Source organism: Paroedura picta, chromosome 1, assembly GCF_049243985.1.
Source record: "Paroedura picta isolate Pp20150507F chromosome 1, Ppicta_v3.0, whole genome shotgun sequence".
Lineage (NCBI taxonomy): Eukaryota > Metazoa > Chordata > Lepidosauria > Squamata > Gekkonidae > Paroedura > Paroedura picta.
In genome coordinates this window covers 168,690,880-168,829,645 of record NC_135369.1, presented here as the reverse complement: position 1 = coordinate 168,829,645, position 138,766 = coordinate 168,690,880, and the positions used below count along the sequence as shown (strand labels likewise).

The window sequence follows — 138,766 nt, the reverse complement described above, 5'->3', positions numbered from 1 at the left end:
TAGCCATTCAAATAATTTTTTTTAAAAAAAACCACAAACACATTATGTGGGCCTAATGTAGGGCTGCCATTCTCCTAGTGGTGACTGGAGATCTCCCACCACCAGTTCCCCTGGAGAAAATGGCCGCTTTTGAAGGTATTACAGCCCACTGAAGTCCCGCTCCTCCTGAAGCCCCACCCTCCTCAGGCTCCACCCCCCCTCAGTTTTGTAGCAACTGAGAGGTATCCAAAAAAATTTCCTCTCATTTTTAAAGAATTCTCTAAAATGTCTAATAAATAGCTAATAAATAGTAAACTATTAGTAAAGTAGCAGTAAAGTGATAGTAAAGTGATAATGAAATAGTAGTAAAGCGATAGTAAAGTAGTAGTAAAGTAATAGTGAACTGTTAGTAAAGTAGTAAAGTATTAGTGCAGTAGTAAAGTAGCAAAACAATAGTAAACTATTATTAAAGTGGTAGCAAAACAATAGTAAACTGTTAGCAAAGATATGGTGAAGTATTAGTAAAGTAGTATCAAAGCGACAGCAAACTGTTAGTAAACTGTTAGTAGAGTAGTAGTAAAGTTATAGTAAACCGGCATTGAATTGGTAGCGAAGTGGTAGTAAAGCAATAGTAAGCTGTTAGTGAAGTAGTGGTGAAGTATTGGTGCAGTAATAGTGAAGTAGTAGTGAAATAATAGTGAAGTGGTAGTAAAGTAGTGGTAAAGTGGTAGAGAAGTAGTAGTGGTAGTAGTAGTAGTCATAAAATGAAGCTGTGTGGCTTTAACAGGAAATTGGAAGAAAAAAGGAAATCATGAGGCACAATGATATAATAGTCTTCTCTATGTTTATAATGAGCCTCTTGTGGCGCAGAGTGGTAAGGCAGCCGTCTGACAGCTTTGCCTATGAGGCTGGGAGTTCAATCCCAGCAGCCGGCTCAAGGTTGACTCAGCCTTCCATCCTTCCGAGGTCGGTAAAATGAGTACCCAGCTTGCTTGCTGGGGGGTAAACGGTAATGACTGGGGAAGGCACTGGCAAACCACCCCGTATTGAGTCTGCCAAGAAAACGCTAGAGGGCGTCACCCCAAGGGTCAGACATGACTCGGTGCTTGCACAGGGGATACCTTTACCTTTACCTTTATGTTTATAAGTGAAAAGGTTATAACATAAACTCTAAATGGTCAAACATAGAGTCAACCAAAACCGGATCCTAGGTTAAGTGATAATAAACTGTTAGTAAAGTAGTAGTAAATGATCAGTAAATTAGTAGTAAAATAGTGGCAAAGCAATAGTAAAATAGCAAAGCAATAGTAAAATGGTAGTAAAGCAGTAGTAAAGCAGTAGTATTAAAGCAGCAAAACAATACTAAACTATTAATAAAGTGGTAGCAAAGCAATAGTGAACTGTCAGTAAAGCATTGGTGAAGTATTAGTAAAGTAGTAGTAAAGTGTTACTAAAGTGATAGTAAACTGCTAGTAAAGTAGTAAAGTATTAGTGCAGTAATAGTGAACCAGTAGTGAAATAATAGTGAAGTGGTAGTAAAGTAGTGGTAAAGTGGTAGTTATGGTGGTAGTAGTATAGTCATAAAATGAAGCTGTGTGGCTTTAACAGGAAATTGGAAGAAAAAAGGAAATCACGAGGCACAATGATATAGTAGTCTTCTCTATGTTTATAAGTGAAATGGTTATAACATAAAGTCTAAATGGTCAAACATAAAGGGTCAGCCAAAACGGGATCCTAGGTTAAGTGACCTGCTTTCTGTTTTATCTTCGTCAGTGGTTGCTCTTCCAATATACTGTCATAGTAGTAGCTTATTTGTTTGTTTATTATATTTATATACCACCCTACCCGGAGGCTCAGGGCGGTTTACATAAGAACATTAGTACATGAAACAGTCTATAACATGTGAATGATCATACAATAATACTAATTGTTGTAACCATATCTTTAAACCGCCCGTGGCACCGCGGGCGCCACGGACGAAATAATCGGTTAAGGGGCCTTGAGGTGGGCTTTGTCTGTGATGAGGAAGGGTCCGGATTGGACCCTTCCTCACGACAGACAATCGGAGGGACCAATCGGCAGGCGCAAAGCGCCTGCTGATTGGTCCCTCCGATTACCAGCCCCAGCAATTGCGAGCCGCGCGCAGCGCGGCTTGCAGTTGCTCCCAGCCTGACGTGGCGAAAGGCGCGAAGCGCCTCTCGCCGCATCAGGCCACCGCCCGAGGGAGCCCCCGGCAGTTGCGCGAAGCGCGGCTGCCGGGGGTTCCCTGCCTGCGCCGGAAGGAGCCCGCCGCCGCCGCCGCCGCCCGCCGCCGAAAGGAGCCTGCCGCCGACCAGCCCGCCGCCGCCGCCGACAGTAAGTGCCTAGCGCCCGCTGCATTTACCTGCAGCAGGCTTGGTTACTAGTAACAATATAACAGTATAAACAATATAAACAATGCAACAGTACAACAGTGCAAACAGGTCCAGAGTATATTGGTGGAGTTCATCACAATTTTCCAGTGGTAAAAAACATCATATAGGAACAGCTGGGAGGGAGAGATGGGGATATTTCCCTTGTTCTTCAATTGTTAGCATGATAGGTAAAGGTAAAGGTATCCCCTGTGCAAGCACCGGGTCATGTCTGACCCTTGGGGTGACGCCCTCTAGCGTTTTCATGGCAGACTCAATATGGGGTGGTTTGCCAGTGCCTTCCCCAGTCATTACCGTTTCACCCCCCAGCAAGCTGGGTACTCATTTTACCGACCTCGGAAGGATGGAAGGCTGAGTTGACCTTGAGCCGGCTGCTGGGATTGAACTCCCAGCCTCATGGGCAAAGCTTTCAGACGGCTGCCTTACCACTCTGCGCCACAAGAGGCTCTTGTTAGCATGATAGGACTATAGATTTTGAAAAACTGAATTGGGTCTTATACCTGAAATTCATCATGTGCTCTATGGTGTTAGAATCAGTTGGTTTAGTATGCTTTCAAATAATTCCAAATGTGCTTAAGTACATGCATTGCATTAAGATGTTCATCAAAGTATCTAAGTAAGACCTCTGCTTGAATGTAAAAAGCTAGCTCTGAAATATGGTGACCATTAAACACGCTACTGCATTTTACTGTGGCTATCTACAGTTTTGAGCACAGTTATACTCATTCATCCCATGGGCTTAGAAAAGTATAACTCTGCTTAGGATGTGCACTCCGTGAGGGGGTATATAAATCAAATGAAGAAATACATAAATAAAATATTTTGTAACACATACTAGTATCTAGAACTAACAGTAGCAACCTTTGCTATTAATATGACTAAATACAGTTGTTTGTTGAAAACATGTCCCAAGTCTATAAATTAACTATCTGGCTATCATTTTTGAGAACTACTGAATCACTGAAATACAGTGATACCGGATGATGGTGTATGCCATGTATCAAAAAGACACCACTGATTTCACTATATATAAACAAAAAAGGCATTATATTTAGTATTAGAAATCAATGATCACAAACTATGGAGGAAGAAGAAGAGTTGGTTCTTACATGATGCTTTTCTCTACCCGAAAGAGTCTCAAAGCAGCTTCCAATTGCCTTCCCATTCCTCTCCCCACAACAGACACCCTGTGAGGTAGGTGAGCCTGAGCGAGCCCTGATGTTCCTACTAGTCAGTCAGAACAGCCCAAGGTCACCCAGCTGGTTGCACGTGGAGGAGGAATGGGGAATCAAACCCAGCTTGCCAGATTAGAAGTCTGCACTCCTAACCACTACACCAAGCTGGCTCTCTAGAAGTGTCTAGAAGTAAACCCAAGATCATGCTTTTATACACCCAAGCACAAAACCAACAGGAGTCACACATACACAATGAATGGACAAAACCAAATATTGCTGACATCTATCCAATACAATCAGAATAAGGTAAAGAGTTCATTCACAACTGTATGTGCAAGCAAATATCTATATATCTATAGATATAGATATGGGTATTAGTGCAGTAATAATAAAGCAGTAGTGAAATAATAGTGAAGTGGTAGTAAAGTAGTGGTAAAGTGGTAGAGAAGTAGTAGTGGTGGTAGTAGTAGTAGTAGTCATAAAATGAAGCTGTGTGGCTTTAACAGGAAATTGGAAGTAAAAAGGAAATCACGAGGCACAATGATATAGTAGTCTTCTCTATGTTTATAAGTGAAAAGGTTATAACATAAAGTCTAAATCAGAGGTAGTCAAACTGCGGCCCTCCAGATCTCCATGGACTACAATTCCCAGGAGCCCCCTGCCAGCGAATGCCTGACCTGGAAATGTTTAGGTTTAAAAATGATATTCTTACCCTCATGAATCGTCTGAAAATTCAAAGGAACTAGTTAATCTTGTTATCGCGTTACGATCTTTACCTCCAGGTAACCATTGTTGTGGGAAATGCACAGTGTGCAAATATATGTTAGAAGTAAATCATTTCCCCCATTTTTCAATAAACACACCTTAAAATGGCGGTGACTTTGTTTGACAGCAGGAGCCAGTGGAAGTGATGCTGGGGAGGGGGGGATTGCAAGGGTGGGGAAAATCTGCCAAAATGGCCTGGATTTTCCCAACCACATGGCCCAGGCCAGACATATGCCCCACTCTAGCCTGCAACAAAAAAGGGAACTATGATTTCCCTGCTTTCCCTTGTGCAGGGCAACTGAGCACGTGAGTCAAGCCAGGCCTGGAACCACCTTGGACTGCGCCTGATTCTGTCAGGAAGTGGGAATTAGGTCCGATCTGAAATGAGTGTTGTTCCCAGACAAATCCCTAGTGCAGAAGTGGTCACAGATATGATCTATATCAAAGGTCGTTAACGTTTTTGTTAATGAGAGCTGATTCTGAGGAATGAAGAGAAAAAATGAAAAGAAAATCCCCTTCCCAGCTAGGGGTGCCATTCTCAGAGATTCTGAAGAAAAATGACCAGAAGGCTTTCCTATATTTTCGCCCTATTTGGGCCTGCTACCATAACCTTTAGAAGAAGAGTTGGTTGTATACCATGCTTTTCACTAGCCAAAGAAATCTCAAAGCAGCTTACAATCACCTTTTCCTTCCTTTCCCCACAACAGGCAACCTGTGTGAGGCTGAGAGAGCTCTGACAGAACTGCTTTGGGAGAACAGCTATAACAGGACTGTGACTAGCCCAAGGTCACTGGCTGTACATGGTGGAATGGGGAATCAAACCCGGCTCTCCGGATTAACCACTATACCAAGCTGGCTCTTTTATTCATACAGCTTGTTGAACCTCGCTGTTCCCCTCACTTTTCAATAAATATTATTCTGTTCAGGTTTTGGACGGGGCATACACAAACAAGCAAAAAGAGGTACAAATGTAATGCCGCAGGGGTACCCGTTTCAATTGTTTAAGAAACAACAATGGTGACTGCCACAAGGAGAGGTTGACCGCTGACACCCTCATTTCCACAAATGCTTGAGAAACAAGATAATATTGCGTCATATGGACACTTCTATACTTCCAAACAACTCACTAAACTCTCAGCTCCCTCTTGATCTGGACCAGGATGTATGGATGCATCTCTGTTCATCTCTTAGAGGCACATAGGGAAGCCAGCTCTGGATTGGGAAATTCCTGGAGATATGTTGGGGTGGAGCCCTGAATGGGGGGGGATTTGGAGATGGGAGGAGAGGGGTTATAGCAGGTATGATGCTATAAAGCCGCCCCCCCCATGCCATCCCGTTTGTAGTCCGGTGGTAATTCCAGGAGATCTCCAGGCCTCGCCTGGCAACCTTAGAACCACAAGATATTGCTTGGTGGATTATTGCTGTCCTCTCCTAGCGAAAATCCACACCATTTTAAATTATGAAGAAACAAATATCTCCCTTCTCTTAATCTTGGGTGGAAGAAGCAGCTACCCTGACTGTATAGCTTGTTTATTACCCTTGCTGGCATCTGTACATCATCTATAAAAATGGCCGTAAATCTATCCGCTTCCTAGGAAGGTCAATACCTGAGACGAGGACTATTTGCATTCTTGAATCTTGAAAGACGTTTGTAGTCTCACTAGGTTAGATTTAACAGGCCCGTCTTTCATTGCTCTGTCATAAACACAGCTGAAGACTCAACATTTTTGTTTCACATGCATCCTGTAAAATTCCTGTCAGGGGTAACCTGCCAATTTTACTAAAAGTCTTTGAATTGCTCAGCGCTGCAACACAAGGTTTTGATTTTTTCCGGTTTTTGTTCAAATTCATCAGAATAACAAGATACAAACATTGCCTCATGTTCAAATATTCCTGAGGGAAGAAAAAAAAGAGAGCCTGTAACAGATTTCACATCAGTTTCTCATAATGTCCTTCTATGTTAATTATTATGGTCCCCTGGCTTTCTTTACGCGTATCAGATGGTGGCCTGTAGGCTGGAACTCCCCTCAGCAAAGTCAGAAACCTTTCAAATGCCATTGAAGTTGGAGATGGAAAAAGGCTACAAATTTGGCAGAGCAGATTCGTAGGATATAAGCCAATTAGCTGCTTAACCGTAATACCCAATTTTGTTTGGGGCCCAAAGATAAAATTAGGTTGCCAGCTTTGGGTTTTGAAACACCTGGAGATTTTGGGGGGGGGGGTGGAGCCTGAGGAGGGTGGGGCTTCAGGAGGAGCAGGACTTCAGTGGGTTGTAATACCTTCAAAAGCGGCCATTTTCTCCAGGGGAACTGGTGGTGGGAGATCTCCAATCACCACTAGGAGAATGGCAGCCCTACATTAGGCTACATCCATGCATCTATCTGAATATCCACAGAGCTTCGAATCCTTCTGAGTGGATTCCCACCGCTTTATTTCTTTCCCCTTCTACGCTGAATTTCCACCCTTCAGGGCTCAGCAAGCATTCATATCCGTGTTCTCCCATTTATTTTAAGAGTGCTGTTGCCCTGAGTTTTCTTCATTTCTCTTCCCCATGTCGAAGTAAATTGAAGAGCAGAACTCTGTCATAGGTTATGCTCCACCAAAATACCACCCGCATTCAAAAGTGCCTGCTTCACTGCTCCTTCGGCCCTCCTCCTCCACGTTTCAGTGTGCCATTTCCATGATGGCGGTCTGCCACCCCATGTTTCCTTAAAAAAAAAAAAAGCCAGGAAAAATGTCTAGCCGCCAAACTGCTACCGCCAAAGAGACTAGAAAAGAACACCGGGGGATGCCTATACGGTATCATTTGCCCCTTGCTATTATCTTTCTGGTGTTTGATTTATGAGCCAACTGAGGGATTAAAGAACGTGATTTGAAACAGTCTTTTGTCAAAAACTCACAGAACTTAATGTTCTGACACATTTTCATATCACCTCATATCGCCAACGGCAATCTTATTAACTTCTGCCTCTCCTGCCAAAGGGCCTGTTTCTGGCTTCCCTTTTTCACAAAGGTATCCTAAGGCCAGAGTAGCTTATACCAGAGTGGCTGAACTCCAAGGAGCTGAAATACTTGCTCACGAATCCATAATAATGCCAATACCCCTCACCAATCGCAGAGTGGTAAGCAGAGATGACATCCACTCCCAGCCATGTATAGATTAAGCCAACCAAGGAGTGCTGATGCAGGCCTCTGATGTCACAAAACTCCCACCCACATGCAGAACACAACGAACGAAGAAGCATTGCTTGGGAAAGGAGAAGGGTGTTTGTGTGTCCTGGGATGATCCTGTCTCTGGATCCAAACAATATTTAGGAGGAAAATGAAACCTGAGTGGGTAGGAATGGCTATATCTTACTTCTGCTTTGCCCTTGCATGCCTACACCAAAGTAACTGAACTTGTCTTGAGCAAAATACAGGTTTGTAGCCACTGGAGCATTTCCCCTAATGGAAATATTTCCATTCGCATCTCCTTTCCTTTCCCACTCCCTGATGTGCTAGCCCAGGGGGAATGATGGGGGGAAATGCTCCCTGATGTGCAGGGCCTGGGAGAATGATGGGGGGAAAAACAATGGCATTTGGGGAGTCATTTTGGGCTGAAGCAGTGGAGAGAGGCAAAAGAAAAAATCTCTGGACAAAAATCCTCCTGTCTGTGAGAAGGCTCATCTGAATCCAAACGATGGTCAGCGCATGGGTGGACATAATGGTGGCAAAGTGATGGTGCAACTGACCTTTTGACTTCCTCCTAAAAAACAACAGAGCCATTTTCCTTTCCATTGGGACCAACTGGCCCATGGAAACACTCCGGGGAAGTGGGGACTCAAAAGACATACCATCCCAAGAACCCAAACTCATTTTGATGCTCTCCAGTGCAGCCAGAACAAAGTTAGCCACAGTAAAAAGGTAAAGGTAAAGGTATCCCCTGTGCAAGCACCGAGTCAAGTCTGAACCTTGGGGTGACGCCCTCCAGCATTTTCATGGCAGACTCAATACAGGGTGGTTTGCCAGTGCCTTCCCCAGTCATTACCGTTTACCCCCCAGCAAGCTGGGTATTCATTTTACCGACCTTGGAAGGATGGAAGGCTGAGTCAACCTTGAGCCGGCTGCTGGGATTGAACTCCCAGCCTCATGGGCAGAGCTTTCAGACGGCTGCCTTACCACTCTGCGCCACAAGAGGCTCTGTTAGCCACAGTACTGAGTGCTGTTTCCTTGGAGCCATATTTGGGACCACCCACTATGACTCCTGCCTCTGAAGAGAATGAATTTGCCACCTTGAAGCCTTCAGTTGCTTCCTCTGGGGTGAGGCAATATGACATGTGGTGTGCTTTTTAACTTGACCGTTTGTGTGCTTTTGTGCTTAATAAACCAGTGGGATTCGTAAATCTATCCAGTCATGTGTGTGGTTCGTCTCAGTTGTCCTAGAATCCTGAAATAACCCCGGGGACTGTGGAGTATTCTGTAGAGGGGTGCTGAGTGCCATGCAGCCTTCAAGATGCTTCAGCTAAGCATCCAGGCGAATGATGTAGAGGCCGTGTACATAAGCGCTTTGGAAAAAGAAGCATGCATTGCAACCAGGTATGGAAACATCTGTCATGGTCCGTGGCTCAGAGGTCACATATCCTTGCCACAATAAACAGTTTAATTTTCGAAAAACCAAGATGCTAGTAGCCAGACCAACGTTCCCATTCAGGAGATACTGTGAGGGCAGTGTTGAACGGTTTTTTAAAAAATGTTTGCAAACTAGTTCATACTTTTTCCTGTTTTCATAGTAATTCTCAGCTACATATTTGAATGATTTGTAATGCTTTCTGCAAGACACGATGGCAGGCACAGCCCAGTGCACTGCGGAGGGTTGTCTGACAGACCTAACAGTGCAGAGCAAGGATCTCCAATCCTGTTAAGACTTTGGGCCAGGGGTGACCAAACTGTGGCTCTCCAGATGTCCATGGACTACATTTCCCAAGAGCCCCTGCCTACATCATGCCACCCCTGGGCACTCTCGGAATTTTGAGAAAGGGCAATTGGAATCTGCAGAAAATGGCTCCTACAGGAAGTAGAACCAATTACAAAATGGCTGCCATGAACTACTGGGAGGTTCCAAACCAGATTTCTCAATATGATGAGGCAGTGATGCCTCCTGGTGTTTTTGGAACCATCTCCTGCTCCTGGAAGAATGACAGAATTTCGGTTGGAATTTGGAGACTGCTTTGTTCACCTTGGTGGATGACCTCCACCAAGAAATGAACAGGATGAGTGTGACCCTGCTACAGTTCTGCTGGATCTCTCATCAGCCTTTATTGACGAGGTATCCTACTGGGCACAGGGACTAAGGAGCACAGCATTACAGTGGTTTGAGTCCTGTCTGGGAGACCAGTATCAGGTAGTGATGCTGGGGGATTTCTGTGCTGCCCCATGGCTATTGGCCTGTGGGGTTTCACAGGGCTCAATCTTATTCCCTCATCCTATTGAATATCTATATGAAGCCACTGGGAAAGATCAGGCCTGGAGTGTCACCAATATGTAGATGATAGCCAGAACTAACTTTCTTCCCCACATAGTTCTAAGGAAGTTGTTGAGGTTTGAAACCAGTCCAGGCAAAGCTACTAGTGCCCTACTAGGCCCCAGAGGAGATAGCCACAGTGATCCACATGACAGTCACTTTCAGGCTAGATACCTGTAACTTGCCCTTTGTGGGCCTACTCTTGATCCTGATCCAGAATGCAGTGGCACGGGTCCTCACAAGAACACCTTGGAGGGTCCGTATTCAACCATTCTTAAGACAGATGCACTGGCTCCCGACTCAATACTGGATCAGTTTCAAGGTTATGGTATTAACCTTTACGGCCATATGGGGTCTGAGCCCAACCTATCTCAGAGGCCGACTGACTGACTAGACTTCCCAAAGGGCATTGCGCTCCATCCACTTCAATAGGCTGGTGATCCCTGGCCCACGAGAAAGAAGTGAGTCTGGCCTCAACCAGGGCTAGGGCAGTTTTGGTTGTGGCCCCCACCTAGTGGAATGAGACCCGGAAGAGCTGAGGGCCCTGTTGGAACTGGCTCAGGCCCCCAGGGCCTGCAAGATGGAACTTTTCTGCCAGGCATTGGGCTTGGGCCAATGAACAATCAATGTTGGGGCCGTTGGGGCTCTCTCCTTCCATGTACACCCCCCTGAGACAAAATTGAGTGACTATTGGCGACACCAAAAAGAATACTGGTTTGTTAGCTGGTTTGACTGTTTGATTGTCTTTAATGGTTTAATCGAATCATGATGTTTTGATTTTAAATGAACTATTTCTGAATTGTATTTTTATGAATGAGTGTAATATCAATTGGACTTTGTTGGTAATTGTTCCAAGCTGGCTTGCCTTGTGTGTGTGTGTGTGAGTTGTCACAAAATCAGATTAGATCGATAGGCAATAGACTGATGATAATCCCGACAAGACAGAAGTGCTCTGAGTTAAGAACATACCAGGCAATTTGAGATCTTTCCTGTCTTGGATGGGGTTACAACGCCCTTTAAAAGTCACATACATGGCTTGGGAGTCCTATTGAGTAGCGATTCCCAACCTGTGGGCCGTGGACCACATGTGGTCCTCCGACTAATTGGAGGTGGGCCCCGAAGGATGCCTTCTCCCCCTCCGTCATGAGTTAGGCTGTCAGTTTAACTGTCATGAGTTAAAATTTCCATGAAAATAAAATGTTCCTTATGTTCATTGTTGTGGCGTGTCCGTATCTTATTTTGAAGGGATGTTTAAACATTACCATAGCGATCAGAGAGCGTTAGGGCAGTGGTTGAGAGCAGAGGAGTAAACTACCCCCCCCCACCGGGCCTCAGTAAAAGCCGTTGAGTGGTCCCCGGTGAGTGGTCCCCGGCGTTGAGTGATAAAAAGGTTGGGGACCACTGCTATTGAGAGTTCCGCTTGAGACACAGGTCACCTTAGAAAAACAGGTGCCTGCAGTTCTTTAGAAGCCTTTCACCCAACTTCTGCTGGTACATCAGTCTGATATAGTCACAGTGATCCATGCCTTAGTTTAACCTGAAATACTACAGATGTGCTGTGCTTGGAGCTGCCCTTGAAGAGTGTTTGGAGGTTGCAGCTAGTGTAGTGATATGGCTAGACCGCTAGTCAGGACCAGTTACCAGGATCATGTCACACACACAGAGTCACACAGTTCGACACCAACGGGATCAAGGTGGATCAGCCATTCTCGTGCCACTAGGGTGTAAACTGCACGGGGCTTTTATTCCAACCCCAGATCGATTCAGTCCCTGCCCTCTACACAGAATGCAATTTCCATTTGGATTTGGGGCGATTTAAAATTTCCTTCTGCAGCAAGAAGGATTGATCCGGAGTGACCCTACCTTTATTGTGCTTTATCTTGGAGTGCTGAAAATCCTGAATATATTCGGAAAATCGCATTGTTTTGAATCTGGGCTCTCCTCCGTGGTAGAGGACCCGTGATTGGCTACAGGTGGTCATGTGACAAGCCTGCCTCAAAGGAGAAGCCCCTAATTTCTCTCAACTTCTGTCGGCCTTGGATTTTTTTTTGTACCTTCTTCGTCCCCCCCCCCTCAAGAAAAGAAAAGAAAAGATTTTTTTCCTCCCTCCTCTGACTTCTTGGATCCTCTCCCCCCTTCAAGAAAACAAAGAAAGAGTCTCTTTGCCTCCCCCCCCTCTTCTGAGCCTCCCTAACCACGTGCAGAAGACTCTCCTGTTTCAATGGGGGGGGGGGGAGAGGAAGACCCAAGTTCAAAGCGATCTGAATTCAACAGGATTGACAATGGAATAAAGAAAGTAAGTGCAGACTCTGCCTAGATCTATCAGCCGCATTTGATGTGGCCAGCAGCAGAACCGGCATCACTGTGCCAGTGCCAAAACCCAACGGGACTCTGGTCAAATCTGAGAAGCTCTAAAGTAGAAGCTCTGTGTGTGTGTGCACAAGGACAGCAGCCTATTAGTGCAGAATCACAATCTGAGCATGGGGGGAGGGGGGAGTCACCTACACAGCTTGGAAGTCCAAGCCAGTTACCAGGAGCATGGGACCCAATTGGCACCTCCATGCATAATTTTGCTGACCTTAAACAACCTCAGAGATCCAGTGTTTGGGGGGAAATATATAAAGGTTTCCCCAATAGGGCAAACTGGGGTCGTTTCAGGATGGTAAGGGGGACAGCTTCAAGTTCTAATCAGAACTGAAACTTTCTGCATCAGACAGCTGAATACTAGGCATTCTGATCATGGAATTTTATAATCCATCTTGAATCTTGGCAAGAAAGCCAGACTGTAAATAATCTCCCAGCAACTTTCTGGCTTGACTCTATATGTTTCATTGATGATCAGGGAGCTGGAGAGGGTGCCGAGCCAGGGGCTAGCAACTGCTGGGAGGCTGGAGGAGTGAGGACTTTGCAATGGCATGGTCAGCATGGTGGTGACATCTCCCTTCTGGAAAAAACCCGGAAGAGACAGCACACATCTCCAGAAATTGACTGAAACACTATGATGAAACAACTCCAGGAGGGGAGTGACATCACTTCCTGGTCTCTCCAGGATGGGTCGCCACACCACCATGCCAATGACAACTCTAAAATTTATTTTAACATCACCAACTGATGAAGCAGGTGCAGGGGGGTAGGTGTCCTGCCATAGTGAGAGCCTGGGAATCTCAGGCTTGAGACTAGGCCTCTGGAAACTCTAGCCACTACCCACGCTAGTTCCTGGAAGGGATTTTTCTCATTCACTTCAAAGGAAGGGGCAAATGCCTACATGCGTCCATTTTATCAGAGCATACAAAAGGTCTGCATCTGGGAATGGGGTTCAGCCATATATTTCAATGGACCAAGACAGAACCTTTGATTCAATGGGTTCTATTAGTGCAACAAATGACCATGGGGCAGCCTGCTTTACACCCCTTTATCTCTACTCCTCATCCCTTTTCCTGGAACTACCCTAAAAATCATTAAGTCAGTCTTCCAAAAAGCTGCTGGCAGGGATTCTGGGGGCCATTCCACACAGCGCTAATATTGCTGAAGTCTGTTGTGTGACACTATTTTTTAAACATTCTGTACGACATTGTACACAATCTGCAACACTCCTGAAACACTCCCACAAAAAGCACTTCCATGTAGTGCTTTTCGGGGAATCGTAAAAAGTGGATTTCCCCTAAAAAAACTGCTTCACTCCTAAGAACAACCTGCAACATATCCGAAAAAGACATATGCATTCTCAAAATAGTGGTAGAAAGAATGTCCCTCCCTAGCTCTCGCCCCCGAGCTTCTGGAGACACGATCACCATTTTTCCCCCCTGAAACCGGCGAAAGCAAGGAGGCTTCTTCAGCTGAAGTCCCTCCACAGAAGTGCTTAACAGTAAAACAAAGCTCCCTTCTGCAATTGTCTTTAAAGTTTCCAAGCATAATACAACCCCCTATTCGACACTGCCTGTATTTTTTGGACAGAAATTGCACCCATCGGGGGGGGGGGGTTACTTGAAGAATGTGTAAATGATTAAGCGCCAGCTCCTGCGCCAGCAAAAAAGATCTTTCTGAAACATCGAATGAACAAATATTTGTTGCTACTGGTGTTTTCAGGTTTTTAAAAAACAGATTTTAAAGGGAAAGAGGCTTTCCGGGAGCACGAACACAACGGTTCATTGGCTGTTCTGTTTGATTAATGGCTAGGGGCGGGAAAAAGCACAGAAAAATATCGTCTCCTTTGTTGCGATTCCGGCGAGACCAGAAACTTGTGGGTAACAAACACAGCACTAGTGGGAGATCCTTTTTTCAGCTAGAAACGGCTGTGTGCGTTGTCAAGACCTGCCGCTATTAATTGTAGCGCTTTACAATAGCGCTTCCATTTGGCTACATTGCTGGTTGTGCGGAATGGCCCTGGGTCTTCTGCCTAGCAACAATTGCAGCCCCCAAGGTTTACACATTGCAATGGCATACTCATGCCTTCAGGCCTTGACACTCAGAAGGTAAGAACAGCCTGACCCTGTTCAGAATGTTTCTTCAGCCGACTTATCAAGAAGCTGTATTCTGGAAAAGGCATGTACTGCTCCCCTAGCTTGATATGAACCAAAGGTCAGGAACAGTCAGATCAATATGCAGAATTGTAGCCAATTTCTAATAACTATGGTCTAAAGAAGGTTGCAATCATTTCCTTTACCACGAGACCATCAACCACATTTAGGGATCACTAGGGTAGTCCCAGAGACTCCTCACTAATTGTAAAAATGGGGCATGGGAACTCCCCCCCCCAATCTTCTGTTCATCAAAACCCTAAAGTAATTGGAATCCTTCAGACTGGCCACACACTTTCAAAGTGCAAATGAGGTCTATGACCAAAATCAAACAAAATGAATGTCTGTCCTGTCTTTTTCTGTGTTTACCTGGAATCATCCCCTAATTCACAAAGCCTCCATTCTGGATTTTTATATACACTACATACTGGCTAGATCAGTTTTCCAAAAACACTGGGAAGGAAAGAATTCGGGATGGGTAAACCAATGTTGAGATAGACTCCATAACACAAAAATATTGACAGTTTTTACACTTGGGTGGAAATTCCCGAGTCCAATTTTATTTGCATAAAATAATTATGCTGATGTCACTTTCTCTAAGCACTGAAGACAAGGGCTGTCATTAAGAGGAAGCGCTTAAGAGTGGCGGCTTATAATCAGGAGAGCTGTGTTTGATTCCCTGCTCTTCCGCATGCAGCCAGCTGGTGACCTTGGGCTAGTCACAGTCCTGTTAAAGAGCTGTTCTCACAGAGCAGTCCTGTCCTGAGAGCTCTCAGCTCTACATACCTCACAGGGCGCCTGCTGTGGGGACAGGAAGGTAGAAAAAAGTAGAATAGAAGACCCAACGTCTTCTGGAAGACCTAAAAACACTTTGATAAACAGTCTGATCCAAAGGAGCGCACAAACCATGCAGAATTTAAGATGGAGTCCTTTAAAATGCTAAAATCCCATTATTTCACTGATTCAAAGGGGTTACATGCATATTCTTTTTTTTGGGGGGGGTGCTCTTCATCTAGGATTCCTAACCTCCAGGTGGAATCTAGAGATCTCCTCTTACAACTGATCTCCAGACGACAGTTCACCAGGTTCCTTTCATCCCTGCTCGGGATTCAGAGAGGGAAACTGTACATGTAGAGCCCATCCGAATGTGAAGATCTCTATCGAGATGGGGAGCATGCACACAAAAGCCAGGTTCTGCGTGGGTTGAGGTCCTTGATGAGTAGGAACAAGGTGTTTTTTTCTTGTGCTTTCAATAGCTGTTTCAACATACATGTTATCCACATGACATTATTAAGCTAGAGATACCATTAAAAGACAGTGAATAGCTTGCTTTATAATGACTGTTTCCACATGGGGAATTAGGCCCAGGCTGGTGCTCATCTGGTTGCAGAGCCAAACCCCATTTCCAAATAACATCGGTGCCAGCCCAGGCCTGGCCCAATTCAGGCCCTTCATTGGCCTGTGGAAAGGGAACACAGATAATTCCTCCTTATTTGTTGGCCTTCATCTTTGTTGGTCTTAAAGGTGCTGATGGAAGCCCATTTTGTTGTGCTACTTCAGACCAAAACAGCTACCCACTTGAAATAACCAGTTTATGTTCCTCTTCTTTAGGATTCTGGAGCCTAGTTTGAATCAAATTCGTTTTTGTCACAAAGAGAAATTTTATTTTTGAGTTGTAGCCATACCACAACATCACCAGGAGGTGGCACTGCTCACAACCAGAAACTAGAGCCCTCAAAGCTGGAAAAATTAATATATAAAACTTGACTTTTATGCAATGTCTAAGTGGGGGGATGACAACAGGGGAATGGAGTCGCAGAGCTGTGGATTTAAGCAGAGGATCTAGAATAAGGGGACCAGATTTTGACATTGGTAAAGCAGGACACCATTGACCGGGGGGGGGGGGGGGTTCTTGATTAAAAATTTGGTCTATATGGAACAACAAAAAGTTCCATAGAATTCATAGAACGCAAAAATAGTGTTGTAATATATATATTTTTTAATTTCAACGTAAGTACAATTTGTCAGGTACCCCCAGATGTCCCTCCTTAATCTGGTCACCTTAATCTAGCAGTATGCATATCTACACAAAAAGCTTTGCACTTTTTGATCTGGGGAGGGAAAACCAATGAATGATACAGGGATCCATGGAATCTGGTTTACAAAGTTATTTTGCTCAGGAAGCCATTCGTAGACATAACTCTGGAATAATAGAATAAAGTCTGAGAGGACATGGGGTGGGGATTGTGATGCGAAGGCCTACTCTGCAGGGCTGCCCTACCTATCAATCAGCCAGTATTCAGGAAGGGAAACCTGGAAAGTTGTTGATCAGACGCGTAATAGGTAGCTGCAATAGCTCTGGAAAAGTGCTATTCTGCGTCACTCTTTCCAGCCAAAACATTCAGATGGTGATGGACATGAATTCGTAGCTCACTAACGTCTCACCCACCCATCTCTGAAACAAATAGGGACCTCTCTGTGTGTGTGCCATGAAACGGCTCATGAGCCTTGTAGCACTTTAATGATTAGTCACTTTATGATGTCTTAAGCTTTTGTGTGCCAAAGTCCGCTTGGTCAGATGCATAAAGAGTTGCATTCAGCTGACGGAAAGGTTTATACCCACACTGACAAACATTTTAAAGCTGTAATTAAGGAAGCAGCAACTAGAACCAGTCACAGAAGTAGCAACTAGAATCATAGAGTTGGAAGGGACCTCCTGGGTCATCTAGTCCAACCCCATGCACTATACAGGACATTCAGATGCCTATCACTCATCCGCTGTAATCTGCCACCCCCTTAAACCTTCACAGAATCAGCCTCTCCGTCAGATGGCTATCCAGCCTCTATTTAAAAATTTCCAAATATAGAGAACCCTGTTCTACTAAGGAAGCCTGTTCTACTGAGAACAGTAGCAGTCTTCCTAGTTTTGCTAAGCTAAGTGACACCTGTCATGTCCCAGGTTTTACTAAACTATAGTCCACCTAGGGTGAAACTGTAAGTTATTCGATTTCCATTCTGATATTTTGCACTTTACGTTTTCCCTCTGCAATGTCTGGTTGATCCATGGTGACCCTAGCTTTCCCCTGCGATATCCAGGAGCAGATATAGCTCACTACATTTGAGGAAACTGCTCCGAGAGCCCCAGTATTAAGTGTAGATTTTTTGCATTTTCTGATTAACTTCCTGCCCCATGCCTCCAATGCTGATGTAACGAAGCAGCCTGTCTCTGATTGGTCAGGGTGTCAGTTCAAAGACTGCCTGCTTCCCAGTTGCTATTCCCTTACAAGTCTTATTTTTGCCCTCATTTTGGGATCTGTGCTCCAAAAGCCCACACTTCTCTCAGCAGAGATTTGCGTCTTGGATTTACTTCCCCCTCCTCATTCTCTGTGAGGATTCTGCCTCCCCTCCCCCGAACTCTGGTCCTGCGGAAAAGATAAACAAGCAGCCTCGTGCTCCACTTGACCCCCCCCCCCCCGGCTTGCTCTGGCTGCAGGAAATAAAGCACTCTCCAGCCTTGTGCTCCAGTGCTGGCTGGAACTTCACTCAGCCCCCCCCCTTCCAAGTGGGAAAGGGGTAAAAATTGGGACAATGCAAATGCAGAAGGATGCCGTGTTTAAAATCAGGGGGAAAGGAAGGCTGTAGATACGGGTTCAAATCTACCAAAATTTGGCAAGATTTACAGTGGAAAAAAAAATGAGTGCAGAATGTCCCCTAGTGATGCTTCAGAAGCTAAAACAGCACCATATAAACTAAGTACATACAAGAATGTCAGTCCCCATGTGGGTCTCTTGCTTTTCCTTAATAACATCTTAGTTTTACACCAGAACATCCCCTCCCCACCCCCGTAGCCACTGCATTTCATAGCACTTGGTGCTGTCTAAAACTTTCGTTTTTCGGCACCTCCTGTGTACAGCTGCTTGGTGAAAGGGGTGGGGGGGTGAACTTTGTGGAAGCACAGGTCGGAATAAAACCTTCTTCAACTCTAAATAGCCACTAGTTTGTTTGTTTGTTTATTTATACATTGTTCTATGTAAATGTTCGATGTTTTATGTAAACCGCCCAGAGCCGTAGGGTATAAAAGAGCGGTATAAAAATCTTAATAAAATAAGATAAATAAATCTCGCCTCTTATTTCATTTAGCTAGGTGGTGAACAGCTGGGAATTAATCATGTAGTTCTGATTGGGTCAGCACTTCTTTTCTGTGGACACCTTGTTCCTACTCATTTTCGCATCTGCTCCCCAAAGCAACCTACCCGCCCCATGACCCTTAAAATGGGTTAAACATCTAACGCGCTTCAGAATTCTGCTCAAAGGCCCCCCCCCCCCGTCACCCCTGACAACAGGTAACTAGGGAGGGAAAAAAATCTGCTATCGCTCACGGGGTTTGGCGCCCCCTAGAGGAACGAGCGAGCTACAAGACCTCCGCGCTGACGTCATTCGCGGAAGCGAGGCCGTCGATGCCCTTTCCGCCGGCCGAGAAAACGGAGCGCGCGGGCCCCGTCCCAAAGCTCCATTCCCGTTTAAGGTAGGGGGTGGAGAGAGGATGGCGAAGGCGACCTCATTTCCTCCCTCTCCAGCCAGCTCCGCGGATTGATATGGCCCAAGTCGCGAGCGCTGAAGCCGCGCAGGACTTGCTCTCCGCCGCGCACACGCAATTCCAGGAGCGGCGATTCGAGCGGGCGGAGGAACTCTACAGCCGCTTCGTCCAGCACTGCACATGCGCCGGTTTGAGGTCACTCCATCTCTTCGAAAGTGGCGCGGGGGGGCGGGAGCGGAGTCTTGCCGTCCGAAGCGCCCGCCTCGCTAGAGCGCGGAGAGAGGGGATGTCCTTCGGCAGAAGTCAAAAGGGAGCCTGGCGTTGCCCTTAAAGCAGGGATAGTCAACCTGTGGTCCTCCAGATGTTCATGGACTACAATTCCCATGAGCCCCTGCCAGCTCACGGTGGCAGGGGCTCATGGGAATTGTAGTCCATGAACATCTGGAGGACCACAGGTTGACTACCCCTGCCTTAAAGCAAAATCTTTGCCTTCGGGTGCCAACTGCGTGTAGCAAACCCCAAACTCTTGAACAGACAAGCTGCGTTGTGGGGGAGGGGGGGCGTGCACGTGCTCTTGGGGGAGGGTTTTTGGGGTGGCGCGGAGAGCGGCGCTGTTCGATTTTAAGAATTTTATTACTTCATTCAAATGATCTTTTCCTTTCCTTAGGGGAAATGTGTTCTGGAGCTTTTTTTAAAGGTGTGAGTAATTCTCATGAACCATATTTAACTGACTCTTCCCCCCCCCCCCAATTCTCTTTGACAAGCCAGTGCAGCAGCCGAGACCTTGCCACCGCTCTGAACAACCGGGGTCAGATCAAGTACCTGAGAGTGGACTTCTATGAAGCAATGGATGATTACACAGCAGCTATAGAAGCTCAGCCTGATTTTGAAGTCCCATATTATAACAGGGGTTTAATATTATATAGGCTAGGTATGGACATGACGTTTTACTAATCTTCCTCAATACAACTTATTGTCATAATCGTTCACTCAGTAACTCTGGACTAAACTCACTATAATGGCCATCTCCAAAACATCTGCATTTGTGGGACGTTTTCCATGCAGGCATTTGGCTGGTTCTGTTCTAGAAAATTCCAGAGAGAGGTTATATGGACCACTAGGTAGCCAGCTTGGTGGTGTGGTTAGGAGTGGTGGCTTCTAATCTGGCAAGCCGGATTTGATTCCCTGCTCCTCCACATGCAGCCAGCTGGGGGACCTTGGGCTAGTCACAGTCGTGATAGTGCTGCTGCTCCTAGCTAGGAGTTTTGGATTCCATTTTTGTTGTAGATGAAGTGACAGTGAAAGCAATTTCTGGAAGCTTCCCGCCACTCTTAATATAGAAAGAGGCCCGTTGAGGAACTAGAGGCCCGTTGGCCGCTGCGGGGGGGGGGGATACGTTTTATGTTTTCAGACGGCTCTCAGTATCCTAAGTGGTCAGTAAGGGTGGCCACTTGCCCCCTTAATCTCTGCCTGGCTTGGTTACTCAAAACGAGTGACCAGTGGATAGGAGGCCCTCTAGGGGAGATTGTCCACCTCTCCCTGCCTACAGAAGAATTACTGGGGGTGCTGAAGGAGTCAGTAGTTCATCCCTTGCTGAAAAAACCATCACTGGATCTGAGAGTCCCAGCCATGTTTTGCATCTGTCATTCCTGGGAACGGTAGTTGAAAGGACCATGACAGACCAGCTCCTGGCGTACTTGGAGGAAACTTCAGCACTCGATCCATAACAGTCGGGCTTCTGTCATGGCCACGGGGTGGAGACAGTACTCGTTGCCTTGTTGCATGACCTCCGGTGCCAGCTGGATTGGGGCAGGTTAGCAGTACTATTGTTAATCTTTTGGCCACATTTGATGTGGTCAACCACGAGTTACTGATCCACCACCTCACCGGGGTCGGGATTCAGGGAACAGCCCTTCAGTGGTTGTGTTCCTTTTTCCAGGACCGGATACAGAGGGTGGCAGCGGGGGAGATGTTATCGTTCTCTTATAGACTTCCTTGTGGAGTACCACAAGGTGCGGTACTCTCCCCAACGTGATTTAACATCTTCATGTGCCCTGTAGGACAGTCGGTATGGAGTTACGTGCTGGTTTGTCATCAATATGTAGATGACACCCAGTTCTGCTACCTCATGGATGGCCATCCAAACTCCCCCCCCAGATACGTTTGCCAGATGTTTGGAAGCTGTGGCTGGATGGTTAGAGCAGAGCCATCTGAAACTCAACCCCTCCAAGACAGAGGTCCTGTGGCTGAGCAGGAAGGGGGCGGGACAGGAAGCGTGTCTCCCTACCTTCATGGGAGTGCAGCTTAACGTCTCGGCAAGATGCACAAAAGGATTAAGAAGCACTGCTGATTGCACATATGAGTAGAAAGCCATTTTGTTCTTCTGACTTAGCTTTGCACAAGTTGCAATAGCCTCCGTGTGCACTGGAGAATTGTACATGGGCCAAGTCATTTGCTGAGTTTCCTTTTATCTCCTCTATGCAATGAGATCTCATACATATGAGATCAGAGCCATGCAGAGTAGGACTGGAGGATGGAGTCTGAGATGCATTCAAAACTGAGAGCCAGCTTGGTGTAGTGGTTAAGAGCGGTGACTTCTAATCTGTTGAGCTTGGATTGATTCCCTGCTCCTCCACATGCAGCCAGCTGGGTAATCTTGGGATTATTGCAGCCCCTGATAGTGCTGTTCTGACCGAGCTGTAATCTCAGGGCTCTCTCAGCCTCACCTCCTTCACTGGGTGTCTGTTGTGGGGAGAGGAAAGAGAAGGCAATTGTAAGCTGCTTTGAGACTCCTTTGGGCACTGAAAAGCAGGGTATAAAGGCCAACTCTTCTTTGTGCATGGAATTGAGTTTGTATATCTTACAGATTTGTCTTTTCATTAAAATATTTGATATTCTGTGGTGGGGGTGGATATATCTGTTCTGAGTATGCTAGTCCCCAGGTTCCGCAGGGCCTGCAAAAAGGAGCTCTTCCGCCAGGCATTTGGTTGAGACCAGACGCAATCAACAGCGACTGAAAGGCCCCTGCTCCCCCCCCTTCCCCCCCCAGAAGTCCACCAACATGCTCTGGACCAGTTTGTATTGTTGCATTGTTGTGTTGTATATATTATTTATACTGATACATTGTTATACGGTTACAACCATTCGTTATTATTGTCAGGTTCCTCACATGTTTATAGATTATTTTATGTACTGTTGTTTGTTCTTATGTAAACCGCCCTGAGCCCCCAGGGAGGGCGGTATATAAATATAATAAATAAAATAAAATAAATCTCCAGACTAAAGAGATCAGTTCCGCTAGAGAAAATGACTGCTTTGGAGGGTGAACTCCATAGAATGATAAAACACTGTGGTCCCTCTTTGCCCCAAATACCACCCATTCCTGGCTCCACCTCCAAGGTCCCCACCCAGAGCTGGAAAATCTAACCTCTTGCGTTTTCTGTCTTTTCAAAACAGGACATTTCGATGAAGCCCGGACGGACTTTGAGAAAGTTTTGGAGCTAAATCCCAGCTTTGAAGACGCTTCATTGAGTTTGAAGCAGACTATAAGGGATAAAGAAGAAAAACAAAGAAGAACCTATTAAAAATATGCTGCCATTGCTGGAAATCGTATTTTGTGGCCATGAGATGGAATTGTCTGAAAAAGCTATAATAGAGAAAAACTGCTCTGTTTCTGTTCACCTCCTTCCTTTATTTTACTTCTAGCCCCAAAGAGAAAAAAAAATCTGAATAATAAATTTAGGTGATGTTGTTAAAATGTAAAGTGTATACATGCTGTAGTATTTCTGTAATAGCAGAGGTGGACAAAAGCAGAGTTATGAGCCTTCTCTGAGAGGCTGTTCATTGTAAACTAAAATGGTTTAATAATACAAACTTTATATCTAACCCAACACATGCATTTAGTAAAGAGTATTAACCCTAACAAGCCATTAAAATGCAATAAATAAATCCCCTATACTAAAAATACTAAAATACTTAAAAAATACTAAATTACTATCCTTTACAAAAGCTTGAAATCTTAGGTTCCACTCCAGGAAAGTTACAAACAAGCTCCAATCTCCCATTTAAACCAACAAAGCTCAAAGGGGTTTAATTGGCTGGATTGTGTGCTTCCTGGTCCAAATATGCATTTTAGTCCTAAAGCTCCAGATCAGAATAGACCACAAGAACTCATCTTTTAAGCTCTGAACAGTCTGCATCTCATTTAAAGACAAATCGACTCGCCTGGAGAAACCCAGGAAAAATAACATGCTTTCTCATTTGAGGCCCTTGAATTAAGCAGTCAAGCTGCTCTCAGCAAATACGGTGGCACTGAACCAGGGGAGCCAAGATCAAATTCTACTTCACATGTCCTTGGCCTTGATGCAGTCATGCTTGGTTCTTCTTGAACTGAGCATTGTCCCACCTTGCAGAGTTCTGGGAGGATAAACAGGAGGAAACTAGAGTACATGAGATATTCTAAATGCATTGATGATACTATGCATGGCATTATTCTAGCCTTTCCTGGGGATTTCTCTTTTGTTTTAGCTAAATCTTGCACTTGGGTAAGACCAGTCATGTCTCTGGACAAGTTGGTGTATTTAAGTCTAGAGTTGAATGCCAGCCTCCAGGGAGGACCGGGGGGGGGGGGGGTCTCATGGAATTACTGCTCATTTTCAGACTACAGAGATCTGTTCCCCTGGAGGAAATGGTTGTATTGAGAAGAGCTGGGATTTCTTTTTGTATCCTGCTTTTTGCTACCGGAAGGAGTCTCAAAGTAGCTTACAATCATCTGCCCTTCCTCTCCCCACAGCAGACGCCCTGTGAGGGAGGTGCAGCTGAGAGAACGGCTCTGTGAGAACTGTGATGAAGAAGAAGAGTTGGTTCTTATATGCCGCTTTTCTCTACCAAAAGGAGGCTAAGGTCCCTCTCCTCCCCAGACTCCATTCCAAATTTTTCTAGTCCCCGGATTCCATCCCCAAATTTCCAGGAGTTTTAAAACCTGTATATGGCAACCCTCCCCTCCCCTTCCCCCATCCCTTGCTGGTGGCTGGGGGGAGGGCGGAGAGAGAGAGAGTTGGATTTGGCAACCTTGCTTCCTCTGGCTGCTAGCTAGCATTGTGCTGATAGGTAATAAGATACAGATGCTACATATGTATTCCTCATTCTATAGCAGCCTTCTTCAACCTTTTGACACTGGAGGAGCCCTGAAATAAATTTTCAGGCTTTGAGGAGCCCAGGAAGTGATGTCACCTGGCCACACCTCCCTGCTATGCACCTCCCCTCAGTTACATGTCACCAGAAGTGACATCACGACCCATATTAACAGGCAGGCTGGAGGAGGATTGAGGGGAAGGGGGAGAGACAGGACAGGGTTTAAGGCAGGAGTGGGCATGCAGGCTCCACCCCCTTCCAGGCACAGAAACCACAAGAGAACTCAGGCGCGGGAGTGGGGGGGGGAGCAAGGGAGGCAGCCGGTTCCCTAGCTTGTTCAGCAAGGAAGGAGGGGAAATGCTCCCCCCCCCAAGCTCCCATGGACCCCTAGTTTGGAATCCCTGTTCCATATGCTTAAGTGTCTTACTATACTTCCTTGGAACAGTTGTATAATAATAATAATAATATTATTAGATGTATTCCTTGCCACTTCTGAATTGGCTTGTGGTAGGTTAGAGACAGCATCAATTGCATTTAGCATCTTGCTCCAAAGCTTTCAGGACAGCCTCTGCCCTCCCAATAAGCTAGAGGTACCCAAATAATCAGCCCTGACTGCTCCTTAGAAGGCCAGATCCTGAAGATGAAACTCAAATACTTTGGTCACCTCATGAGAAGGAAGGACTCCCTGGAGAAGAGCCTAATGCTGGGAGTGATTGAGGGCAAAAGAAGGATTTATGTGAAGGTTGGACCATAAGGAAGGCCAAGCGTCAAAGAATTGAGGCTTTTGAACTCTGGTGCTGGAGAAGACTCTTGCGAGTCCCTTGGACTGCAAGGCGAACAAACCGGTCAGTCCTAGAGGAGATCAGCCCTGCCTGCTCCTTAGAAGGCCAGATCCTGAAGATGACACTCAAATACTTTGGCCACCTCATGAGAAGGAAGGACTCCCTGGAGAAGAGCCTAATGCTGGGAGCGATCGAGGGCAAAAGAAGAAGGGGACGACAGAGAATGAGGTGGATGGATGGAGTCACTGAAGCAGTAGGTGCAAACTTAAATGGACTCCGGGGAATGGTAGAGGACAGGAAGGCCTGGAGGATCATTGTCCATGGGGTCGTGATGGGACGGACACGACTTCACACCTAACAACAACAACCCAAATAATATGAGGAGCAATCTCTAGTTAAAATATCCTGTATTAGGTGAGATGAGAGACCACTGCCTGAGGCTTAGGGAAACGCTTGATCCCAGCGAGATGGTTGATCAGCAACCTGACTCTCATCTTGACGAAGCTGCTTGATGCCAAGTCGAACCAATAGGAAAGCACAGTGCAGTACTTTATATTAAGCGCCCTCCTGGCCCTCTTGAGTTTGGTGTCATGAACAGCGATATAGTTCTTGTTGCTGGAGACGCACCCCTGCAACTTGGTCTGAACGACTGTAATAACGTTTGAACTGAACTGAACTGAACACCCCTGCAATTCTGAAGCATTGTGAAGAACAAAGGGATATATCCCTTGGCTAAGAGGGCTCTTCCCTTGCCTGGGAGGCTTTTTCCCTGCTGTCGATTCACTGTGGCCTTACCACATTGCCAGAAGCTAAGTCCCAGGAGAGGCACACTGGGCTGGGTGGACATTCACCATGGGGGGCAGGAGTGGTGAGTGGCCCGTCCACTGGTCACCACAGTTCTGTGGTCTCAGGTGGAGCAGGGGTAGAGTTCAAGCCTGAGGACTGGGCTAAATTGGAACGTGTGCTACTGAATGGAGCCCTCGTGGTGAGGAGTGGCCCATGGGGCTTTTAAGGCAAGAGAAGTTCATCAGAAGTCCTTTGCCTCTGTCTGCTCCTAGGCCACTGCCTGCCTCCCTGTTCTGAATACTGACCAGGATCACTCCTGTTTGGCTTTCAAGATCGGGATAGCTTGGACTATCAAGGTCAGAGTCCCTGCAGGTCTACAGTGCTGAATTATGACGCTTCTCGACTTCAACCACTGGAGAACTTCCAAACGCAAGAGCATAGAGTTCCAAAGTGTAGCGCATCCAAAAAACATGACATGCATAGGAAACCAAAGCTGCTCTGAATACTCATTCTGGGATGGTTTTATCATTTCAGCGATGCTTGTAGGAAACCAGGAACGTTCCATCTCCGGTCACTCCACAGAGTACCTGGCCATCTTGAAGCACTAATGGAGGTGGATTATGGTGGCCAGTACAATAGCCATATGTTTCTGTTCTGAAGTTCTGGATACATGGAAAGGGCTTTGATTGCAAGCACATGTCTGAAGAGCACACCCGGTGCAAAAGAGACATGTCAGAATTTTAAGACAAGTCCTATTATATCACAGCCACAAAAAAAAAAAACCAGCCCAAGCCGCGTCTGTTTTTAAATTTCTGTTTTTTTTGGGGGGGAAGGGTAGAAGGAAAAGCAGTGGGGAGAGCCTGAAATCTGAAGCTTTGTAGCAGTTCAAAAAAAAAAAACAATTTGTGAGATAAAGCTCATGGTGGACAAGAGGGCTTTGGAAAGTTAAAAGAGGATGTGGTAACTTTGGCTGGAGGATTGCAAACGCTCCCAAGGCCCTTATAGAACGCATGAGGCAATTCTGGCATAGCCTTTTTGATGCCTGGTGCCGGACATGTAAATCCAGCAGATGCGTTCCTGCCTCCAGTGCAAAAGGGCTGGCAAATTACCTTGGCCGGGAGTGCTTCAGACATGAGTAATTTTCAGGACCGTTCCCCGAGGAGTCCGAACTTTCAAAGCTATATAGGTAAAATAGATATCGGCCGCGTTGCCAGGCTCTTTCACGCGTGTCTCCCGTTGGCAGGGGTTTGTTCTGCTGGGGGCCCGGAGTCTCATTTCCTTTCTATCCGATCCCTATTATATCAGAAACGATGAAAAATATAAATACTGGGGGCGATTTCGCTAGACTCTTAAAAGTGGTTTGTTGCATGACATAACGCTTTGCTCCCCAGAGGCTGTGGGGCCCCACTGTACGGCTGTCAAGAGACAGTTGCTTGACCACCACCAACGTCAAGCCCTGGCTCAGGGGATGGGGAATAGCGCAAGCTCCAAGGACATGAAGTATTAAAACTTTTATGGCTCATAAAAACGTCACTCGCTGAATGCTGGACATTTCCCAAAGTCCAGCTAAGTGGCTATGAGGCGAAAGAGAAGTAGAGGTTTTGGCCACTGTTGATGTAAACCCATTTCCCCCTCCTCCCTTTAAGGCAGAAGAGGCCTTCTCATTTGTTCCTCATGCACAGGCCAGGCTGAAAGTTGGTGACTTAACCAGGAAACTCCTGCATAGGTCTTAAAGCAGCCTCTCACAACTTTTTTTTGATTATTGAGAAACCCCTGAAATATCCTTCAGGCTTTGAGAAGCCCCAAAAGTGGCATGAAGGTGCAGAATATGGTTGGGAAGAAGTGCGGTGTATAGAACCACTCGGAGCCCCTCCCCTTCCCATCACAGGCCTTGGGGGGGGGCGAAATGGGTCAACATGACCATATATGGTCATAGCAACAAAATTAAAAATATATATTTAGAATTAATTAACCCCCACCCATTTGAAGAAGAAGAAGAGTTGGTTCTCATATGCCGCTTTTCTCTACCCAAAGGAGTCTCAAAGCGGCTTACGTTTGCCTTCCCTTTCTTCTCCACACAACAGACACCCTGTGAGGGAGGTGGGGCTGAGAGAGCCCTGATATTATTGAAGAAGAAGAGTTGGTTCTTATATGCCGCCTTTCTCTACCCGAAGGAGTCTCAAAGTTGCTTACAATCCCTTTTCTTTTCCCCACTACAGACACCCTGTGCGGGTAGTGAGGCTGACTAAGCCCTGATATTACTGAAGAAAAAGAGTTGGTCTTATATGCCACTTTTCTCTACCAAAGAAGCCTCAAAGCGGCTTACAGTCGCCTTCCCTTTCCTCTCCCCACAACAAACACCCTGTGAGGGAGGTGAGGCTGAGAAAGCCCTGATATTACTGCTCGGTCAGAACAGCTTTATCAGTGCTGTGGCAAGCCCAAGGTCACCCAGCTGGCTGCATGTGGGGGAGCAGGGAATCAAACCCTGCTTGCCAGATTAGAAGTCCGCACTCCTAACCACTATACCACGCTGCCTCTCTTCCAGGGCTGTTGCGAAACCCTGATTGAGAAAGCCTGCTTTAAACCAACAAGATACACATCAGGATCAAATAGGCATCTCCCAGACTAAACCCTTACTGCCCCATGCAGACTCCTACTGATGCTATGCAGGGAATGGCAAAGAACCTTCTACTCATGTCACTCTCAAAAAGAAATTTCTTACAGACCCTTAGAACTAGTGTAGTGTAGTAGCTAAGAGTAGCGGATTCTGATATGGAGAACCAGGTATGATTCCCCGCTCCTCCACAAGAAGCCTGCTGGGTGAGCTTGGTCACAGTTCCCTCTCAGCCTCACAAGAGGCCTGTTGTGGAGACTGGAAGAGAAGGACATTATCAACAGCTTAACTCCTCAAGATAGAGAAAAGCTGGAAAGAAAAACCAGCTCCTCCTCCTCCACCTCTTAGAGAAATGGTTGCAAGTTTTCATTGAAAACAGCCACTTCTAGTTGGCATTTCCCTTTTTTATTATTAATGCTCAAAGCTTCTGACACAAGCAGTTGAGTACAGAAACGACAATATTTAAGCCTTTCCTCTTGAACGCAATGAAGCCAGAGGTCTGTTGTGGCGATTTGGAGGGTACAGCTTCATCTAGAAGAGAACGGTAGCAGTTAGTTCTCGGACATTTGTGCAGCTTCAAAGCAACGTTACGCCCTACATAGATTTGCTCTTGTGGATTTTTATCCTACGAGTCACTGATCATTATGCATTACTGCCAATGGCAACCCGGACTATTTTCGCATGGAGGTGGACAATGCGCTCCGCCTCCTGCTTGCAAATGTGCAATTGTAAACTGCGTGTTTGGCTGCTTCTTGATGGGAGACCTCTCCCGCATTATCCCGCCATTTCATCCTGGCTTTTGCCTTCCCAACGGGGCGGTGGAAAAGTCGGAATTTTTCAAGATTTCTTTTCAGGATTCTTTGTATAATGATCTCGATTTATGTTCAGGTAGATTTCTGATAAGACTGCCCATGGTAATTAGACCCCGATGATTGTGTGTTCACAATAAAGATTAAAAATACAGAACATGGACACCATGCTAGCAGGGGGAGGCCTCACACCGTCCCGCCCCTTTTCCCTGTTCATGTCCTATTGGCAGAAAACAAAAACATGAATGTGTTTTAGATAGGGTTGCTGCCCACTCCCAGTATTACTGTGCACACTAAAGAGAACCAACACTGCATACTATTTCAACTGATATACAGGCACGTCACTTTGTGGTCCCGTTGCAACCATTAAAAAAAATTAGCAATCCAGAAATTGAGAGGGGAAGGCTGGTGCAAAGGCAGGCAAAACGCTAGTGAGACTGTTGCATGTTTCTTCTTTCAGACAGGCTAGCCACTGTTTGTGCCTTGTTGTGCACTGTGACAAGAAAAAGGAAGTGGATTCTCCCGCACTCCCTCATCGCAGGGCAAAGGGGATGAAAGCTTGCACCAACCACTGGAGAGGTATGGGTTGCTGCCGACATCACGAGGAAGCTGCATTAAAACTTGTGATCAATGAGAGGCTGAGCAGGGGCAAAATCCTTGTGCGGAAATGGTCTTACTTTGTTGAGCGACAGGACCTTCCAAGTGTTCCAGGCATTTAGTGGCTTCTGACTGTTAATTCAAAACAGCATCTTCCAAGCAGGAAAGGGAGGTGCTGTAGTTCACTGTGAGAGACCCTCAGTTCAATCCCCCACATCTCCAGTTAAACGATCACATAGAAGGTTATATGAAAGACCTGTGCCCGAGATCCTGAAGAACTGCTGCCAGTCTGAGTGGACAGTACAAAGTAGAGTTGCCAACTCTAGGCTGGAAAAACCTGGAGGCTTTGGGGCTGGATCCTGGAGAGGGACATCAGTGGGGTATAATGCTTTAGAGTCTACCTTCTAAGTGGACATTTTCTCCAGGGGAAATGATCTCTGCTGCCTGGAGATGAACTGTAATTCCAGAGGATCTCCAGGTCCCACTTGGAGACTGGCATCCCTTACATTGATCAGGAGGGGCTGATGGTCTGATTCTGTGCAGGGCAGCTTCATATGCTCACCTAGCAGTGGGACCCTTACAGATCTGTCAAAAATTGCTTCTAGAGCCAGGAAAAGATGTCTACAGTCCCGGATTAAGAGGAACCGTCTGTGTACACCGTGGGCCTCGCATACTGAATGATTGAAGAGAATCTCCTTGCCAGTCTTGCTTTCTCCAGCCCAGGACACGTACCTGATTTTTTTTTTTTTGCATGCCCAATTGCCTTGATTTCTCTCATAGATGAGTAAAGTAAACCGGCCCAGTCCTGACATAACCATGAAGAACAGGATGGGGTTCAGAATGCCAACCTAAAGTGTGAAGAAGAAAAAAATGAGTCGTTCCGCAGGGCCTGCAAGGCGGAGCTCTTCTGCCAGGCTTTTGGTTGAGGCCAGGTTAAAAGGGAGACCTTGGGTCCCTCCCCTGATATTCTATGATTACATCCATCTACATCCTCCTGGGTAGGTGATTAGCAGCTAGGGGACGGGATTGGGAAGTTTTTAAAAAGGTTTTCTTAGTATTGTACATATTTTAACTTGCAATGGTTTAAATTGTTGTAAGCTGCTGTAAGCTGGTTGGGCCAAGAGCAGCGGCATATAAATACAATAAATAAATAAAAATAAACTAGTGTTGCCAGGTCCACTCTGCTTTCCGGACACACCTTGCCCTCCCCAACCCCCTTTCCAAATTGGAAGAGTGCCACAACTTGCTGCTGTCACATGAGGGTCATCGGGGACCGTGACACTCTGGTTTCTGGGCAAAACCCTATGGTTAGATCCTAATTCTACTATAAGAGTTTTGTCTCAAAGCCAGAGCATCACCCCCAACATCATCTATGTCAATTCCTGGTGATGCTAGCACATTGTGGCATGCTTCCATGCTCCTGGAAAGTGACCCCATCCCCCCACCAGTAGCACTGGCTGACCTGGCAACCCTAATTAGAACTGTGTCTCGTGTTTAGCTGTAACAAGAGCTGGTTGACTCCCAATGCATTATTTTTTAAAGGCAAGATGAATGGTGGGGTATCAAGAAGGTTGGGGACCGCTGCCATGGACAATGATCCTCCAGGCCTTCCTGTACTCTACCATTCCCCGGAGTCCATTTAAGTTCACACCGACTGCTTCTGTGACTCCATCCAGCCACCTCATTCTCTGTCGTCCCCTTCTTCTTTTGCCCTCGATCGCTCCCAGCATTAGGCTCTTCTCCAGAGAGTCCTTCCTTCTCATGAGGTGGCCAAAGTATTTGAGTTTCATCTTCAGGATCTGGATTTCTAAGGAGCAGTCAGGGCTAATCTCCTCTAGGACTGACCAGTTTGTTCGCCTTGCAGTCCAAGGGACTCGCAAGAGTCTTCTCCAGCACCAGAGTTCAAAACCCTCAATTCTTTGTCAATTCTTTCTCAACCAGGGTTTTTGTAAAACCCATGGGTTTCTTGGTGGCCCTGAAGGATTTACCAAATGACTGCAGTTAATTAATTTTTAATATATTTTTAAACATTTGTTAAACATTGAAAGAATGATATGACCATATCTGGCCGATATATCACCCTCAATGGCCGATGATGGACCTGGAGGGGTGGGAAGGGGAGGAACCCCAGGTGGGCACGTAAACAGCTATGCTTCCCAACCATATTCTGCACGATGGTGCCACTTCTGGGGTTTCTCAATGATAAAAAAGTAGGTAAAGTCTGGTATAAACTTCCATGTACATGCATACTTTTCAGATATTTTTGTGGGTCTTCAAGGCTCCACTAGACTCAAACTTCATTCTGCATCATCTGGGCATAGAATTGGGGTCACTGTGGGTGGGCAGGTATTTATGGGTTTCCTGCATTCTGCAGGGGCTTGGACTAGATGACCCTGGAGGTCCCTACCAACTCTATGGTTCTATGATTCAGACCAACGTAGCTACCCATCTGAATCTATCAAAATACCAAAGTTAATCCCATACACAGATTGCATTGCCCCCAATTCAGTGCCATACATACCAGGCCTCTGGGAAGGGCATTGCTCTCTGCAGGAAACAGCATTACCAGGAGCATGAAGGCAAATGCTGGTGCTCACTGTGCAGTGGAAGTAGACCTGGGGTGTGGGACACAAAGATGGTTACCATTAGAAAAAAAAAATCTAAGCAGAAAGTCCATTATACTGTCATGGTTGCAAGGTTTACAAATGACTCTGCTCTATACGCTTGGCTTAAAAGGGGCATCCCTGAAGACCTCAGAAGAAACGGCAGTGCTTCTTCACATTCACAGATCTTCCCATGAAACGTCAGGAGGTGGTTCTGGCCAAGTGTCCATCAGGACCAGAAGAGAGGAACTTCCTGCCTCACCAGAGGAAGAAGGCTAATTGTCAGAATCCTGCAGCTTCTGCCAAGATTGATGTTCAGCTTGCCCATCTTAGCAAACATGTTACCATTTCTCATGTAACCATTTTCCCAGCTTTTGCAAGTTTCTAGAAGTTAGGCTCTGTTGCAGCTGCAAGATCATTCAGTGGATAGTTTTATCAACATCCCTTGCTGGCTGGTTTCCCGGACCCTGCACCTGGTATTTGCATGTTATGTCTTAGCCTGGTACCTTTGTAACCAGCTGCGCTGGCAGGGGAGGGGTCATGGGGTCTTATAAAGTACTGCTTGGCCTGGCAAAGCCAGAACTATCTTTGAGTTTCAGTGTGATACAGCTTGAATAAAGACTCTTTCAAAGTGGATTTCTTGTTTACAAGTCTGGGTAAAGGTAAAGGTATCCCCCGTGCAAGCACCGAGTCATGTCTGACCCTTGGGGTGACGCCCTCTAGCGTTTTCTTGGCAGACTCAATATGGGGTGGTTTGCCAGTGCCTTCCCCAGTCATTACCATTTACCCCCAAGCAAGCTGGGTACTCATTTTACCGACCTCGGAAGGATGGAAGGCTGAGTCAACCTTGAGCCGGCTGCTGGGATTGAACTCCCAGCCTCATGGGCAGAGCTTCAGACTGCGCATCTGCTGCCTTACCACGCAGCGCCACAAGAGGCTCTACAAGTCTCGGATCCTGACACTAATGGGTGTCTGCATTGAAAGGAAGTGTAGCATTTGATGCTGGAAACCAGAGAGGCAAGCAGCTGCTACTGTGAGCTGGCTAAAGCACCTTGGAGGATACAGGAATTCCTGATGTGGGGTAGTTGGGATCTGCCTGTGGGAGTATATCTGCTCATAGATTTTGGCTGAAGTTTCTACAAGTTTTGTAGTGGTCTTGTTTTGTTAGACAGGTGTACTATACAGGTTTTCCCTGTGTTAGCTTTTTACAAACAAGTAAAACAATACCTTGAACGTCCTCTTCAAGGATGGTTTGGGCAGCCAACGCTAACCCGCTAGAGCAAGTACCGCTGACTCAGAGAGCCAGCCTGGTGTAGTGGTTAGAAGCTCTGGCTTCTAATCTGGAGAGCTGGGTTTGATTCCGCCCTCTTCCACATGCAGCCAGCTGAGTGACCTTGGGCTAGTCACAGATCTCTTAGGGCAGTTATCTCAGAGCAGTTCTCTCAGAGCTCTCTCAGCCCATCTACCTAACAGGGTGTCTGTTGTGGGGAGAGGAAAGGAAGGTGATGGCAAGTCACTGTGGTACTCATTCGGGTAGTGAGAAGTGGGGTATAAAAACCAACTATTCTTCTAGATTTACAAATAAAGCAATTTCCACAGAAGGGTTTGAAGTCTTCATTTTACTTCCTTCCAAGGGGAACACAGCTGAATTGATGTACAGAACTGGTATACTATTTAGCGTCTAAGATTATGAGGAAACTTGAACCACAAAAAAACTAAATTTCAGTGTTGGAAAAATGTGTGTGGGGGAGGGGGCTGATGAGCACTCGTTCAAAATTGCACAATGGTTGCAAATTGAAATCGCTACTGTTTTGCTGTTATGCACAACGTTGTTGACAATTTGCAACACTCCTGAAACCGATCCGCAAAAAGCGCTTCGTTGTAGCGCTTTCAGGGAAATCCCAAAAAGTGGATTCACCCTCCGGAAAGTGCTACACTTTTGCAACCAATCTGCAACACTAGTGGGTAAGTTCTGTGCATTGCCATTGTTGCGGTTTCTGCAAAGTCCCTTCCCCTAGCTCTCTCCTCTGATCTTCCGGCGAAGCGATCACCATTTTTTTTTCTCGGAGCGAGCGGAAATCAACGCACCGGCGAGCCTTCGTTTACCCAGCGAGGTTTTCCTGGCTGCAGTCCCTCCCCAGAGCTGTTTTAAGTCACCAAGCACCAAGCAACATGCAGCCCCGTTTGCTGGTTTATTTTCCCTTTATTTTTCACTCTATTTTCGGCAGAAAATCGTGCCCGTGAGGGGGGGGTATTTTTTTTTTCACTCGGGGGGAGCTTGGCAATGATGAAACAGCAGCTCAAACACCACCTGCTAGCTAGATGGGTCTCTCTGTTGCAACGAATCAATGCAGATTTCTTGCAACGTGTGTGTGTGTTTTTTAAAAAACCTTCCTTAAAGGGAAAGGGGCTTTTTGGGAGCATGCTAACGGCCGCCCATTGGCTGCTTGACGGCCAGGGGTGGGACGAAGCTCAGCAATAGCGCTTCCTGACTAGCGATTTTTGCTGAGACCGGAAACCTGTGGGAAACGATAGAAACGCAACTGGATTCCATTACAAAGGCAGGTATGCATAACGACGAATTCCACTATTTAAAATGGCGTTTTTTCATTCCGCAACCAATTTGCTACATAGATCCTGGTGCGGAATGGCCCTGACTCTTGCCCTGGATAGCCAAGGCTAGCTGATTTTATCAAATCCTGTCAGCAAAACAGGTTTGGCCGCCACGCACAACCCTAGTTGCAAGTGGCTGTCAAGTAGCAATAGTTGTGTGCGTTTCTCCTCGGACAGATAGGTGGGGATGGCCTTGGCCTTTGTGAAAGCTTTAGCATCTCCCATGTGCTCTTTCCTCCCATTTGTACAGGAGAGACTTGGCACCATTCAGAATGTCAAAGTCCCATCACTTCATCCTACCTCCCTCAAAGGAATCAGCAGCTGTATTCCCAGTCTCTTGAAGTGATTGGGATGCTTCACTCTGTCATTTCTCCTGACTGGGTGGAAGTCCAACACAGACCAATGGTTTCTGTCCTTACACCTATCGGGGAGAGATTAATGCCATGGAGTAAACAACTTTCCCCATCTTGGCTAAGTTTATGTAACAGCAGCAGCTACTTGCCCATCCGCAATGAGGCTCCACTGAGGGGTACTGACAAATTCTTTTGACTCAGATGCCCAGCAGTTCTCCCAATACAGCCCAACGTCAGGAGCCTCGTTTCGCAGCTCAGCTTCTATAAAGATAGGCTCCCACGAATACTTGACCACCGTCGAATGTGGCTCATAGCGTTCTGTGAAGGATCTGTCTGGAGGTGGGGAAGAGACAAAAGACTTCCGGAGCTGTAAAGTTGTCAGAGTCTAAAGGGGACGAAAAAGCTAAGCACATGCTGCTTAAGAACATAATAGATTTATTGAAGAAGAGAACCTACTCTATAGGAAAGCTATGGGAGAGGGAAAGAACTAAGGAACTCTTCTTAGAAGAACCAGGACAACCTGAGCAAGCCAGTCATAGATAAGAAAGGGATTTGAATTAGGGGAGGTCCCTAACTTTGCTAATCTAGCTAACTGTCCCCTTGACTGCCCCTGCAAGATTTTCTAGTAATCAGTCTGCATTCATGCACATTAGATCTTATTTATGTTTTATTTATTTAGATTTAGACAACCACCACTCCCGAGTGTTGGCTCAGGGCATAATAAATACAATAAAAACATTCATCATAAAACATTAAAACAGTAGCAATTAAAATGTTTAAAATGGCTAGGATTCCCATCATCAGCACAGCCTGCTTCAAGATTTTATTGCAGATGTTATTCCAACACTTAGTACCAAGACTTACCTTTGAAGACATTTAAGTCAACATTCAGGACTTGTGTCACTCTTCTAGAACCTGTAAATAATTTTAAAAAATTAAGCATCATCTTCTCGCTAAAGAGAACATGAACACCTATTTCCTGGTTTCTGCTTATATCCCAATTGCCTACCTGCAGTGCTGGACCTAACCATCATAGTACCATAGCCAAAAGGGGGATGCACACTAGAAGGTGAGGAGCCATCGAATGAAGCCCTTTGCATGAGCGTCTCTTCAGTAGGGTAGTAGCACAGGATGGTTAGCCTGCAATAAATAGTGTTGTTGTTTTTTATTTGCCGTTTGTAGCCATTTTCAAAAGGAAGAAGCCGACATGATTCCAGTCATGGCTACCTGTATTCTGGATCTCGTGTGATCATCGGTGGTCCTTGCACTGGGAGAGTCTCTTTTTCAAAGGATATCTCGTTTTCATAAATAAGATGCTCACCTTCAAACTGGATTGGGGATAATGATTTGAGGTCCAATCTGACAAAAGGCATTAGATTTTTCAACGTTTCCATCCCCACAACTCTCAAGTGACTTACCCTCAGTGAAGTCCCACAACTTGAAACATGGAACTGAAAGAAGGCTTGTTCCTTGGTAAAGTCTTTAGGTTTGCAGGCAATATCCTTCAGCCTCGTTTTGCCCATGTCAACAGATGGAATAGTCTTCATGAAAGCAGATACAGCTATGGTTCCATTAGGGTAACATACTGAAAAGAGAGAGAGTGAGAGAAAAATCTTTGTCACAAGACCCCTCTCCCTCATAGTTAATTTTCTAGATTTAAGGTGGAGGACAATTCACCTATAAATTCTGACGAATGGTAACTGCATCGAACAGAGAAGATATCCAAGGTTTCCATAGTTTTTGTTTTCTTTAGAGCCAGGTCAAATCGAGCTTGAATTCTTTCAAGAGATACCACCTTTAAGAGGAAGAGCAAAGTTGGTGTCCAGTGATACCTTTAAGACCAACCAGGTTTTAGTCAAGAGATAAGCTTTTGTGTGGACGCACACCTCTTCAAATACAATGACAGCGAATCCACCTTTAAGGAGGAGACTGAGGGATGAAATTTAGTCTAAGTGCTCATTTGTCTTCTCAAACCCTAAGTGATGATTTAAGCATTGGGGCCATTCATGGCTGAATCTGCACTTACTTTGTTTATTCCATTGTCAATCCTGTTGAATTCAGACCGATTTGAACTCGGGTCTTCCTCTATTCCCCCCAATCCCCAGTGAAACAGAAAAGTGTTCTGCAAGTGCTTAGGGAGGCTCAGAAGGGGAGGGGGGAGGCAAGCACAGCCAGAGCCTCTTTCTTTGTTTTCTTGAAGGGGGTAAGGAGAGAGGATTGAAGACAGCAGAGAAGGGAGAAAAAAATCCAAGATGCAAATCTCCACTGACAGAAGTTAGGACTTCTGCTGAGAAAATAGGGCCTTCCCCTTTAAAGCAAGGTTGTCACCTGGGAAGCCTTGGCCAATCAGGGCTTCTCAACCATGGAGCTCCAGCGATCTGCATACTTTCTCATGCTTTCTCATTCAAATTCTTCAAATATTTAGGGTTAAAACCACTCTTGGATATCGTGAGGAAAAGGAAGGGTCACTGCGGATCAATCATGCTTGTTGCAGAGGGAAAATTTAAATTGGACAAAATCAAAATGGAAATCGCATTCAGTGAAGATGGCAGGGTCTGAATTGACCTGAGATTGGAATAAAAGCTCTGTGCAGCTTACTCCCATGTCAGAACTTGCCAAGTGGGGTAATTCAACATGGGCAGCTCTTCAAGAAGTAGGGATGGTATGTAGATACCATCCCTGAGCCCTTGGGGAGGGCGGTATATAAATATAATAATAATAAAGATTCTTGAAACATGATGAGAACTGTGATTGGTAGGTTCAGTTGGTAAGACAAGGAGGGGAACTGCAACGACTTGCAGAAGGCATTTCATTTCCCCCTCTATAGTATTATATCTCTGCTAAAATACCCCACTTCACCAAACTCTGCCCTACCCAGGAACTGCCCTCCAAATCTCCTGTAATTTCCCATACTGGAGTTGGCAGTCTACCGGGGCCAGTTGCATGGACTTGGGGGGAGGGAGAGCTCAGTCCCCCAACTCACTTCCCTTCCTCTCCCCACAACAGACACCCTGTGAGGGAGGTGGAGTTGAGAGAGCTTCTGACAGGACTGTTCTGTGAGAACAGCACTATCAGGGCTGTGACGAGCCCAAGGTCATCCGGCTGCCTGCAGGTGGAGGAGCAGGGAATCAAACCCAGCTCGCTAGATTAGAAGCTGCCACTCTTAAACCACTACACCACGGGAGCTAATTGTATACCTCATAGATAATCCCAACACTAAAAAGAGGCACTTGCAACACGATATGAGTATCATTTGTGGCGATCTGGTATCCATTTGCGAGGGCAGTGGCCTGATCCAAAAGACTATTGCCAACATAGAGGCTCCAGTGTTGGTATAGGCCCGAAGCTGAAATAGCTAAATACATATTCTCTCCATCACAGTGCCCGGCTCCTTCTGGCAATTCTGTAAAGGACACATCAAAATCCAGAAAACAAACATTGAAGTAAGCCATGCAATGGATATCCCACTCCCTTTTAAGAGGATTCAAGAGGTTTTTCTATTAAACACCTCTAAAAGGTAGAACATTCAAGCACAGTTTTCAGATCTTCCCATTTGGTAAAAAATGTATGCTAATACATATCATTCTTTGAGCTGCCAGGCTGAGCCTGGAAACTGGCATGAAGGCTAGAAGTGGGGACATGAAGACTGGACATGATGCCACTGTGCCATTTCTGGCTACAATCCCAAAGTGACAAAGAGTCACTCTAGGAATCAATGGAAACTCATGGGCTCCACCATAGAGTTTCTGGTGGTTCTTAGAACTACTCTTTGTCACTTGTAGGTTGTACCTAGGAGTGCCACAGTGACATTGCTGCTTTTCTGGCCACTACTCCCAAGAGACAGGTGACAACTGAGCTTGCCAGTGGGAAGCGTTGGCCTTCAATCAGGAATTCATTACCTGTGTAGGGTCTCAGAGGTTTTACACAACAGGTACTCCAGCCAGTTAAAAACCAAGAGGAACGAAGACAGACTTCTGTCTTTAAGAAGATAAACTGGTGGTCCTGTGCTGCAGGCCAAAAAGTAAGCAGACCAGATCTGCAAAGGACTGAAACTGTTATTGTACAGCTGAACTGCTCTCGTGATCACGCCAGAACATTACAATTGAGTCGTATTTGCCAGACTTTGGAGGCAGGAGGTATTTAGGATGACATGTCATCCTGACACAAAGTTATAGTGAATCAGGGTTTGTTTGTTTTAAGAGCAGTTATTTAGTCAGTTTGCTAGCTCATCTACTCTATTGCACAGTTTTGGTTTCTCCCAATGATCTACAGCAGGGGTAGTCAAACTGCGGCCCTCCAGATGTCCATGGACTGCAATTCCCAGGAGCCCCCTGCCAGCGTTTGCTGGCAGGGGGCTCCTGGGAATTGTAGTCCATGGACATCTGCAGGGCTGCAGTTTGACTACCCCTGGTCTACAGCTTGGGGGAGGGGAGGCATTTCCATTTTTTTAAAATCTCTTGGTTATAATGCACGGGGCTTAAGCTGGGCACCCATACATCACGGCTCAGCACACAGGTAACTTACCAATGTCGGCAACGGTACATTCGATGTCTGCTGGATGGAGATAGGGCATCCTCCCCGGACCCACGTCCAAATTGTAGTTCACGAGGAGGTGATATCTAGTCTCATTCCTATTCACGTACTTTAAGGCAGAGCAAAAGTTTAAACAGCGTTAGCTTTACCGAAGAGCAATGTGCTATTAAGCTACTGTTTAGTGACAACATTAGGATTTTATTCAACAAAGCTCTGGTGAAGACTACTGGATCTTGATCTTTTTTTTTAAAGCGTAGCTGTACCGTCGAACATTCAAGATTTGCTGGTTAAGAATTGAGGCCATCCAAGCTAGTGTTGGACCAACACTGGCCAAGCAGTGTTAGGAAGCCTCATTTTTGCTATCAAGAGAAGGGGACAGTTAACAGCAGTTCTGGTTCAACCTCCCATCAAGATTTGCAGCTGGGGTAGAATAAGAAAGCTACACAGTGAAGTGTCTCTAATATTCTCTGCCATGTGGGGTGGGCATCAACCAAAGGAAAGGACCGGCGAGAAGGCTGTGCGATATGTTCTCTTTATTATTCAAAATGTCTAGTGTCAATTTCTTTCTCTCTGAGCCAAGCCAAAACAAGCTCCAGGTTTATTCTTTTTCAATAATAATAATTTTCGACAACAACAACTTTCATCAGTAGCTCGTTCCTTTCATACATCTGTATTCAAATACGATCGTTAAATCTCCAACACTTAAATCCTTTCTTAGAATATCAAGTGACCGTAGGTTCCATTCTTTATGTGGAGGATCTCCTGTAGTCACCACAAATTTAGGATGGGGTGGCCATGGTAGATGTTGGAGAGTCCTATTCCTAGCAGAAAATGTATGCTGCTGGTTTAACCAGCATAGATGCACCAGTGAGATACTTACAGGCTAGGGGCTAAGTCATCTTACCTCCTTCAACACGTTGGGATCATCAAACGGTACTTCCAAATTAAAACTTTTTGTTCCATTAGGGAAAGGACTTTCATGGACATTGTAGCCCTTTTGATTTGCCTCTTCTGGCGACAGTGGCTCACCACCTATTGTAAGTGCTACTAGGGTGACATCAGGAAGGAAAACCCCAAAGGCCAGGCTGAAGAGTCGAGAATCTGGAACAGTGTCTGGGAGAGCAAAAAGAATTTCATCATTGGAAAGTCAGGATGAATGTTAGATTTCTTAAGTAGTTACTTCCAAGGGTGGGCAAAGGAGAGAGAACCCAAAGGACCTCTCCTGTGACCTTCCCCCTATTCTCAAAGGTTCTAATAGCCACACAGGTTGGGAAGCTGCAATGAATTCCCACTGACATAGGGGGAACTTTGTCCCTTTCCCCTTCCACACCTGCAAGGCCTTTACCATGAAGGTGACCCCCAGAAGGTGACTGTCCCAGGTGGAGAGAACTACTGTGAAGAGAGGAATACCAGAAAGATCTGCAACTGTTAGCGTCTTCTGCTGACAGATCAAGGGATTAAGTCCAGTTTGTTTTATTATGCTCTACAATGTGAAATAAGCCTTTAGTTCTGTCAACAATTTGCTACAAAAATCATGACTTAGTAAGTTAATCTATATGACTTTGTGGTATACTGGTTAGAACAGGCTTTCCCAACCAAGGTTTCATGAAACCCTGGGGCTTCTTGATGGCCTTGGAAGGGTTTCCCAAATGAGTGGGAGTTAATTTTTTAAATATATTTTAAAAATTTGTCAGACATTTATTGGGAGATATGACCATATATGGGCCTGTCAACCCCCTCCCCCAAATGGCCAATGATGGGCCTGGAGTGGCTGAGAAGGGAGGATCCCCAGTTGGGCATGCACCCGGCTATGCTTCCTAAACATATTCTATATGATCGTGTCACTCCTGGGGTTTCTTGGAGAATGTTTCAAGGGTTCCTCAATGGTAAAAGAGAAAGGCTGTCCAGCTAAGATAAGATCTGTGAGGCCCAAATTCAAAATTTAATATTCCAAACCCTGTCTGGCAAACTGGGAGAGATCAGGTGGGGCAGTTGTCATAAGGTTTCCCGTGATTCCTAGAGAGGCATGACATAATTTCCAGGTTTTCCCAGAAGTGGCATCACAGCATCACTGATGGCCATTGCTATTTTTCTCTTTTTCCTTTCACCAGATGATGGAGTGACGGTTGGGGCAAGTCTGATGAGGGCAGGAGAGCTCCTGTCCTCAGTGGGTACATGCCAACCGTGTCGAATCTGCACTCTGCCAGGGAAGACTGCTGGGTAATATTGGGCTAGCTGCACACAATCTGCCTCACCTATCCAATAACCACAACAATAATTTTATATTCCCCGGGTGTGCTTTCCAGGCCCTTGGGGAGCCATCTGGCCGGGGGGGGGGGGGGAAGAGAGAGCACTTCCTAAAGGTCTGCAAAGCACCCTGGGTGTGTTTTCCTGGCCTTTGGGGAGCCATACGCCAGAGGGCGGGGGAAGAGACCACTTCCCAAAGGCCTGCAAAGTGCCCCGGGCGAGCTTCCCAGGCACCAGGGAAGCCATCCGGCTGGGGGGGGGGGGAGAGGGAGCCCTTCCCAAAGGCCTGGAAAGCACAAATGACAGCAATGGCAGCTCTTAAGAAAACAGGCATGTTTAAAGAAGTTTTTTTTAGCTTTACTATGGCTGAATCCAATCTCTTCCATTTAAAAAGTAGGCCGTTTTTCCATCTTCTTCCCCTGGGTTCTGAAACTCAGCCAAAATCAGACTTACTGTTGACTACTGTGGGCATCTGAGACATGAAGGGTGTAGTGATTGGCTTAATGGCAGTATATTTAGTCAGTTGCCAGGCTGTATCTGTCCAGGTATGTTCCAACATTAAGTTGATACTATATATCATCCCATAGACACCATTGGACACTGTGCTCTAGGGAGAGAGGGTGAGAACAAAGGCAACTATTATTTATATTGAAGCATTACAGAAGAAGCATCTAGAATCACTGAATAATAGAGTTGGAAGGGACCTCCTGGATCATCTAGTACAACCCCCTGCATTTTGCAGGACACTCCCAACCCTATCGCTCATCCACTGTAACCTGCCACCCCCTTGAACCTTCACAGAATCAGCCTCTCCATCAGATGGCTATCCAGCCACTGTTTAAAAATTTCCAAAGATGGAGAACCCACCACCTTCCAAGGAAGCCTGTTCCACTGAGAAACCAGTCTAACTGTCAAGAACTTCTTCTGGATGTTTAGACAGAATTTCTTTTGAATTAATTTCATCCCATTGGATCTGGTCCATCCCTCCGGGGCAAGAGAGAACAACTCTGCTCCATCTTCTACATGGCAGCCTTTTAAATACTTGAAGATGGTTATCAGATCCTCTCTCAGTTGTCTCCTCTCCAGGCTAAACAGACCAAGCTCCCCCAACCTTTCCTCATATGTCTTTGGTCTCCAAACCCCTCACCATCTTTGTTGCCCTCCTCTGGACACGCTCCAGTTTGTCTACATCCCTCTGCAACTATGGTACCCAAAACTGAACACAGTCCTCCAAGTGAGGCCGATCAAGAGCAAAGTCCCTTTGGCATTCAACGGCAAGCTTGCTCGAGCCGGTTCAAACGGTTGTAAGTGAACTAATATCTGAACTAATACAAAACAGAAGTTTCAGTCATTAGGCTTTGTGGTAGTCAGTTAGATGTTTCAGTGTTCTTGCTAAACTCCTAGTTAGCAATGGCTTCAGTACAATGACCAGCTGAGCAATTACAGATCACCTTTTACTGGAAGGTAAAATGTACACAAACTATTCCAACCAAACACCAGTTTAAATAAAAGTATCTTCTGGGATAGCAGGACACCACACTAGGAATGCCTGTCTGTTTACAATCACATACTCAGCTTGAGATACATATGTGAACATAGGCATGGGGGCAGCCTTAGATATGTCAGACCCAAACCATTCAGCACACAGATCACATGTCACACCTCAAATATAGTCTGCACATCCATAAGGAACTAGTTATGCTCCCACTGATCCATATTATACAGAAAGCAGGCAGCACCATTTTCATAGGACACAGAAGCCTTACCAAACCAGTGCACAGAGGGCTTCAGGATACAACCATATTTGTTATGGGAACCACAATTTACCCCTTTGATCCCGGCACATGGGAAACAAACATCCTAGAATTCTGCATGAAGTAGTTGTACCTCCTGATCAATTGCATTGGGATGGACTGAACGTTTGCTTCTTGGGTTGCAAATGTTTCCAAGTTTTGCTCTGCAGAAGGGTTTAGCTTATGAACCCAGTGGACATACATTTAGTACATACCTGAAGTCTTCCGCCTGATGCTCCAATTGGAATAGTTATCTCAATGTGAGAAGCATTGTGCTCCATCGCATAGCCAAATTCCTCAAGGTTCTGTATTATTTGCCCATCTATTCCCATTGATACATTTTGGGATGCAAAGGTTGGTTCCTGAAGGACCAGCTTAGGGATAATACTTGGTACAGTCCATGTCAGGGTAGTATCTGTGAAACTAATACCATCTGTCGGTACATAAAAGGAGTAAGATTCAGATTACTGATGGATAAAATAACCCAGTTTCTCATAAAAATGTACTGTAGAAAACATACTCTTCAGGCCCTTAGATTTCTCAGTGTTTGTGTAGAAAAATTCTGTATGCTTCTCCAGGAAACCTTTATGAGGTCCCATTTTATCCCGCTGGTTCCTCAGACAGAAGAAGGGAGGAGGAGGAGGAGGAGGAGGAGGAGGAGGAGGAGGAGGAGGAGAAGGAGAAGAGTTGGTTCTTATATGCCACTTTTCTCTACCCGAAGGAGTCTCAAAGCAGTTTACATTCACCTTCCCTTTCCTCTCCTCACAACACCCTGTGAGGTGGGTGAGGCTGAGAGAGCCCTGATATTACTGCTTGGTCAGAACAGCTTTATCAGTGCTGTGGGGAGCCCAAGGTCACCCAGCTGGCTGCATGTGGGGGAGCGCAGAATCAAACCCGGCATGCTAGATTAGAAGTCCACACTCCTAATCACTACACCAAACTGGCACCAAACAGACCCATCCTGTGGTAATTTTGTTGTAGCACTATGGTTTTCAACTTCCGCTAGGGGAATTCTGGAAGAATTGGGGACAGTGCTTGAGGAGGGAGTTGAGCATTAAAACAGTGTCACAGCCGGGTCAAAGGTCAGGCTCCTTCAACTTCTCCCCTTCCCGCAAGGTCACTTTCCCACCAAAATTCAAATTTTTGTATATAATTTCCTGCTTCTTATCCCCCAACTTAAAAAAAAAACACACAACAAAAATTGTCTTCAGGGTTTTAGTCAGTGTTAGTACCTTCTAACCTTTTCAGTCTTTACTGTACGGTATGCAACGGAGATATGAAAGCCCTAGATCATTCATTGTCTGTTGTCATTGTACAATTTCTATTTCTCCTAGGTCCTATGGCTCCTTTAGGGCAGAGTTCCCCAGCCTTTTTGACACAGCTTGGGGGGTGCAGCCACAAAATGTCTGCCATGGCTTACCTTCACTGCTGCACGAAAAAAATGGACGATTCCAAATAGTGACAAGAGAGAAACAGAATCTATCCAGTGGCTTAATAAAGCTTGAAAAGATAAAGAGTCTCTTATGTTATTTATTCGAACGGTCTCTAGATTTGTTTTCCGTTTTCAATCTTTCGTCAGTGGAAGTGAGTCCGTCCTTGTTAATATTTGAGTATAATTAGGCAAACGCTCCTGTATCATGGAGAGTCAAGGCTGTGAGCTCTTGATCTCACAGCCTTGACTCTCCATGATACAGGAGCGTTTGCCTAATTATACTCAAATATTAACACGGACGGACTCACTGCCAATGGCTTACCTTCATTCACACAGTAAAGACCCTTCCACTGTGGTAGCCGCTACTGCCAAAGCAACATGATTGGGGATCCCTGCTCTAGCTGAACTGATTTCTGATTCTGAACTGATTTCTGAGGTCTGGAAATCAGTTATCATTCCAGGAGAATTCTAAATCACATCGGGATTAGGGATGCCAGCCCCCAGGTCTCTCCCCACCCCAAATCCCACCCACTCCTGGCTCGACCCCCAAAGTATTCCCCAACCCAGAGCAGGCAACCTTAACATATTTGTTGGCAACCCTATTTAACATTAGCATGTTTAAGATCTACACAGAAATTCCCTTCTGTTGTTCAGTTTTAAGTAGAGTTCTGAGCTGACATCAACATGCCTACGACGGCTGGCTTTGTACATCAGGACCGAGAAAGGCTTCCAGCTTTGCTTAGTGGCGTAGCAGGGTGAAGGTCAAAATGTTTTGCTTTGCCTAGTTTTCCCGGGAGAATCAGTTTTATGGGAAAGATAGGAATAAAGTTATGGGTTTATAAACATTCGGCAGATGGGATTACTTGCCTACTGGGCACGATACCGTCGTGTCAATCAACAGAAGCAGCCAGCGTTGCTTGTACATTGAAGTCGAGCTGACAGTGCTCATAGTGACGCCGCTGACCTGCGGGAGATGCACGGTGAGGAAGCTTGGTCAGTTGAAACAGGGGGCCCCAAAGAGCTAAGCCAGGGGTAGTCAAACTGCGGCCCTCCAGATGTCCATGGACTACAATTCCCAGGAGCCCTTGCCAGCATTCGCTGGCGAATGCTGGCAAGGGCTCCTGGGAATTGTAGTCCATGGACATCTGGAGGGCCGCAGTTTGACTACCCCTGAGCTAAGCCATTGCTGTTGCTCCCTATTGGAGGGCAGCTTACCACTGAGAAGTCCGTTTCATTTGTTGAATAGGGAGAGCGGAGGAACACTCTTGCAAGCGTGTTATTGAAACCGTAGCCTAGCTTACCGGCGTCACTCACTACAGTCGTCTTTCTCCCGGAAGGAGAGTAAAATACCAGCCTCCATATGTGGTACACAACCTTTTGTGCCTAAAAGGTTTGGGGGGGGGGGAGAGAAGAGACAGAATTAGAGTTGTAAGATTGTCTGAGCCTTGGAGGGACAAATTCATTTGGTGTGTACAATACTGCAGAGGAATTTAGAATGAACAGAAACAACGGTCAATTTTAAATGTTACGTATGTTATATAGGCAGAAATGTAAGCCCAGTCGTGAAGCCTTGCTGGTAGTCTAGGTTAGGCAGTGTATGACAGAAACATAGAAGCATAGAGTTGGAAGGGATCTCCAGGGTCATCTAGTCCAACCCCCTGCAGAATGCAGGAAATTCACAACTGCCTGCCCATCCACAGTGTTCCCAATTCCATGTCCAGATGATGCCCTTCCAAAAAGCCAGAATCCCTGGTCAGTCTGATCTGGAGGAAATTTGCCTTCTTACCCCAAAGTGGTAATCAGCATTTCCCTGGACATGCAAGAAAGGGCCACAAGAGCCAAGCTCAGACACAATTACTTCTGCCCACCCACTGCCTAAATTCACAGAATCAGCATTTTTGTCAGATGGCTAACAAGCCTCTGCTTAAAAACTTCCAAAGAAGGAAAACTCACCACTTTCTGAGGAAGCCTGTTCCACTGAGGAAGCGCTCTAACTGTCAAGGAACTTCTTCCGGATGTTTATCTGTAAATTCAGCCTATTGGTCCTGGTCCTACCCTTAATTTCAGCCTATGGGTCCTGGTACTACACTTCTTTTGATGCTGCCCCCAATCCCATTTGCCTTTTTAGCCACCAAGTCACTAGTCACCGAGTTCATAGGTTCCCTTTAGTCATCACATCTAGGAGCCACTGAGAGCCCTGTTCTCCATGAATCTGTTGAATCCCATTTTAAAGCCAGCGAAACCTGTGGCAGTCACTACATCCTCTGGCTGCAAATTCCACATTTTAGTCACTTGTTGAGTACAGGACTCTTTCTTCATGTCTACTGTCCCTCACAGGTTTGTTTTGCAGATAGGACTCATGCAGAAGAAGAGCTGGTTCTTATATGCCACTTTTCTCTGCCCAAAGGAGTTTCAAAGCAGCTTACAATCACCTTCCCTTTCCTCTCCCCACAACAGACACCCTGTGAGGTGGGTGAGGCGGAGAGAGCCTTAATATTACTGAAGAAGAAGAGTTGGTTCTTATACGCCGCTTTTCTCTACCCGAAGGACTCTCAAAGCGGCTTACAGTCGCCTTCCCTTTCCTCTCCCCACAACAGACACCCTGTGAGGCTGGTGAGGCTGAGAGAGCCCTGATATCACTGCTTGGTCAGAGCAGCTTTATCAGTGCTGTGGGAAGCCCATGGTCACCCAGCTGGCTGCACGTGGGGGAGTGCAGAATCAAACCCGGCTCGCCAGATTAGAAGTCTACACTCCTAACCACTACACCAAGCTGGTAATCAACAATTATCAGCATAATTCTTGCTGCTGATCTAAAGCAAGTATGTACAAATTAAGCAGTGGATTATGATAAATATTCCACTACCACCACCACCCCGGATTTGCAAAGCAGAGAAGAGTCTGAGGGGGTAATTTATGGATTGCTACTTCCCCACCTCTGGCAGTGCTGACATCCATTCTTCAGTCTCGTCATCAGAAATCACAGGGACATTGGTCTTCACAGAAACCTAGAAATGGAAATCCTTGTAAACTTTCATTTTGCTTTTATAAAAAAAATATATAAAGGGGTTGTATTAATCAAGTTTTGCACTTCCCCCAAATCCTATATGTAGCAGGATTTAATGAAGAAGAAGAGTTGGTTTTTATACCCCGCTTTTCCCTACCGGAAGGAGTCTCAAAGCAGCTTACAATTGCCTTCCCTTCCTCTCCCCACAACAGGCACTCCATGAGGTAGGTGAGGCTGAGAGCTCTGACAGGACTGCTCTGTGAGAACAGTATTATCAGGGCTGTGACTAGCCCAAGGTCACCCAGCTGGCTGCTTGCATAAAAGTGGGGAATCAAACCCACCTTATCAGATTAAAAGCTACCTCTCTTAATCACTACACCACACGGTTTCTGTTCTGCTTGTAGTAGCACAAAGTACCCCATGCTGCTACCAGAGGGTTTAAAAAAATTACTATTTTATCATAATTGTATGATGTCAGGTTATCATTAACACGTGCAAAGCTGTAGAGCAAATTGATTCTTTTCTTGCCTATACTCTCTAATACAGTGGTTCTCAACCTGGGGATTGGGACCCCTTTGGGGCTGAATGACCCTTTTACAGGGGTCGTGGCAGAGCACGCAGTTTGGCCGGGGGCTGGTGCCATTCACACAACAGCCTTGCGGGGTAAATCAAGATAGAACGTTTTTCTGTCTGGAGCAGCGGAAAAGAGCAAGATTGGCATGGTGGGACAAGAGGCAGAACTGAACTGAGAAACACCGGGGAAAATCCAGTTTATATACAATCATGAACAATGGATCTTCACGCCATTGGTCAGTTTTGGTTTAATTTCTGTGAAAGAACACTTGCATAGTTTTATGGTTGGGGGTCACCACAAAATGAGGAACTGGATTAAAGGGTTGTGGCATTAGGAAGATTGAGAACCACCTCTCTAATAGATCCACTGAGCGAATACTTACCTCCATGTAGTTCTCTTCACACACAATTTCCCGGGGAGCCCATGGTGAATAAGAGCAGCTCATGGAGTTTCTGTATGTTGTCGCCGTCCTCATGTCTTGGAATGAAGACACTCTGATGTTCACATTAAGAGAGAACCTTTGATCGACCTGCAATCATTTGGGAGACTGTTTTGTGGGACATGGAAGGGATGTTGACCTTTGCTTTTGTCCCCCAAACTGAGAAAGCCTGAGGCCAGTTCTGTATACAAATGGGTACATTTAGCATAAGGCTGGTTGTATTATGAGGAGGCACCTTACATCTCCACAAATGATTCAAGGCTGGCGTCTTTAAAAATATGGAGGTCAGGGATTTGAATGGCAGTTGATTTCAAAGCAGTATTTTATTTGTTTAGTATTAAAGATATGACATGAGGATCCAAAGTAGTTTACCACTGTGATCTCCCTTTCTCCATTTTCCCCCCTCATCACATACCCTGGGAGGGTAGGTTAAGCAGAGATAGGGATGGATAGGTTCAAAGTCATCCAGGGAATTTACACGGCAGAGTGGGGATTAAGCCTCAGATCCTAGTCCAGTATTTTCACCACAACACCACACAAGCGGTGCACAAAAACCAATGATGTAGTACCTCATTATGAGAACTCATCTATCTCATTGGACAGGGAATCTCCAATGCTACTTGAATTATAATTCATTCCTTCATTCCCTGCCCCGCTCCCTGGTGCATGTTAGAATGTGCAAGTCCTGCTGTGTGCATGATTGAACAGAATATGAAGAGTGTCCTGCGGGGGGCAGTGGAGGAGATGTGCATTTAGCATAGTTAGGACAGGAACTCCCTGATGATTTTCAACTCATCACCTCCAGTGTCCCGATTGGCTCCACAGACTTCCTCTCCGCTTGCCACCGAAACAGCACTGACAGAATGACAGTGAGTTAGGCCTCTTTTCCTTCTTTTTTCTATACCATAGCTGTTTCTCTTCACAACAAAACTATTTTACTCTTTAAGCAGCTTCGTGATCTGCTCCTTTGCAAATTCATAACATCGGCCAACTGTGCAAAGAGGTCTCCTGGGGTTGCCAGACTGGAAACTAATAGCCTCAAGGTTTACAAAGGGAGATTCGATTTTAAACAGCAATTCTCTAGTGGTATGAAGGGGTCTCTGTCACTTCTTGGACCAGAGTTCCAGAGATCCTCAGACTCCTAAGACAATTTTATTTTTAAAACAATTCTGCTAGAATGGACTGAATGGACGCATGTTGTGGCTGCGTCTTCCCCGGCGGCTCTCCCAAGAATGCTTTTTGGCCTCACCTCATTTGTCACATGACAGCCAAGCACAGAAGCTCGGAAGACGGGATTGCCCCAGGTATCCTCCGACAGGACGTAGCCACAGCGAGCTGCCAGCTCCTCATCGAGTGGGACCGTGGCACCAGAGGGGTCTGGAGACACAGAGTGTTGCAATACGTAAGTAGCTGGCTCAGTCTCTTCAAACCCTCCAACACAACGTTTAAGAAGGAGCTTCATCCTTCTTAATATTTCTGGTAAGGAGTTGAAGGAGGAGCGTGTCTCATGACTGAAGTGCCACTCAGCACTTAACACCCACTCAGAGTGGCTGTCCCGCCCCTGAGTGCCTCCTCCTCCAACCGGCTTGCCTGTCAGTCCAGCAACCAGCCAATCACCGTCGGTCCCCCACTCCTGATCACCCCCTCCTTCTTCCACTTCCCTCTGAGGCTCAGAGGCTGCAGATCCCTGCTGTGTGAAAGCTGCCCCTGTCGGGGAGTTCCCTTCCAGGGGGCCTTCAGCCTGCAGCCTTTACAGGTCCTGTGGGAGAGAGAGGCTATCTGCAGAGTTCTTCCACTCCACCCCCCTAATCTAGCACCCGTTGTATTTCTGAATGCAACAGGCTTGGCCCCTAGTTTAGGATAAATCTCATCCAACAGAAAGCAATTTGAGTCATTTCATAATTTAGGTTCACCTTGAATTGCAAAGGGGCGTGCTTCAGCAGAATGAACTGATGCACCTGTCCCTAAAGTTGGCAAAGCTAACAATAACAATAATCATCATCTTTATTCTTGTAGCCCACCCTTCCTGTGAAACCCAGGGTAAAATACAGTTTAAAACACATTTTAAATGAAATCAAAAACATTTTACAATCCAGGCCTCTGCCAGTCGATATAATCTTCGAGGGGGGTTTCTTTCTTTGGATGGATAGGTCAGTTCTTCATATGCTATCAGATATTTCCCCAGAAAGGCCAGATGATTTGATGCTATTGGGTGTTCTGTTCCTGGCCTCAACCATAGGCCTGGAGGAATGGCACCGTCTTACTGGTCCTGGGGAACTGATTGAGATCCTGCAGGGCCCTGATCTCGGCCGACAGAGCAGTCCACCAGGCCTGGGCCAAGGCCTAAAAAGCCCTGGGCCAGGTTGAGACCAGGGACCCAGAGAAAATTTTGGTTTGCTGACTGTAATTCTCTTTTGGGGACATAATATAATATCAACAGCGGATGTGTTCATCAGTACTAAGATCACCGATGAGCTGAGGTGAGGACCTCTTTAACTATTGCTCCACAGACTGCCAAAAGATTGATTCACAAAGAGTTCACAGATAAACACTACTTGGTGTAAGGGACAGGCTAACTTGCCTAGGCTAAAACCTGACATTTTTTCACACCAGACAGATCCAAGTACTACCATAGAAAGGTTATCAGGGGGGTCTTCATACCAACATTGCTTAAAAAGGAGGTCCCACAGAGCCCCCCAGGTATTTACTTAGGGTTTCCAAGCTGCCTTTCCACCCGAGGAAGGTATCCAGGTGGCTTTGCAAACAGCAAAACACAATACAGTGTTTCACAAGAGATTAGCTAAAAGCTAGTTGCAGGTTCTTGTAAGGATTGTGGTCCGCATGGAACACAGAGTGTCTCTGCATTTTATTGAAGATCCCAGACAACATCTAGCCAGTTTTGAGCACAACTTGTGTGGCTTTCTCCTTTTAAAAGGAGAAATTATAGGGTAGAGCCAGGGGTAGTCAAACTGCGGCCCTCCAGATGTCCATGGACTACAATTCCCAGGAGCCCCTGCCAGCGAATGCTGGCAGGGGCTCCTGGGAATTGTAGTCCATGGACATCTAGAGGGCCGCAGTTTGACTACCCCTGGGGTAGACTCTAGGAGTGAGTTCATGTCGATGCCCCTCGGGCAGCCTATATGGGGATGAGGAGAAGGCAACTTTTCCCTACCAGAAGGAGTCTCAAAGCGGCTTACAATGCCTTCCCATCCTCTCCCCACAACAGATACCCTGTGAGGTAGGGGAGGCTGAGAGAGCTCTGACAGAACTGCTCAGTCAGACCAGCTTCTTACAGGGCCATCCAGCTGGCTACATGTAGAGGAGCAGGGAATCAAACCTGCCTCGCCAGATCAGAAGCTGCCGCCACTGGGCTTGCTCACCGTTAAGGGCAGGATGGGATGGGTGCGTGCCACAAGGTCAGGGCCAAGGCTGTAGGCATCACCCCACTCCTTGAATCCCTGCCTGCTGCAGTTTCTCCAGGAGGGATGTCTTTGTTGGAGTGAGCAACCCAGCGTGCCTGGATAGTGTGTCTGTGTGTGTGGGGTGCTACATCACTGCAAGTGTGCAGAGGTGATTTCTCCTTAAATGGGATGTCTCTCTTTGTCTTAACCAGGGAGCTGCCCTCTGACTTTCCTCTCTGTTGGTTCTCTCACTCACTCCCACGGCCTTCTATGGAGATAGATGCCTTTGCAGGTTTCTCCTATAGAGGCAATGCCCACATTCTCACACCCAGTGATGCTGGACAAGCTGGCCATTTGTGACAGGGAAAGGACTCTTTCGTTTAGGCTTCTTTCTCTTCTTTTGACGGCAACCTGAATGTCAACTGGAGCCACGTGAATCAATATATGCTTCCCTTTTTTGCAATATACTTGTTGGGAGATGGGAGATTTATTGACTGCTCTCAATATCATGTTTATATGACAGATTCTGCTCTATTAACCAAATATCCCAATAGTCTCTTCTCACATCTCATGTGGAACCAGCTGTATCTTAAAGACTGCCAAGGAGCCAGTTAGGGATGCCTGTCCCCTGGTGGGACTTGGAGATCCCCTGGAATTATAGCTCATCTCCAGGTGACAGAGATCAGTTCCCCCTGGAGAAAATGGTTATTTTGGAGCGTGGTTTCCATAGAAGTACACACCATTGAGGTCCTTCTCCACTCCAAATCCTTTGACTCCACCTCCAAAGTCTCCAGGTATTTCCCTACCTAGAGTCAGCAACCCTAGACCCAGTTAAATTAGATATCAGAACACCCTTCCCCAGAATCAAGCCAGAGGATAGGCCTTCCAGAAAAATGAAGTCTTCCATACGAACCAGAAAACCCATAAGGAGGAACTTGCCTCACTACCTGAAAGACATCCTCAGAGACCCCAACCATAAGCCTCACTTTGACAGAAAGCTGATTTATGTAGGAAGGGCCGATACAAAGCTCCCATAACCTGGTTAGGTTGACGGGAGTGTGGGAGAGATGCAGCCATTCAGGGACTTTGGACCCATGCCATCTAGAGCTGACAAGGTTGAATACTAGCCCCTTGAGGTAGGCTCAGAAGTGACAGGTAACATGGATAGCTGTGACATTAGCTTGGTCTTTCCATCCAAATAAATATGTAAGCATAACAGAACCCAAAAGCATATTTAGCCTCCCATAAAGCTGTCAACCTTGAAACAGGGAAGGGAGATCTCCCAGAATTACAAGTCATCTCCATACTTCAGATATCAAGTCCTCTGAAGGAAATGGCAGCTTTGGAGGGCGGACTCTAAGGTGACCCATAGAGCCCAGGAGAAATGGAAGTCCTAGACTGACACCACTTTCCTGCTGAACCCCTTTCCCTCCCAGACTCCATCCTCTCCAGGCTTCACCCCCAAAATCTCCAGGAATTTCTCAGTCCACAATTAGCAACCATAACCACCTCCTGGATTAGGGCTCACCAATTATGTCAACTCTGAAGAATTTTCCCTGAAGAAAGGATTTATCCAGCTTCATCCGAAATAAAGTGGAGTGACAAGTGTTCTCAATGAAATCTAGAAAGAAGTCAAAAGACATAAGAGTGACCCAATAACGCACTCATGGCAAGTAATTTCATTCTCAAAACCTTACCCAAAGAGGTTGTTGAAAGGGGGGGGGGGAACTAAGGCTATTAACAATCCTGAGGGGTAGAAGGAGGAGAGAAATGCCTGTTTCCTTAGCAGAAGCTTAATTGAACACTAATTGAAAGCTCTCAGATTCAAATGGGTAGCCATGTTGGTCTGGAGTAGCACAATAAAACCAGAGTCCAGTAGCACCTTTAAGACCAACAAAGATTGATTCAAGGATTGATCCAAGCCCTATGAAGATAGGTTGAGGGACTTGGGAATGTTCAGCCTGGAGAAGAGGAGGTTGAGAAGGGACATGATAGCCCTCTTTAAGTATCTGAAAGGTTGTCACTTGGAGGAGGGCAGGATGCTGTTTCTGCTGGCTGCAGAGGAGAGGACACGCAGTAATGGGTTTAAACTTCAAGTACAACAATATAGGCTAGATATCAGGAAAAAAAATTTCACAGTCAGAGTAGTTCAGCAGTGGAATAGGCTGCCTAAGGAGGTGGTGAGCTCCCCCTCACTGGCAGTCTTCAAGCAGAGGTTGGATACACACTTTTCTTGGATGCTTTGGGCTGATCCTGCGTTGAGCAGGGGGTTGGACTAGATGGCCTGTATGGCCCCTTCCAACTCTATGATTCTATGATTCCCAGAGTTTTGGGGGCCCAGCCACTGCAAGGCCATGGGGAACAGCAGCAGGACTTGGAGGGAGTTCTTAGTCTGAGGAAGAGTGCTTGCACTCGAAAGCTCACGGCCAGGGGTAACTGCGGCCCTCCAGAGGTCCATGGACTACAATTCCCATGAGCCTCATGGAGGGCTGCAGTTTGACTATCCCTGGCTCACGCCTTGAATAAATCTTTGTTGGTCTTCAAGGTGCTACTGGACTGTGAAGGCTCTCCGGTAATGCTACTACTTCTGTGCTGTGAAATATTTCTACACTGAAGTTTCTGTGTTAACATTTATAAATAAAATAAATAAATAAATAAATAAATAAATAAAATGAATGTTCTTGCAACCTAAATGTGCCTGTCTATATTTATTTGCAATAAAAAATCTATACTGTTCACTGAACAAATGAAACTGGGGATCAGTAGCTGGATAAATGTTGGGGTTTGTACGCAGATTATACATTCAACGTAATTTGCGAACAGGCTGTTAGCAAGCCTAGAAAGGGGTTCTTAACCATTCCACAAACCTGGACGAGCCTTTGCCAGTTGAGGCCTTCCTATGCTGGAGTGAAGCAGCAGAAGCAGGAGCAGGATTCTTCTACACACACACAACAGCGCAAGAGAGAGTTAAATAAACAGGTCAAGCAAACACGCCAGAAAAAGACAAAAAGGTCAGTCCAACTCAAACCTCTTTACCCGCCAATGAGTTTGCTTGTAGCCTCCATGCTATCAGAGTCACAAAACTCCCCCGACTGTCAATAAGCTGCAGTATAGCTCCTCCACAGACACAAGACAGACTGTATGACTGAAATAAAGAGAAAATGCAGTGAGTCCTGTTTATAAAGAAGATACTTGCTAGAACACTGCCCTGAATTAGGGGCAGGTGCTTGGGGATAATGTTTAACCATTGAAGGCAGAGTTGTAGCCCAAGAGAGAATTCTGCATGGACCGCTTGGATTTGAATTCTATGCTTTGCTTTCTAAAAAGGAGTTCCCATCGATGTAGGTGGGATTTACTTCTGGATTAAATCATGTAGGAGCAGGGGTTTGTAGAGCTGCCCCATTTATGCATCTTTAATAATGTCACAACATAAACAGTTAAGTAGGTGACATCCACCCTCCCTCCCCCAATCAGATCATTTCCCTCCCAAATTCCTCAGGGTAGAGCCACTATTAAAGTCACAGGAAGCAAAATGCTAGCTGTTCTCCTCAGTAGCTCTTGTAAAAACTCTGTGAGTACATTCAAATGGGTAGCCATGTTGGGTCTGAAGTAGCACAATGAAACCAGAGTCCAGTAGCACCTTAAAGACCAACAAAGATTTATTCAAGGTTTGAACTTTCGAATGCTTGTTGGTCTTAAAGTTGCTACTGGACTCTGATTTCTGCGAGCACATTTTTTGTGTGTGTGTAGCATCTGCGACTAAAGGGATGTTCACGGCCTGCAATCATGCAGCTGAGCCCTACTAATGCTTAGCTTAACCATGTGATTAACTGGCTGGATTTACTTCTCAAAGAAACAGCATCAGACGGCACCGTCAGGCTGTAATGCTAAATACGCTTACAAGTCAATCACACTCATATTTATCGGAACCGAGGAATGAGAGGCAGGGATAGATATATTTTTTAAATTAAAAAAGTCCCTACAACAAGCTGCAGCCTTGTTGTAGGCCTTCCTTTTGAGTAATCGTGCCTCCACACCTGCTGTAATGCTGCAGTCCTAAGAATTACTCCCCAGAAGGCAAGTTCAATTGACTGCAGAAGGGTTTACTACCAAGTCAAGACATTTAGCATCGGGGAAGGAGAGCATCACCCCCTGCTTCATCGCCTGAATCAGCCGTATCTCTTTCTTGGATTAGAACACAGGTATGACTCTGCATACTCCGTTCTTGTGGTTTCCCCAGATCTTTGTCCTGCTGACTGAACAGACACCAGGCTTGTGTTTGGGGAGGGGGAAGGGAAAGTACACACCAAAAAATGTGCCTTTGCAATTACAAAATGGGGAGCGATACTTTTGATGTTCCTGTCTTAATGCTTTCTTGTTTGCGTCCATTTCACAGAACAATGGGACTTCGGGGGGAGGGGAGGGGAATCTTTCGCCCTTGTATGAAAATGAAAACCATCTGCTTTTTATAACAAAAGTTGTTTCATTTTAAAAATAAGCTTGGTCTGATCTAACGAAATACCAGCGCCGGGGCCATAATGAGTTACTATTAATATGTGGGAAAGGCAGTCGTCCAAAGCCAGCATAATGTCAAATAACTGGCAGGGGCATGCATTTTATTGCCTCAAAGTGACAAATAAACATGCCAGGATTCTAAAAACAATATTCTTGGGATGAGTAATAGCCTATGGATGTCCCCTTACAACCGTTTGAACCAGCTCGAGCAAGCTTGCCGTTGAATGCCAAAGGGACTTTGCTCTGGTTCGGCCTCACTTGGAGGACTGTGTTCAGTTTTGGGCACCCCAGTTGCAGAGGGATGTTGACAAACTGGAGCGTGTCCAGAGGAGGACAACAAAGATGGTGAGGGGTTTGGAGACCAAGATGTTTGAAGAAAGGTTAGGGGAGCTTGGTCTGTTTAGCCTGGAGAGGAGATAACTGAGAGGGGATCTGATAACCTTCTTCAAGTATTTAAAAGGCTGCCATATGGAGGATGGAGCTGAATTGTTCTCTCTTGCCCCGGAGGGATGGACAAGAACCAATGGGATGAAATTAATTCAAAAGAAAATCCATCTAAACATCCAGAAGAAGTTCCTGACAGAGCGGTTTCTCAGTGGAACAGGATTCCTCGGGAGGTGGTGGGTTCTCCATCTTTGGAGATTTTTAAACAGAGGCTGGATAGCCATCAGACAGAGAGGCTGACTCTGTTAAGGGTTAAGGGGATGGCAGGTTACGCTGTCAGCAATAGGGTTGTGGGTATCCTGCTTGGTGCAGGGGGTTGGACTAGATGACCCATGAGGTCCCTTCCAACTCTATGATTCTATGAGATGGTCTTCTTTACTCTGTTTTGCAGGTTGTAGGAACACAGACATCCTGACATCAAGGGAAAGGCTCACGACAGCACTATCCTAAACAGTAGTTAATAGGCTTAGCAAGGTGTCACTAAGTAGATTGGAAATGAGAGAATTTCCCCTGGGAAAGTTCCTAGCTTCCTGATTCCTCTAATAACAATGCCTCAGGTGCCAGGTGGTTTTTAGAACCTTGCTTTCCCTGAAAACCTCACATGCCTAGGGATGCCAGTCTCCCGGTGGGGCTTGGGGATTGCCTGGAATTAAAGCTCATCTCCAGGCTACGGAGATCAGTTCCCTGTAGGCATGGCATTGTACTCCACTGAGGACGCTGTCCTCCCCTGGCTCTACATATAAATATCCAGGAGTTTCCCAACCAGTAGCTGGCAACCCTACCTGCCCCTGCTCTCTCTATCAGAACCTGGCAGCCCTAAGCTTACCCATTGCCAGCCGGACAAGTCAGACTTAGGTGAACCATAGACATTTAGTGTGGATCCAGAAGGGATTTACTCTAGTAGCACCTGTAGGATGTACTACAGGCCCCTCAGTTCCTGGGCCCCCTGTGGTGCTGTATGGTTGGGGTGTGGATTTGTTATGTCTGTGGGCATTTGGCCACTGATGCAAATGAGGGCTTCTGCTAACCAATCAAAGGAACCCGATCACTCTGCTTAGGGCCAATCGGATTGCTCTGCTTAGGGCCAATCAGAGGCAACAGCTGACTGCTTGAAAGGTATAAAAGTGCATGAGTTTGCCAGCTCAGTAGTTGTAGTCTGTTGCTGGAGTTGCTAAATAAAAAGAGTTGTTCTGTTATGTGACCCTCACCCATGCCTTCCCCTCTAGGAGAAGGACTTGGACAATTTTAGTGTTTATTGTTTGGTGTCAATATTTTTTAAATTGTTTAACGAATGTAAATTTCTATTTTGTATTTTTCTTTAAGCTATGTAAATCCATTTTGCTGTAATCCACCCTGAATCTCAGGAGAGAGGATGGAAATTAAAAACAAATATGAATAATTAAATTAAAAATAAAAATGGATAGCTGAAACTTTTCAGGACATGGGTGTAACTGATATCACTTTAAGTCTTTGTTAAAGAAACCGGCCATTTTACTTACTTACTTATTATATTTCTATACCATCCTTCCCAGAGGCTCAGGGCGGTTTACACAAAAGGTAGTCCTAAAATAAAGGGCAATTCATAACATCAGAAACAACAATAACAGTGAATTCCATAATTGAAGACAAGAACAATTACAACATTTCCCAGTGCAATTTTCTCTCCTGGCAGCTGGCAAACCTGTGCTCTGTGAACCAACACCAAACGGACAAGGACAGCCACACATGGCAGAGATTTTTTTTATTGGCTGTGGCCCAGACTTCGGAACTGTCTTCCATGAGGAATCCCTCACTCCTTGCTTCCTGCTGTTTGGAGAAGGCATTTTATTTAGAAAAATGCATTTGTGAGCAGAGGCAGGTCTGATTTATCTATGTAGCACACGTAGCACATCCTACGAGCCCCATGCTTTCTGAGGCCCTGCACAGTGCCTTCCCCCATGGATCAGGGCTATAGCCCCCTTTTCCCTCTTTGGCACTTGGAGGGATACCTGTTTTCACTGTGTGTGTGTGTGTGGCTCTGTCCCAGTCCAGCCGCTCCTACCACAATTATACTAACAGAAAAAAAGAGAACCTGTCCCGGCTATCACAATCTGTATATAATATAATATTTATACAATCCTCCTTAATTAGATATTGAATCTAATGTCCAAATGGGTCTTAGCTCTTTTTTAATGATTAATGAAGCAACCAAAACGGACTCTAGATTTGTGCCGTTTTCAATGTTGCACTCTCATCAGTGGTTGTTTCTTCCTGTGATTGTGAAACTTATCCTAGCAAGTTTCCAATATTTAAATATTCATCCAACTCAAAGTTGTAGCATAAATTCTACTGATGTAACACTGGCCTTCAGCTCGCAGGTATGGGAGAGCTTTGTCAAGAGACCACTGTATTCTGCCAGGGTTTCACAAATCCTTAAACCAGCGTTGGTGCTATGGGCCCACACGAATCCTGAGCAGAGGCCCTCAGTGCTTCTGAGAATCAATGGGATCTGGTAGTTATAATGTTAGATTAGGATCTGCAAGATCCCATGCCCCACTCTACATGTTTGTTGATTCTGGGTCGCCACCTCCCTCTAGTGGCCAGTCATCCTCTCACATCCTAATCTACCTTCCAAGGCTGCTGTGAAGATAAAATGGGGGAAGGGAGATGAACTGTACATGCTGCCCTGAGTTCCTTGAAGGAAGGGCAGGATTAAAAATATACTTGAAAGATAGGGATGCCAGTCCCAGGTGGGACCTGGGGATCCTCTGGAATTACAACACATCACCAGCCAACAGAGGTCAGTTGACCTGGGGAAAATGGCTGCTTTGGAGGGTGGACTCCATAAAATTACACACCACTTGAGGTCTCCTCCCGCCCCAAATACCACCCACTCCCAGCTCAAACCCCAAAGTTTCCAGGTATTTCAGCCCAGAGCTGGCAACCCTATAGTGCTGTTTTTTTTTGTTTTTGTTTTGGTATTGTGGTTTATATTATCATTAATTCTATCAGGATATATATAATCACTGACTTGGATTGAAATTGAACGTGCTGTTATTTTATAACCACATTTGTTTTTCTTAGATCAGTGATTCTTAACCTTAAATCCACTACAACCCACAAAGTATGCAACATTATCGCTGAATGTCTGCCAGGCTTACAAAATCCGGACATTATAACAACACTCCGGCAAATGGCAACTTTATTTATGAAGGTATACTTATGAGATATTCCAAGGATATACGGATCTCAAGCAAACATTCCAGGAGTCCAGTGTGCCTGGTGGCCCCCAGCCAACTCCTTAATGCTCAGCTGAATAGAACCGGACAGTTTGAATCCCTTGGATCACGGATACTCCAACAGCCCTATTGCTTGCCAACCAGATCAGTAATGGAGGGTGGGTCGTGCAATTGTTCTTTGAACATGGAATGGAGAGATGGTAGAGATGGGAGAAGGCTACCAATGGCATTATTAAGACTGTTCCATGTATTGTTTGTAAGTTTAATGTAAACCGCCCTGAGCCTCCGGGGAGGGCGGTATAGAAATATAATAAATAATAATAAATAATTATTTCACTTCTGAGGAATACCTGGAAGTGACATCATGCCACTCTAGGAATTGCTAGAGATTCTATGGTTTGATTTGGTTTTCTTTACTGCTGACCACTAGAACAGCAGCAAATGGGGGATGAGGGCAGGAGGTCTCTGGCCCCAGCTGGAGCTTGGCAGCCCTAGAAAAAGATGGACCATGAGGTAGCGGGCTCTAGAAGCTCAGAGGAAAAAAAAATGGTTCTCTAAAAAAAGGACCAGCTTTGATTTGAGCTCAGTTGGCACTGTGTATCCTTTGTCTTTGGTGCGATTAGCAGTGCCCGTCTCTGTGGAGAGAAGGGGCTACTTAAAACCCTGAAATCCCAAGCATTCCCATTTGCTCCTGCTTCTCCCAGAATGACCACTGATTCCAGTTAGACTCGAGTCCAGTAGATCAACAAGATTCTGGGAGTGATTGGAGCAGCAGTAGCAACTGCCAACAGCGCCCTCTTTCTCCCTCCCCTCTAGAATGGGTTGGTCCTCGGGGTGGGTGGTAGGTAGGAGTTGTGTTTTTACCGCCTCATCTTATTGTAACCGTGGATAGAATTAATTGTATTGTTGTTTTATTTTGCATGGGGATTTTTACTGGGATTTTAAATGTTGTAACTCACCTCGAGCCTCCGGGAGAGGCAAGTAATAAATCTAAATAATAAAACAAATCAATAAAAATAAAATAAGCTTTTAAGTAGTATTCTCCAGACTAGGATTGCCAGCCCCTCCCCCCGCCTACTTGGGGTGCAAATCCAGGCCGGGAAACTCTTGGATATTTGGGGTATGGAGCCTGGGGAGGACAGGGACCTCAGTGGTATACAATACCTCCATCTACCCTTCAGTGCATGCTTTTTCTCTGAGGGAACTAAGATCTGTAGTCTGGAAATGAGCTGTAATCTTGGGGGCTGGCATCCCTACTCCAGACTACAAAGATCAGTTCCCCTGGAGGAAATGACTGCAAACTTTGCTGAATTCCTTCTCCTGTCCACTTCCCACCGTTCCCAAGCTCCACCCCCAGAATCTCCAGAAATTAACCAACCTGAGGTTGGCAACTCTATGGAAGGGTTTTTTTCTTTTTTTTTTTAAATGTAAGCCAGGCTTATGAGTGACTAGAAACCAAGACCAACAGCACTTGCAGGAGTGTGAGAAAAAATGAACTTCCCACAGAACTACAAAAAATACAGGATGGCTGTCATGTTCTCTTTTGACCATTCTATAGCTAGAAATGCCAGTTCCCTGGCGAGACCTGGGAATCCCCCAGTTTTACAGCTCATCTCCAAGCAACAGGGATCAGTTCCCCTGGAGAAAATGGCAACTTTGTTGGGTGGACCCCATAGCATTATATTCTACTGAGGTCACTCCTGTCCTAAAGGCCACCCACTCCTGGCTCCACCCCCAAAGTCTCCAGGTATTTCCCAAACTCAAGCTGGCAACCTTAGTGTACTTAATGGGGCCTACAACCTTCCAATCTGGCCTGAAGATCTCTTGGAATTGCCACTGACTGATCTCTGGACTACAAAGATCAGTTCCCTTGGAAGAAATGGTAGGTTTGCTGGGTGGACTCTAGTCTATAGTATACCATAGTCTAGGAGAAACTGGAGTCCTAGAGTGACAGGACATCCTTGCTGAGTTCCCTTTCCTCCCCAGATTCAAACCTCTGGAACCTCCTTCTGGCCTAGATCAAAATACCTCCCCAGGTCCACTCCAAAATCTCCAAAAAATTCCCAACTTGAATTTGGTAACCCGGTGGGTTTGAGGAAAGGGTAGAGTTGTCATCTCTGAGCTGGGAAATACCTGGAGACTTTGTGGGTGGAACCAGGAGTGGGCAGGGTTTGGAGTGGGGAGGGACAACTATGGAGTATAATGATCTTTTGACAAGGTTCCCCATGATGTTCTGATGGATAAGTTGAAGGACTGCAATCTGGATTTTCAGATAGTTAGGTGGATAGGGAATTGGTTAGAGAACCGCACTCAAAGAGTTGTTGTCAATGGTGTTTCATCAGATTGGAGAGAGGTGAGTAGCGGGGTACCTCAGGACTTGGTGCTCGGCCCGGTACTTTTTAACATATTTATTAATGATCTAGATGAGGGGGTGGAGGGACTACTCATCAAGTTTGCAGATGACACCAAATTGGGAGGACTGGCAAATACTCCGGAAGATAGAGACAGAGTTCAACGGGATCTGAACACAATGGAAAAATGGGCAAATGAGAACAAGATGCAATTTAATAAAGATAAGTGTAAAGTTCTGCATCTTGGTCAGAAAAATGAAAAGCATGCCTACTGGATGGGGGATACGCTTCTAGGTAGCACTGTGTGTGAACGAGACCTTGGAGTACTTGTGGATTGTAAACTAAACATGAGCAGGCAGTGTGATGCAGCGGTAAAAAAGGCTAATGCCATTTTGGACTGTATCAACAGGGGCATCACATCAAAATCACAAGATGTCATAGTCCCATTGTATATGGCACTGGTCAGACCACACCTGGAGTACTGTGTGCAGTTCTGGAGGCCTCACTTCAAGAAGGACGTCGATAAAATTGAAAGGGTACAGAGGAGAGCGACGAAGATGATCTGGGGCCAAGGGACCAAGCCCTATGAAGATAGGTTGAGGGACTTGGGAATGTTCAGCCTGGACAAAAGGAGGTTTAGAGGGGACATGATAGCCCTCTTTAAGTATTTGAAAGGTTGTCACTTGGAGGAGGGCAGGATGCTGTTTCTGCTGGCTGCAGAGGAGAGGACACGCAGTAATGGGTTTAAGCTTCAAGTACAACAATATAGGCTAGATATCAGGAAAAAGTTTTTCCCAGTCAGAGTAGTTCAGCAGTGGAATAGGCTGCCTAAGGAGGTGGTGAGCTCCCCCTCATTGGCAGTCTTCAAGCAAAGGTTGGATACACACTTTTCTTGGATGCTTTATGATGCTTAGGGCTGATCCTGCATTGAGCAGGGGGTTGGACTAGATGGCCTGTATGGCCCCTTCCAACTCTATGATTCTATGATTCTATAATCTGGTAGAGCCCACCCTCCAAGGCAGCCATTTTGTCCAGGGGAACTGATCTCTGCAGTCTGGAGAAGAGCTATAATTCCAGGCAGTCCCAGGTCCCACGTGGGTACTGGCAGCCCTAGGGAATGTGTCCAGCAGAGCAGCATGAATTTAAACCTGCAAAGTGTATTCCTTCTCAAATTCACAGCCCAAACTAACTCAGCCTGCTTCTATAATTTCCTGTCTAAAAAAAGTTGTGGAGTGGATTACCCCGTGGTTAAACTACACAAACTATTGTAAAATTCTGTCCTAGATGAAAAAAAAAAAAACACCGGACGTTCTTACCACAAGAAGTGGTTTAAAGGGGAAAAAACCCACCCACCCCCTTTAGGCGCCCGAATGTTTTTCAGCCCTTCCCTCCGTTTTCTCTTTCAGCTTGGCGCAATATGATTGTCCACTAGGTGTCTCTCTTCTCAGCTTTTGAGGGAAATCAGTCCCCGTTCCTCCCACCCCTTTCCAGTCAGGGCTATAATATTCCCTAAATGGAAACAAACGACTCTAAGGGTTTAAATAAACCTGAACTCTGAAGAATGCAGGTCAGGGCTATCCTTCACACTGAGGTACGTTTCCAAAGCAGGGTGAGGGTGAAAGGCTTCTTAATTCATGGCACCTTTAATTGAAGATAATATTCCAGAGACTGGGCTTTACAGAGGCGGGGAGGGAAATCCTACAGGTCAGGGTTAGGTTATCTTCTGTCTCTGCCCTTTTCCTACTGCTGAACCAGAGAAGGTCTTGGGAGAAATTGGAACTGAAGGGTAAACGGCAGGTAGCCCAGCCTGGTCTGGCCACAGAGTATATAGTACAGTAGTATGCAAAAGCATAAAAGATGCATCAGGGTGAAGACAGGTTTTTCCAGGCATCATGAGGCCTGGAAAGCCTGTGATGTGTATTCACATGGAAGTAAGTGCCATTGAATTCAATAGAATTTCCTCAAATGTTTATATATAGGATTGCAATCTAAACAAAGCCCCCCCCCCTGCCCCCAGCTGTTAGCAGGGATGGGGTAGGGCTGCCATAGGGCTGCCACCCTCCAGGTGGGACCTGGAGATCCCCTGGAATTACAGCTCAACTCCAGGCTACCGAAATCAGCTCCCCTGGAGGACACACAAGCTTTGGAGGGTGGATTAGGGAGGACAGGCACCTCCATGGGGTGCAACCCCTCTCCTACCCACCCCTGCTGTTACTGGGGGCTGTTTAGACAGAATATCATTACTTCCGCTGTTCGGTTTTGTATTTCCTGTTATTTTTAACAGGTTTTAATGTTTTTTTTTAAATTGGGGATTGTTTTATTGTTTAGAACAGGGGTAATCAAACTGCGGCCCTCCAGATGTCCATGGACTACAATTCCCAGGAGCCCCTGCCAGCGAATGCTGGCAGGGGCTTCTGGGAATTGTAGTCCATGGACATCTGGAGGGCCGCAGTTTGACTACCCCTGGTTTAGAATGTCTGTATGTAACCCATCACGAGCCAGCTAGTCTGGGAGTGGCAGGTAATAAATCTAACAATAACAACAACAACAATAATACCACAGCGTCATTCCTCCGAAGCACTCATTTTCTCCAGGAGAATTGATCTCTGTAGCCTGGGGATGTGCTGCAATTCCAGAGGATTCCCAGGTCCTACCTGGAGGGTGGCACCCCTTATAAGAGCACCCTTTTCCTAGACAATTGCCTGGTACCAGGTGTATAAAGTAGGCAGAGAAAGTGTTATGTCAGCTTGATTGTGTGTGTGCATGTGTGTATTGGGTATTTGTCTGAGGATACATGTGAAGCTGCAGCTGTTTCATACATCTGGAATTAGGAAACGCGGCCCTGAATCCAGCCACATTCTGAAGATTTAAGGGCATTTGTCTTTCTTAAGTAGGGGGTAGCAATCTTGGCAGATTACCCCTTCCCACTACGGACCCCTGCTGTGCTTTTCCCCAGGGTTAGCTTAATCCCCGGATCAAAATTTCCAGGGGCTCTGTGGTTTCCATCAGGAGGGGGGAATTGATGGAAATTGCTAGCCCCTCCAAAGAAAAATTACGGGTGCTTAATTTTGCTTTGCTGAGTACTTGAATGCTGGCCAGGGTTTTCAGTTGTAGGGTTTTTGGTTCCTAGCTGCTTTATTTTTGCTACAGAAACTAATTATTGGAGGGAATGTACACAAACATCTGTGTTGATTTCTTGGGGTGGGGTAAAGTCACTGGACTTACCAAAGATATCCCCTTTCTTTGGGTGTGTATTGTTCTTTCTATGGAGCGCTGAGATTATTTCCCATTGGCTGCTGGCTTTTCTAGCATGTCAAATAGACAAGTATTTCACATTTTCCAAGGAGTCAACTGTTCCTATAGGAAGGACTGGGGATTATGTACCTTGGCCTTGGGGGTTGCAGGCCTTGCTTATTGTGAGCACTTTGTGGGATTTGGTTGACTTGTCCCAGGAGTGGAGTCTGCCTTATCACTAGATCTTCAGGAAGCAGCTGAAGATCTCCCGCTATTATAGCTATTCTCCAGGCCACCTGAAGAAAATGGCCACTTTAGAAGGTGGCTTTATACCCCATTGAAGTCCCTCCCTTCCCCAAACCCCATCCTTTTCAGTCTCCACCCCCAAATATCCAACCTGGACCTGTCAACCTTCCTTATCACCTACCATGGCTTGACTCATATGCTCTTTTCTTTGCTCTTTAAAGCCTTGTTCACAAGTTACAGTGACTGCATGTGCAACCAGTGTACACCAGATAGCTTTTTGCACATGTGCCAAGTAATTCTCTTGCTACGGTCAATGCATATACAACTGAACATGTGAAGCACTGATTCCAGGTTTCATTCATAAAGTGAAGATGTGTTCTTACAAACAGATGCACACATGCATAGGCAAGATTGTCTATGCATTCACTGTGACAGGGCTTATGACTCTTCCAGATGGATCAGGGTGTTACTTTTGTCGGAGATGGGGAGTCTTGTTCATAATTGTAAGAAGCTTTCAGTGAAAAATATGACTGTCCACCTTCCCCCCACCCCCGCTACTTCCTATATGTGGAAGGTGGTTCTACTTGTTTATCAGGAAACACCACCCAGCATCCTAAAACTGTATTCATGAAACAGTTTTTAACGCTTAAAGTATCTAATAAAGATGGACCCCCCCCCAAAAAAAACAAAAACAACAACCCTGGATAAAATAAATGATTTGGTCTTGTGCCTGAAGGACAAGAAGGAATATACTAAGTGAGCCTGAAAGTGGAGGGTTTCCTAAAAGTAAGTCACCACCTACCTTACCTTTACAGGGTGGGAGTCTCAAAGAGCAGAGCTAGGGAGGAGGAGCTTGACTTTCAGGCTGGGCAGTGCAGCAGGCTGTGGCCCTTAAAGTACCCTAGCCTCTCCACCCCAATACTTAGGCCATGTAAAGGTAAGGATGAGCATAGAGTTTAAATATGCAAAGGGGTGCACCACCAGCTGCTTAAAGAATAAATAACTTTATTGAGAACAGAAATAACTTTGTAAAGCGAGATAGTCCTAAACAGTCTAACTGACTTGACTGTTCTTCATCCATTCTCTCTGTTTGTTCTGGAGGCGAGCTGGGAGGAAGTGTCCCCAGAGAAGCAGGAAGTCTCCTGTTGAGTCAATGGAGGAGATTATTTGAAAAAAACATCAGGAGGCTCCTATTCTAACGATGCTAACTGCACATCTTCTCCGATGCCCCCTGTAGGATATTCTTCATATCCTTTTGTATCATGCAGACGATAGACCTTGCATGTTCCAATAATAATATCTCTGTGCCCCGTCGTCAACAATAGCCTAGCCATTGCATTTTGTCATTTCTGGGCAGTTTTCAATGGCGGCCCTTTGCAGTTATTTGTGGTCCAATGTAAGGTCACTGAATTATGGAAAGGTTCAAGCTAGACATTACATCGACCAGGAGTCTGGTCAGGGGAACCCCAGCCTGGCTCCATAATTTTTTAAAGCCAGACATGATGTCAGGGAACTAACATTCCCCAGCAGACTGGGGCTTGATTTGGGCATGAGCCTCCTGCTCCAGTTTCCCCGGCCAAAACATAAAATGAACAGGCTTAAGCGGGTCGAACACTGACCCAACTTGTAGCATCTTGTTTGGGTGTGATCTAAACTGTGTGTGATCCAAGCAATTCTGTTTATGAGGAATGGTAGATATTCAACACAGGAAAATACATGACAGCTCTGTACTACAGAAAGCCCCACCGTACAAAGTTGACCTCGTATCCGACGAGGTCTTGAAAAGGTCTTTCAAGATAGATCCTCATGTGCTGGGTGGTGACTTGCTATAAAGGTAAAGGTATCCCCTGTGCAAACACTGGGTCATGTCTGACCCTTGGAGTGATGCCCTCTAGCGTTTTCATGGCAGACTCAATACGGGGTGGTTTGCCATTCCCTTTCCCAGTCATTACCGTTTACCGCCCAGCAAGCTGGGTACTCATTTTACCGACCTCGGAAGGACGGAAGGCTGAGTCAACTTTGAGCCGGCTGCTGGGATTGAACTCCCAGCCTCTTGGGCAGAGCTTTCAGACTGCATGTCTGCTGCCTTACCACACTGCGCCACAAGAGGCTCTTCTGTGCCACAAGAGGCTCTATAGAGTGACTTGCTATAGAGTGACAAGTGACTTGCTATAGAGTCACCATATTTTTTCTTGCCCAACTCTCTAGCTTAGAGTCTGCTGTTCTTAACCACCCTTGTTCTCTGTCAAGTATGCACCTGTCAAAATCCTCCCATGTTAAACAACAGCTGAAATTGTAGGACTCATGTCCCTCTTGTCCCCTTGTTCTTCTGTGTGATGATGGGCTGGCTGTGTAGGGTTCATTTTTTATGTTCTGCAAAGACAGAAGCCTTAGATCCGTGACATGCTGGGAGATACAGCTTGATTGTCCTGTTGGACCAGACTGCAACATTCCCTCTACCCCCCCCCCCCCAATTCTGGTTTGTGTGTCATTTTTTCAGGGGGAAAATGAGACATGCTTAACCAATTATTGCAAGAAGAGATGGCTGCATTTATTTCAGTCTAGCTACTGGCACGGGACCCCAAGCTGACGGAAACAGCCTGTGTTGTTTTCTAAGCGCTTACCTTTCAGAATTGTGACAACCTCCACAAAAGGTTAAAAAGAAAACCTTCAAGTAGTAAAACTGAAATAGACTGATGTGAAACCCAGAGACAAAACCTCCACTGTTCGAAATGCTCCTGGTTGTTGCTACCCTTTGGCATGACAGAGCGCATGAAAGGAAGCACAAAGTGGATTAAATGTGATGGCAAATAATGTGCAGCCCTCTGTTAGAAGACTTGCCTGTCATTATCCTTCTGTTTTTAGTGTGTTGTGGAAAGGCCTGGAAAAAAGTTCCAAACCTTGAAACAGTTTTCAAAATGGCTCTCCTGTATCTCCCATGATTACAGATAAGATGTAACCAGTCCTCCTTAGTTTAGAAAGCGATAACTTGTTACTACATAGGCCAAAAAATAGGTATCTGAAGTCACCCAATGTGGTCTGCCATGGATAGGTTGACCAACTCTGGGTTGGGAAATAGCTGAAGGTTTGGGGGAGGGGTGTCTTGGGAGGGACCCCAGTGGTGTGCAAGACCATAGAGTCCACCCTCCATCGTGGCCATTTTCTTCCGGGGAGCTGATCTATCCCTGTCTGGAAACCATTTGAAGATATTTCCCCAAGTGTTGACCAGCCTTCCCCTCAGAAGGTTTTCAACTATGAAGAGAGGCCTTTCAATCTATTTAACTAATTTTTAAACCTAATTAATGATACAATGAATGTTTATAATATATTGATTGTTTAATTTCATTGTTACCCATCCTGAGCCTGTAGGGAATGGTGGGCTACAAAGTCATTATTATCTCTGTAGTTTGGTATTCAGTTCTAATCCAGAAGAAATCCAGGCCCCACCTGGGGGTTGTTCCTCACCCCCACCACAATATCTTCCCATCACTCTTGGTCACATGTTCTTAACCAGGGTTTTGCGAAACCCTGGGGTTTCTTGATGACCTTGTAAGGGTTTCCCAAATGGGTATGATTATTTTTTTTAACTTGTTCAACAGTAATTGGGTAATAGGACAATAAATCGTCATGTTGACCCTCCCCTATAGCCAATGATGGACCTGGAGGGGTTGGGAAGGGGCTCCAGGTGGGCATCTACACAGCTATGTTTCTCAACCGTATTCTTATGATTATGCCACTTCTGGGGTTCCTCAAAGCCTGAAGAATGTTTCAGGGATCGATCTAGGTTAATGTGGGCTTATTCTGGACTTACTTTATTTTTCTGCTGTCGATCCTGCTGAATTCAGATCAGTTTTAGCCCAAGTCTTTGTGCCTTGTCCTCCCCCCCCCCACTTGAAACAGAAACCCTTCTGCAATTGAGCACAAGACTGGGGGGAAGGGGGAGAGCCAAGACAAGGCGAGCCAGCAGCAGCCTCTCACAGAATGAGGCAAATCTCTGCTGAGCAAAGTCTGGGATTCTGGAGCACAGTCACCTTAAACCTTTAAAAAATAAATCTTGGGAGGAAAATCTTGCAACCAGGAACTAGGAAGTTTTAGAACTGGCGCCCAGCCTGTCAGGGACAGACTGCTTCTCTACCTCAGCAGGGAGGACATTAATTCTGGCAAAACACAGATCGACACTTTACATAGAGGCTTGATCAGTTATACTGAGTTTTCTCCACTTCTGGATATCGCGCGGGAAAGGTACGGTCACCATGGCCCAATCAGATTGGTTGCAAATGGAAAATTTAAATAGCCCAAAATCAAAATGGAAATCACATTCAGTGTAGACGGCAGGGATTTAATCGACCTGGGATTTGAATAAAAGCTTCATGCAGGTTCAGCCCTGGTGTGATAAAACTTGTTCCAGCATTATCTGCTAATATGGTAGCTACACCCCCTGGTAAAAAGGGACATATGGAGTATTCCCAGGAGTAAAATGCCATTTGGCATACTCTGCTTCAGTTTCCTACTGGGCAAGCTTGAAGTTGTCTGTGTAAGCAGGACAAACACTGTTCCCCTGACTAATGGCCAGCGAAGACAGGTTTCTTGAGATGTATCTTAAGAGTGTATGTTTTAGCCTTGCTTGTCTTGAAATTATTTGGATAGAAGAATGCTCAAAGTACATAATCCTGCAGAAGTCTTATCTGCTTGTGTTTGCCAGCAAGACACAAGTTAACAGAGCCTCCTAGAATCCAAGAGTTGGAAGGGACTCCATGATCATCTAGTCCAACCCCCTGTAGAATGCAGGAAATTCATAACTACCTTCCCAGGAAAGGATACCCTTCCCCTGTAACATTATCAGTGGCATAATGTGTGATAATGGGCAGCTGAAACTTTGTTTGGCATGAAAGATAATAACATTACCTGGGCCCAGTCTGCACACACTGGATGCACTTTCAGTGTGCTTTTGCAGCTGGAATTTTCTGTGCAGAACAGGAAAATCTACTTTGAAAGTGCATTGAAAGCACATTATATAGTCTGTGCAGAATGAGGCCTGGTAAAAAATATAACTTTAACCTCTGTGAAGGCGACAGGACTTCTTTCTTTAGGTCTATTAGCAACCCTGGAGCTGTTGGCCTAGGAGGTTTTAGGTGTTCCAGAGCCTGAGGGGAAGGTAGGATGCCAACTCTGGATTGAGAAATTCCTGAAGAATTGGCGGTTGGAGCCGGGGCAATGAAATGATTGGGGAGGGCAGGTGTAAGGTCATAGAGTCCACCCTCCAAAACAGTCAGTTGCTCCAAGAGAACTGATCTCTGCCTCCTGGAGATTTATTTTATTGCTGGGAAATCTCCAGGCCCTATCTGGAGATTGGCAACCCAAGGGAAAGTAGCAGTTGGAGCAGAATGAAGAAAGGAGTGAGATTTGCATAAATATACCTCAGTACTCTTTTTTTATAGATTAAAAATATATAATTGTGACAGAACTTTTCATGTAACAAAATTTGCATACTTTCCCTCTAAATATAACCTAACCTGCTGCAGATTTATTAGCTTCAAGGGTAAAAAAACAAAGCAAAACCCTTGGCGGATATTTTTAATTCCAAGATTTTAGACTGATCCCACATCTGTCTAAGTATCATATGAGCTCAAATCAAAGCATTAAGGAAACGTATGTAAACATGTTTCAGGGTTTTTCTTTCATTTTGATTTTTTTTATCCAGCTAAAATAAATAAAATACATTTTTAAAATCTTTGTTTATATCCGTGTCCTTAATACTCTTTCCTCATTGAACATCTGTTTTAAAACCGGAGACCTGAAGTTATAAATAATACAGCCATCAGTCCCTACATTTTAAATTTATATTATTGTCTGTTTCCCAAATCAGCTCTTGGCCTATACACATATATTTATCTCATAACTGGTAATCTTTGAAAAAATAATAAATGGTTTCGTGACATTAAATCTATTGTTTAGAAAGCCATCTTCTAATGCTTTTCTTGAATTGAAAAATACTTTAAAATTGTTTACTTGCAGAGAAATTGGCTGAAGTTAGAAGAGATTGATCCAGTTTTAAAATTGCTTTAAATTTTTTTAAAAAGAGGATGATTAATGCTGTAAAGCCTAAAATAAATTGCAAGGTACAATACTGATTATTAACCTCTGATTTGCCAATGGATGTGACTGCCAATTCACCGACTCATGAGCTTTATAGAATAATCCATATTTTAAAATTGGACCATAATAGTATAATGTTTTTGTGCCCAATGCGTTTGTTCTCCTATTATGCTAGGACTACCTTTTTCAGCATAAAGTACCAGAACAAATATACACATTAACGGACCCCAAGTTCCGACAAGCCTTTATGGTGGCCCGAATTTACTCTTTATCATCAGCAGTGCTAACTAGATGTTATTCAGGGATTCCCTGCTGTCAAAGAACTTGCTTATGACTTGTGGGAAGAATTGAGAACATATTGTATTTGGCTGTCCATTGAGACCCGAAGCTAGGAGGAAGTATCTTTTGCCTTTATCTTGTCTAATAATTCCAGAGTCTAACACGACAATCAAATCAAAGATTAGTTGGCTTTGTTCAGATTTTGATTTCAGTATTACTTTTTGAATGGCAAAGATTTTTGCAACCCTGTATTAATTGTGTCTTTGTTCCATTGTAGCCCATGTGGCTCTTGACAGTATAGTTAAAATGTTATTAACCTTTGGGGGGAAAATAGCTCGAAAGGGATGTGTGTATAAAAATGGTGTGATTAATATGTTTAGACCTTTTAGAACTGAAGAGCCAATCTACAGCAAAATTTGGCGTGAGAAATCAACAGAAAGCCCGCTTAAGACAGACAGTTGGCATAACTGAAAAGATACAATTTAACATCCGTACAGTCTGTACAATATAATATATTTCTGGTAAGGCCTTGGAGGAGGAGCGTGTTTCATGGCTTAAGTGCCACTCAGCACTTAACACCCATTCAGGGCAGCTGTCCTGCCCCTGAGTGCCTCCTCCTCCAACCAGCTTGCCTGTTTATTCAGCAGCCAGCCAATCGCCTTCTGTCCCCCACCTCCGACCACCCCCTCCACCTTCCACTTCCCTCTGAGGCTTGGAGGCTGCAGATCCCTGCCATGTGAGAGCTGCCCCTGCCGGTGAGTTCCCTAACAGCTGCCTGCAGCCTTTCCAGGTCCTCGGGGGAAGGGGGAGGCCATCCGCAGAGTTCTTCCATGCCCCCAATCTAGTGCCTGTTGTATTGCTGAATGCAACGTGCTTGGCCTCTAGTTACTGATAATTGCCATGTTGACTAATAATCCATAATATTTCTATGCTTCAACCACTTGTGGTTGTAAGATCTCACGGTATCTACAAAATACATGTCTGAACAACCTCCACTTGTGCATTGGCACAAATCTGAACATAGTCTGCACTTGGATTGCTGGCAACTGCTTATCTCTGTCATTTCTCTTTCAGTAAAATATCCACAAGAAGCCCTTTAGTCCCCTAAAAATCCTTGTCATTCCCTTGACATCATGGGCATTCATGCATCCTTCTGCAATATACCTTAACTGAAATAATTTATTTTCTTTTTTCCAGTGACATATTTGGTTCTGTGTTGAGCCATTCTTGGCTCTGGAGCAATAGACTGTGGACTCCTGGGCCCCTTTCACATTACTGTTGTAAACTGGGTATTATCTGTTGTTGGCCCAGTTCTGAGTAAAGAGATACAGGGGTGGGGGGTTCATATAGCGAATTTCCTTCCATCAGTGAGCTGTCTCTGAAGTGCTATGGTCATTTCAAACAGTGAAACCTTTTCTTCTGTGCCCTTTTGTGGCACAATCTTCCTCAATTAAAAAAAATGTTCTAAGTTGTGCGCTATAGCACCAGAATAATACAGCAATGACAAGGCATTTCAGTGGTACTGCTGTAGCACTGAAGTGCTATACTGGTTTAGCATTATAGCACTCAACTTAGGACATTAAAAAACCCAAAGAAGATTGTGCCGGGGAAAAGTGATGTTGTGGGAAGCACTACTGACATTTTAAACAACACACCACAGTTGTTTAGAAGCACAAGAAAGAGGTGAATACCAAATAAAGTAGTTTCCCTCAAAAACCGCTCAGCCTTCCTTTGCTAACCGGATGCAAGCAACTTTGTATGGAAACAGTGCTAAAACCAGTTACCAGTAGCGAGTTAGTAAAATGGGTCTCTCTGAAATCACACGTGTGTGCACACAGACACACTCGCACAATCCATTAGCAACCAGCTACTGAAACATAATACAAAGAATGTTTGAAATGGGCCCCAGTCTACAGGCAATATTCTCTGGCTATGGAAGGCAGATACCAACTGAGGACAAGGATTCCCTTATAGTCGTTATTAAATTGTGGGTTCCGTAAGACATGAAGGCAGATTTCCAACAACCCGATCTTTTAAAATGAGCAACTAGTAAAAACAGAACACCAAATTATATACAATTTGAGGTGTTCCGCTAAGAACCATGATTAGTCCTTAACGAGTGCCTCAGATTGGTCCATAAAAGTGTCCAATGGGAACACAGTCTCTGGGTCTGGGCGAATCATTGCTCAATCCTAGTCCCTGGCTCCAAGCTCACGGTCTCAGTTAGACTACATACGCAAGAGTTGTTTCACCTATTTTAATGTGAGAGGTCTGTGATTGTGCTTCAGCCCTTTAATTGGAAACAGTAGGATTTGGGTATGCTTAAATTTGAGTGAATTGTGCCTTAGATACACCATATCTAAGAGTAGGCATTGTTAATCTTCTAGAATTAAACCATTTTTTAAAATAGCTCAGCTTTTATGTGCACCGGTGGAATTTAAACGCAATCCTTATCCCCCTCCTAAGTTATTTTTTTTCTCCTCTGTCTGTCAAAGCAAGCTTGCCAAGAACTGGCGCCCAAGATCTGGAAGTACTTCACTATCTTCTCACGAATGCTCTTTAGAGGACTACAGTGCCCGTCATTCATATACTTTTGCGTTTAAACAGAACTGAAATTTGGGGCGGGGGGGGATGAAGGAGAGAGAGAATTTTAAAGCAAAATGTGACGGGAGCTGAAACTTAAGCTTATTCAGTGGGTTGTCCAGTGTAGTTGAAGAGAGAGAGATTGGAACACTAATCTCATTGTTGATTTACATCACAGTCCTTTAAATTTTTAGCCAGGATAATTTTCTGTACCTGTTTGAACGAATTGGTAAATGTAGATTGAAGGAATAATTTATCTAATTTTCTTGACAGGCAGATCAATCAAGATAATTCATTTAAAATGTCCATTTAAAAAAAGATCAGGATTTGGGGGCATTTTTTTTTTGTTGGACTTTCTTCAAAAAGAGTAGCCATCAGTTAGGGAGGAAACAGAGTCCCGAAGTCAGTACTTTTGCTTTCCCCTTCCTCTTTTCCTAGAAAACCAACGTACTTTACGGGCAGTGTTTTTAACTCTCTCGAATGCGTAGCTCCTTCCTACTGCCTTAAGGTGTGCTCAGACTACAAACCAAGAGCCTTGGCACTTAATTCCCCAATGGGCTACACCTAGTTTCCTTCCATGTTTGCATCCCCAAGGACATCCCCAGTGACCTGAACAGTGGATAAATTAAAGCCCCAAAGAAGGAAAAGACAAGAGTGGTTTAAGGATTTGAAGGGCCCATAGCACCAGAGCCAGTTTAAGGATTTGCGGGGCTCTGGCAGACTACAATTGCGGCAGGAGCAGCCAGACTGGGAGTGGAGGCCCCCTTCCAGTGGAACGAGGTGTCATTCTGAGTGTCCTTAAAGAGGGAAAAGGAGGGGGGTGGGAGGCTACAGCCCTGTTCAATGGAAAGGAAGGCACCGTGTGGGGCCCCTAGAAGAGTGGGGCCTGTAGCATGTGCTACATGGATAAACCAGCCCTGGGAAAACGTCCTAAAAGCCATGAAAGCAGAGGTAACAGGAAGACACTAGGCCCATTCCACACTTGTCAAATAGTGTGCTTTCAAAGTAGATTTTCCTGTTCCGCACAGGAAAACCCAGCCACAAAAGCACAGCGAAAGTGCATTATCCAATGTTTGCAGAATGGGCTCTAGTAGGTATGAGAGCCATATAATGATTTAATATCCTGTTTAAAAGAAAGGGGAATGTAGTACTGTGGCCCCCCCAAAATGCACCGACCCATCAATCAGCGTTCTATACAGCCAGCTCCATTAAGCAGAAAGCAGGTTTCTCTTGAGCTTGATCCTTAGGAGAAGGTTGTGTAAAGTGAGTCTCATGAAGCTGCTTTCTAACCCACTGATCTGTTACGGTCGGTTCTGTCTGCTCTGATAGGAAGCAACTTGTATCTGGTGGAGATTTGTTACCTACTGCCTGATGCCTTTCACTGAAGACGCAGGAGCTTTAAACAGATACCTCCTGCATGCTAGGTAGAGGCTCTACCACTGAGCCACGTACCCTGCATGGCCTTTGCACTTAAAGCCATAGAATCCCACTGAGTTAGTTGTTTGGAATGAGTTTGTACAGACATGCCGATGAGCTGTTTTACCACAACACACTGAACATGCTGCCGAAATCATTTTGGGGCCGATGTGTTCAGCGTTGTGTAGTAAAACAACCCCTTTGATATATATACTTACAAACCCATTCCAACCAGATCACACAGAGGGCTTCAATGTTCTCAAGTGCAATAAAACTGGTAAAATTTAGACAGATCTGTTGCACTAACAAAACCCCAGGACGTATTGAGCTGTATTGTTCTTTTTGCAAAGGAATATTAGATATTAAGTGTCACTGTCACTAAGTCAGAGTGGATTGTTTCCCATTAAGGCACTTATTTCCCTGATTTCAGTAGATGTACTTCAATGTTTAAAGTCAAACCTAATTTAAAGCAAATGGAGAGGCCTCACGTCCAAATGGTTCATTACGAGAATAAGCTTTTTTTTTTTTAAATCAGGAAAACAGCCAAAGGCAATACGTGTTGTATAACCTGCCATCTTTGAGCGTGCTTTCCTTCCCCCAAAGCAGTCAGAAAACAAAAGACACATCAAATAGGTTAAAACAATTTTGGAAATGAAATCTGAGTGTTTATCGTGGGATAAACTTGCGCCTTCACTAGGGAAGTTGCTGCATTCCACTGAAGTGGAAAATCGTTCTTATCCCTTTTACCACAAAAGAAATCTAGTTTATGAAATTATGCATGGGGTGGAGAAAGTAGACACAGAGAGGGCCCCCCCCTTGCTCACATAATACTACAATTGGGGCGGCACTCAATAAAGTTGATTGGCGGTAGATTTGAGACAAGCAAAAGGAAATGCTCCTTTCCTCAGTAAATAGGGTTGCCCTCCAAAATAGGCGCAAAAAGTGATACAGACCTTACTTAAAATAGTGTCTGAATTTATAGAACACACTAAAGGGTGAGCACTATCTTGCCCTACTGCATATCAATATTGTTGTACTGCTGTACATACAAAGACATATTTTCATATATCATGCCTCGGTTGACAATAGATTAAGTTACAGATCCGGATCTCTGCCATGACACCTTGGAATGCACAAAGGCATGTTGTAGACAACGAAGGTAACGGAGTTGTAAATCACATACAGTATTAGAAGTTAATACGTAGTAGAAAGTGAAAATTTCAAACTGACCTTTGGGTGAGACTTGGAGAATTAGGTTTGTTTGGGGCCAGGTTTATTTATTGATTCATTTAATTTATAAACCACCCCTCACTGTGGCATCTCGGGGCGGGGTGGGGATCTACATGATATACACTGCTGAAAAACGTGTTGTGTAAGTAGAAAACAATGCAGTGAAAGCAAGACAATATGTATAGACTAGGGGCAAAGCCCGTTGCATTCAGGAATACAACGGGTGCTAGATTGGGGGGTGGTGGTGGAAGTGCAGATGGCCTCCCCCTCCCCCCAGGACCTGGAAAGTCTGCAGGCAGCTGTTAGGGAACTCACCGGCAGGGGCAGCTCTCACGCAGCAGGGATCTGCAGCCTCAGAGGGAAGTGGAAGGAGGAGGGATGGTCAGGGGTGAGGAATGGAAGGTGATTGGCTGGCCACTGGACAGACAGGCAAGCCATTTGGAGGAGGAGGCATTCAGGGGCGGGACAGCCTCCCTGAGTGGGTTTTAAGCGCTGAGTGGCACTTAAGCCATGAGACACGCTCCTCCTCCAAAGCCTTACAAGAAATATATTATGTAGAACAGATACTGTGCACAGTAGTATAGTTCCCCTTTCTTTACTAATGGACTTTAAAACCATCCCAGAACCTTATTGCCTATGTAAAAATGTCCTCCTGAACAATTTTCTTTTAATATTGAAGTGTTATATACTTGCAGTACACTGCTCCTGCTGCCCCTGCCAAGAGGGGTGACGGCTCTCACATATGAGACTGCTGATATCCTGCTTATCCAAGGTTATGCAGAATTAACTGTCCACCCTGCTGACTGGGGACTGAGAAGCTCATGACTAAAGCCGTGTGGGCAGGTGCTGACCGGAGTATCTGGGGATCTCCCCCAAAGTCTTGCACTGTTACCAACTTGGCAGCAGCAAAAGAGCAAAAGAATCCTATAGGTCCCAAAGCATGGTATGAAGATAAACAGAGAAATGAATGTATAAAAAATGTTTTGTAATTTCTCATTATATTTATATATATACTGTGTTTATTCTAAAGGCTATTATGCTCTGGGAAGGTTAGTTGTGTTAATGGGCTTAAAACTTGTACTAAGATAAATAATTCCCCAGCTAGCGACATGCATAGTGGAGTTCAGGCTGAACAAAAGTGGACGTAGTAGAGGACCCCCCCCCTCCCACCCCTTTAAAGCCCTGAGTGGCTCATGTAGTATAGATTCAGCCCTGGAAACAATGAAGAACAACAAATCTGTCAGCTGTTCATGGGTGTTGCTGGATGGATCTGGAAGAGAATCTGAAAGAAAGCCTTCAGCATATGGACATTTATCTTATTTGGTCATCACTGGCGTTTTCAGGCGATAGAGTTAAATGTTATTGAAAGCCCTCGATTTAGTGAAATGCGTGATTCTCATAATGCCAGGCAGCTTTCCATAAGCATTTGCTAAAGAAGCCGCATGCTCGGCCCCAGCTCTCCAAATTGGGTCTGGCATATTGCGTAGATTGATCCAACAGATGGTTTTGCTGCTTCAATACGGGTTCGCAACCCTCCCCGGTCTTTTGCCGTTGATCGTAATGGGCTGCTGCAAACCGAAGAAGCAGCTTTTGTTCCCAACAGGAACCCTGTTATCTTCGGGTCCTTAAAACATGTTTTGAGACTCTCTTGCCACTTTCACCAACATTGAAAGGCTGTGTTTCCAGACAGGCATTCTGTTGTCTGTTGCTGGCAGATGTGGAAACTCAATTTGCATCTAATATTCTCTCCTGGAGTTATAACTTCATTCCTGGGCAGAGATCTCCTGGGACTATCACTTCACCCCAGGCAGTAGAGATCAGTTCACCTGGATAAAATGGTCATTTTAGAAGGTTGACTCTATGTCAGAGGTGGCCCAACTGTGGCTCTTCAGACATCCACGGACTACAATTCCCAACACTGGCAGGGACTCATGGGAACTGTAGTCCATGGACATCTGAGCGGTTTTTCAGTGGAACAGGCTTCCTCGGGAGGTGGTGGGTTCTCGATCTTTGGAAATTTTTAAACAGAGGCTGGAGAGCCATCTGACGGAGAGGCTGATTCTGTGAAGGTTCAAGGGGGTGGCAGGTTACAGTGGATGAGCAATTGGGATGTGAGTGTCCTGCATAGTGCAGGGGGTTGGACTAGATGACCCAGGAGGTCCCTTCCAACTCTATGATTCTATGATTCTATGAAGAACAACAGTTGGGCCACCCCTGGTCTATGGCTTAATCCCTGCTGATGTCCCTTGCTTCTGCAAACCCTGCCTTCCTCAGCTCCACCTCCAGAATCCTCAGGTATTCCTAACCTATCTGGTCAACCAGTTGTGATTATGTGACTGGGACGAGACCACCTAGAAAGCTTTCAGAGCAGTGTGGGGGTTCGAGCACATGCTATTGGGTTCTGGCCCAGTGTTGTAACCACAGCACTGGCTATCATTGAGTACATGATGTGGGGAGCATTATGTGTTATTCATGTATTTCAACCACAAATATTGAATTAATTTAGATCCATCTGCAGATAAAATCTCTATGTTGATGTGGATTATTTCCTGTTTCTGTCAAAATGTTGCCTTTTGGAAGAATTGTCCTTTGACTCTTCATTAATAGGCCACCCTTAGTAAGAGTGAGAAATCCAAACTTGTAGAGAATTGCATTTTAGAGAGCAGCCCTAAACAGTTTGATTCAGAATCTGGATTAGGTCTGTTCAAAATGGGTGGTTTCTTAGGATAGTACGGTTAGAAACAAGAGTGTATAGCCAACATGATCCATAGCATGGGTAGTCAAACTGGGGCTCTCCAGATGTCTATGGAGTACAATTACCATGAGCCTCTGCCAGGGCTATGGTCATTGTCATCCATGGACATCTGGAGGGCCACAGTTTGGCCACCCCTGATCTACAATATACAAGTTCCTCTTCTTGTCCTGTTGTGTTCTCTGGTCCAACATATTGTATAGGTTTTTTGGGTGTTAAAACCTGAAACGTGAAGAAGATAAAAAATAGATTTTCTTACTCTTTGCAATGGCTAGCCTTTATGAAGTTTTCCTTAGCTGTAACTGTGATGCAACCTTAGAAGTCTGGTCCAGTTAGTTTTGCTTCATGGTGGACTATCAAAATTTTATATTGCCACAGTTGTGGCAAGGAGGGAAGTATTCCTGTTTGTTTACTGCACTCATTCTCACCTCTGTGTAGTCTTTAGAATCTGCACTCTTGAAAACAGACCCTCTCGCCTGCTCTGCGGGTATGAAATTGCTGGTAGTCCCGGCCCCCCAGGACATCTGTCTGGCCTCGACCAGGGCCAGGGCCTCTTCGTCCTTGGCCCCAACCTGGTGGAATGAGCTCCTGGAGGAGATAAGGGCCTTGATGGAACTTGCGGTGTTCCTCAGGGCCTGTAAGACGAGCTCTTCTGCCAGGCGTTTGGTTGAGGCCAGGGCGGTCACCAGTAATGACATCTGTGGATCCCTCCCCATATATGTGATCCACCCCGGATGGACAGGATTAGGCGACCATCTATGCTGATTTGGCTGGAACAGTGATCGGGTCAATTAGTACCGTCATCTTTCTCTTGATGTTATTTTTAGTTCTTGTATAACTGGTTTTTTATGGGTTCTTATACTGTATTTTACTGGTCTTTATGTGTAAACTGCCCCAAGACGACTTGTTGTGTGGGGCAGTATAAAAGTATGAACATAAATAAATGAGGTATGTACAGACAACATAGGCAGAGATACTTGATGATGCCTCAGATTTCATCTGATTTCATCAGCTCTTGGAAGCTCAGCAACGCTCAGGGAACCCATCAAGGAATTCCACGGTTTTGCCATAGAAGCAAGCCACCACTGAGCGTTTCTTCGAAAACCTTATGGGGTTGCCGTAAGCCTGTCGCAACTTGACAGCACTTCCCACTACCAACTTCTCAGTGGCCCGCGTTGTCATATTAACTCAAGGGTTCCTTGTAACATTGCTTGAGAATAAAAGCTTCTGCATCCATTGAATGTGGTCATTCTTGGGGGGAAGGGGGATGGGGTACAGGTTGTGCTGCTCAGAACACACGTATGTCTGTTTGATGGGAATCGCACCAAAGAATACCTTTCCGCTGAAGCATGCCTCTCTTTAGGGATTACAGCATTACTTGATCAAAGTCCACTGGAAATAGCTTTTGGCAAGAGAGTTATTCTCTGTAACTCTTCATTGGTAAAGCTGAAGAAAGGCGGGGTGGTTTTTTTTAAAGGGGCATCTTGGGGGAAAAGAAACAAAAAACCAGCACGGGATCTGAGTTGTCTTTCGGGACGGAAGCGGGGAAGACACTATGGCTTTGAGATCTTAAGTTCTGGCAATCACCGTGTTGATTTCTGCGCACAAAAACAACACCCGCACCCATCCCTGTTTGTGCCCAGCAGATTGGCTCTGCTTGAAGCAATGAATTAATAACGATAATACAATGCAGGCTTCGTGTAAATTTAAACATTGCCTTTTTGGCACGCCCAGCCAGATCCATTGTCATCGGCCGTGGTGCGCTGACACAATTCATCGAGTAAAGGAATGTTTGGACCTGTTTCCCGGTTGGATTTCTTTTCATAATGTAAGTCTGGGCAATCGTCACGTCTACCTGGCAGCGTATGGGGAGACACTTTCCTTGTAATTATTTCTAAGTTAAACTGTCTTTTTGACCCTAGACACAAACTACAAATTTGTATATATTTTACATGGTCTATTTCCATTGTAATAAACCCAGAAATTAGGCACAGGTTTATCTGGCAGCAGCCAAGAACCCCCCCCCCCTCCTCGCTAGTATTTAAACACACGTGTTAGCAATATTAAAGGAAATACTCAGGACCTCCCTCAACAAAACTCATGGGGCTTTTCTGAAACTTCCCAGGAGGGCAAATTGAATGGCAGTGTGGTAGAAGTTGGAGAAAGAATTTCCTATTTCCCACCCTGCTTCATTGACTTTTTCTACCTTTTGGGTTACAGTGTGGCAGTTACACACTGTTGGTGCAATCAGTTCTGTGCCTCTTTACTTACATGTGCTTATATGTTTAATGACACTTGCTATCCCATAGGGATTGGTACAAGAAGCCCTTTCACCAATTGGCTGCAATTCCTGTCCCCATGATCTGGCTCTGTGGGTGTTCGGTGAGGCTAAAGGAACTCTCACTCTTAAAAATCTTCTGGTTAGGAATAGTTTTCTTTCGATTTTCCACTAAAAACAACATGGTGTAGTTGTTAAACAGTGGCGGACTAATCTGGAGAACTGGGTTTCATTCCCCACTTTTCCACTTGCCCCCGGCTGGGTGACCTTGGGCTAGTTACTGTTCTTTTAGGGCTGTTCTCCCCTGGCAGTTCTCTTAAAACTCTCTCAGTCCCACCTATCTCACAGGTTGTCTGTTGTGAGGAGAGGGAAAGGACGGTGCTTGTCAGTTACTTTGGGACTCCTTTGGGTAGTGAAAAGCAGGGTATGAAAAACCCAACCCTTCTTCTCTGTACAGTTGTAACACCCTAAAATACCAGTTGAGATCCAGTTATTAGTCCTGGTAGGAGGGGAAAGGTTTTGCCTGTTGAATATCAACTGTTGTGGAGCCATGTTAGGGGAAGGAACAGAATCACTTTTCCCCCCCATGTCTATACCACAATGAAACTGCACCCAATGAATCTCTTGTTGTTAGGCATCATTCAGACAGAGATTGAGAATAGAACAGGCATTATTGCAATGCCCTTCTACGGATTTATGGTGCAGACTTATATGGAATACTGTGTACAGTTCTAATCACCATATCTCGAAATAGACATTATAGAGCTAGAAGAAATATAGAGCCAGGCCACCAAGACGATTAGGGGGTTGGAGCACCTTCCTTGTGAGGGGCGGCTGAAGAGTCTGGGATTAGTCATTTTAGAAAAGAGATGACTAAAGAGGGACATGATAGGGGTTTCTAAAACTATTATTGCCTTATAAATAGTACTAATAGTATTAGTATTATAAATAATACTAAAGGATTACACTGTTACTAGGGGCCAAGCCCGTTGCATTCAGGAATACAATGGACGCTAGATTGGGGCTAGATTGGGGTGGTGGAGTGGAAGAACTCTGCAGATGGCCTCCTCCTCCCCCCAGGACCTGGAAAGGCAGGGACAGCTCTCACGCAGCAGGGGTCTGCAGCCTCCGAGCCTCGGATGAAAGTGGAAGGAGGAGGAGGTGGTCAGAGGTGGGGGATGGAAGGTGATTGGATGGCCGCTGGACAGACAGGCAAGTCGGTTGGAGGAGGAGACACTCAGGGGCGGGACAGTCACCCTGAGTGGGTGTTAAGCACTGAGTGGCCCTTAAGCCATGGGACACACTCCTCCTTCAAGCCCTTACCAGAAATATAAAGTAGGACAGATTACAAATGTTGTAAGCTGCCCTGAGCTTTCGGGGAAGGTGAGCATATAAACTGGATAAATTATGCATAGGGTAGAGAACTTTTTCTTCCTCTCCCAAAATATTAGAACTCAAGGCCATCTAATGAAGCTGATGGGCAGTAGGACTAGGAGTAGGAATGGGCATAACCCAGCTAACGAACTAAAGCTCCTCACAAAGTGTGGGCAGTTTGTGGTTTGTGAAGCAGTGTTCATGAACTGAAGAAGCACCATGAACTTTCATGACTTTCACAAATGTTGATGTAGTTCATGGTGGGTCCTGAAGAACAGAAATGGCTCAGAGCCTAGAGCTGGCTGCTGAAGAAAGCACCTTTAAACAGCTGAGACATAAGCTTAAATATTAAAGGGGGATTTCTTGGGAGTGCTCCCGTTGGACCCTATACCCTGTTGTTGGCCCTCCAGTGGAACTGGTTGGCCGCTGTGGGAGGCAGGATGCTGGAATAGATGGGTTAGTCTGATCCTGTAGAGGTCTTCTTATGTTCTGATGACATCAAAGGAGATGAATACTGTAAGGCATCCAAAAACAAGTCTTTGTTTTAATCAAGTAGGGTTGCTGGCAGAGATAGCTTAGCCCAAGACTCTTCAGAAATGGGAAGGAAAATCACTAACAGCTAAAATCCATTTATGCCTGCCCAGATTGACAAGACTACAACAGTGTGACAACTAAATTGTCCATTTAGACCCACTGGAGCAATTACTGCAGCCAAGGATTTTAAAAAGGTTTTAAAAGTATCTCAGGCTAAATTCCAAAAAGGGTTACTGCAGCTCAGGGGTCCCCAGCCATTTTGTACCTGTGAACATTCTTGTAATTCTGGAAAAGGTTGGGGGACTAATCACAAAATGGCTGTCGCAGGAGGCAAAGCCTGTCACAAAATGGCTGCCGTGGGAAGTGGGACCAACCACAAAATGTCAGGTATTGATATCATATACAAATCTAGTAGTAACTTTTCACTATTTCATGCAGAAGTTCTGTAGCTGGATGTCTTTTAGTTAGGATTTTGCTTTTACTTTCAGATCTAAGTGGCTAAACTTGGTCCTTTGGAGTTATTTGCCACGCAGGTGCCATTTTGTAGAGATCCTGCTTTGGTAGAGGGTGGCATGAGTTGATCTAACAAAGGGAAGGAAACTAGCTTGTAAACTGTTACCTTCTCACTTAGAATGAATTGAGTGGCCTTTTGTTCTCTTTCAGCTCCCTGGTTATTTTAGATGTGACGGAAAGGCAGAGGATAGCAAGTGCTTAGGGCAGTGGTTCTCAACCTGGGGGTCGGGACCCCTTTGGGGTCGAACGACCCTTTCACAGGGGTCGCAGCAGGGGAAGCAGCTTGGTTGGGGGGGCGCCATCCACACAACAGCCTTGCGGGGAAGATCGAGATGGAGCGTTTGTCTGTCTGGAGCAGCGGAAAAGAGCGAGATCGACATGGCGGGACAAGAGGCAGAACTGAACTGAGAAACCCCAGAAAAAAAACGAATTAATATACAATCATGAACAATGGATCTTCACGCCATTGGTCAGTTTTGGTTTAATTTCTATGAAAGAACACTTGCATACTTTTATGGTTGGGGGTCACCACAATATGAGGAACCGTATTAAAGGGAAGGTTGAGAACCACTGGCTTAGGGATTCCTCTCCCTGCATGCACTCATGCACTGCCTGAAATTGTGACTATGTCTATAGGGATGCCCTGGTTTGCCTCATGTCCTCTTCACCTGATTTTTCGATCACTGGCTCGACAGTTTGTTGAACATTTATGGGTGCTTGGCAGATGGTTTCACTGTATTTCTTGCCATGCTGCATCACTACTCTGCTAACTTGTCAGTTGTTTAAAAAGGCTACTAGTTTCCTGGAAAATAATTTAAAATGAGCCACCAGTAAGTGCTTTGTGTCTCTAAAATGCTCCTGTTCAGTGTTCGTCCACAAAATGCTTGGTGATGCTAATGGTTACTGATAAGTTTGAATTATCAGCATCTTTGGGCATGCACAGTTTTGGGAAAATGTGACGCCAACCAGTTTGGGAGGTGCTTGTGGCTCCTCGGCATGAACTGAACAGACCAAAGGATCGGATAATGTCTGCCCTCCAACCTCCCAGCACATTAAATGTCACAGTTGAATGGGTTGATGGTGGAATTCCCAACACTCAGAGTTGAGTTTGGATGAGATGGGGGAGTACAGAGATAGGAAATGCAGGACATTTGCAGGTCTGCATGGTGTGGTAAAGTGTGATGGTCTCTAATCTGGACAGCTGAGTTCGATTCCCCACTCCTCTGCTTACAACCAGCTGAGTCACCTTGGACCAGTCACAGTCCTGTTAGAGCAGTTCTTCCAGGGGTCTCCCAGTCCCGCTTACCTCACAGGGAGTGGAAGTTGCGGGAAGGGGAGGTGATTGTAAGTCACTTTGAGACTCCTTCAGGCAGTGAAAAGCAGAGTACAAAACCCAGTTCTTCTTCTATTGGATTAAACACTTCTTACACAACCAGTTGTCTACTATGCATGTCCCCACCCCCACTCAGACACACATTTACCTCTTTCTACAAGTGCATCATTTTGCATTGTGCATTCGGTTCTTGTTCTGAGCTGTTTGTAAGGAAGATTTGGTTTGCTATTCCATCTAAACCCCCCACCTCTAGAGAGGTCTGCTTGGGGGACTAAGGAAATTTGGTCACCAATCCTGGGGCTTGTAGGGGGTCTTATGGCTTCAGAATTAAATGGAGTTTTATATAGGGTTTTTAATGGGGATTTATGTTTGTAAGCCGTCGCAAGTCTTTGGAAAGCAGTGGGATATAAGTTCAATAAATGACCTATTCCACAATATTTCTGGCAAGGCCTTGGAGGAAGAGCATGTCTCAAGGCTTAAGTGCCACTCAGCGCTTAACACCCACTTAGGGCGGCTGTCGCTGAGTGCCTCTTCCTTCTCCAACCAGATTGCCTGTCTGTCCAGCGGCCAGCCAATCACCTTCTGTCCCCCACCCCTGACCAACCCCTCCGCCTTCCACTTCCCTCCGAGGCTCAGAGGCTGCAGATCCCTGACGCGTGAGACCTGTTCCTGCCGGTGAGCTCCCTAACAGCTTTCTGCAGCCTTTCCAGGTCCTGGGGAGATGGGGAGGCCATCTGCAGAGTTCTTCCCCCCCTTCCCCCCCAATCTAGCGCCTGTTGTATTCCTGAATGTAATGGGCTTTGTCCCTAGTAATAATGATAAATGATGAAAATGCAGGATGAAGAAAACAGAGCAGGGTAGTCGCGAAACGGAACATATAGTGGGACGTGGTCTAGGTGAGGAAGGATTCGCATCTGAATTGTGAGTGTTGAATCTGTGAAGATGAACTCTCCCCTCAGCCAGAGTCTCATTGTCCACAGGGGTAGTCAACCTGTGGTCCTCCAGATGTCCATGGACTACAATTCCCATGAGCCCCTGCCAGCAAACGTTTGCTGGCAGGGGCTCATGGGAATTGTAGTCCACGGACATCTGGAGGACCACAGGTTGACTACCCCTGCACTAACACACATCAACCCAAGTATGTCGAGGTTATTGAACTGAGCCATGAACATGAGAAGATTTTGAATCAGTAAATGGCACCTGAAGGAATCTTCAGTCCAGCAGAACGAATGGAAAAAGCTTCGCGAGGAGCCACCGTAAAAGAAAAAATTTTAAAAACTATTCTTTCTGTCCTCGGGAAGCGCTTTAGCACGGCCGTCTCTGGAATTTCGTGGCTAGTGTCACACTTCACGATTTCGTCCCCCTTTTTACAAGCATCTGTGGTCCTTCTGAACTGAGTCATGCATAGCAGGGTATTTTAATGTTCTCTAAAGAAAAAGAGAACATGCAATAATTGTTTAAAAATAAACACCAGAGGGGCACAGACTTGTGTTCTTTGGCTTGGTGAGTATCTGGATGAAATAATTTTTTTTTTTGAACGGGGCTGCCAATTCCTCGTTTCAAAAGCCTGAGGTTTGGAAGAGGCTCACATCCATCCAGCAAGAGTGTCAGCACCAAGAAACCACAAACCCAGCTGGCCATCCATCAGAGGCAGTGGCTCGGGGAGGTCCAAAGGTGTCCCGTGGACCAATAAAAGACCACATGGGCTCTATTTTTTTTAAGGTCCCGTGGGAACAGAAGGCCCTTGAGGTTTAGTGTTTCCTGGAGAATAGGGCAGTCACAGGCCCTCAGAATTTGCTTTTAGTCAAGTTGTGATTTACTACGAACTGATAGGAAACTGCACGCACTGTCGGGAATTGGCTTTCTATGAAGGGAGTTCAACATCCTGCTTGCAGCCAGTGTGGCATAGGGGTTAAGAAGTGGAGGACACTAAAACGGAGAACCAGGTTTGAGTCCCCCACTCCTCCACATACAGCCAGCTGGGTGACCTTGGACTAGTCACAGTTCTCTTAGAGCTGTTCTCACAGAGAAGTTGTCTCAGTGCTCTCTGACTCACCTCCCTCCCAGGGTGTCTGTTGTGGGGAGAGGAAGGGAAAGGAGTTTCGGACTCCTTGAGAGCCAGCTTGGTGTAGTTGTTAAGAGTGGCGGCTTCTAGCCAGATTTGATTCCTTCTCCTCCACTTTCAGCCAGCTGGATGACCTTGGGCTTGCCACAGCTGTTCTCACAGAGCAGTCCTGTCAGAGGTCTCTCAGCCCCACCTCCCTCACAGGGTGTCTGTTGTGGGGAGAGGAAAGGGAAGGCGAATTTAAGCCACTTCGAGATTCCAACCAACTCCTCCTCCTCATTTGTGTAGTAACATGTGGGGTATACAAAACCATCTTCTTCCTAAGCGTCTTTAGAAGCCTCAGTTGGCACCAATGGTGCAGCTGATTCCTTTTAGGAAAGGAAGAGCCTGTTGTCCTCTCATCGTAGACAGTACTGTTGCCTGTGACCCATCTTGTTTATGAGGAGATCTGATAAAAGAAACTGATCCATATCTTTGTCTTCTTCTCCCATTAGTAATAAAGCCGGCTTTCTGATACTCAGTATGTAGTGGTGAGAGTACAGGTTGCATCCACACATCATTTGATATTGTACTGGCTTTGCACTATAGCAGTGGTCCTCAGTGTGGTTTCTGAGGGTACTGTAGCACCTGCCAACACCTTTTCCAGTGCCTGTCAAAAGTGGATGGGGTAAGGTGGGCCTTCTGGCCAGTGAGGCTTCTGACTGACCGTTGGAAATGTTTATTGGCTGTGCAGATTGTTAAGAATGTTACTTGGGCAGCTGCTACCATTGCTTCACAAGGATCTTCACTGTTTTGTCAGAGTCCTAAAGGTTGGGAAGGCCCTACTCTCTAGAACTATTCCAAACTGGATTCTCTTGTTCATATAGGAAAATCCAGTTGCAAATGATTGCTACAGCACAACAATGATGCATTATCCCATGATGTCTGGATGCATTATCCAGTGGTATGTGAAAGACCTAGGTACAAATCCCTACCATGCTAATTGGGTCCCGTCTTTTGTCCCACCTACCTTTTAGAGATGCCATGAGGATAAAATTGAGAGACCCATGTGAGCTGTCCTGGATTCCTTGGAAGAAGAGGGGGATGAAAGTGTGATTGATATAGATATACATGGCCTGTGTGTTCTTGTATGAAGGCATACGTATACATTGTTGGATTGTGCTATCATCCTTCACAGTCCTTCACATTCAGATTGTCTTGGTCACACGGGAAAATCCAGTTCCAAATTAGTGTTGAAGACAGCACACTATCCAGTGAAGAACGGGTGTAGCTTATGACAGTTGGCTACATGGTTTCATGGATGCTAAACAGAAATTTGGAACTATTATTATGTTATTTCAGGAACCTTTGTTTTTCATCAAATGTGTGCTTCTCACCTCAGCACCGAAGCATGTCTTTTCACCCCTGTTTTTACCTACCGTCTGGGGGGTTGGGGGAGAAGGGTAGACAATTGTAAACCACTTTGAGACTTCTTTGGGTAATAAAAAGTGGGGTACAAAAACCCAGCTTTTCTTCCTTCTCCTCCTCTTTCTCTTTCTCTTTCTCTTCCCCTTCCGTCTCCTCCTCTTCTTTTTCTACTTCTTCCAACTTTTCCTCCTCCTCCTCCTCCTCCTCCTTCTACTACTACTACTACTACTACTACTACTACTACTACTACTACTACTACTACTACTTCCTCCTTTTCCTCCTCCTTCTATTTTCTCTTCCTCCTCCTTCTCTCCTCCTTTTTCTCCTTCCTCTTCTCCATTCAGGATATAGTGTTTCTGGTGATCCTCACTGCAGTGTCTTGTCAGTTTTATTCATTGGACCTCTCTACATTTTCTCTTTGGCCTTAAGGGTTACAACCTCTTACACAGAAGGAACTCCCATTTTACACACTTTAAGCCTAACTAAGCTTCCTTCTGCATCATCAAAGGCTGACCTGAGATGAGAAACAGAGACCACTACACTTGATGTTTTACATCAGCATTATAAGCCTCTTCAGTACGTCTGCAGCTGAACTTTGGCTCAGATTGCTGGAGGTGGCTGGATGGACACATCCTTGCCTGTGACACACACATTCCTCTTCTTATAATTTCTTGTCCATAAACTGTGCAGATTCCTCTACTATTTCAGAAGCCTCTGTGCATGTGGGTGTGGAGAAATGTATATATCCGGGCCAAGGATGCTTCCAGCTCTTTTAGGATATATCTCCAGCCTTGGAGCACTGGGAGCTGGCATTGGCCTTAGATCTGTTTATTTGTTATGATGCCTTGACTTGGATATCAGCTAGGTGTAGTGGCTAGGAGTGCGGACTTCTAATCTGGCAAGCCGGGTTTGATTCCTCGCTCCCCCTCCGCATGCAGCCTGCTGGGTGACCTTGGGCTCTCCAAAGCGCTGATAAAGCTGTTCTGACAGAGCAGTGATACCAGGGCTCTCTCAGCCTCACCTCCCTCACAGGGTGTCTGTTGTGGGGAGAGGAAAGGGAAGGCAATTGTAAGCCGCTTTGAGACTCCTTTGGGTAGAGAAAAGCAGCATACAAGAACCAACTCTTCTTTTTCTTCTTGATAATAAAAAACCAACATTAAAGCATTGCGTATTAAAACTTTTTATTTCATCTGGAACGCCATTTTGTTGGTTTCCTTCTTTGGCTTTGATTTCATTCTGATCATCTGCACTGATCACTCGATCTTGCACCACAATGCTATGTTGGTAGCTGCCATGGTCATAACATTGACGTGCACCTATCTGAAGAAACATTTCTAGTGCATGACGGATAGATTTGTTAGCACAAAAATTATCCATAGTCCCTTCTGTCTTTATTCATAGACATGAAAACCAATTGTAGATTTTAAAAAAGGGCCAAGGTTCGTAAACTAAGCAATGATTAGGTAGTCCCATGTTCTCCACTGAACACTTTCTAACTCATATCAACACCTGCTTGGACATGCTTCTTTTGACCCTCCTCTTGAAGCCTATTCCTTAAAATGCTCCTGTTTTTAATGTCCAGCAGAAAAGAAAATACGCAAGTACGCCTATTTCATGAAAAGAAGCCTTCCGGGCAGTGAAGCCTTTGGCTCACCCCATTGAAGATCCTAAGTTCTGACACGGCGAGGAATTCTGAAAGCCTTTCAAGGTATGCTTCTTGGAGTAAACATGACAGCTTGATGAGCAGGACTGCAACCAGATGTTTCGCCTGTGATTATTTCTGAATGGTGTACAGAAAAGTGCAGTGCCGAACACTGTTTTTCCCCCCTCCCCCAACGATAAATTTGTTTTCTCAGCCACAATACTTTTGATGCACAGTAGCCTTTGAGGAACTTCAGCTCCTCTCCGGCCTCAGAACCAGTCCCCGAGTCAGTCAAAAGACATCTGCTCAGTTTTAGCGGTGTGTTGTCAGCCAGTTGTTCGCAGAGGGGAACTGCGACTTGCCAATCTGTGGGAAATGAATCATGAAAGAGGCTCAGATGCTGGCGACAGGTCCAATGTGAGCCTGAAACAATGTTTGCTATGTTTTGGAAGGGTTATTTTCGTAAAGGTTTTTGGCCCAGAACCCCGTCGCTTGATTGCTCTCCCTGGGTATTTCACCCCCCCTCTCCTTGATTATTTTAATGCTAAGTACGTTTCAATCCCTGTGCCTTGATTTATATCTCTAAATAAATCCCCCTATTTATGAAGATGTAATGTCTCCGGGGTCACCGAGGTCCCAGCCGCTCCGTGTACCAAAAGAGACGTTACCTAAGAGATCCATGAATCAGAATTGGAGCAGATGGAGGGACCTGTTTTTTTTTTTTTTAATGCAAGCCCATTTAACTCTTGGGGAATCATAGAATCATAGAGTTGGAAGGGACCTTCAGGGTCATCTAGTCCAATCCCCTGGGAAAGTTGCCCAAAGGGCAGAGAGGGACGACTGAAGAAAGTAACTGGGGTTAGGTGCTCTGTGAGTATAATGTTTAGATATTACAAGGAGCTGAACTATGTCTGAGGGATGATTATGACTTATGGTGGATGCGAGATGACTTTGGCAGCCATTTCAGTCATGGAGACTGAAATTCATTCCAAAAGGCGAAACATGTCTAGATGTTAAACCAGTGGCTGATATCTTAAGCATCACATGCCTCATGCTATTCCATTGCCAGAAAGAAGTGGATGTAATCAACAGACCTGGGCCCATTCTGCAGACATTGGATAATGCACTTTCAGTATGCTTTTGTAGCTGGTTTTTTCCTGTGCAGAACAGGAAAATCTGCTTCTAAAGTGCATTGAAAGTGCATTACCCAACGTGTGCGGAATGGGCCCAGATCAGTTGGATGCAGGACTTCCCCCTTGCTGGCTATGGGAAGGGAGAGAATCTTGTGTAGAAACACAGTACCATTAGAGTAGGCAATAGGAACAGTGTATATGCATGTGCTTCCGGTCTCTCAAGTCCACATTAAACGATCTACGTGTTTTCTGTTGATTTGTGTCTCTTTCGACGGTATAAGGTAGAAAGAAGAAAGGAGCCATGTCATGCTCTCATAAAAAGAAGGACAGGGGCCTCAGTGGGGTATAATACTATGGAATCCACCCTCTAAAGCATCCATTTTCTCGAGGGGAACTGATCTCTGTACTCCAGAGATGACCTGTTATTTTGGGGGATCTCCAGGTCCCCCCTGGAGGCTAAGTGAAGAAGACAACCTGTCAGCCAAGAAACTGAAGGAAGAAGAGCCAAGCTGACTTGTGGACCCCCAGGTTATACTAAATGTGAAAACCTAAATTGTGGACTTGATATTCTTCAACAAGAAAAAAATATTGTATTGAGAAGCAATCCTGTATTGTAAAATTGAGTCACTGAAGAAGGAATTTGAAAATGAGCTATTCTGGCTGTGGACTCGTTTTGACTGGGCTGAAATAAAGAATTTGCCATCATCAGCTTGGTTCTTCTTCCTTCGATTACCTGGACACTGGCATTCCTAGGATCATCTCATCTGGAGAAAAGAGCCCAGCGAGGCCCAAAGCAGTTTTCAGTGTTCAGTGAAAACGTGGTGATGGCACCATCAACTAGCTCATGGGTTATGTTTGGTCACTAAAAGTCTTCAAAACTGCTCTAGTCAGTTTGCACCATCAAGGTATTCTACTAAAATGGAACAAGAACGGCTGGTTAACAATCCTTCTGTAAGTAGCCCCAGGCAAAGGGCTTGCTGAGGAGAAGTGGAATGTCTTGGTGCTTGTTTTTCTTGCACCTACTAAAGTATTGTGGGTTGTCAGAGTTGCCAGTTAGAAGGGCCCTTGGAATTACAGCTACAGAGAGCAGTTCCCCTGGAGAAAATGGATACTTTGGTATTGTATCCTGCTGAGGCACATGTCATCCTCAGGCTCGATCTCCAGATCTTCAGGTGTTTCCCAACCTGCACCTGGCCACCCTACCCCCCTGGGTGGCAGGGGGGACCTGACAATCATTGCATACTACTTTACGATAAATGGTTAAGACTATATGGTAAACCTGGGTGTATTATGTACATACCAATCTTCACCAAAGTCAGCTTGCTGACCCTGTTAAATTGCCCCCTTTTAAAATGCTCCTGTTTATGCATGTGTGCTGATACTGCATGGTTTTTTTGTTGCATACCATACGAGAATGTAGTAGCTGTTTATGCATTTGAAATATCTAGGCTGACAATCTTCAAGTGGGAGGAGAACTTCCTCTGGGAGGTACTGGGAGCTCACTGGTCAGCAGCAATGTCACCTGGTTCTCACTTTGCCATATGCTGCTGGCAGAGCCTTATGGGAATTGTAGTTCATAGGCTTTCCTTTCAGCCATTAGTGCACGATAGCACAGGGCAGGAGGGGAAAAAAACACTAACGTTTATGAATGTAAAAAATGGCGTCCTTGGAACCATCTTAAAGGAAATGTTGTAGCAAAGTAAGTTTACAACTTGGAAAATGGCCTATTCTTCACACAATAGATAATGCACTTTCAATGCACTTTAGAAGTAGATTTTCCTGTTCTGCACAGGAAAATCCAGCTACCAAAGCACATTGAAAGTGCATAAGCCTATGTGTGCGGAAGGTGTTCACTGCTATGAGGCATGAGTAACATGCAGAATCGAAAATATGACAGTGGGGATTGGGTGGCTAAAATGGTGCCACATTTAAAATGGTGCCACAAATAGTATTTGTGAGATTTTAACCAGTGCATAATACCCCCTGGAGTTCCTTTAGTAACAGCACATAATTAGGTTAGTTTAAGCCTGTGGAAACCAGTGGGCTTAGACTGGAGAACTGTACATAGCAGGGGTGGCCAAAGTGTGGCTCTCCAGATGTCCATGGACTACAATTCCCACGAGCCCCCGTGAAGGGCTCATAGGAATTGTAGTCCATAAACATCTGAAGAGCCACAGTTTGGCCACCCCTGCTATATAGGACTGCATCATTAGAGTCAGAGATAATAGAAAACTGATACCATTAAGGAATAATCCACAACCACAGTGTCCATGTGTGGAATGCTGCATTGGGTCAGACGGCCAGAGATGCAGTTTTGTGAGATATCTGTAGCGGCCTGGAGGAATTCTATACAAGACGAGTTGGATGCATTACTTGGAGAACACCGCTGAATGGAGAGAGCTAGGCCAGAGCTATGCTTGGCTGTCTTCCTGTGGAATATGTAAGTCGTCTGACAGGGTCTCCAGAACACCGACTTGTATAATTCAGGGAGGCGATAAAGTTGAGGAAACAATGAATCGGTGCTCGTAAACGTATCTTGGACTCGTGGGTTTCATGAGATGTCTTCAACATGACAAGGATGGAAACAGTCCTTCAGTCCCTCTCCAAAAAGGGGGAGGGCTAGGAAGTGGGGGGGAGAAATGTCCATTTGCCAAGAATAGCAGGTTGTAGAGCCTGATCCCCTGAAACAACGTGCTCCGAAGCTGCTGATGTTTTTATGGCTGGTGGGGAAAGCTGAACCTCGGTGCTGTTGTTGTCTGACTGTGAAAGTGCAAATTGCCAAGTGCTTGTTCTGAATGTAACATCGGTACTAAAGGGAAGCAGCGTTTATATTTGAGCTGACGGCTTGGAGATCTGGATAGTAAAATGGCAAGGATTGATGATCGTGCGGCTCAGAGGACTGTATGAACCCAACTGTGTTTTTATTTGATTTTTCTTGTTGTTGTATTCGCCTTATGTTCAACCAACCAGAGTTCTTAGAAAGCATTCACATGTACGATTCCACAAAGTGGGTGCGGGTTCAGCATTTCTGTGTGAAACTGCAGTTTGCATCTATCTGAGTGAATCTGGAACTTTGGTTGACAGATCTGGACATCCATGTTTTCTGAAAGCATGTTTTTCACGAGCCCCTTTTAGAAGAAGAAGAAGAGTTTGTTCTTATATGGCACTTCTGCCTGAAGGAATCTCAGAGCAGCTTACAATCACCTTCCCTTTCCTCTCCCCACAACAGACACCCTGTGAGGTAGAAGAAGAGTTGGATCTTATATGCTGCTTTTCCCAACCCGAAGGAGTCTCAAAGTGGCTTACAGTCGCCTTCCCTTTCCTCTCCCCACAACAAACACTCTGTGAGGTGGGTGAGGCTGAGAGAGCCCTGATATTCCTGCTCAATCAGAGCAGCTCCATCAGTGCCGTGGCCAGCCCAAGGTCACCCAGCTAACTGCATGCGGGGGAGTGTGGAATCAAACCCGGCTCGCCAGATGAGAAATCAGCGTTCCTAACCACTAAACCAAACTGAGATGCTTTAGATTAGGGGTTCCCAAAGAGGGTGGTACCACTGAAAGATACCTGAACAGGTTTGCACAAGATCACCTTTCGAAGCCCAGGAAGGCAGCAACATACTGTGGACTTCCCTAAGAAGGCCACGCAGGTTGGTTTTGCAAGCTGGGGTGGTTCATCACCTTCAGTGGTGCAGAAGGTCATCATGGCTATTTGAGAGCCATCTATGCAGGGTGCTGTGATTGTTGCTTCAAGCCTGACTTTGGACCCTCCCAAAGTGACCAGAACAACATTGGCTGGTAATTCCTGCAAGGTAGAGACTGGCAAGGTAGAGACTGTGCCTTCAGGTACGGAATTTGGTTGAGTACCAGTACCTGGCTTGCAAAGCATGGGAACACCAGCTATACTAACATTGGGGAACTGTGACTCAGAAAAGTTAGGTTCTTCCCTAGGCGGAGATGTAATCGGTCCCCGATGGGAGACCATCAAGGTGGTCAGAGGGAGGGGGCGATGGGAAACCACCGCTGTCGGTGCCTTGCAGTGGAAACCTTCATGGTGGCCAAACTGTGGTTCTCCAGATGTCCATGGACTACAGTTCCCATGAGCCCTTGCCAGCACATGTGCTGGCAAGGGCTCGTGGGAATTGTAGTCCATGGACATCTGGAGAACCACAGTTTGGCCATCCCATCAGAAGTCAGCCTCAACTTGGCGGTGCTTTCCACCACAATTAAGCTTGATGCCCTGAGGACTATGTTTCCCTGGTTACCTGGCATGCAGCTCATCTGTTTCCAGAACAATGTCTTAGGTTGGAAGAAACAGAGAGAGAGAGAGAGAGAGAGAGGAGTCTTTCTTCTTCCTGCCTGCTGTCCAGCAAGGTGACAACATCCAAAAAGGAAGGAGGCGAAGAAGAAGAAGTGTACGAGGTCTTCTCTGCCAGAGAAAAGTTTGGGACTTGGCTGCTCACGGTAGTGTTGAAGGTGAGGATTAAGAGCTGTTGAAACTCAAAGTATCAGGAGTGCTCATGTTCTTCCCTCTGACTTCAGCATTCCAAGTTTCATCTCTTTGTGTCTAAATCACACTAGTTCCCGATCGCTGTTCTTTTTGCCTAGACTGCTCTTTCTCCAGGCGTCGGTTCTGTCTCTCTCAAACGTTTTGTTTTCTAGTCTCCTCTACTTGGCTTTAACCATCTACGGTAGGGATGCCAGCCTCCAGGTGGACTTGTGAGCGTGCTGTAACATCACTCTTATGCAAGGCTAGGGTCCATCAGAATCAGCACAATGTTTGTCTGGCTCTCCTGTGACTAATGGAAAAAGAGGTTCAAATTACCTGCCATGTCAGTCAAGCACTAGAGCCAAACGTGAATTAAAGTTTTAATGCAGGAGAGCCAGCATGGTGTAGCGGTTAAGACTGGTGGTTTCTATTTTGGAGAACCAGGCTTGATTCTCCACTCCTCCACATGCAGCCAGCTGGGTGACCTTGGCCTAGGTACAGTTCTCTCAGAGCTCTCTCAGCCCCACCTGCTTCACAGCATGTCTATTGTGGGGAATGGAAGGGTAGCCGATTGTCAACAGCTTTGAGACTCCCTTGGTTGGTGAAAAGTGGGGTATAAAACCCAAATCTTCTGCTTCTGTAGCCCTTCAGTGCTATACTTTAAGGGCAAAGCCACAGAGCCCAACGTGGATTTCTATTTAAACAGCATTATATTTTCAAAATGTGTCAGTGCATTCGTCTGCATTGATTCCTTATATGGGACTTCATTTTTGTATACTGATTGTTGTGGAGTTCATGCTCCTGATAATAGATTGTACCTCTGATGACCACGCCTGAATTTGTGCTCTCAGTACTGTTTTTGCATTGCTGTCATCTCTCCTGAGAGTTCCCTCCATATTGCGTGGATTTATCTTTATTTATTACCTAGACCAGATGCCAAGCCCATCACATTCAGGAAAACAACGGGCGCTAGATTAGGGGGATGGAGTGGAAGAACTCTGTGGACGGCCTCTCCCTTCCCCCCAGGACCTGGAAAGGCTGCAGGCAGCTATTAGGGAACTCACTGGCGGGGTCAGCTTTCACACAGCAGGGATCTGCAGCCTCCGAGCCTTGGAGGGAAGTGGAAGGAGGAGGGGGTGGTCAGTGGTGGGGGATGGAAAGTGATTGGATGGCTGCTGGACAGAAAGGCAAGCCGGATGGAGGAAGAGGCACTCAGGGGCGGGACAGCCGCGCTGAGTGGGTGTTAAGCGCTGAGTGGCACTTAAGCCGTGAGACACACTCCTCCTCCAAACCCTTACCAGAAATATATTATGTGGAACAGATTTCTTAGGCCTCCCCTCTCCACAAGGTCTCGGGGCGGATTACATCAGAGCATAAAAACAGTTTGATTACAAACACATCTAAAACCCAAGAGATCCTCCTAAAAACAATGTACGGTTCACAGTTTTATCCATAGTGGCACCATCCAAGAATCCTTACTCTAATGAGCCAAGGCCTACTGTTGGTGGTATTCTCCTGTCTGGCCTGGTTCAACATGGAGCATGCAGCCTGGGTAAGATCCCCAGGTGTGGGTCTGGGTGGGACCCATATAGATGACAGATGGTCTCAACCAAATGCCGGGCGGAAAAACTCTTTTTTACAGCCCCTTCGGAACTTTGCAAGCTCCATAAGGCCTCCAGGGCTCCTTCCGCACCCATAGGATAATGCACTCTCAATGTACTTTGGCAGCTTGATTTTCCTTTGCGGAACAGGAAAATCTACTTCTAAAGTGCATTGAAAGTGCATTATCTATTGTGTGCAGAATAGGCCCAGGTAGGGCTTAGGGGCCATTCTGATGTTAACACTGCTTTTGATTCCTGAACGCTGGCTTGTTCATAACCATGAAGTTCTGAAATGTTTCCCTTAAGAGGAGGTGGTAGCTTAAGACATTTCCCCACAACACCCAGAATCCAGGGTGTCTCCTGAAGTTTTTGCTTGGGGTCAGTGGACTTGCAGAAGCAGTGTAGTCGGTGCCTGCAGAAGAAGACAGGAGTAGGCAGACATCACTGTCCTCTCGTAAGAACACTTAAGAGCCAATAATGTGTTTTGAGCAGCTGAGGGTGGGAATTCTTGTTTCCTTCTGGGCCATCATGCCTGTGGTCACAATGTGTTCAACAGTACGTGCAATTTGTTTCTAGCTACTAAGCACTGTAATATTTCGTGCCATGACTTGTGCAGAACACAGAGACAAAAAAGAACCCTCATTTTTTGGGAGGGTGAAGGGAGGGTTAGAGCCTCAGCTGTGCTTCTAACCTGCTGTGGAATGAGAAGAAATATCCTAGCAAAATGTTTATTCGTTTATTCATTTCCATTTTGATTTTTAGACCGCCACTCCTGGAAAACGGGAGTTTGTTGCATTAGTAGATAGCATCAACAGTCAAAAAGAAAAGGAGGAAAGTTAGGAGAATAGGAAACCATGCATGTTAACTCGAGCAATATGGGAAACATGTTCTGGACAGAAGAGGTCGATGCTTGGATGCTTTGGGGGCCTGCCCGTTCCCTTGAGAGAAAAATCCACATTGTGATTGTCTACTGCTGTGTCAAACCATGATTAGTTTGCATGAATTGTTATGCACACGTTGCATGGATCTGCCTTTTGTATCAGATCTGCCATGGCCGTCTCCATGCTGTCTAAAGACTTGTTTGATAGCCTGTCTCCAGGGGTTTTATGTGCAGCTTTGCCTTAATCCAGCCAAAGCATAACTGCTTTTGATTGGTAAAAGACAGTGACATGTAGGAGTAAGCTTCCTTGGCTTTCTTGCATTGATAAGACAGTCTTTTGGCAACCCATCTTGCTGGAGACCCGAGAGTTATTGGGAATCTTTCTGTGTTTTCTTTTCATTTTAAGCATCTCTGCCACTTGTAGCTCGCTCCACCTCCCATCTGTAAACTACGTCTGGGATGAAATATTTCTTTCTGTAGTACAAATGTTCCTTACGTGGCCTTGCAGGATATTGGATTACTGAGGTTAGATTTACTACAACATCTCTACTATTTGTTGGAGTCCCTTGTGGTTGCCATGAAGTTGTTCTGCGTTAATCAAACCTAGAATGTTTGCTCAGAGAGAGGGTAAGGTTGTAAGGCCAAGATCTGACAGCAGATAGGAAGAGGACAGAAAGTGCCTCATGGATGCTCTTGACCTTTGGAAGGTCAGGTGGGGCCACTGCGATATGGTCCAGATAACATGGAGAAGGAGCATCTTCCGTAAGCATTATTTCCCTTAGCCCAGATGATACCCATTTTCAATGGGGTTATGATATGTAAAAGCCATCCTTCCCTGATATCCTATTTAGAGTCCTCCCTCCCTTCCTCCTTCCCTCCCTTCCTTCCAATGGAACCAGCCTAGAGAATTATATGATTTCCAGTACATAATAAGAGTTCAATAAAGGAAGCTTTCCTGCATATGGGAAGAAAATCTTTAAATATAACTATAGATTATTTACACAGTTTGAGTCCTATTATTATGTAATTAATTTCTACACTGCCCTCCCAGCAGACCATCTCAGAGCTGTGTACAGCATTGATATTCTCATGAATAGTTAAAAACAATCCGTTGATACAATTAAAACAGATAAAATTGGTTTAGCCACAATCATTTAGGTCTTAAGTCTTAGTTCCGGCTAGCAGCATCAGAATGACAGTTCTTCCAGAATTAGAATATATTCTGGGGCCGCTCATAAGATAAGGTGACCAGATTGTCCCACTTTGGGAGGGACATCTGGGGGTACCTGGCAAATTGAACTTATGTTGAAATTAAATATATATACATATATTGCAATACTATTTTTGTGTTCTATGCGTTCTATGGAACTTTTTGTTACTCCATATAGACCAAATTTTTAACCAAGGAACCCCCCCCCCCCCCCAGTCAATGGTGTCCTGCTTTACCAATGTTAAAATCTGGTCACCTTATCATAAGAGCAACTAAGTTTTATTCAAGATGCACACGACAACTTATTCTTAGTTGGTCTTAAAGATGACATTAGACTCAAACTATGTTCCACGACTTCGGACCAACACAGCTACCTATATGTTGAATCTATAGTTGAATCTATAGTTCACTTATTTACTAAAAAGTTCATCAAAGAGCTCTGTTGCTGTGGCACACTGCATTGATGTTTTCATTGGGCCATCCACTATGACTCCAAGATCTTTCCCTCTCAGTTGCTGAGTTCAGTTCTTAATAGCATATACGTGACGTTGGGATTTCGCTTTTGCTCCCGTGTGCATCACCTTTTACCAGTGGTTCCCAAACTTTTGCAGGCTACTGTTCCCTTGACTCCCAGGTGACATCCCTAGTGCCCCCCCCCCCCCCGATGCTTACGAACACACACCACTTTCCTGTGCTAGGCCTATTGCAAATTTAAAACACACTATATGGCCTACATTTCTTTTTGTTGTTGTTGTGCAGTGGCCTTATTTCAGTCTGGGGAAAAAATGTCCTTTGTGAAAGTCCTTTATAAAAGCTATTTTTGGGTCCTCATTGGGGAGAAAGACAGATGGGGAAAGAACGAGAGAGAGAGAGAATCAAGCAATGGAAATCCCACGGCCAGAAGCAAGCAGGAGATGGAGACTTTTGGGGAGGGGTTGTCAACCCTGGGCTAAGCAATTCCTGGAGAAATGGGGTGGAGTCTGAGGAAGGAAAGGAGCTCAGCAGGAATATGATCCCATCCAACCCACCTTGTTCAGGAAGCTAAGCAGGGTTGGCCCTGGTCAGCACTGGGATGGGATTCTACCAAGGAAGTCCAGGGTTGCTACTACCCAGAGGCAGGCAATGGCAAGCCACCTTGGAACATTTCTTGGTAGACTGCTGCCCCCTACTGCTCCCAAATTCCTCACTGCGTCCCTGGATCCTTCCACCATTCAGGGAGAGGGGCGTAGCGCCCACTGGGAGCCCATACCTTATATTTACCTACACAGAACTTCATTTGTCATGTAGTTGGCCACTCGTCCAATTTGTAGACTGCCTACTGGAACCTTGGTTTTCACTATCCTTAGTAGTTTTGTGTTATGGGCAAACCTGGCCACTCCACTGCTCTCTCTTGGTTCCAGATCGTTTATGAACAAATCAAATAGCACTGACCTCGATTCTGATCCTTGTGGGACCCCACTGCTCATTTGCCTCCGCTGATACGACAATGTTAACAGGCCATACAGTGTTAAGGTAAAGGTAAAGGTATCCCCTGTGCAAGCACCGAGTCATGTCTGACCCTTGGAGTGACGCCCTCTAGCGTTTTCATGGCAGACTCAATACGGGGTGGTTTGCCAGTGCCTTCCCCAGTCATTACCATTTACCCCCCAGCAAGCTGGGTACTCATTTTACCGACCTCGGAAGGATGGAAGGCTGAGTCAACCTTGAGCCGGCTGCTGGGATCGAACTCCCAACCTCATGGGCAAAGCTTTCAGGCTTTCAGGCCTTACCAATCTGCGCCACAAGAGGCTCTTATACAGTGTTAGCTGAAGGCAATAATCGACGGTTTTTATGTTCCACGAGTATTCAGTGAAATAGGATAAAATTATTTCAGAAATGCAGGCAGGAAACTTATGGCAGGGGGAAACAGTCATCGCAACCACTCATTATTAACCAAATGCCTTTGAGAGGGGCATGCTCGTGGCGAAAAGCTAGATGTTTCTGGTAGCCTTTCTGTAGAATGGGGGCTACTTCAGGGAAGACTGTGCTCATGTATTGGCAGAGTGTATTTTACCACCTGTGGCATTGGGAGCAGACTGCAGAGATCAGGAGAAGAGGCTATTCGGGTGGGAGTCATAATGATCCCAGAGCAGAGACCAGGCAAAAGAAATGAAATGAGCTATTAGCAGTCTGATGAATGTAACTCATGAATGCTTGGCATCTGAAAATTATAAGTGATTAGAATAGAAGTCAGTGTTTTTTCTTCTTCAGCAGTTCTACCAGATGCCAACAACGCAGGGCTGTTTTGCGTCTGGCCATGTTTCACTCCAGAAAGTATACTTCAGTGGTAATATAAGAGCATCTTAAAATAGTTGTACTGCTGTAGATGGACGAAATGCAAGTCATAAATCATCATTAACATTGGTTGGGGGAAAAAAGTAAGGTTGGTATCCTAGAAATTATGGGCTGCTCTGGTCAGGCAGCTAGACATAGGGCCTTGAACACAATCATATGGGCATAAGCAGGAAGTCCAGCTCTAAAATGGCCTTTTGTAGGAGTGCAGATGTAGTTGTTAATACAGACTTTGGCCTAATGGTTTCCCTTCACTTTAGCAATCTGCTCTTCCCTCCCTCTCCCCTCCTGGAATTTTTGTTGTTGTTGGGAATTCACACAGGTCACTATTATTCTTGGAGTGCCACCGTAACAAAAGCCAGCCTGTCTGAATTCTGTGGCGTTCATATTTTTATTACGGAAATCACACAAAAATATTTGGCTTGTCCAAGCACAACTTGACAATTGGCTATAGGTTTGCCGAAAAATGTGTCATCGCATTATTCCTGTACAAATAAACTTTCACGGCTTTCCCCAACCCCTTTGGGTCTGCTGACATTTTGTTGGTTCAGAGAGCTGGGAAGGGAATAGAATTGGAACTCAACTAATAAAGAATCCAGTGTGAGTTATTTTCTCGGTCCAATGTGATTTAGTAGTTCTGTGTATGGCTCAGCCTGTTCATAGGAAAGATCTGCCAGTCAACGAGTTTTCTAAACAGCCTGTCTTGTTTGGGTCAGTGTAGTACTTAGGGGGTGTGAGCAATATCAGTTGTGATGACCTGCAGTTGGCCTCAGGGCCATGACCATGCTGTGAGCTCCCACCTCTGGAATGCATTTGAGGCTTCACTTGTATGGACAATGGATAACCATCCCTTGAGAGATGGAGTCCCACATTTTAAGAAACAGATGCAGAGATGAAGAAGAAGAGCAGCTGTTTTTTTTTTGTACTCCGTTTTTTACTACCCGAAGAAGTCTCCAAGCATCTTACAAGCGAAGACAACTACTCCGAGAGGGCTGGACTACAAATAGAAGAAAATATGAATTTATAAAAACAAACCATTGCCTACCCTTCTTCTCTGTACGGGGCTGAAAAAGCTCTGGGAGAACTGTGACTGGCCCAAGTCACCCAGTAGGCCTCATGGGTGACCTTGGGTTCACCACAGCCCTGATAAAGCTGTTCTGACTGAGCAGTAATATCGGGGCTCTCTCAGCCTCACCCACCTCACAGGGTGTCTGTTGTGGGGAGAGGAAAGGGAAGGAGAATATAAGCCAGAGACTGCTTTGGATAGAGAAAAGCAGCATATAAGAACCAACTCTTCTTCTTCTTCTTCTTGCCTTCCTCTACTCTCCCCACAACAGACATCCTGTGAGGTAGGTGAGGCTGAGAGAACCGTGACTGGCCCAAGATCACCCAACTGACTGCATATGGAGGAGGGGTGGGGAATCAAACCAATTCTTGAGATTAGAATCCCACCACTCTTTAACCACTATACCAAACTGGTACCCAGTTTTGTAATCTGGTGGAAGGCAATTTAGGAATTAATTTGTCCGGTGTGTCAATCCATGCCTCAAGGCTATCTTGAAATTAGTTCCCCTGTGGACCAAAGAGGATGATAACCCTACAAACCCCAAGATTCCCATCAGTAATAGAAACTCCTCAGGATGCTCAAAAGACTCTCTGTTGTGGAAAGTGGTAGGAAGTTAAAGGCTTCCTTTTCCTGATGCTGGTCTACCCCCCCCCCCCAATGTGGTAAACTCATGAAAGGGGAGAAAGATGGAAGATGGTGGCAGAGAACATGGATGATGGTGGAGAGTAGGCAGGGAATTCTGAGATTTCTCTGGGAAAGCTTGGAAGGAATGTTATGAATTGAGATGCAGGGGCCAGGTTCCCAATGTATTTGGCCACCATTGCTCTCTTGACGTGTTTGAAAACGTTAAAAACGGGGGAGGGCATAACCAACTGAATACGAAGATCGAGCTGCATAGGCATTGTTCAGAACGAGAAGGTATTCTTTGAGAGAAGAGGCTGAGCAGTTAATGAGGCCTCAAATGTAGACCTGGAGGTGTCAAACTCATTTGTTACAGAGCCGGATCTGACATAAATGTCATTTTGCCGGGCCAGGCCATGTATGCTGTAACGTGTCATGCCAGGTACCAGAGAGACAGATTCTAGAAAGCACACAGGCAAACCCAATGAACAACATTAGATTTTACTCAAAATACAGACATAGTTCAAATATTGTCAATCTTACAGTATTTCTTTTATTTAAAAGGCTTTGATAATTGACACCTCTGGCTCTGGATTCTTGCCTCAAAATGTGGAGTCTGTGTGTTAGCACTCCTGAGTGTGTCGTTTGTGGGTGTATCTGTAACCTAAGAAGGTACTTTGGGTTTACTGACATTGATTACAGAAAAGAGCTGTCCACAGACATATGTCAGCATTTTAGAGGGGAAAATTTTAAGGTTCCCTTAAAATTGGGGACGGGGGGGAGTAATTCAAACCAATACAAAACAAAAAAGAGAACCAAACCCCAGCCTGACTAGACATATTAGGAACCTGAAGGCTAAGCTACAAGAACAATTTTAAAATGCAAGTTTTTATTACAATAAAGTGCACAAGTGAAAAATAACTTGACCACTGAGGAAGACCCTTTGAGTCGAAATTCATTTTTATCTCCGTTCCATGCGTACACAGTATTCAATTTGAATTATCAGTGCTTTTAATTTTTTACTTGTGCACTTGATTGTAATAAGTATTTGTATTTGAAAATTATTCTTGTAGCTCGGCCTTTGGGTTCATAACTTGGGTAATTCAACCCCCCCCCCAAACCTGGTAAAATTTGATAATGCCGACTTCAGAAAGCTTGTCCTTCCCTACCGCATCACCTGCGACTTGTGGTACCCTTTCATTGGGAGGTGGGGAACAGTGAGAGTGGCCCATTTGGTCAGCCGGATTAACCCACTATGGGTCACCTGCCTTGAGTACACTTCCCACCTTAACACAACCTTTCCTGTCCACCCCTCTCCCCAACAGAAGTAATCTCAGGGGTCCTCTAGCCTTTCTGAAAACACACTTCCCCACTACACTCTATCAGCAGCATTTTGCTCTGCAGTTCTGGAAGCATGGAAGCAGGGTTTCTTCCCCACTTAAAGAGGTCCACGACATAGACCTATCATATAAACTCTCCAAGGAACTGGAGCTACTGTTCTCAATGCTTGCTTAACCCACCACATCAATCTAAAGGTAAAGGTATCCCCTGTGGAAGCACCGAGTCATGTCTGACCCTTGGAGTGACGCCCTCTAGCGTTTTCTTGGCAGACTCAATATGGGGTGGTTTGCCAGTGCCTTCCCCAGTCGTTACCGCTTACCCCCCAGCAAGCTGGGTACTCATTTTACCGACCTCGGAAGGATGGAAGGCTGAGTCAACCTTGAGCCGGCTGCTGGGATCGAACTCCCAGCCTCATGGGCAAAGCTTTCAGGCGGCAGCCTTACCACTCTGCGCCACAAGAGGCTCTTATTACCACATCAATCTGTTTCCCTCCAAATCTCAAGTCAGCTCCATGTGGAGGAGCGGGGAATCAAACCTGGCTTGCTAGATTAGAAGGCCAGGCGAGCCTTCCTGGCCAAGTCACTTTTAATTTTTTAAATTCTTATAGGAAATCCTTTCTTAGTACAAATAAGGCTGAAGTCCTTAACACAGATAGGAATGCTTAAAAACCTCCTATGACACAGTATCATGTTTAAAACCTACTTGTGAAGAACATTGCTGCTATTTCCCCCCACTCTGGGCCTTTCCGTTTTTCATCCTAAGCCGATAGGGGTATTGGTGAGTGACCTAGTATGTAATATCCAGACAGCGAAAAATTGGGATTTTCATGGCTAATAAATCCTTTATCTCGTCATTCAAGGTGACAGAAGAGCCAGTGCAAACCTGCGAACACTAGGTGGCAGCCTCTGACCACATGACACTGTATCCGCCTTTCCTGATCTTTCTCCCCCTCCCGAAAAAAATTCGGCTCAAAGCAGCTGGAGAACATATTTCTCCTGATGCTACAAATCAAGAGACCACGAGATCCCATTGAGGGAGGGAATGCAATATTGTTATGCAATGAAAACCAGCCTTTGCCGTGGTAAAGAAAGAGGTTGAGCACCACACTTGGAAATTATAAACAAAATAATATTACTATAATGTCATTTGGATTTTGGCAGCAGCTGGTTATCAAGCCCTTGCCTTCAGCTGCTGTTGCTGTGTGAATAGGACGCTTACAGTCAACCCACCATCTTGTTTTTGTTTGTTGAACTTCTGAGGCTTACTTGGCAACGGAGCACAAAAATCCGGCCCCCATAAGCTTCTGAGGATGCCACTTGGTAGGAACACAGCTGCTTCGGCTTGCTGCAGCATGGAGAACCAGTTCTACTGTCTAATGAATAACCACCATTGCTTCTCACTGAAGGGGTCATGTCAGCAGACCTCGGTTCCGCTTAATGCAGCAGTACCGGGTTTCTCAACCAGGGTTTCATGAAACCCTGGGGTTTCTTGAGGGCCCTGGAAGGGTTTCCTGAAAGGGTGGGTGTTAATTAATTTTAAATATATTTTTAAATTTGTTAAGCATTTATCAGGTGATATGGCCATATATAGAGCCTCTTGTGGCGCAGAGTGGTAAGGCAGCCGTCTGAAAGCTTTGCCCATAAGGCTGGGAGTTCAATCCCAGCAGCCGGCTCAAGGTTGACTCAGCCTTCCATCCTTCCGAGGTCGGTAAAATGAGTACCCAGCTTGCTGGGGGGTAAACGGTAATGACTGGGGAAGGCACTGGCAAACCACCCCGTATTGAGTCTGCCATGAAAATGCTAGAGGGCATCACCCCAAGGGTCAGACATGACTCGGTGCTTGCACAGGGGATACCTTTACCTTTACCTTATGGCCATATATGGTCATGTCGACTCCCCAAATGGCCAGTGATGGGCCTGGAGGTGGTGGGAATGGGAGGGGCCCAGAGTGGGCATGTAGGCAACTGTGCTTCCTAACCCTATTCTGCACAATTGTGCCACTTCTGGAGTTTCTCAAAGCCTGAAGAACGTTTCAGAGGTTTCTCGAAGCCTGAAGAATGTTTCAGGGGTTTCTCAGCGGTAAAAGGTTGAAAAAGGCTGCAGTAGTAGTTCCCAGGCATGCCTGATCTTGGAAGCTAAGCAGGGTTGGCCTCGGTTAATATTTGGATGGGGAACCTCCAAGGAACGCTAGGGCCATGACACAGTGACAGGCAATAGCAAATCAGACGATCATACAATCATAGGGTCTGCTGGCTACACTACACATGCGATATGATACATAAATATGTTCCCTAAAAAAGTAACTCGTATGCCAATCAAACATGGGAATAATGTGTGACACCTTGATCTTCAAGGCTGACTCAGAACTGTACTCGGTGACCCTGGGATTCTTGGTTGGTGGCCTCCTTTTCAGGGGCATGTTGCATTGGCTGCCATAATTGGCCTTCCAAAGCAGTCATAGCAGAGTGTGAGAACGTGGTCTTTTTCTTTAGGCTGATGATCCTGCGTTGAGCAGGGGGTTGGACTAGATATCCTGTCTGGCCCCTTCCAACTCTATGATTCTAGGATTCTTCTATCATTCTATTCGGACCAGCCCAGTGACACATAACCATGCACAAGCTTTCAGATTCACTGGAATGCTTCATCAGGCTCATGGAAGAGGGGGAAAGCAGGATTTTTAAGTCATGGTGGATCTTCAGGCAGGCAAAGAATTAGGTATTGAGTTGCTGCATACTGGGGGTCTTAAAAGCAATAGGCATTAAGTCAATTAAACTCATTGGAATCGAGCCTCGCCCCCACGGTCCCTTCCTTTCCTCTTAACCAGTAGCAGTCCAAATCCATTTTTGGGCATGAGAATAGAAATTGCTTGGAAGAAGAGCTGTTTTTTGTACCCCACTTTTTACTACCCAGAGGAGTCTCAAAGCGCCTTACAATCGCCTACCCTTCTTCTCCTCACAATAGACTTGTGAGATAGGTGGGGCTGAGAGAGCTCTGAGACACCTGTGACTGTCTCCAGGTCACTGAGCTGGCTGCATGTGGAGGAGGAGTGGGTGATCAAACTCATTTCTCCAAACTAGAGTCACCTGTTCTTAACTACTACACCAAGCTGGCTCTTGATCCTAAATTGTAAACTCGGGAATATAAATATATAGTGTTGTGAGGAATATTTAGCTAACTGAAGCCAAATTAAGTAGGAAGGGAAGTTCAGCAGAATTTCGCTCTGCAAACATTCAGAGGTGGGTGATGTCTCCCCAAACCTTCCGGTCCTCTTGCTTCAGCAGCACCCCTGTGGTGTGTAACGTAAAATATAAAATCAGCACGGGCAGAAATGACAAAGGGTGTGTTGATTTCTCTTCAGAGAAGAGAGAAATTTAAGAGAAATGACGGAGGAATCCCGCTTTAAGAAGGAAAAAAAAAGGAAGACAAGGAATCAATGGTGGTATAGAAAAAAGTGGAGTTCAGAAAAATGAATTCCCTTCTCCATACCCAAAATACTTTTGATTCAATCCATGATGCAACATTATGGTGTGGTTAGTGGTTCTTCATTACTTTCTTCATGGTTCTCGTAGGATTATGTAAGTGCCATTAACCTGCTATGCTCAAGCATAGTAGATTTGCTTAATCACTGAAGTAGGGAGGGGGAGTGAATAAACCATTTTACCAATTCCATCCTCCATTCACTTGGATACTTTGATGTTATGCAACATTTCCGTTTGCTGAAGGAAAATCTCACCCAATTAAGCTGTTGCTTGTTTTTCCTTATTTATTTATTATTTGGATTTCCATTACTGCGTCTCCTGGCAAGCCAGCTTGGGACAGTTAACAACGTGGTAATTAATACATAATGATTAGAATAACAATATAAAAAAAATAACAACCTCATAATCATGACTTTCAAATATTCCCCATGTTGTGCAAGGTCTCAATTTTGGATTGGGTGCATGTAGAAGTTGGGGTTTTAAATTATGGTGGAATAGAGGTGATGATGTTATCCGTTCAGCCGTGTCCGACCCTTGGTGATTCTATAGGAAAGTCTTCGCCATGTGTCCCTGTCTCTGCTTCTTTCAATTGGTTCATGGTCATCCCTGTATCGGCTTTGATTGTGTCGAGCCAGCGGATCTTTTGGAGACCAAAGGATCCTTTGAATAGAGGTAGCATGATGCAAAATGTGTCCAGTATGTTTTCTCCCCCAACCTTTACCAGACAGATTGTCTGAATGCTGTTGTTTCAGATAAATTCAATGAAAAGGAACTTCACCGTTGATTTCCCAATGCTATAGACAAGAGAAAAAGCCTACGAGGGGCACGTAGGAGTAAAATTGCCTCAAGATAGAGGAACTTTTTATGATTTTCTTGGATAGGAGAATAAGGATATTAAAGCAAAGAGGTAGAAATGGCTTATAACCATACAATATTTACTGACCTCATTTAGGAAGTTTCACTTAATGTCTGGATGCAGAGAACAGGTATCAGCTCAGCTTTTAAAACTCTGGCTTTTCCAGAACTTTAGAAAAAGTGCAGTATAAGTGTAAGCTGCTTGAAATGACAGTTCTTTAGCCAGTTTCCCCCTAAAACTAGGCTCTGTGACAGTTGTCGTCTTCTCCTTTTTAAAGTGTTCATTAAAATTAGCCCGCTTTCCCTTGAAAACCAGGCTCTGAAACAACAGTCATCCTTCCAGCCTCACCCTCTGGAGACTCAAAACTCTCCTAAAACATTCTGAATATTAGCCTGCTTTTCCTGAAAAGCCAGGTTGTACGGCCTATGGAGTGTCTGATTCCCTGGAATGCAAGCCCTATCTTATACAATGTCGTGGTTTTACCTCTTCTCATTTTTACCTCCCATTTAGCTGTTAAAGCATTCCAGGGGTCCTGATTTGCTCTTAGTGGTGTAGTGGTTAAGAGTGAAAGACTGTAATCTGGAGGGCTCGATTCCTCAGTCTTCCCCATGCAGCCAGCTGTATGACCTTGGGCTAGTCACAGTTCTCTTAGGGCTCTTCTCACAAAGCAATTGTGTTAGAGCTTTCTCAGACGTGCCTACCTCACAGGGTGTCTGTTGTGGGGACAGGAAGGGAAAGGTGTTTGTAAGCTACTTTGAGACTCATTCAGGTAGAGAAAAGCGGTATATTAAAAAAAACACCTCCTCCTTCTCTTCCTCCTCCTCATACTTCTCCTCCTTCTCCTGCTTCACCATACCTACCAAACAGAAATAAAGAAAACTGGAGATTCAGAAAGGGGAGAGACAACGGTCAGGGGATGTGGGCACAGACAAGATTCACAGCCAGTTTTTGAATATATTCAAGGTTCAACTTAAAAAATCTTTTAAGGGTATTTGTTGTGGCTATGTTGTATACCTACATAACAACAATGTTGCATAGATCCAACCTATTATCCTACCCTCAGTTAATGCATTTATGCCTTTTCATTAATAAAAAAGTAAAGGTAAAGGTATCCCCTGTGCAAGCACCGAGTCATGGCTGACCCTTGGGGTGATGCCCTCCAGTGTTTCCATGGCAGACTCAATACGGGGTGGTTTGCCAGTGCCTTCCCCAGTCATTACCGTTTACCCCCCAGCAAGCTGGATACTCGTTTTACCGACCTCGGAAGGATGGAAGGCTGAGTCAACCTTGAGCCGGCTGCTGGGATTGAACTCCCAGCCTCATGGGCAGAGCTTTCAGTCTGCATGTCTGCTGCCTTACCACTCTACGCCACAAGAGGCTCTTTTTTCATTAATACCTAATATATAAGTACATTTGTTTCATGAAAGCATACAGAACAAGGTCCTTCTCACACTTCAAGTCCTTTAGTACTACTAAAGATTCCTCAGTCTTGCTACATCTGTGCTGCTTTTGGAATTCTGCAAACAGGCTGTGGCACAAAATGGCTGCCATAGAGATTGGACCCAATCACAAAACATTGGGAGGCTACATGAAATATCAGAAGGTTCCAAGCTAAGGATGGTCCATTGTGAAGGCAGCTGTTTCCAAATGGTTGCTTCCTGTCCCCTAGACTAGCGATCCCCAACCTGTGGGCTGCGGACCACATGTGGTCCTTCGACTAAGTGGAGGTGGGCCCCGAAGGACGCCTTCTCCCCTCCCCCCGGCCCTTTACTTCATCCCCCCCAGCCCTTTACAACACAATTCATTGTTGTGGCGTGTCTGTATCTTATTTTGAAGGGATGTTTAAACATTACCATAGCGATCAGAGAGTGCTAGGGCAGTGGTTGAGAGTAGAGGAGTAAACTACCCCCCCACCGGGCCTCAGTAAAAGGCATTGAGTGGTCCCCAGTGAGTGGTCCCCGGCATTGAGTGGTCCCCGGTGATAAAAAGGTTGGGGACCACTGCCCTAGACTCTTCTGAACCATCTCCTATTATAGAGAAGGGGGGGGGAGAGCCTAGATTGGTAGGTTGTTGTGGAAGATTCCTTGGTGGACACTACAGTACCCACAGAAATCAAGTTCTAAGTCATTGTCCTAAGTTATTGCTTTTTCATCACCCACTGGAAAAGAATTAGAACATAGCACTTCACACAACATCATAGTTCTATAACCCTTCTGCATGACACTGTTTGCTCAGAAATAAGTCCCATTCACTTTAGTCGATTGACTCTGCTGAAAGATGATTTAGAATGATAGCTCCCGTTTTAATTAATGCGTCCTGTTCCCATCTGGGCCTTCTGCCAGCAATACTGTGGCCATTCTTCTCTTCCATGAGGCCCTCCATCCTCAGATTGCTACTTCCCCCCCCCCCCATAGTCCTAGCCTGGTTTTGGAAAGAGAGGGATCAAACCATTGGAGCAGGGATTTTGTCCCCCGCCTGATTTATTATCTCTATATTTATTGACATGTTTTACACCCTGCCTTTCTGCCCTCGCAAGAGCCACCCAAGGCGGCTACTGAATTAAAATATATATGTAATAAAACCACATTTAAAAACCATTTAATCCCACAAACCAACCCCCCCAACATTAAAACAATTAAAACAGAGCAAAAAGCACACACAAGGACAGAAGAAGAAGGAGAAGAAGGAGAAGAAGGAGAAGAAGAAGAAATAATGTTGGTTCTTATATGCTGCTTTTCTCTACCACAGGAGCTTCAAAGTGGTTTACATTTGCCTTCCCTCTCCCCACAGCAGGTGCCCTGTGAGGTAGGTGAGGCTGAGAGAGCCCTGATATTACTGCTCGGTCAGAACAGCTTTATCAGTGCTGTGGGGAGCCCAAGGTCACCCAGCTGGCTGCATGTGGGGGAGCGGGGATTCAAACCAGGCTCACCAGATTAGAAGTCCGCATTCCTAACCACAACACCAAACAGCAATTAAAACATTGCTCAGTAACAAGGGATCATTGAGGGCATGTAAAAAAAAACGTCTTCACTTGCTTGTGGAAGATCTCTGCAGAATTGGACAGATGAGTCCGAGAGGGAGGATTGGGTGGCAACCATCCTCCTCTCCTTACCCTCATTTTCTCTTGTCTCCACCACGAGGTTTGCTCCAAGATGGAGGAGATTGGCTCTGAAAGAGCTACCACAGGTTGCTTCTGCCATCATCCTTTGGAATTTCCTCATCTTCAGAAGGTTTTGGAAACTCTTGGGTTGAGATTTTGGGGGGGGGGGGAATACATATTTTCTATGTTCCATCACCAAATGTTTCAGTGACTGAGGTTGTTGACTTCTAATCCTAGGAATGGAAATGGTTGGGGACTGCTGCCAAAGCTGTCGGAAATCCCCGTGCTGAGACTCGGGCAATGGGCATTTGATGAGAAGAGGTACACAGCAAGCATCATTAAGTGGCGGAGAACTTCTCAACTCTGTGATTTATAAAATAAAAAGGCAAAGTGGATCTGGGTGGAAAATCCAGAAACAGCTGGAGTATATTTTTATAAGGCAGAGGTAGCGTCACGTTCCGTCCTTTTGACTTTGGAGTCCTTCTACCTTTCCTGCGTCAGACGACGAGCCGCTCGGGGGCCCCCAAGCGAAGCTGGCACGGGTGTCCAAACACAACATGTGGATGTTGCCCCCAATTAATGCCGAAAATTGTTTCCATCAACAGTTCCGCCAGACTCAGCTCAGCGGCAGACTGGAATCCGCTGGAACCCGAACGCGCTCGGCAGAGCACCTAGGCTCAAGCCCTTGTTTTTAGATTGTCTGTTCAAAGAAATCCCAGGCAAAAATTAACATTTCTGTGAGCGATGGCTGTTTGCTATTTCATTTCAGTTTAGATGAAATATTTGGGTTGGCTCGGGAGCGACTGCCAGGTGGCTAAACATGCCTAGCAAATGCAGTCAGTGCTTGGGATACAAGTGGCACTCAAAGCGTCCAGAACATTACTTTGGAACCATGCTGTCTGCCAATCATTCCGGGCTGTTCTTGCATGACATCTAGCCAACTGCAAAAACGGAGATATATTTGTGTGTGCGTCTGTGTCTGTGTGTGTGTGTGTGTGCATGCACATGTCTGTGTATGTCTCTTTCTTTCTCTCTTCTATATATATATATGTGAAAAATAGGAATATACTCCCTTAGGTCACTCAACCAGTGTTCCTTGTTAGTTGGTCCAGGGCTGTTGCTTAGCTGAGCGCTTCCCAGCCTGACTTGGAATGACATAAGGGGTAAGGCCTGCCAGCATTTCTCTGAGTTTGGTCTACGGGTTTGAGAGACCGGATGGCCGTTCCAAATGTGCCGTGTGCGTTTTTTCATGTGCCTTGTTTCATTCCACAGCTTCAGGCTCTCACAGGAGAAACAACGATGGCAATAGGATTTGCCAGACTTTTACCCGCAACCTTTTTCTTTGGTGACAAACTCTCTGACTGAGAATCACCCATGTGTTTTCAGATGACACTTCTCTTACAGCCCTTTGTAGTTTAATTAAAATAGCATTCTGCTTCTAAGAAAAGCTTCGCAAACAAATTAACACAGGAAGAATGAGGGGCCTCTCTGTGGTTAGAATTGAGAAGAAGGAGAAGAGGAAGAAGAAGCGGAAGAAGAGGAAGAAGAAGCAGAAGAACTGTTTCTTTATACCCCACTTTTCAGTACCCGAAGGAGTCACAAAGTGGCTTACAAACACCTTTCTCTTCGTCTCCCCACAACAGACATCCTGTGAGGAGGTGGGGCTGAGAGAGCTCTAACAGGACTGTGACTGAGAACAATGGGACTGTGATTGACCCAAGGTCACCCACTGGCTGCATGGGGAGGAGTAGGGAATCAAACCCAGCTCTCCAGATTGGAGTTTACTGCTCAACCACTATACCATGCTGACTTTCTTATACAAAAATGATCCTGTGCTGCCATTGCTAGACTTGCAGACCGTGGAAGAGCCATTAAACTAGTGACCATGTTTGGAAGTAGGGCTGGATGTTTATATGAGATGGGAACCCCTTGTGGCTTGGTCAGACATTTGTCTTGGGCCACTGTACCACTGCATTTCATTACTGCTGAGCGCAGTTTACCAATGAGCCCCTAGTACAAGGAAAAAGTCGTAGCAAAGCAAGTTTACAATACTTTGAGGAAACAACGCGGAAAATGCGTGCTTGCTGCCATGAGGGGTGAGTTCCATGCACAATAAAAAATACTGCAGTGGGTTTACTGTGGCGAAACCAGTGCCACATGCAGAATAATTTTTTTTTTTTTGTGCAGACATTTTGCAAGGTTTCCTGCTGTGCTTAATAGCCCCTACTTTTAATAACCAGTTTCCCATAACATGGAAAGTTGGAGTGAACTTCTTATCCAGGTGGGGTGCCACACAGATCTGTGCTACAGGACTATTGTCAGCATCGATTTGGACACCCCTTCTATGGCATTAAGCAGCTGGATCCAAGCTTCTAACCTTGTAGAAATTGTGCAGCGATTTCTGTTGGCTTCTTCTATTTACTGTACAGCCCCGGACTGCATCCCACACTTTTTTGAGGGGCCCCTGACCTTCAGGAGAAGTACAGAAGGAAGGGAAAGGCGAGAAAGGTCCATTCTGTCAGCCTATGAACAGAACTGTTATTCTTTAGATCTATCCAATGTCACATTATATTTAAATCTCATTTCTCCTCGGTGGGATCCCAAAACCAGTTTACCACTCTGTTCTCCAGTCCTCCATTTTATCTTTACAAAAACAACTCTGTAATTAGTTTAGACTGAGAAAGGTCAACTGGCCCAAGGCTACCCTAGGGGCAACTGTGGTAGAGTCAAAATTTGAACCTGGGTCTCCCAGAATTGAGTCTGGTGCTCCGAACACTCTGGCTCTCAGCCGACTGTACGTTAACAGCTGATGGCTGTAGAAGCAATCTCTTGACCTTTTCTGTTCTTCTTAGCTTCTTTGTATGCTTCTTGATTGTTGGCTGTTCCCCCCCACCCACCCCCCTTTTAAAAGCGTTTATTTTGCTTCTCAGAAATCTCATGCAGAACAAAGAAAAATTATTTCTTCCCCCGGATCTCTTGCGGTTGCCAGCATGTTTTCTGAGGAGGCGATATGCCAGCTCAAATCTAGGATGTGAGAAGGGTCCTGATAACCCTGTCAGACCAAAATGTTTTATAAACAGACTTTGAAACTGGCCTCTGCATCAGCCACTTGGTTCCAGACACCTTGAACCTCTGATAAACATCAGATCTTGACGCAGTGGCTTGAGCCGGCATCTGGCGCTGGCCACAGGTATATTTATCACTGACTTGAATTAAGCACTTATAATTCCCCCCCACCCTGGAGACTGGACCTCATTAAGCTGGAGGCATTGAAGGAAGGATTTAAATATAACTTGGTGTGGTTCCTATTAATTGGGATGGGAATAGAACGTGCCTAACGAGAAGCCTGTCCTAACAGGACATTGGATTGGGCTTTTGGACGTGAATTGATGGGAAAGAGCTAGAAGGTGAACTCACTTCAGCCATTCCCGTGTGAGCTTCTTCCCAGATTGTGCATTTTCCAGACATTTGTCCAGATAGGACCTCCGTTCAGTGACTCAGTTAACAGGTTTCGTCTTGCGCCATGAATACAAAGATGTTCTTTTTCAAAACAAATGCAGACCTTGACAGATGCTCTTTTGGCTCTACTACGAACTGGCCCCAAGATGCCAGTCTCATTTTGGTCTACTGGGGTTGGTGTTTTAATTTTCTCATACCAGGTACCACAATTAAGACTTTAGGTACCGTGGCAAGCAGGCACTCAGGAGATGTTGAACCCTGAATGATTGCGTTGCTTGGCTTTTCCTTCTCTGCTCCTTCCAACCACCAGGAATTCTGATACCAGCTTTAGGGTTGGATTCAGCATGAAATGTCTGCCTGTGCTAGAGAGGGATGGCCAAACTGTGGCTCTTCATGTGTCCATGGACAAGAATTACCATTGGCTCCTGCCAGCATGCTTCTGATAGGAGCTCATGGTAATTGTAAAGCATACTAGAAGTGCATTATCCAACAAATGCAGAATGGGCTCTGGATAGCCCAGGCTAGCCTGATCTTGTCAGATCTCAGAAGACAGGCAGAGTTGACACTAATTAGTATTTAAATGGGAGGCCTCCAAGAAACACCAGGGTCATGATGTGGACTTTTGAATGTCTGCTATCTTGAAAACCCTATGGCAGAGATTCCAAACCAGGGTTCTTTGGGCTCTGTGAGAGCTTCCAAGGGGCTCTCCCACCTTTCCCCAATATCCTTCCTTAATGGACTCAGCCACAAGCTATTCCTGTCAATGCCATGAAGGCAGGGAACTGGCTGCTTTCATTAACTGCCTCCTTTCTCTCCCTGCTCGCTCCTCCTTTGGAATGGCGGAGAGACATGGACAGCTGACATCACTTCCAGCCTGATTTCAAGGCTCCTCAGAGCCTGAACGATATTTCAGGGGCTCCTCTGTAGTTGAAAGATTGAAAAAGTCTTCCTTATGGGGTCGCCATAAGTCAGTGATGGTAAATGACAATTTAAAGGGAGGAAACAAGTAGGTGAGATGTCTAGCAACCGTGTTTTGTTGGTCAAGTGATTGTGAATGAGCTTTGCTGAGATCATTGTGACTCAGAATTTGACCAACTATTCAGCGCTGGATGAGATGGTTGCTTTTTCTAATCCAGCTCTCTAACCCCCGCACAAAGCTGCATGGTGAGGACTGGATGAGCTAGGTTTGGGGCAGTCAAGGCAACTTCTGAGATTTCACGATATGATATGTCAAAATAATGTCTGAGACTGAAATATGGACCAGTTTGACGGCCACGCCTGCCATTTTGGAGTACCGGGTATACATGCAGGTAGAAAGGAACCTCAAGAGACTTCCTTTGGATGCCATATAAATGGGATTCAGGACTGATTGAAGAGAGCTTTGTTGTTATTGGAACAGTTTCCTTTGAATTATGCGAGTGGTGTAGGCAACCCTGTTTCCCTGTCGGCCACGTGCAAGGCAAACGGTCTTATCAGGCAATCGAAGAGCGCTTCCTCTTAACCATATGCCGTATTCCAAGTGTCGCTGCATATGGTTTTCATTCTTTTTCACCCAGACCAGCTGGAGGACTTGAATTGTGTATCTGCAGCTATTTATCTCTCTACGGCCTCCATTATTGAAGCATCGGAGCATCTCGAGACGCTTAATAGGCGTTCGTCAACAGTTCACATTGTTTGGATGTGATTTAAGTTTGAAAATATTTCACGGGCCTTTTAATCAGACATCCACAGGAACAAATTGACGAGCAGCCCCGCTTTCCAGCAACAGGCTAATTGTAAACTCACTTTCTTCACATCTGCTTTTGACTATGTTCTCTGTGTTCGAGTAGGCTGGCTAGCAGCACTTCCCCAAACACAAAGGTGAAAAGTGAACAGACGGTTCTGTAGCCCACTGCTTAGTGGGTTTGCCCACTGGCCAGGTTCATGGGACAGGAAAATGCTGACAAGTCACCATTGCCAGTGCTTTGAGCTCCCACTGTCATGTCCAAAGTGGACTTTGCAGGAAGAGGAGAAATGAGCTATGTGGCTTGGGCCTTGGCCACGCAGAACAGGGCCTTAGCAGTCCGTTCATGGTCCAGAATGTCCCCTCAAGTCAGGTTTGCTTGCCCTCTGGATAGCTCCATGATTACCCATTCTTAGGCTGAGCCAGCTTGGTGTAGTGGTTAGGAGCGCGGGTTTGATTCTCCGCTCCCCCAAATGCAGCTAGTTGGGTGACCTTGGGCTCACCACAGCACTGATCAAGCTGTTCTGACCAAGCAGTGATATCAGGGCTCTCTCAGCCTCACCCACCTCACAGGGTGTCTGTTGTGGGGAGAGGAAAGAGAAGGCGAATGTAAGATGCTTTGAGACTCCTTTGGGTAGAGAAAAGCGGCATATGAGAACCAACTCTTCTTCTTCTTCTATCACCTTCTAATGTCTGTTCCATCTTCAGAATTTCAACATATTTTCTTAATTGTACATCTCATTTTAGTTTTCTAACGATTACACCATGTGAAAACACAGCAGGTTAATCACAAAAGCAGTGTTGCTGCACAACTTTTACAATCCTGATCGAGCAGTTTTAGAAGTCCCACCACAAAATCTGTTTCTACACATTGGAAACTTGTGGCACCTTAAAAGCTTGACACACATTCCTGCAAAAGATTTAATTGAGTAGAGCCCACAACATTTGGATCTTGTGTATAGACATTTGTAATATTGTGTGTTCTAATTCCATTGTATACCTCTGGCATTGCAAAGTGACTCATGCATTTATGACATCCATGCATTTATGACATCCTGGTTTCATGGAAGTTAACACAACGTGCTGAAGCTGCATTTTTCACGAAAATGACTTAGAAAATGTACCTGATCTAAAACTCCTTCTTCTTCTTCTTCTTCTTCTTCTTCTTCTTCTTCTTCTTCTTCTTCTTCTTCTTCTTCTTCTTCTTCTTCTTCTTCTTCTTCCGATTCCGATTCCGATTCCGATTCCGATTCCGATTCCGATTCCGATTCCGATTCTGATTCCGATTGATTTGCCCAGGCAATCGGCCCTAGTTGGAATCGCCCATTATTAAAACAGCTTTCTCCTCGGTTTGACTTACCAAGGGGCTTTCACACTGCCTTCAAAACCTGCCTACATTACCCACTTACATGGCCCAATGTAAACACATTTTTTTTTCTCATTTTCACAGAAGTGATTATCCTTGCAGCACATGTAGCACCTGCTATGGACCCCACAGTTCCAAGGGCCCTGTGGTGCTATTCGGTTATTTTTATGCCAAGGAAGTTTAAATTCAGGACAATACTAGTCAATGTTTTCAGCCAAGTGAAGCTGTCAGTTGTTTCCAAAGTTCCAACTCTCCCTGGGAAGGGGGCCCTGCTGTTTTACAGCACAAGTAACTGTGCCAGTTGTGCTTTGCTAAGGCCCTGCGAATCCTTATATCAGCTCTCGTGCTAGGGGCCCTGCAAATCTTTAAATAGGGCCTACATATTCACACAACTTCAAAAACATCCCATATTTTTTATGCTAAGGAAGTTTAAGTTCAGGATAAAACATCCCATTTTTCCCCCTGTTCCTAAAAAAAAGAAGAAAAAAAAAGGATTTCTCTCATACATTTTTGGGGGAGAAGGAAAGTGAAGTGTATTTTCAAACTATGCCGGGAATCTGAAGAAGGTTTTTCGCATTGGTGTTCCGAGGCAACCTGTCTGCTGAAGCACTCCCTGAAGGGGCTGGTTATGCCGCTTTTAACATTTTAATTTGCATGCCAGAAAGCATCCCCCTAGGGAGGCCTGGGACCAGCAGTCAATCATTGCTTTCCTTGGCATTTCTCCATTCACCTTCAAAACTTCGTCTTTCTCGAACCTTGGGTGGCATTCTTGAAATGATTTTTGCAGTGCGTGGAGTTGCCTTTTAAATCTCTCTCCTTTCTATTATAGTGCTCTTTGGCTTTAAGCCTTAAACCATTATATCTTATCACACGGAGGAATCATAAAAGTTTATTAATTTTAATTTTACATGGAGTTGCCAAGAGATAGGATGCCAATGACCTAGTAGGATATGAGTCCACATCCCGTAATAGGAAAGATAGACCTTGATTTACAATTATAAGCTCATTCTTCTCCAACAGCTGTTTAATCTGTTTTTTTTTCTTTTCCTTGTTGAAATTTGGGTATTCAGAAACTAGGGGAGCTGAAGTACCTTTTCTTTCCTGGGTTACAAAAGCAAATATGTTCTGAAGAAAGGATTCCCAGATAACAGCCTACATGATGTCTTAAAAAAAACTCTTAATATTGGGGTATGGTCATAGATTTTAAATATGTTGGTAATGAGCAGGTGGCCCAAGTCCATTATATGCCAAAGAACATATCCATCCTGCTTGTTAGTTTTAGAAGAAGACGAAGAAAAGGAGGAGGAGGTGGTGGAGGGGAGTTGGCTTTTATATGCTGCTTTTCTCTACTAGGAGTCCCAAAGTGGCTTACAAACTCCTTTCTCTTCTTCTCCCCAAAACGGACATCCTGTGAGGAAGTGGGGCTGAGAGAGCTCTAACAGAACTGTCACTAAGAATAACTATAATAGGACTGTGATTGGCCCAAGGTCACCCAGCTGGCTGCATAGGGAGGAGCATGGAATCAAACCCGGCTCGCCAGATTAGAAGTCCGCACTCCTAACCACTACACCAAGCTGGCTCTAGCTACAGATTTCTGTTGTAACCCATGCCTACCTATTTCCATCATAGGAGGTGATTCCTCCTGCAGCTGCTTCTTTGATAAATAAGGTACCATCATAGGCGGCTTTCAAAAAACAAGCATTATCTGCTGCCACATTAAAATGAGTGCAATCAGCCATTATCCTGCCTGTGGTGTGGTGCAGTAAGTCACTCACCTAATGCATGTCAGGTAAACGAATTAAAACTCTGGGGGGAAGCCAATCAGAGGTCCTGCTCTACAGGAGACCACCAATCAGTGTAGAGACAAACCTCAGGGGATGCATAAGGGGAGGAGACTGGTCTTTAATGCAGCCTCTTCTAGCTTGCTGGAATGCTTCAGTGCCCCAGATCAGGGGTAGTCAACCTGTGGTCCTCCAGATGTTCATGGACTACAAATCCCAAGAGCCCCTGCCAGCCAGCGGTTGCTGGCAGGGGCTCATGGGAATTGTAGTCCACAAACATCTGGAGGACCACAGGTTGACTACCCCAGCCCCAGATCACGTGCAACCTCCCCCCCCCAAAAAAAAAACCCACAAAAAACCTTGAAAAATTTGATCTACTGTGAATGAGAATGGACAGAAATAACCCTGATGGGGAAAACAAGAAAGCTAGCAAATGATAGATCTTTATTGAAATAACATTAGAATAAGAAAACTAGTCCTTGGGTAACATAAGTGTGGAAGGATTGCTAAAGGAATGTGAGAGAGAGTAGAGAAGCTGAATGAATTCTTTGCTTCCATGTTCATTGTGAGATAGTCGTGGGGCCGTTAGATCCGTGCCAGGCAAAGTTCTAAGGCTAATAGTTAGATGAAAACTTAATATGCTTACCGGTTCTGGATCAAGGGTTCTTAAAGAACTGACTTGTGAAATTGCTGAATTACTAACAAAAATATGCAACTTGTTAAAACTGGCTTCTTTTGCATAGGACTGGAAAGAGGCGAATGTAATGTCAGGTTTTTTTTTTAAGTGGGAGGAATCCACATTAATGGCTAGTTCACCTGATGTCTCTTCTGAGTGAATTAGTGATAAGTGTAACTATCATCCAGTCTCCCACCTTGCTTTTTTGGGCAAGGTGGTTGAGAGGCCCACTGTGAATCAGCTCCTGGCATTCTTGGAGGAAGCTTTGGTGCTCGATCCATACCAGTCGTGCTTCCATCCTGGCCATGGGGTAGAGACAGTGCTGGTCACCTTGGTGGATGATCTCCAGCGCCAGCTGGATAGAAGCGGTTCGGCCATTCTCATAATGTTAGACTTGTTGGCCGCATTTGATGTGGTCAACCATGAGCTCTTGGCCCACTGCCTCTCTGGAACTGGGATTTGTGGGACAGCCATTCAGTGGCTGTTCTCCTTTCTTTGGAACTGAACGTAAAGTAAGCTGGTAGACTTGATATTTATGAACTTCCAGAAATCTTACAGAATCGTTTCCCAAGGTCTCTTGTAGCAGAAATGTGATAAAATGAGCCATCCTCTCATGTATTAGAAAAGCCTTTTTCAAGTTTTTTACCATTGAGAAACCCCTGAAACATTCTTCAGGCTTCGAGAAACACCAGAAGTGGTGCAATTTTGCAGAGTATGGTTGGGACGCATAGCTGTGGACATGCCCACTTGAGGCCCTTCCCTTCCCACCTCTTCTAGGCCCATCGTTGACGGTTTGGGGGGGGGGCATGTTGACATGATCATATATGGCCATATATGGTCATATCACCTGATAAGAAACCCCAAGTTTTCACGAAACTCTGGTTGAGAAAACCTGCCTTAGAGTAACCCATGTCAGGGTCAGGAAAGCAATTTGAATGACAAGAGCTGCTGTTTTGAAAATAAAATATTACACTTCCCCCCCTTAAAAATAAGAGTTACCCTCATGATTATGGAAAATTGACTCCAAAATATAGGACAAATGTTTTGATCGAGATTAACACAAACAGGGAAATTAACAACAGAAGGATGAAGATCAGCCTAAAAGGGCATTTAATATTGTTCTGAACATAAGCCATCCTGATGTATTCGTTTAAGTCCTGATCATGTGAGATATTAAGTGCTCAGGCAATTCAAGCAAATGGCACCATTCCCGTTGACTTTATTGGTGCCATTTAATAAAGCAAAGCTATTTTGTTGTCGGTGGCTGGATGGAGTCACTGAAGCAGTTGGTGCAAACTTAAATGGACTCCGGGGAATGGTAGAGGACAGGAAGGCCTGGAGCAGGGGTAGTCAAACTGCGGCCCTCCAGATGTCCATGGACCACCCCCAGCTGGCAGGGGCTTCTGGGAATTGTGGTCCATGGACATCTGGAGGGCCGCAGTTTGACTACCCCTGGCCTAGAGGATCATTGTCCATGGGGTCGCAATGGGTCGGACACGACTTCACACCTAACAACATTTTGTTGTCATTTTCAGTAGCTGTCTGGTGACACGCTAGAACTGAAATTTGCAGGACTTGTAGCAAAATGTCTCCCGCAATGAAATGCATGATGGTCATGTTTTGATTTCTTTTAAGTACATCAGCAAAGAAACATAGATGGCTTAGAAAGTCTATAAACACACCCTTTTTGGTTTTGTCCGGGTCACTTCTCAGATGCGTTGGCTTCTCAATTCATCTCCTGAAGTAATGGAACATGTGGCAGAATTTTTAGCGATTGTGCTCCGAGAAATGGCACAAACTTGAAATAACTAAGAAATTGAGTGCTTTGTGTAATGTATTCAGTGAGAAAGTTTCATCAAGAGTTAATTGATGTAAAGACAGTTTCTGCACACTGGAAGTGTTGAATGGATAAACTGTTTCTCTTTTTGTTTGGATTTACTGATGCGTATGTAAATGGAGTAAATGGAGTAGAATTTGGGAGGGAAGTTGTGGTACAGCCTGATCTTTTTCAGATCTCAGAGACTAAGCAGGTGCAGTACTTGGATGGGAGGCCACCAAGGAAAAGTGTGTAGAGGGAAGCATGACAGACCACCTCCGGGGAGCTTGTACTTGTAAGGAGTGATCCTCCCTCTCTCCTCTACCAGAAGACTGAAATGCTCCCTAAAATACCGTTCCTGTCTACTTTCTTTCTTTCTTTGAAACAGCAAATGTTCTTGTGCCTGTGGAAACCTTAGCCAACTCTTTGTCACCATGTAGAAAGTTTTCCATCACATGTCTGAGTGATGTCCGGGGCCTCTTGTAATTCAAGCCCAGTAGTGCGAACATAGAAATGGTGCAACCTTTGGGGAACAGGAGTGAAATGTGAACAAAAAAGGCACTTAATTCATATCATCAGCTGGTTTAGGCCAGGGTTAGTCAACCTGTGGTCCTCCAGATGTTCATGGACTACAATTCCCATGAGCCCCTGCCAGCAAACGCTGGCAGGGGCTCATGGGCATTGTAGTCCATGAACATCTGGAGGACCACAGGTTGACTACCCCTGGTTTAGGCCACAGCAGCTCTTGCTTCCAATGCCTCTGTGCGCCATATCAGGAGGGGGATGAGGGTTATCATAAATCCCCATGATCTGTAACCACGGGGGCAGCCTTGGCCAGTCAAACCTGTCACTTTAGAGAACTCTGGGGTTAATGACGGTCTTTCCATGGCAGAATGTGCCTCATTCCAACAAATGTAAATAACAGACTTGTCACCCCTCTAGCAATGAACAGAGATGCTTACCTTGGAGCGGACTTGGACGTATAATAGACATTGTCTTAAGAGTAGGGTGAATAGCCAACTGGACGGGCTCCACGCGAATGTCTCAGGGAGAACGCGAACATTCCATTATTTCATTTGCATGCCTGTGCCTTTTTACATGACCACTTGATTTGCTGAACAAAGGAGACTTCCCAAAATGTTGATAAGTAAAAAAATGTTTCACATGGCGAACGTGGAGGCGGGGGGACGACTATTATAGCAAGTGGAGGGGGGGCAAGAACCACTGAGGTAATGGTAATTGACAAGGGCTAGAAGCCTTGATGGTTTTTAGGAAAGCAGCCCCTACCCAAAGCGACCTTGGCACAAGCTACCTATTATGACATTGGTTGTACTGCAGTTTTGTATAAAGCTCACGGTTTAAGTCTTGCCACTCCAATAGTTTCTCCTAGAACGATTGAGACATTGATTGAGGTTACTCAGGAGGGAAATAGTTTTGGAGGAAAATCACAACCTTTAGCTATAATCCTAGAACTGATTGCTAGGTGGAATTGTTACTTTTCCAGACCCTTCACACAATGGGAATTTAATTCAGTCCCCTTTCTTTATATTTTTATCTCTCTTTATTTTGGATTTTAGGGATGTGTTGTTTTGCCTTGTTCACTATGCAGTAGAAATGATGATTGAGAAATGAAGCTGATAAGATGCATCCACTGAATTCCATTACAGGCTGGTTCAAGCATTCACCTCTCCCCATTTTCAAATGGAAATGTTAGTCTGTGGTATTACTCCATTTATTTACAGCCTTTGTTAAAACAGAATTAGGAGATACTATGGAGATACTTAAAAGCACTGAATTACAGTGAAGTTTTTCTTACCCTGCTTTTCTCTACCAGAAGGAATCTCCAAGCGGCTTACAATCGCCTTCCTTTCCTCTCCCCACAGCAGATACCCTGTGAGGGAGGTGAGGCTGAGATAATTGCTCCAAGAGAACTGTGAGGTTACCCAGATGGCTGCCTGTGGACAAGTGGGGAATCAAAACCGGTTCTCCAGGTTACAGTCCTATGCTCATAATCGCTACACCAAACTGGCTCGAGTAGAGTATATTCTTTTAATTGACACTGGGAGGAAAATGATTTGAAGACACTATTTATTTATTTAAAAATTCATTCTCCACTTCCCCTCCATCGAAGTGGGGACCTACCACAGATTACAACTTGCCTCTGTTTTACTCTTACAACAACCGCCTAGTGAGATATGTTAGACAGGGAGGTAGTCAGCTTGGCATAGTGGTTAAGAGCACCAGCTTTTAATCTGGCGAGCCGAGTTTGATTCCCCACTCCTCCTCCACATGCAGCCAGCTGGGTGTCCTTCGGCTCATCACAGCATTGATAAAGCTGTTCTGACGAACAGCAATATCAGGGCTCTCTCAGCTGCAGCTCCCTCACAGGGTATCTGTTTTGGGGAAAGGAAAGGGAAGACGATTGTAAGCCACTTTGAGACTCCTTCGGGTAGAGAAAAGCAGCATATAAGAACCACCTCTTCCTCTTCTTCTACCTCACAGGATGTCTGTTGTGGGGAGAGGAAATGGAGGGGGATTGTAAGCTGTTTTGAGTCTCCTGGTAGAGAAAAGTGGCATATAAGAACCAACTCTTCTTCTTCTTCTTCTTCTTCTTCTTCTTCTTCTTCTTCTTCTTCTTCTTCTTCTTCTTCTTCTTCTTCTTCTTCTTCTTCTTCTTCTTCTTCTTCTTCTTCTTCCCCAATAGCACAGTGGGGATTTGCCCCTGAGTCTCTCAGACCCTAGTGCAGCCACTATAACACACTGGACAGTGACTGTTCGCTATAATCCTAGATTTGATAATTATGTGGAATTGCTGTGGTTCGCAAGTCAAGTTTCTGGCCAGTTTGTTTCTTTAAATAATTTGATTTAAAAATTCAATCAGAGGAAATGCAGGACAGGGAAAGACGTGCAGTTCTCAGATTCAGCTAACCTTGTAGAAATTATTCCTCTTATATGAGCGCAGCAGTCAGATTTCAAGCATGAAATTTATCGCTTGATTCTAAAGAACACGTTGAGGAGGCTTGTAGCCAGTTGTGAGTAAGGAGAGAGACATGTATCTCCAGGGCAATGCATTTATGTCTTGAGAAAAATGAGGCACGGTGTGATCTCTTTTATGGGCATGCTCTACTCCATGTACTTGTTCGGGAAATGCTCCTCACAAGGGTGGTTCTTGATTCAACAAGTGTTTATAGTTTCTTCTGGTTTTGTTTTTTTAATCACATTCAGGCTTTGGCCAGATTGCTCCCCTCTGCTACCCAACTTTCCGTGTTTCATCCTTTGGAGCCTTAGCTCTTCCACAGAGCAGAAAATCTTGGTACGGTGGCCAGAATCTCTGTTTAGGTGCGGGCTCAAATGCAATTTTTGTTTTTTTTGTCTTGCCTCTTGCAAATTGATCAAAGTGGCTCGATCAAGGAGGAGAATCATGGGAGTGTTTTTGCCTGTCCCTCCACGGCCACTGGCTCACTAGAAAGAGCTGCCCGTCAATTCCTTGTGGTTTCACCAATAAAAAAAAGGAATTGTCCAGGCTATTGCAAATCAAGAATGGATCTTTTCTATTTCTTCTTTTTATAATGATTCAGAACTTTGTAAATCATCCAAAGTCATAACAGAAATAAATCACAACCAAAATGGGTTTCTAGGTAAATTATATCCCGTTTTCCCAAACTTCCTCAGTGATTGTGATCCTTGATGATGTTTTCACTGTTCCATATTAATTATCACCTGAGCTCTCAGATCATCATACTTTTGGGTCCTAATTTGCTAGTTAGATTCAGGTGGGCTGCTGGGTTGGCCTGAAGCAGCAGAACAAATTTAGAGTCCGGTGGGAACTTTAAGACCAGCAAAGTTTGATTCAAGAGAATAGCTTTTGTGTTCATGCACATTTCCTCAGATATAGAATCATAGAGTTGGGACCTCGTGGATCCAACCCCCTACACTCTGCAGGACACTCACAACCGTATCACTTATCTACTGTAACTTGCCATCTCCTTGAACCTTCACAGAATCAGCCTCTCTGTCAGATGGCTATCCAGCCTCTGTTTAAAAATTTCCCAAGATGGAGAACCCACCACCTCCCAAGGAAGCCTGTTCCACTGAGAAACTGTCAGGAACTTCTTCCAGATGTGTAGACAGAATTTCTTTTGCATTAATTTCATCCCATTGAATCATAGAATCATAGAATGATAGAGTTGGAAGGGGCCATACAGGCCATCTAGTCCAACCCCCTGCTCAACACAGGATCAGCCCTAAGCATCCTAAAGCATCTAAGAAAAGTGTGTATCCAACCTTTGCTTGAAGACTGCCAGTGAGGGGGAGCTCACCACCTCCTTAGGCAGCCTATTCCACTGCTGAACTACTCTGACTGTGAAAATGTTTTTCCTGAAAAATTTTTCATTGTACTTGTAGTTTAAACCCATTACTGTGTGTCCTCTCCTCTGCAGCCAACGGAAACAGCATCCTGCCCTCCTCCAAGTGACAACCTTTCAAATACTTAAAGAGGGCTATCATGTCCCCTCTCAGCCTCCTTTTCTCCAGGCTGAACATTCCCAAGTCCCTCAACCTATCTTCATAGGGCTTGGTCCCTTGGCCCCAGATCATCTTCGTCGCTCTCCTCTGGATCTGGTCCATCCCTCTGGGACAAGAGAGAACAACTCTGTTCCATCCTCTATATGGCAGCCTTTTAAATACTTGAATAATGTCCTGCATGTAGTATGGAATAGTATATATATATGATTTCCTCTGGCCTGTGAGCAGAGACAGCCGATGATGCTCCAAGATACTTCCATGCTTGAGAGGACTGGCTGGGGGGGGGGGGGGGGAAGAAGGGCAAGGTCTCAGTTAACCACTGTCAGCAATTGATTAACTAGTTGCCCATTATTCTCTTCATGTGGACATATTTATTGTGTGCCAAATGCTTCTCATGCAATTCAGTCTCAAGTGAATACAGACAAATCCAAATGGCTCGTTTCCCCCTATTTCTCTCTGAGACCTGCTAACCATTTTCATTATGTTGTATGTTAATTTACTCTCACACTTTGCCTATAAGTACGAACTGATTACTGCCACTCCATGACATTGTATCTGAGGAAGTGGCATGCACACGAAAGCTCATACCTTGAATCAAACATTGCTGGTCTTAAAGATGCTGCCAGACTCAAAAAAATTTTCTGCTATTTCAGACCAACCCAGCTACCCAACCTGCATCTATCTTCATCTCTTTATAGCCAAGAAGACTTAGCTGCTAGAGGGTCCCGCCTGAGCAACAGAAAAAATCACTTCAGCTCTCAAATATGAACATTTAGGACAATTTGGAAGAATTTGATCTATAGAGTCACTTGGATTAGTGCCACACTGGCAAAATTGAGTAGAGTGTGGAATACCATTAAACCTCTCCAACTGATGGGTTCTTATTGGGTACTTTTATTCCCCTCCCCCCCCGGAGGGGCCAAAAACATCTTATCTGTGAGAAATCAGCAAAGGGAGAAAGGTGTGTACCTATATCATTTAAAAATAAATAAAAGATTTTTTTAAAGTTTCTCTCTCCTCTTCTCTGTCTTGTAAAAGCAGGTCTGGAGGCAGCAAATTGCAAAAAACAAACCACAGCTGGGAAGGATGTAATTGAAGTCTACAGCCATAAAAGTCACTCACAATGTCTTCCTACCCCGTTAAACTCCTACAAGTCCACTGGAGTCAGTGGCTTGGAAGGGTGTGCCTCTGTTCAGGACTGCACTGTTAGTGATCTGTCTCAGACATGCTTATTGGCAGCCTGCCTACCAAACATAACAGGAATGCACCCTGTTTATGAACACATAAAGCTGCCGTATCCTGCATCGGATCTTGGGTCCATCAAAGACTATATTTGTCTACTCAGACTGGCAGCAATTCTCCTAGGTCTCGGGCAGATACTAACCAGAGATACTGGGGATTGAATCAGGGACTTTCTGCATGCCAAGTAGATGCTCTATTACTGAGCCATAGCACCTCTCCTTGGCGCTACCTGTAATTCTCCCAGTGTGAGTACACATGGCTGCGAACCATGAAAAATCCAGCAGTCATTTTTGAATGTCAAAGCCCGATCTTATCAGATACTAGGGGCCAAGCCTGTTGCATTCAGGAATTCAAGGAGTTCTAGATTAGGGAAGTGGAGTAGAAGAATTCTGCAGATGCCCCCCCCCCCCCGGACCTGGAATGGCTGCAGGCAGCTGTTAGGGAACTTGCAGCTCTCACACAGCAGGGATCTGCAGCCTCCGAGCCTCGGACGGAATTGGAAGGAGGAGGGGGTGGTCAGGGGAGGGGGAGGAAGGCGATTGGCTGGCAGCTGGACAGACATGCAAGCTGGAGGAGGAGGAGGAGGAGGAGGAGGAGGAGGAAGAGGTACTCAGGGGTGGGACAGCCGCCCTGAGTGGGTGTTAGGCGCCGAGTGGCACCTTAGCCATGAGACACGCTCCTCCTCCAAGCCCTTACCAGAAATATTAAATGGAACAGATTGGAAGCTAAGCAGGGTCAGCCCTAGTTGGGCAGGAGCCCACCAAAGAATTCTATGCAGAGGCAGACAATAGCAAAAACACTTCTGAATGTCTCGTGCCTAGAAAACTCCATAGGGTTTCTATAAGTCAGCTGCGACTCAGTAAAAAACAAAACAGGCACACAGGAACACCCCTGTTTGCCAATGGTAGATGGTTGTGTAGCTGCCATACCTGCAGCTTGGCATATGTCTGTATTGGGAAGCTCATGGATAGAGTACATTCCAATGACATTGTGGCCTCTGAAAAGCACTTTAGAGCCTAGGGCAGTTGTGACAATACCATACAGGAAGAGTAGGGTCATGTGTGATATACTGGCTTCCTTGGTGGTTGATGTTAGTTGCGAAGTCGAGTCTGACCCATCGCGACCCCATGGACAATGATCCTCCAGGCCTTCCTGTCCTCTACCATTCCCCGGAATCCATTTAAGCTCTCACCGACTGCTTCAAAGGCTCCATCCAGCCACCTCATTCTCTGTCCTCCCCTTCTTCTTTTGCCCTCGATCGCTCCCAGCATTAGGCTCTTCTCCAGGGAGGCCTTCCTTCTCATGAGGTGGCCAAAGTATTTGACTTTCATCTTCAGGATCTGGCCTTCTAAGGAGCAGTCAGGGCTGATCTCCTCTAGGACTGACCGGTTTGTTCGCCTTGCAGTCCAAGGGACTCGCAAGAGTCTTCTCCAGCACCAGAGTTCAAAAGCCTCAATTCTTTGACGCTCGGCCTTCCTTATGGTGGTAAAATTGGTTAAAAAAAAGAAGCAATTGATAACTAGTGACTGAATTATGGCCCCTCGGAGATCTTAGCTGTCATCGTCTCCTTTTGAATCTGATGGATCTCATTATGGAATAGACGAATGGTTTCCATTTGCGGGTTTCGTCCAAGTGTGATGCCTGTAGAGGAAGGAGTTTTAGTCCAGAGGAAGAAAGACTCCTTTTCTTTCCTTCACAGATTCTCCCCCTAGCTAGAAACTAAGGAAGAGATAACCAGCACCGGCCATTCTCTTTCAAGCCCTTGATTTTTCAGCCTCTCCTTGCCCTGAACATGGTCTAATTGGTTTCTGTAAGTGAGGCCATTGTTTGGTTATTTCTGAAGTTTTAATTTTTGTAAAGGGGGGGGACCTCCAAAGGCAAAAAGAATTTATTGTTATTCCTAACTAGCAGCTTTTTGCACTTAATTTCGATCATGCTATCAGCGCAAAACTTTTGTAGTTAATTTGGCTCGCGGAAAGCAAATGATTAATGGGCCTTTGTTACAGCCTTAGTTTTCATCTGTGTTCTTTTTGGTATTATATTAATTACTGGAAAAGATCCATAAAGTCACGTGGCATAAGGTTATGGCGTCGTATAAGAGGTCAGTAACAACTTTAGATTTTAGATACGTCCACTTGGAAGAATGAGAAAATATACAATTAGGAAAACGTAGCTGAAGACCTCATTTGCTGTGGTTTATTTTGATATTTTGAGAGGCTATCCATATGTCTCTTCTCATTCCTAATTCCCCCCCCCCCCCCTTTCACTTCAGCCAGTTGCCTGAACGCACTCTTGTCTACTTCAACAGGAAGCAGTTCTCCAAGGTCTCAGAACAGGGCCTTTCTTGGCCTTGCTACTTGATTAGAAGAGCCTCCTGTGGCGCAGAGTGGTAAGGCAGCAGACATGCAGTCTGAAGCTTTGCCCATGAGGCTGGGAGTTCAATCCCAGCAGCCGGCTCAAGGTTGACTCAGCCTTCCATCCTTCCGAGGTCGGTCAAATGAGTACCCAGCTTGCTGGGGGGTAAACAGTAATGACTGGGGAAGGCACTGGCAAACCACCCTGTATTGAGTCTGCCATGAAAACGCTAGAGGGCGTCACCCCAAGGGTCAGACATGACCCGATGCTTGCACAGGGGATACCTTCACCTTTACCTTTACCTGATTGAAAATGGCTCCGTCCAGTACTTGATGCCTCGCCAATGTTTAGAAAGTGGAACCCCTGCTGAGGAAGTCATTTCTAAGCGCTCCTTCATTTGCCAGATGTCAGTGATCCAGATTCTCGTTGCCAGCTCTCCCTTGGAAAACCCCAGGAGACCTGCAGGCAGTGCCTGAGAAAGGCCAGCTTTGAGGAGGAGAGGGGCCTCAGTAGAGCCAAGAAGAAAGATGTTTTCTCTTCCTGAAGGCGTCTCAACATGGCCTTCCCTTCCTCTGCCCACAGTAGTCACCTTGTGAGAGAGGTGGGGCTGAGAGAGATCTGAGAGACTGTGACTGGCCCAAGGTCACCCAGCAGGCTTCATGTGGAGGAGGAGTGGGGAATAAAACCTTGGTCTCCAGGTTAGAACCTGCCACTCTACTGCCACAGAATCTGACCCCAGAAGCTGCCATTTCCTCCAAGGGAATTTGTCTCAGCCGTCTGAGGATCAGTTGTTATTCCTGGATGACTCCAGGTCTGATCTGGAGGTTGGGAAGCCCAATCCACTCCCCCAGTCTTTTGTGGAAGGACACTCAAACTATGCTGGGGGCATCAGAAGAACAATGCCTGTTGCACAGAGATGCCAGTCCCCAGGTGGGACTTGGGTATCTCCTGGTTTTACAGCTTATCTCCAGGTGACAGAGATCAGTTCCCCTGGAGAAAAAGGCTTCTTTGGACGGCGGATTCCGCAGCATTATACTCCAACCCAGAGCTGGCAACCCTACTGTTGCAGTATCGAATCCTGGCTTGGAAGAAGATGGGAGCTGCTGTATCAGAACAGATCTTTGCTACCTCCTTGTCCCTCCTGAAAAGTCACTTTGGAGGGTTGTGGGACCTTCAGTAACTAGGTGAGATATGGAAAATGAGGGGAGGGATGATATGCAGAGGCCCTCCCCTTTGCATTTTTGGAAGGGAGGGTTGGACTGAATCCCGTATCTAGGTCCCCTTCTCCAAATGCTTTTTGTTCAGAACACCGCCTCCTAGTAATGGTTGAATTTCTGCTTTGTTGATACAACCTTGTCTCCTTTATGACAGTTGCATCTCTAACATTGATGATCGGGTATCTTTGCTTTAATTTCCATGGGTTATAGTATAATTGGGTTATCACTTTATTGCGGTTTTTGGCTACACTTCCGCATGGAGGTTTCTTGGCTCCAAATTTCCAAGAATAATTTCCAACATCTTTTCCCCATCAGTCACCCAAGACTTTGTCTCATTTTCTCACATTGTTCTCCCCCCACCCTTCTCATGTGAATTCTAATAAAGAAACCATGATTTTCAAAATCAGTTCCCTTCCATGGGATGACAGGCAGATGTAAAATGTAATTCCTAACTGATAGGCTGGGTTCAGATGTCCCCCTTAGCCATAATTAAGTACAAATCTGCATGAACTCAGCATGCCTCTTTCCTCCCCCCATCCTTCTTACACAGAAAATTGCTCTTAATAATAATTAGTAATAAAATATTTTAACTTATTTTGTGCCATCAGCCTTGGCTGTGTTCCTTATACCCCAGGAGTGGTACAGCTCTTTGTTTTCCTGTTTTGAATCAAACATCACAAAAGCTTGTTCTAATCAATCTCAATTTTATTGATTTATTTATATATTATTTATTATCTAGATTTATAGGCCGCCCTACTTGAACCTGTCAACTCAGGATGGCTTACAGCAGCGGTCCCCAACCTTTTTATCACCGGGGACTGGCCAACGCTTGATAATTTTACTGAAGTCTGGGGGGGGAGTCTTTTGCCGAGGGATGTCACTGCCGCAGCCTGAGCCCCTGCTCTGCTTGCTTTCCTGCTGGAACCCCTGACTTCCCGCTGCACACTGGGGGTCGCTGCTAGCAGCCGAGGGGGAGCCCCAGCCATGGCGGCCACCGGAAAGCACTAAAGTTGAGCAGAGTGGCAGGGCAGCCCCCGAGGCAGCAGCCGGGGAGGAGGACGAGGAGGATCCATGGCCCAGTACTGACTGATCCATGGACCGCTACTGGTGTCCGGACCGGGGGTTGGGGACAGCATTATGGTAAAACCAGTATAAAACACATAAAGACAATAAAATTATGCTAAAATTACTAAAGCTAACGCTAAATAACCTACGCAAGAGGGAGGATGTAGGAGACCCCAAACTTTGCTAGCACGATTTATGTTTGGTGCAAAAAATACAGGTGTGTCACTGAGTACCAAAGCAGGTATGACAAAAATCACGTACCTCCATCTGTAAGAAAGGCGTACTGGAGGCAGGTACAGAAGCTCCAATTCAGATTGGTAAGGCACAGAGAAGGGAGAGATGTTGAATCAGCACAATGGAATGGACTGTTATTAGCTCTTTAATGGGGGAAATGTGGGGAGGGGAAGACTTGTTTTTTTCCCCCTTTAAAATGCTAATGATCGTGTGGGGTTCCATTTCAGTTAGTAAAAATGAGTGAAGGGTTTAAAGGACTGAATTCCCTTTCCGCTTGCTTCATGTCCCTAATCCAGATTGGTCCTAGCATGATCTCAAATTGCCTTCTATGGCTGAATGGAGACTTTTGATCATTATCAACTCTAGTGCTGTTTTATTATTTCTTCTAGTAATTAGTAATAACATTTCTCAGAAATCTCTGCTGGAAGCTCTAGAGCAGCCTTTCTCAACTTTTTTACCACCCCAGAAACATTCTGGCTTCAAGAAACCCAAGAAGTAGTGTGATTGTGCAGAATATGCTTGGGAAGCATAGTTATTTATTATTTATTTATTTATTATATTTATATACCGCCCTCCCCGGGGGCTCAGGGCGGTTTACATAATAACATAAGAACAATACATGGAACAGTCTATAAAACATTTGAATAACTGTGCAATAATAACTAATAATTGTAAACATATAACATTATAATTGTATAACCAATAAACAATACAACGTTGCAACATACAAACAGGTCCAGAGTGTATAGTGGTATACACCCGGGGCCCCTCTCCTTCCCATCCCTTCCAGGGCCATCATTGGCCATTTTGGGAGGGAGGGGCAGGTCAACATGTCCATATATGGTCATATCACCCAATCAATGTTCAACAATTTTTATATAAATATAAGTATAAATAAATATAAATATAAATTAACTCCCACCCATTCAGGAAATGCTACCAGGGCTGTCAAGAAACCCCAGGGTTTCAAGAAACCCCAGGGTTTCACGAAACCCTGGTTGAGAAAGCCTGCTGTAGAGGCAAAATTAGAAGTTTACGAAGATGTTGAAGCCTTCATTCTAAATCTATTTTTCTCCAGAACATTGGTGACATATTGAATTGGTTTTAGAGGGAAATTCTTCCAAAGTAATTTTTCCACCTCAGCAGGGGAAGGATATCAGTGCTATATAATACCATGGTGTTCAGCTTCCAAAATAACCCTTTTTTTCTAGGGGAAGAAGAAGTAGAGTTGGTTTTTATATCCCACTTTTCATTACCCTAAGGAGTCTGAAAGTTGTTTCCAATTGGCTTCCCTTCCTCTCCCCACAGCAGACACCCTGTGAGGTAGGTGGGGCTGAGAGAGTTCCGACAGGACTGCTTGGTCAGAATAGCTTTATCAGGGCTGTGGTGAGTCCAAGGCCACCCAGCTGGCTGCACGTGGAGGAGAAGCGGGGAATCAAACCCTGCTCGCCAGATTAGATGTCGTTGCTTTTAACCACTACACCAAACTGGCTCTCTCTGTTGCATGGAGATCAGTTGTAATCCCAGGAGATCTCTGGCCACAAACTGTTGATCCAGGCAAAATGAGAATGAGCTATCAGTGGAGCATGCAGGCAAAAAGCGAAGATCTGGACAGTAAGGCTTGAGCAGTGTTGTGAAGTTGACATGCCATACCAAAAAAGCTAAAATGTATACCGGTTATGTAAACCACATTTTCAGTACTTTCCTCATTGGCAATCTTTACACATCAAGTAGTTAGAGCTATTACAGCGTTGTTAGTAGCACTCTAATACATAATAAATTTCCTAAATTCATTCATTCAACTCCCCTTACTTGACGTCTTCGGATGGTGTACATCAGGGGTAGTCAAACTGCGGCCCTCCAGATGTCCATGGACTACAATTCCCATGAGCCCCTGCCAACGAATGCTGGCAGGGGTTCCTGGGAATTGTAGTCCATGGACATCTGGAGGGCCGCAGTTTGGCTACCGCGGTGTACATAGAACATAGAAACAGGAAAATATAGTATAAACGTTGCAACCATTAAAAACAGGGAAGTATAACTAATATATAGCATGCAACAGATAACAAAGAACAGATGAGAGGGACATTTAGGTGTCAGGGTTGCAGTTTCCTTGTGGTTGGGTTGATTTTGGACTTTGTGTGTGATGGATAAATGATAGTTCTCAATAATATTGATCTTTGTGTTAAAAACACAGCAAAGGACGCTGAATGTTCTGATTTGGTAGAACAAACAACAGTGTGAATGGGATTTTTTCACACCAGAAGAAAACAGAAAATACAGCTTTGTCCTGAGATGTAAATTAAACTTATTAGACAATAAAAACTCAGTGCTACTGAAGACATCAGTTCTTTACTGCATCTTCCTAAAAATACTTTCCAGGAAATCTGCTCCACTGAATGGACCTGAGCAGAATTCTGATACCAAATGTACACCTATATGAAGGTAGCTTTAGTATTAGCAGTTATTAGTGGCAGCTACCTTACCTACAGGTCTATCAAGGTAGAAATGTTACAGAAATGTTACATGTGCCCCAGCATTTGTCCTACTCTCTGGCATGAATGCTAGAGCCTCAACCCTATGGACCCAATACTATGGACCCATCTAAATTGCAAATTTAAACTGACTTGAAATGAATTCAATATGTGTGGTGTCCTGTGCTCAGCTCTGAAAATGGACATTCAGGATGACTGCTGAGAATCCTTTGAAATCCCTTGCCATCCCCACAGATCTGTGATTCGCTGAGTTCCTTGTGTGGGTGCCAAGCTGAGAACCTAGTTGAGTTTGTAGAGTGGATTGAATTCTGAACAACATATATAGATTAGTGTCAGTAAATTACGCATTCAGTTTAAAACATCTGAGTGAGTTTATCCTATGCTAATAGCACAAGGTTGTATACTGCGAAGGCTCTGCATGCATCTGTTGATCTTTTGCTATTACAAGTGTACCTTAGACTTTTGTTGGGTGCTGCTGTCCTAAGACCTGGGTACCATACTATTTGCCCTCTAACAATGGTGGTTCTTTTGTGCTTAATGCCAGGTTGGAAAACATCTGATTCATAGCCTAGTACATCAAGTGCATGAACAACCATTATGAAGT

The 138,766-nt window shown here is 45.3% G+C and overlaps 2 protein-coding genes and 1 long non-coding RNA gene across 4 annotated transcripts; 2 read left to right on the top strand and 1 right to left on the bottom strand.

Annotated features, from left to right (window-relative positions):
* Positions 1 to 18,775: 18,775 nt before the first annotated feature.
* Positions 18,776 to 22,647, top strand: TTC32 (tetratricopeptide repeat domain 32). Its single transcript, XM_077311384.1, has 3 exons — positions 18,776 to 19,079; positions 19,649 to 19,815; positions 22,341 to 22,647. Exons 1-3 carry the CDS (start codon positions 18,943 to 18,945, stop codon positions 22,466 to 22,468), a joined length of 432 nt encoding a protein of 143 aa, XP_077167499.1. The 5' UTR covers positions 18,776 to 18,942; the 3' UTR covers positions 22,469 to 22,647.
* A 5,946-nt stretch (positions 22,648 to 28,593) lies between these two features.
* Positions 28,594 to 55,984, bottom strand: LOC143824281 (uncharacterized). Its single transcript, XM_077311374.1, has 23 exons — positions 55,634 to 55,984; positions 55,465 to 55,535; positions 54,126 to 54,218; positions 50,446 to 50,573; positions 49,140 to 49,286; positions 48,113 to 48,184; positions 46,395 to 46,562; positions 46,047 to 46,143; positions 43,963 to 44,180; positions 42,408 to 42,561; positions 40,612 to 40,820; positions 39,699 to 39,816; positions 38,372 to 38,577; positions 36,852 to 36,969; positions 36,593 to 36,759; positions 36,402 to 36,502; positions 36,184 to 36,314; positions 36,039 to 36,089; positions 35,324 to 35,507; positions 35,122 to 35,242; positions 32,127 to 32,220; positions 30,338 to 30,453; positions 28,594 to 28,730 (listed from the first exon to the last, which is right to left on the bottom strand). The coding sequence occupies exons 1-22, from the start codon at positions 55,660 to 55,662 to the stop codon at positions 30,380 to 30,382; spliced, it is 2,751 nt and encodes a 916-aa protein (XP_077167489.1). The 5' UTR covers positions 55,663 to 55,984; the 3' UTR covers positions 28,594 to 28,730; positions 30,338 to 30,379.
* Positions 55,985 to 64,590: 8,606 nt separating this feature from the next.
* Positions 64,591 to 114,886, top strand: LOC143820477 (uncharacterized). 2 transcript variants are annotated; one of them, XR_013225380.1, is made up of 3 exons: positions 64,591 to 64,716; positions 92,048 to 92,173; positions 114,447 to 114,886. It is a non-coding gene; the product is annotated as an uncharacterized LOC143820477 (long non-coding RNA). The 2 variants fall into 2 exon arrangements; XR_013225370.1 differs by having other exon boundaries at positions 64,664 to 64,716; positions 92,051 to 92,173.
* The last annotated feature ends 23,880 nt before the right edge of the window (positions 114,887 to 138,766 follow it).

Coding starts and splice junctions, on each gene's coding strand:
- TTC32 (XM_077311384.1), top strand. CDS start 18,943: ATGGCCCAAGTCGCGAGCGCTGAAGCCGCGCAGGACTTGCTCTCCGCC. Junction 19,080..19,648: donor TGCACATGCGCCGGTTTGAG/GTCACTCCATCT, acceptor CTCTTTGACAAG/CCAGTGCAGCAGCCGAGACC. Junction 19,816..22,340: donor TTTAATATTATATAGGCTAG/GTATGGACATGA, acceptor TTTTCAAAACAG/GACATTTCGATGAAGCCCGG.
- LOC143824281 (XM_077311374.1), bottom strand. CDS start 55,662: ATGGAGGCTACAAGCAAACTCATTGGCGG. Junction 55,536..55,633: donor ACAAGCAAACTCATTGGCGG/GTAAAGAGGTTT, acceptor GTGTGTGTGTAG/AAGAATCCTGCTCCTGCTTC. Junction 40,821..42,407: donor GATGCCCACAGTAGTCAACA/GTAAGTCTGATT, acceptor TTGCTCTCCCAG/ACACTGTTCCAGATTCTCGA.